At 46.2% G+C, this 134,742-nt stretch overlaps 2 protein-coding genes across 3 annotated transcripts; both read right to left on the reverse strand.

The window, feature by feature from the left end:
- Nucleotides 1-14,453: 14,453 nt before the first annotated feature.
- Nucleotides 14,454-18,530, reverse strand: LOC142767068 (transmembrane protein 220-like). The gene is made up of 2 exons (XM_075868283.1): nt 18,421-18,530; nt 14,454-14,829 (listed from the first exon to the last, which is right to left on the reverse strand). Exons 1-2 carry the CDS (start codon nt 18,484-18,486, stop codon nt 14,455-14,457), a joined length of 441 nt encoding a protein of 146 aa, XP_075724398.1. The 5' UTR covers nt 18,487-18,530; the 3' UTR covers nt 14,454.
- Nucleotides 18,531-73,684: 55,154 nt separating this feature from the next.
- LOC119185251 (cytochrome P450 3A4) lies at nt 73,685-121,670 on the reverse strand. 2 transcript variants are annotated; one of them, XM_075869647.1, is made up of 14 exons: nt 121,538-121,670; nt 102,438-102,534; nt 101,787-101,839; nt 101,170-101,266; nt 96,251-96,376; nt 89,058-89,310; nt 88,054-88,184; nt 86,839-86,950; nt 80,542-80,635; nt 80,097-80,205; nt 79,930-80,018; nt 78,881-79,021; nt 75,321-75,486; nt 73,685-73,879 (listed from the first exon to the last, which is right to left on the reverse strand). In XM_075869647.1, the coding sequence occupies exons 1-14, from the start codon at nt 121,591-121,593 to the stop codon at nt 73,796-73,798; spliced, it is 1,608 nt and encodes a 535-aa protein (XP_075725762.1). In that variant the 5' UTR covers nt 121,594-121,670; the 3' UTR covers nt 73,685-73,795. The 2 variants fall into 2 exon arrangements, with proteins under 2 accessions (XP_075725762.1, XP_075725763.1); XM_075869648.1 differs by lacking the exons at nt 86,839-86,950; nt 88,054-88,184.
- Nucleotides 121,671-134,742: the final 13,072 nt, after the last annotated feature.

Consider the following 134,742-nt stretch of genomic DNA (forward strand, 5'->3'; position numbering starts at 1 on the left):
GCACCCAAATTTGAGGACACATGTTCATCACGGCGTCGTTCGCGACGAGAGTCGATGTTCCGCGGCACCGAGACCATCAGGCAGGCGTTCATTCGGTTTTATGTCGTGTCTTGGTCAAGAAGAGGCTATTTCACCCACTCGCCTTGAGCATCATCGTTGTCGGCCGTCATTGGATGCTGGCGTTTGTGATTTTGCAGCGTTTCAAGTGCACCGAAGCGGCAGAGCTCCACCGCGTTCGGTCGGTTTGGCAGCGTGAAGCATGCAACACGGCGTCTATTCTCTGCGTCGGTAGAATGACCACTCTGGGAAGCCAGAGGGCAACCTTGAACTAGGCCGAGCGAGCCGCTCGGGCCAGTGGGGCTCTGGAATAAGGGCTCCACCCACGGAAACCTTAGTATGCCGTTTCAATAAACGTTAATTCCTCCTCCTCGCGACGGTTGTCGTCGTAGTCATTTGTGTGCAGTAATATGAAGTTGAAGTGTGAATGTTCGCGTGTGTGTTCTGTGGAATGTGCACGTCTGTGATTGACAGCCCGCAAAATGCGTGGCATCAGCGTTGTCGCTTCTGCGCGTGTGAATGTGTTACTTGTGGATCGCAACGTGAGAATCTTGGTGATCGCTTGCGATATGCGCTGTGTTGCGCACACATACGAGTGTTGTATGTGTGGGCCAGGTGCGACAAAAAATTGGTAGATGCTACGCACAGTGGGAACCGATGATATGCGAAGCACGAATGAGAAAGGTGGATATGTCACTTTGAAGTCAGCACAACGTTACGAGGTGGAGGTAAATTATTCCGTACATGACTTCCGTGTCATGATTATCATGTTCGAATGTGTCGTTTACTTTCGTCATCTATTCACGTCACGTGATACAAAATTTAGTATATGTGAAGCATGTGAAACGGCCGCGAGCACGCTGTGAGCGTGGTATGTGGTCATGCTCTTAGATGACACGCGTGTAAGGCTTATCATGTTTGCGCCAGTCATATATTTCTACATCCACTGATGGCACATAGCACCAAATTTGGTATATGTGGAGCAAGCAAAACGGCTGCGAGTGCATCATGAAGGGCCCAATATACTCCAATCTAGCGTTGATGCGCGCACACCAGGCACAGCGACGCTACCATAGCAAAACGCGAGCACTCTTTAGTCTGACGCCAGGCGCGACCTGCGCGACCAGCGTTCGTCGGCGCGGCCCGACTGCAAACGGTGCGAAATGCGACATGCTGCATTTTGTGCCGATGCGTTGCCCAGACAACACTGCGTCTCCCTCTTTTCGTGACGGAGGGACGCTGGACGCGCTGAAACGCGCATGCGTCGAAGCAACGCAGCGCGGCGCGTGCATGCGAGTATATGGCAGGACCGGTACCTGGCGTGTCATCGCCGGCGTGAGCCGACGAAAAGAACGTCGGTGAGCAGGCACATCGCTTCACGTTCAAATGTATTGGCGCCTTGACTGTGGCATCTAGTCATGTTCTCACATGACACGCATCTCATGATTATCATCTATGTACCAGTCACATACCTTCGTCATCCATTGGCGTCACGTAATACCAAACTTGGCATATGTAAAGCTAGCGACACGGCTGTGAGCGCATCATGAGTGTGGCATGTAGTCATGTGGTTACATGACACGCATGTCGTGATTATCATGTTCGTATATCTCATTTACCTATCTCGTCCGTTAGCGTCGCGTGATGCCGAGTTTGGTACATCTGAAGCTATCGAAACGGCCGCGAGTGCATCATGAGCGTAGCATGTAGTTATGTTACATGACACGCATCTCATGTTTATCATGTTTGCACCAGTATCATACCTTCGTCATTCATTCACGTCCCGTAAAGCTAAATTTGGTCTAAGTGATGCTAGCGAAACGGCCACCAGCGCATCTTGAGCGTTGCATGTAGTCATGTTGTTACATGACACGCATCTCATGAATATTATTTTTGTAGCAGTCACATACCTTCGTCGTCTATTCGCGTTCGTGGCATGTTTTCATGTTGTTACATGACACGCATCTCATGATTATTATGTTTGTACCAGTCACATACCTTCGTCGTCTATTCGAATTATGTAATACCAAATTTGGTATATGTGACGCTAGCGTAACGCCCGCGAGGGCATCATGAGCTTGGCATGTAGTCATGTTGTTATATGACACGCATATTATGATTTTCATGTTAGGGTTTGTCGCCTGTGTTCGGCATGCAATCATATCATACCATATACCAGTTTAAAACATGGCATGCGAACGAAACCACAGCAAGAGCTGCAGGACCATAAAATGGAAATCATGACATTCATGATATCCATGTCATGATTGTCATGTTATGACTAGTCAGATATGTTCTTCATACAATCATATTATGCCTTACCAAGTTTGGTATTGATACCTTTATCGAAGCGGCCAGGACAGCTAAATGTCGTAGGCAGCTAGATAGATAGATAGATGCGCCCAATGTCGCCGAAGTTCGCTAAGAAATGCTTCGCATTTAAAAAGCAACCCTGTCAGGGTCACACAGTACGAGACTGAACAAACCAGGTGGGGAGAATGTGCATTGGTGTATGCATTAAAAAGCAAATTGTGGTCATCGTGTGTGTGTGTGTGTGTGTGATTATTCTAATGTGTGCCAATTGGCACAGCTGCGTCTTTTCACTAGAAGTTATCGCCACTGACTCTTAATTACGTATCAGATTGAAGTGTCTGTTGCGTACCTATGCACTTGTCTCACGCTCGAAGTACGAATGCCTTGCATGAAGAGCGCCGTGCAAGGATCTTAAACCGGGAAATGATGCGAGCTATGTAATATGAATGCATCGATTGTTATCGACGCAGCGACCACGATATATCACGATCAGTTACATCGATTGTGATTGTCACTGAAGCAACGCCGCTAAAATTATCGTTGAGCGAAAAAATTAAGAGAAACATTTCGCTTTTTAAGACATTGCATCATTCTGAACGATGACATATTAAGAAGTCTTACTTTTTATATTTTTTTTTCATTTTACCTCTATTGCATGCATGTATTACGCGTAGAGATAACGTGTTTGTGTTAAATTAGATTCCCACGAAGCACGCAATTCATTTGCATTTCCCGAAGAGCGAAACCCCACTTGCCTGCGAAGACCCACCTTTTTGCACAAACACATTTATAGAATATATAGTGGCCCCTGTTGCAGCAAAACTGGGCCCTGCTTTGAAAAAAATGGATATTCAATTGCTGACGGGGTGATGGCAACACCATGGAGTGCAAGTTGTCGAAGCAAGAAAAAAAAAACTCTACCTACAGCGTTTTGTCGCCGCCACTTTAGCCTTGGCCATTAACATAACGACGACGTACGCAATGATCCCCACTGTTAAGCACAATGTCTTCTACGCGCTTTTATTTAGATGAAACAAGACGTCGAATGATACATTGGCGTTTACCTCAAACACGATGACAAGCAAGGCGACGCGAAACGCACATTCATCATTTAAGGCAGCACAAGAATCGAAATTCGTGAAGTCTGTCTCAGATTGCTTTTTCATTCTTCGCTTTGAGTCACAGTGGCCGTAGTTACAGAAGACAGCGAATAATCCTGGCAGTGAAAGTTTTGCAAAAAATTGCAAACAACCTAATTAAACGTGATTTTTGCCCTGGTTTCATTTTGTGAAACTGCACTAGAACAATTTCTCAATTATAAACATTACGCTAAATGTGGCATTGTTTGTTTAGTACAACCTTAGGGACCACGCAGAAACATCGCCTTCGAGAGATGTGCAGTGCTTCTTTGTGGACTTCGAGATGAGCGCAGTGGGAGGTGCAATTTAAACAACAGATATATTGCTAAGCTGACGCGGAAGTATGCCCCATCTGACGTTGATTTATGAAGCTTTGGATTCTGTATTTACCCACTAATTAAGTATTGCAAGGTAATGATTGCATGCGTGAAAATTATGGCCCCTGTTTGGGAACTACTGCTTTTGTAGCGCGCAAGCATGGAATATAAGGGCGATGAGGCCTCGTGGGTGGAGCATTTATTAAATTCGAAGCATTTCTTACCGAACTTCGGCGATTTTGAGCGTAACTATCTATCTGTCTATCTATCTATCTAGCCGCCTGCGACTTTTAGCTCTCTTGGGCATTTCGATAATGGTATCAATACCAAACTTGGTATGGCACAACATGACTGTACGAAGAACATATTCGACTAGTCACAACATGAAAATCATGACATGTATGTCATGAATGTCATGATTTACATGTCATGGTCCTGCAGCTATTGCGTTGATTTTGTTCACATGGCATATTGCAAGACTGGTATGGTATGACATGATTGCATGGCGAACACAAGCCACAGACCCTAACATGAAAATCATGACATCCTTGCCATGCAATAACATGACTCCATGCCATGTTTATGATGCACTCGCGGCCGTTTCGCTAGCGTCACATATACCAAATCTGGTATTACAGTGCGTGAATGGATGACGAAAATATGTGACTGATGCAAACATTATAATAATGAGATGCGTGTCATGTAACAACATGACTACATGCTACGCTCATGATGCTCTCGCGGCTGTTTCGCTAGCTTCAGATATAGCAAACTCGGTATTATGCGATGCAAACGGATGACATAGGTAAATGACACATTCAAACATGATAATTACGACATGCTTGTCATGTAACAACATCACTACATGCCACGCTGATGATGCGCTCACGGCCGTTTCGCTAGCTTCACAAATGCCAAATTAGGTATTACATGACGCCAATGGATGACGAACATATGTGACTGGTGCAAACATGATAATAATTAGATGCATGTCGTGTGAGAACATGACTACATGGCATAGTCAAGTCACCAATACATTTCGACGTGACGCGGTGCACGTGCTCGCTGGCATTCATTTCGTCGTGTCAGGCCGGCGTTGCCCTGCCAGGCGCCGGTCCTGCCATATACTCGAAGGCGCGCGCCGCGCTGCGTTGCTTGGACGCATGTGCGTTTCAGCGCGTCCGGCGTCCCTCTGTCACGAAGAGAGGGAGACCCAATGTTGGCCTTGGTAACGCATCGGCTCGAAACGCAGCATGTCGAATTTCGCGCCGGTTGCCGTCGGGCCGCGCCGACGAACGCTGGTCGCTCCTGGCGTCAGACTATAGAGTGCTCGCACTTTGCTAAGGTAGCGTCGCTGTGCCCAATGTGTGCGCGTCAACGCTACATTGGAGTGTATTGGGCTCTTCATGGTGCGGTTGCGGTCGTTTTGCTAGGTCCGTATGTACCAAATTCGGTGTTACGTGACGTCAATGGATGACGAAACATATGACTGGTGCAAACATCCTCCTTAGGGCCCACCACGCTTTCCTCATGAGCCATATCATATACATAGTGGCGGCTCTTAATTGGACCAAAACGGAAAGGGATAAATTGGACACGCTCATGCGCAAAAGTGTCAAAAAGGTGCTCGGCGTCCTAATCACGACTAGCACAGAAAAATTCATGAAGTTGGGAGTGCACAACACCACTTCGGAATTAATTGAAGCGCAAAGGTCAGCACAAATAATTCGGTTATCGAGTTTCAAAACAGGAAGAAAACTGCTCGATGCGGCAGGCCTCCGTCCTATCTTCAATCAGGGAGAAACTACGCAGCTTGATTATCAAACAAGGAATTCCTTTATTGTTGACCCTCTTCCACGAAACATCCATCCCCAACACAATAAAGGTCGTAGGTTGGCGAGGGCTAGGGCTTTCATAAAGAACCTCTCCGGAACAGAGACATTTGTGGATGCGGCGCGCCACGCCGGCGGCAGCGGGTTTTCCGTGGCAGTAGTCAATGACCGGGGAGAACTTGTCTCGGCAGCTTCAGTGAAGACCTCCTTGGTCGATGTAGCAGAACAGGTTGCTGTAGCGCTGGCATTACTGGACACGAAACGCACCACGGTGTACACCGATTCCCGAGCGGCCGTTAGGGCGTTCGCATCGGGATTGATAGCCACAGAGGCAGCCAGAATTCTCCACAGCAAACCCCCCTCAGACGTTATTCATCACATAGTCTGGTTTCCCGCTCACATGGGACCAGACGTACTGCCGGGTCACCTGAACCCAAACGAGATAGCCCACGACTGTGCGCGAGGTTTTACAAGCCGCGACGGGGTGGTCTCTCGGGTGGGTTCGGGAGAGCTCGTCCACAGTGATCCTCTCGTCACTTTTCACGAGATAACATCTCATTACAGAGGAGAGCGACAGACTTTTCCCTTTCCCCATCATAAGCTCCACAGATCACAAGCAAGCACGCTCCGCATGCTCCAGACGGGGTCTTACCCCTCTAGGGGCTTTCTGAGCATGCTTCATCCGGATATTGATCCACTTTGCCCAGATTGTGGTGAATTTTGCTCTTTGAGTCACATGCTCTGGCAGTGCCCTGCGTTACAGGATTTTAAAACAGAAGAAGACTGGACGACGGCAATCACAGACCCCAGACAAGACGTCCAGCTTCAGGCTGTCCAGAGGGCCCGTGAACGAGCGGAGAGGCATGGCCTCTCTGTTCCGACATGGGACTAGCCAACGGCTGGGTGGGGACCTACATAGTTGGCCCGCTGCCTTGCCTCTCAGGACCAAATAAAGTTGTTTGTCCTGTCCTGTGTGGTGCAAACATGATAAACCCAACACGCCTGTCATGTAAGAACATGATAACATACCAAGATCATACCGTGCCCCGGCGCGGTGATCAAGTGGCAAAAGTACTCGGCTGCTGACCCGCAGGTCGCGGGTTCAAATCCCGGCTGCGGCGGCTGCATTTCTACTGGAGGCGGAAATGTTGTGGGCCCGTGTGCTCAGATTTGAGTGCACGTTAAAGAGCCCCAGGTGGTCGAAATTTCCGGAGCCTACCACTATGGCGTCTCTCATAATCATTTGGTGGTGTTAGGACGTTAAACCCCACATATCAACCAATCACGCTCATAGCGTGCTCGCAGCCGTTTTGCTGGCTTCACATGTACTAAATTTGGTATCACGTGACGCGAATAGATGATGAAGGTAAACGACACATATAAACATGATAATCATAACATGGTAATGATGTATGGCATCATTTACCTCTACCTCGTAACGTTATACTGATTTTAAAGTGACATATCAACATTTCTTATTCGTGCTTCGCATATAATCGACTCTCACTGTACGTGGAATCTGCTAATTTTTTATTCTTAGGTTGTCACTGACTATAGTAAGATCACATTCACCTTACATAAAAACGGACTATACGCGTGGGCAACTTTTCCTGGCAATGAAGTGAAGGCTACATAGCCAAATTTCGTGTATCGTATGCCGCTAAATAATGCAATCTCACGACTGTATCCGTTTTTTCCGCGTGGGGTCTCTGAAATATGCCTTCGTTTTCTACATGTAGCTCTTGTGAACACGCCGCTGAGCACCAGAGCGAGACATTTGCATTTATCCTAGTTTTCTCGCCACGATTATGCGTTTTCCAATGCGTACGAAAGTCGCGTCGTTATGCCGTACCTCAAATGGTGAGCGGCATCTACATCGAAGTGCAACGCTGACTAGATTTCAGAAGAGCTAGATTGCCCACCTGCCCCACTAGTGTTTCGCAGGTCTGAAGGATGGTAGGAAAGGGATGCGCGAAGCCTGTTCTTTTCATAGTGGTACGCGTGCCAAACTAGACCACTTCGCGCAGGAACAGGTGTGCAGAAGCTCCGTTTCTTCAGCTTTCCCTTCATTCCTAAGACAAGTAGTCGGCGAGTATAGCCTCTTTGTCATGAAGTCCTTCGTACGAGACACGCTAGTCTTACATCGACAAGAAATTATCTATAGTTGAGTTGAATTGAGTCTATTTCTCGAAAAGATTGCGAAGGTGACCAGCCGAAAAAGCTGCATTGAGCCGCTTCATAAAAAGCTGCCCAGTTAGAAGACAAAGCGTTGCTTGCACGTAAATTTAGATGGACAGCAACCTAAAGGGATTCTATTTTTTCAATAATTGGTCAGTTAATTTAATCAGTTGTAACTGGTTATATCAGTCGATTGGAATTCTTACTGATGTAATTGTAATCTTCACTTCACTTTATTTACTTAATGTCCCCCTTCAGAGTATACATTACATAAGGGGTGGTGTTTAATAAAACTATACAGTGATGTTTTTAATGGCTTCGGAAAACATGGATGGGTTGTTTGTGGTAGAAATGGCATGAGAAAAGCCGTTTCAGTCTTTTGTGGCTCGTATAAAAAAGGTGGCTTCGAATGTTGTGGTCGCGGTACGTGGTAGTGCGACTTGAAGCGAATGACCAGTGCGATGAGATATGTGTGGAGAGGGCGTTATGTACGGTGAATGATTCAGAGAACTGAAATACAACCTATGAAAATGAGAATGGGCGGAAGTCTGTCCACGAGAAGCAAGTGTTTCCAATCCTGATTCTGCCTTCGAAGAATAGATGATGATATCATATGAATATGCAAAGTGAATGAACCTAGGAGCCCAATTTCGGATTGATTCAAGTTGATTTATGATATATATTTGGGGGGGGGGGAGCTCCAAATGAAAGATGCATATTCGAGCTTTGATATGACTAATGATTTATAAGCAAGCAGTTTTAAATGTGCTGGAGTATGACGCAAGTGTTGCCTAAAAAATTCTAATGATTTATTAGCAGCTGAAATGATGCTAGTGGTGTGATGACGCCAAGAAAGGTCATGAGACAAGGTGACACTGAGGTATTTGAATGACTGAACTGATTCTGGTGGAATATTAGCGATCGAATAGGTGAACATAAGGAAGTTGTGGCGGTGAGAAAAGGAAACAAGCTTACATTTATCAGGATTTAATTTCAGTAGCCAGTGATTACACCATGTTTGTATGAAGGTCATGCTGAAATAATGTTTCGTCATGAGTGTTGGTTTCCGAACGGTCAATAGCACAGTCATCTGCAAACATGCGAAAGTTACACGATGCAAGCGTTAGTAGATAGTTAATATAAATGAGGAAAAGAAGAGGTCCTAAGACAGACCTCTGCGGGACACCTGACGTTACAGGCGGTCGGTCAAAACAATGATTGTCAATGAGAACGAACACGGAGTGGTTAGTCAGGAAAGGTGAAATTTATGCAAGTACGTTGGGGTCTAGATTTAACAGAGATAATTTTAGAAGGAGGGGTTTGTGAGGGACAGTGTTGAATGCTTCAGCAAAATCTAGAAAAATGGCATCAGTCTGAATATTACAGTCGAAGTTAGAACGTAGGTGGTGAAGGAAAACGGCCAGCTATGTTTCGCAAGAATAACAATCACTGAATTTGCAGACGTTGACTATTATAATACAACGTTCCACGTTACCACAACAAAGCGTTCTTTTAAGTCACAAGGTGTTAAACAAAAGCACTTCTAAGCCACAGATGCCACAGATAAGCCAAGCAATGTCTTCAGTGATGCTTCACGACCTTGACACATCTTGTTTTCGAGCGAAGCATCTTTGGATGTGAGGCAAAGTAGTTTGACAGTAACATAAAGCAAGGTGGTAAATAAATCTGCTTATTTTCTTACAGGGCGCACGTTTTAAATAGGAGTTTCTTTCATTCCCGTGATATGTCGTGGTACATCGTTCCAAGCACCTCGGCTGCTGCTCTCTTCTTCACATAGCCAATACTACTCTGCTCTATTGTTTCGTTCCCCTATCGCAACTCTATGCTAAACGTCATAAAGCATGAATTATATGCCGAATTCGATCTATTTTAATATTTTCCGCTGCGGAGAAAGAGTGCTTTGGGCCATTATGGCAGAAGCTTTCTTTTCCTGTGAATATTATCAATCCTGGAATGTTTTCAGTTGGATTTGCATGCGAATTCCATTCGGCCACTGCTCTCAGTTTGATGAAATGTGCGATACTAGATCACGATGCATTAAATTTTTACCATCAGCCGAGGACAGTGTTTTGGCTTACACAAAGTAGGAACGAAACAAACGAAAACCTTCGATATATTTTGCCGTGCATTTCACGTCCTGGAAATCGCGTCAGTGTGTACGTGGAATCGCATGAAAATGTTCTCAGTAACCTTCGGAAAGCACCCTGTAACCTCATAAGCGTAACTGCTCGGGATATCAATGGTCCTGATGGTAGATTTTGAAAGTGCAGTGGCTGGAAGGCAATTTCTGATTCAGAGGCGTTTCTTGAGAGAGGTATTTCAAAAGCTGCGTTTGCAAAAGACAGAGACGTCACTATTCTGGTGCACTTGCGTGTCTCAGTATAGCCAACTCCGTCGAAAAATTGTCTGAGCTTCTGTTTATTTGAAGCCTACAGATCTCTGAATAATAGCGTACACATGAGTACTAACCGGCCAACTTGAGATTTTCATTCTTGAAAAGTGGACGCGATCCTTCTTAACATTGAAAACCAGTATCTGGCCACCCAAACAATATTCTCATATGCACAATATCCGCCAACGTCATTTTGTTCACCGAGCGACGCATTGCTGTAGACCTGAGCATGTTTGACTTCTGGGCTTCTCTGGTGTGTTTACTGCTACTGCCTATAACCACCGGCTATTTTGTGTTGCTGAGCTATGTTGGCCAGTCTGGAATCCTCCTCTCTGGCCTTCAGCAAGTGTCCTTTCGTTATTTTCCTTCTGAGCGACAGAAAGATGTCTTTTGGGTTTGGGAACAAGTTCTTTCATTTAACGCAACTTTGCTGCAATATTGTGGGTGCTGGAAAATGATGGCAATCGGTAACTACTCTCCGTCCAGCATGACTGCCGTTCGCAGCGTTGTATTCATATCAGGGAATATATACTACCTGACTCAAATGAATGCATTAATTCACAGATATGACCTAAGGACGGGCTCAAGTCCTTACTGGATCGACTTCTGCACGTCTTGTGGCTCGTATAGTTGAAGAGCGAGTATTGAGTATGTCCTTGCTGATTCTTCACGTATGTGTGGAAGGGATATGCTGTTTAATAAAAAACATTACCGAGTGTTAGCAAAAGACTCGCGGAGGTATACACATGTAGCATTCTCATTATGCACAGAATAGGAAATAACTTTGGAGTTAGAACAAAACCTTATTACCGAACAACATGTGCAGCTTCAGTTTCGTGTGGCGGCAGCGCACTGGCCCAACCTTCTCAGGTGAGCATTCATTGTTTTTATTTGGCAAGCCCGACCTGACAGCCATTTTCTCAGATGACGATCTTGGTGGAGCGTGCAAAGCGCCTGAAAAAATGCGCGCAGTCGAAGAGCTATGCGCCTAGGTCCATTTCAAACTTTGTTCGCATAGGGCGGTTCTTGAGAATCTTGACCTGTGCGTTGCCTGTTTCCACTCAGGGCCCTTGAAGTATATTTAACATTACGAATGCGATGCAGAAAGAAAGTCACCAGCTTTAGGCATTTTGTTAGTCCGGGGAAGAAAGATAATTCAGGAACACGAGTGTCATGCGGTACCAGTGGGGCCTAGTTGCAGTGATAGTTTTAGAAGGGTGCGTTCGTAAAAATGCGAATATTGAACAGGCAAAACAAAACAACGAAAATAACTTTTTTTTGTACTGGCAAGCAGGCTATAGCTCCACGCATCCAAGAATTATGAGTAATGAAAGCCGTAAATGGCCCGTGCAGTCTTCTGAAACGAGTGTTGTACAAGTTCCCCTAGAACAGTAACAAAAGCTCGTTCCTCATTCCTTCCAAGTTGTGGAACGAGTTCCCGTCACAAGTTCATCTCACGCGAAAGGAACTCGTTACAGTTGCATTCAGAAAGTTGAGACGTGGCGTTAAATTAACGTTACACTTGAATTTTTAATGAAAACGTAGTGTCAGATAACCCTGAGGTGAAATGAAAAGAGCACATGAGAGCTTGCGTTTAGCTACATATATTACACGAACCTAAAACGCTAAAACCAGGTTATATGTCGATGAAAGCATTGTAAATAAATGTTCCTAGATGGAGTTTCACGAGACTTCCTGCCACACTACAGACATGTGTGACTTCAATTACACAGCTCTTCTATTTGAAGCCGAACACATGTGGCACTTTCCACGCTGGTCTTCAAGTGGACAGTCGGGATACTGCGTTTCCGATATTCAAATAGATCTCTCCACATATTTCTTGCACAGGAATCTTCATCCAGATGAATTATACTCAGGCGCCGATTGAGGGCACACTATATTTTAGTATGAGTAGAAAATTATGTCCTCGATAGGCACTCGCAACTTAGGAAAGTCGCCTGTTCGAAGTCAACGAACACATCTTTGTGTATTTTTCCCTCTGTATTTCTACCCTTTTCTTCCTTTTATTTATTTCAATTTTTCAGTTTTTTTCGCATTTTTATTTTTCTCTCTTCTGCTCTCTCTCCCCCTCTCGCTCTCTGAAAATGTTTTCTCTCCTTCAATCGTTTTCTGTCCTTCTTGCACTTACTTCTATTTCTTTCTCTGGATACTAGTTCCTTCCTGTTTTCTCTTCTCCTCACCCTAATTTCTTCTCTATCCCACCCCCTTGCCATATGTTATGTACTATACTGCGCGAGGCATTGATATATGCTCTGCTCTGCTAGCGCGCGTGCGTGTTGCAGAGAAATGCATATCTGTCAGCTTCCTCAAAAGGCCACTTCATAAGGATGATCATTCAGCTGACAGGTGTGTACGACTGAGTGCAATGCTATATTGCGTTGGCGAGGTGGTTTTTTTTACCGGCCTTGTAGTGTATAACCAGAAAAGGCCTGTATTTGAGCTATTTGCTCTACAAACTCAGAGAGAGAACAATACAGAAGGAAACAGACGCAAAGAAGAGATAAAAAAATCAGAACAAGGCAGAAACAGAGAGATAGCAACCATCATATAAAGAGAAAGATGTAAATGGAGAGACAAAGAAAGAGACAGAGAGGCAGAAATCGCGTCATAGCCACGTATGATATAGCAAGAAGATGGTAACTTGAAGTGAGGGTAATTGTAGCCACGTATAGTATTACACCAAGGGAGGAATAGAAATCGGATAAACAGAGAGAAAAGGAGGCGAAAGGGGGAAGCATAGCGTATCCACGTACAGTATATTTACTAGCAACGGGTGGGAGAGGGAAGTGAAGAAATGAGGAAAGGAACGCCACTAGCTCTGCCGTTTGCTCAACCTTCGCATCACTAACGCTTAGCTAGTCAAATTTTAATGCGATATCGTTAAAGAGCTCGTTTCGCAGGTGTTACGGCACCGGCGTATAGGCGTCGTTGGTTGTGAGCGAAAGTTCAGCGTTTTGTCCGTGAACTGAAAAAGCAAGAAAAATGCAAATAAAATGTTTAAAAAAATTCAGGTCCAAGTGATGATCGAACTTGGACCTTTTGAGTGACAAGCAGGTCTTACAACACACAGCCACGCGTCTGCGTGAAAGTACAGTGAAAATAACTTCGTCTGCGCGAAGATGCAATCAAAATACTTTTTTGTTTTTAAAAACACCCTTGATCTGGATACTGGCTTCACAGTAAAACATGTAGAATTGCTCTAATATTGCGTGATACAATCGTTGTCATAGAGTGCTGCGGGGGATGTAGATGCGAAATAATGGCAGGACCGTTTGCTATGGGTGAGCTAAAATGGCTTTTTTTTGCGCTTTTCATGTTGTGTGTGAGTAGAAATCTTTATAGTCTTCTTCCATGCTACATTGCGTGCGTTTAGTTCATGATAAAGTTTCCAGCTTTATAATGATACCTCACACTGAAAAAGGTGGCCCCGTATTTCCATGTTTCACTGCAAATGTCGTCAAAAGAGGATAGTCTTCGGTCTGGAGAGAGTGAACAATACGTTTATTTGATGATATGGGTGAGAAAATTGGTGAATTGTACTCTGGAGGCGTTCGTTTCATTACAGAGCCTCGATCTACGCAGCGAAGGCGAACAAGCGCATCGAGGCACGTTAGACACAAGCGCTATCTCGCAGTTATCTTCGAAAACGAAGAAAGGCGTACGCGCCTGTCTCGGAGGCGGTACTGTGTAGAACGCAAAGCGACGGCCAGGTGCACCACCGTGTCGTCTTAGCAAAGCATTGGAAACAATTAACTTTTTGAGCATCGTGTTGCATTGTCAGCGCAACGTGATGAACGCTACGGTCCTTAGATTTTCTTTTGTAGGCCTTCTCTAGTATAAAGCCGCACACGCAGAACATTGACGAGTTGTTATGGTGCCTCAGATATGCGCAATACTTCTTAGATTGAAAATTGCACAAGTAATATTGCTGAAACTTGAGCAATATTGGTGGGCGCTGCTGATGGGATTGGCCATTTGCAGTATCGTTTCGAGCGGTTTGGTTACGGTGGACAAACACACAAATGTATGGACAGATGGACCAAAATTTTTGCATTCAAATACCCCCAGAAAGACTATCTTCTTTAAAAAGGCCCGGAGGTGAACCATGAATTGCCTATATACCCTGCTTTGGTAAAGGAGAATCTGAGCTAAAAATGGCGACGAGAATGACATGAGATCGTGCTTTATGAAATGGCGCTGACACACAGGTACTTTATTCCGTCGCCCATGAGTAGCGCAACCCAAACAGCAACGGGAAGTAGGCTCAGGGTGGCCGACAGGGTTGCTCGTTTCCAACCGGCGGCTTCGGTGCGTCGCCGTAGCAGAAGCAGCCAGATGAGAGAAATCACCGCGCCACCAGATTCGCGTCCGTGCTCGCACGTCACCAGGTTGAATCCGATGCAGGTGGCGTCTTGCAGCCAGAACCAGATGCTTAGCCCCAGAAGGCCACCTGATAGCATCATGGCGGTGCTCGTGAAACGTGTGCGAAGCTTCCGCGACCACCAGGACGCTTGCAGGGCTTCGCTGATGCTGGCGAAACACGGGAGTGCGTATGCCACCTGTAGAAAATTACAGGTATGCGTGTATTTGTATGTATGGTGTATACAGTTACCGGCTCACATTAGTCGAATAAGTCGGCGGCTCGCAAACACAATATCGGCGCTAAACGAAACTTATTGACGCTTTGAAAGTAGTCCTTCTAAGCACTTGGTATGCATGGAGCCATTGTGGAAGTAAATGTCTAACAGAATAATACCCTTGTTACACAGGCAGCCTAAACCGTGGCTATCGTAACCACGGCTCCCTTACGTTACTTGGCACGTGAAACCGCGATTATGCCAATAGCTACACTTGGAGGGAACTGAACTCGGAAAGCTTGGTTAGGCGGTTAGCCGAGGAAATGAGGGCGCCCTAAACGATGGGAGCACGCCAGAGAGCATGCGCCAGACGGCGTCAGGCGCTTTCGGGCTGCGTAACACCGGTGAAGTACGCTTGGCGCAAACCACGCTTTAAAGCGATGAACCTTGGTTGGACGTAATCGCGATTGACTTTCCTTCGTAGAGGGGTGTAAAACTAAACGTAAACACAACACACATTGAGTGTGCAATGATCACATTATTGTGTATAGACACAATTTGTTTTCTTTTGTATTCTTTACAATCGAGGACACCGCTAAATATTCACAGAATCGCTGTTATCTTGCATTTGAGCTGAATCGGATATTCAGTAGCACGGTCAAAGCAAGCCTACGCTTTCAATGTGCTCATCACGGTGGCTATTCTTCCTTGTTTTAGGGCTGATCGTCGTTTTACTTCGCTAATGACTGACGATATGATGTAGTGCTTCACACCTCACACCTGTTCTTGAAGAGAAGGGCTTGAAAGGGAAAGAGCAGACCTGGCATTGTTATATACACATTGAAGAAAAGAGGACCCAGAATACTACCTTGGTGCACGCAACATTTTATAAAAATTGGAGATGAATGATAGTGCTCAGTACACTAGCATTGATTCTTGCTGGTGATATATGAACGAAATAATTTGAGCATCTTAGCCCGAACCTCGTAATCTGGTAGCTTTAGTAGAAGAAAATTATGGTTCAGCGAATTGAAAGTCTTACTATAATAATAAAAGACAGCGATAATTATATATATATATATATATATATATATATATATATATATATATATATATATATATATATATATATATATATATATATATATATATATATATATATATATATATATATATATATATATATATATATATATATATAATCAATGTTTTGTAGCACACACTATTTTAGAGTTCGTAAAGCTGTTTTAGTAAAAAGACCTTTCCTAAAAATGATCAGCGCACCAGAGAGTAAATTTATTTTCTCTAGGAAGCCATTCAGTCGAGAGATCGATATTTTTTCTGAGCTTTTCGAGAAAGCTGGAATCACAGACATTGGTGTATACTTTTGGCATCACTCTCACTTCCATCTTTGTAAATAACAGACACGTTCGATTTTTTTTATTGTATCAGTATACTTACATAACTGAATGGCGACAATAAATAGGTAAGCGAGGACAGGTGCGAGGTGTTCAATAACGTATTTTACAGCCTTAATCAGCAAGATATCTATATTCAGAGCATTGCTGTTTTTTAGACCTATAAATGAACGAGAAACTTCATGTTAACTTATAATGTTCTAAGCGAAGTTATCAGCTAGGCAACAGATTGTCGGATGGATAACTTCTGGGCTACTACATGGCAAGGCAAGGTATGAGAAAACATGCTCGAAGAAAAAGCTCTAGCGTCAAAATGTAATCACGACCTTGAAAAAAGTGGCTAGCAGCTTAAAAGTTAATCCAACTAAAGCCAAGGTAATTTATATGCCACAAAATAAATCAGTTGACCTAGACCAAGGTATTTACGGTGACGGACATAGGATTTAAATGATTGATGGCTGTAAAATTCTTGAAGTTGAAATGAGCTGAAATCTCTGATGGGACACTCACATCAACAATTTGTGGATAAAGCATTCAATGACTTAATGAGCTATGTCGCATTATCGCACTAATTTTCTACTAGAACTGAAAATGTAAAGTTAATATGCACTCTTCACATCGCATAATATTTATTGTAGTTTGGTATGGTTGACCTCTACAAATGTTTGGAGAGTTTACTTACTGCAAAAAAAAAGCAGCTCGCAACTTTGCTGATATCAAATTTCGATTACTCTTCTTCCACAGCGTATTATTTTAAGTCACACAACATTATCAAGATCATTGGTACGCATTTCATGTTATGCGTTCATTTTATGGGTCTTCGCCCACTATCAAACGTTTTATCACCACAATTACATTGCTTCAGCAATTCAGTAATTCTCGGACATGCTGCATTGACGTAAGGCTGATACCACGTTTTCGATGTTTTTTATAAACTGCAGTTCTTGAAACACAACCTCCCATCAATTCTGAACCGATACAAAGGTATACGAAAGTCGACGTTGGCATTAGTTCATAAAATATTTTTGAAATCACTCGTATGAGTACTTCATTATTACGGTAGAAGAAAAAACTATTTTAATAAAGAATATATACATCACACTTACAAAGTTCAGTAGCTAACTCACTGAGTCATCATTCATGCTACATATGTTGTAGCCTTTCATGCAGGGAATATTTTTTGTTATGTATTGCACATATTTATTATATTTCTACAGATGTGAATATATGCACATATATATGCATGCATGCATGCATGGGCATGCGCATGTGTATATATATAGCTGTAAATCTGTCCTTTTCCTATTTTCAATAGGCTTTTTATTCCTTTGCGTGATAAAATACATTTGAATATTATCTTTATTGCTGCATTCGTTACTGCAACTTTTGTTGTATTCTGTATTGATCAACATTTTGTTCAGTGTTTACATGTTTGGCAGTTATCTATTCTGATGGCCTGCTACTTCTATGGTATTGCGCCTACTAATGTGCTTCTATTCATGAAGCATATACACAAAGGTTAGGCAGCCCATTGGTTTTGAAATCATGCCCTGCTTTGTGTTCTTGGTAGCCAGGGCTCTGTCAATCTGCAGCGCGCAGCTTCTAGCCCTGAAATTCATTAGAAATGTATTTAGCCAAATAAAGAAGTTGAATTTCAATTTCATTGTTATTTAAAGATGCCCTTTACGAGTTTATATGTGGTTGATAATATATCCGCCCATAAAACAGCAGGAGAAAGTAAAGATACTAGGACGAACAAAGTCTCACTCAACACAAATACTAAACCTGAACACAAGATGAGTCGCTGGGTTGTGCCTGAATTGGTTTTGCATTGTCTCCTAGGTATGCGCTGCCTTTTGTGGATTTTGTGCAACCAACTAGCCCACAGATACCTCCTAAACGACACTACCTGCATCGGTGTCAGAATGCATTGCAGAAAAAAAAAAGCGAGTATATTATTTGAGGACAAGAATCCGTCGCAGTGGAGCTTCGCGTTCAGCCCTGTCCCGAATATCGCGGGTTTGACCCCGGCCGGGATCAAACTCTCGCTTGATTATTGTAAATGAAAAAAAAAGATGTGGGGCCTGATTTCATTGGCACATAACCACAGGTAATATCTACCTATCCAAGCATATTTAAAGAAGGCTACACTTACAATCCAAACAACTGCGTCGGGATCGTTGAGCTGAACGTACGACGCCATGGCGAAGAACACGGCCATGACACCGTTGGAGAGACGGAACCAGGCTTCGCTGGAGGACAGTAAGTCTGGGCAACACGAAATCATCAAATATGAGGGCACGCTGCTATTCATTTCACCCGTTGCCAACAGGGTCGCCAGGTTCGGCTGCTTTGCGACAACTTGGCAAATTTTTTTTTGAAAGCTAGCTGGTGGCGGCCTAGGCTACGGCTTGGCTACTTTTTGGCTAGTTTCTTGTTCACTCAATTTGAACCAAATTATCTATATATTGTGGCATGAAAGCCACTGACGTTTCATTATGCGGTGTTAGAACATGACGAACAAGGTGTGTTTCGAGCTGCCACAGTTGAACTTATTTGGGCACTTGCATTATCCAAACGACAGTTTTGGATACATGCTTGGGACTCGGGCGCAAACTGTTGAATATGGCATCATTTTGTTGACCACTCTATTTATGAACGTGATAGAAATCGGTATACTGTACGCTCTGCGCTCACAGACACTATAATTATTAAGATCATTGGTTTTACGTCTAAAAACAACGATATTATTACGAGAGACGCCGTAGTGAAGGGCTTCGGAGATTCCTACCGTATCTGTTGTTCTTTAACGTGCGCCGACATTTTAGGGCGTTTGGGCCTCTACCATTCCGCCTCACACATAGACAGATAGATATTAGATTCCTGACGAAGTGCGTCGATCTGTCCTTTCTTAGGTTTAGGTACGTATACTGTGACTCGGTGATATCCATTGCGTGCACTTCGTCATGAAGCGAGAAGAAAATATCACTAAAGGCACCAGAACTTATGCTTCAAATGCAGACGTGGTAATACTGAGCACACTTACGCAGTGCTCATTTTTACTGCCTCCATAAGGCTGGCACGTGTCACACAATACGCACGAAGAGAGCGCCTTTCTGCAACAGCCCAGGAAACCTTGTAACAATGCACGAAATGACTGCGGAAGTCAACAATTTAAGCATGAATATCTATGGTGGCTTTGAATGGGTCCTCGCTGTACCTATCTACATTTACAAGAAAAGGTTCTTGAATTGAGTCATTTAAATAACACCGCGCCTTCCCCCCCCCCCCCCAGCGCGTGGCTACTTTTACTACTTTTGACTCAAGTTGGCTACATTTTAATGCGATAGCGTTAAAGAGCTCATGTCGCAGAAATCCCGCCGCTGGCGTCGGCCCCGTTGGTTGTGAGCGAAAAATTGTCTGTGCGTCTGTGACCGAAAAATCAAGTTACCGAGATCGCCGCGGGAGGCCGATACTTGTCCACGCGTGCGCGCGTGATCACACTGACAAAGCCGCCCATTCAAAGAAAAAAAAGTGCTCAAGGTCACGATGCGTGGTAATTCCTTTGCGGCTGCAACCCCTTCCAGCCTAGCTTTCAGCGCTTTGGTCAGTACGAGACAATAGACAATGCCATAGGTGGATAGCAAAATCGTGGCTCACGCAGTGGATTGTGGGCTACGGCGGCCATGTGTACCGATTTCCGGTTCGAGGTGCCGTGATGCCGTGCGGGCATTCGTGCCAGTACCGGCCTTTTTTTTTTGCCTGTTACACCTTGCACTCGCGGTGCCATTTTCTTATAAATTGCTGCGTTATACTTAGGAGTGCTGTACAGCATGATGGAATAAAAAAATGCAATCACTACGAGATGGTTATAATAGTGCGAGCGGTCATTTTTTCATTAAAGTGGTTTGCACCTCCGGACACTTGTTCTTTTACAGCGAAGGTTATATCACGCATGTTTTGTCGCACACAAAGATTCCTGCACATCATAGAAGCACGAATTATCCGTTCACTTGTTTTCGTGGTGCTCACGTAACCGTGAAGTGATTTATTTACCTTCTGGTTGCAAAGATACCATTCTGGGCTCGATATAGCGAATGGCCGTAGTAGTGTGGCTAAACGCTATAAACTAAACGTGCTCGTAGATCTCTGGCTTTTTTTTTACGCCACTAAATGTCTATTTAAATGGGGTGTCGTCCCTCACACGCTTCGAACAATCTTTTTCAATGCATGGAAAATTATCCGAACTCAGCATACAGTTGTGCAAGATAGCCTTTAAGGCTATGAGTCGGAGTATAACACGATCTATCGGCACTACAAGCTTGCAAGTCTTGACATAACAGAGATGCCATACCATGCTACTCGTTGCTTCAAAAGGAACTTCGATCGTTTTACGTAGCACGATACTACTATTTGAGTGGCCGTATTGTTCTGCGGGCTTTTTGCGTGCTCACCCGTTTTAATCAATTTCGCAGACAGTTAGCGATGCAAAATATACAATAGAAATATACTATGACGGCATACTTAATCGTGCAAAGTACACGTACATATGTAGACATCGTACGTATATTGACGTATGACAGCATGTGAACATATCTGCAAGCGATTTTGACGTGGTCTCAGTAAGTGCATGCGCTCGAAAATACTAAATCGAGGTGATTCTGCAACAGACTACTGCGTGTTTCAAAGCATAACCGCACGCTGTGCTTGAATTCCATCTCTCAAGCTTCATGATTTTTGCCCATGTCCACCTCTCGCTTCGTTCCCTGAAATGCACGAAATATTATCTATCCATTCACAAAAAAGAATCGAAGAACAAAATAATTGAACAAGTGGCAGCAAAAGCGTCACAGAATTGCACGCGTTTCCAACCGGATTACACTGCGCAGCAGGCACCTTGAAACAGCGAAGGGATAGGCCTCGAACAGGAAGTATCGGAGCAGACGACGCGCCGTTTGGTGTCCACCTATTGCAGCATGCGACAAACCTTTGTAACTCCACTCGCACTGGACGGATTCTTAAAACTTTTGCGGCGTTGAATTTGTGAGAAAATAAGGTCGTCTAGTGATTTAATTCCATGTTCACTTGAAAAAGTGTTTCAGGGCCCTTTTAACGCATTTTGTTCGACAGGTGTCACGACGAAAACAAGCTCATTCGGCGATAATAGCGCGCGCTGGTCCAATCTACTGTGTGCGTGCGTGTGTTTGTAACAAAACATATAAATAAGCACGCACTTAGCGGTTAAAGAATGCACTAGGGGTTGGATTTCGCTATCGCATTCAACTCTTAAAGGCGACGCTTAAGAGTCCCCAAATTTCCGGCTGGGTTATTCGATTTCTTTACTACTTTTTGCCATTTTGTCCTGGCAGCCCTGGTTCCCAGATGCAGATTGAAACACACAGGACTCTGAAACATTCACAACTTGACGTACAATGGTACCACCAGGAGTATAAAATTCCGCAATAGCTTAAAAATATCGGCAGCTTACGTCATACTTTCTCTTATAGGCAGTTTGTAACAACTAAAGTTTTAAACTGCGCGATCAGTGTGAGCTCGTCAATAAAAAAATCAAAACGTGAGCACTGATACAAAAGAGGACGAAACACAAAGAACATACACACGAAAATAACCAGGGCTGTGATGCGGGCTAGTTGGCTTGAGTCACTTGTAATGATATTTGTACACAGAACCAGCATCCTTCCTGTGTAAGTGTTCCTTACTTGTGTCTGCGGCTGGTGTTGTGCACTACGAATATGATTACAAGTGACAAAAACAGCCTGAACTATCCTCTCACGTCAGTTCATAAGTATAAGTACTGCGCTACAGATACCAGCACTAATGAAGTTAGGGAGGACGCACGTTACGAGGTGGACGTACAAGCGTGAACTATCAACTGAATTTATTGAAAAAAGCGTGAAGGAAGAAAGCACAGCTCGAAGAAAGGGAACGAACAGTTCACTACGCGGGAGTAGAGGAGACGACAGTCTTGCCAAACTGTCTTTTGATCCTACGCGTGGGGTGATTAGGCCGACCACTCATGAAGTTACTTCCAGAGTAAGCTGGCTTAGTCAGCAGATGTTGCTTCCGATGAATTTGATTTCTGTCGGTGTTAGCTGCATAGAGCTTGAAATGCATGCGGATTCCCAATTCTACATTTCTAAGGCTCCCGATCTTTTTCGTGTGGTATCATTCACCGAATTCAGAACTAACTAGGGCAGCACGTCACTCTGATAGCAGCTAACTTATAACCAGAAAGATTCGTTTTCCCTGATGAGAACTGCAGTACTTGTTGTGTGCTTATGTCAAACTACCTTTGATATCAAACTGCGAGGCTGAGCTGCCTGCATGAGGAAAAAAAAAGTGCATTTGGTAGCGAAGTTGTGGTCTGTAGTCTACGCGACGCGGTGGCGCACGTACGTTCGGAAAGCAGACCGGTGCTGACGTTGCGAGTGTTGTCAGTTGGCGCGATGAGATCTTCCTCATTGAATGATAACAACGTACCTGCTGTCCGCCGCATTGGATGCTTCGTATTCATCCGTTGCGAAGTAAATTCTGCACTGCAGATCCGGGAACCTGAAGGGGACACCACTTGCACGAATGGCAGAAACTTAGCGGGCTTCGGGGACGCTCTCAATCGTCTTTGACGAGGGGCTCCTTGAAACGGCCGCCGCCACGCTTGGCGCCTTGCTTGAGATCAATAATCGGGAGGTGGGGGCGAGAGAAGGTGGTCTGCATCCTGTGGGAGAGCGCCACACGGCGATCATCGTGCACAGAAAGTTTCCGCCTCGTATTTTGAATAGCGTGAACAAAAAGAAGGAGCGGCCGAACAGTCTGTAGAGCAGCGGTCGGCAACTTTGTGTGGTGGAGGGCCCAGATTCAACACAGTGGTGGACCGGACGGCAAATTCAAAAATAGACGAGTTGTATAATTGCCAGAAACATAAAAAACGCGTAAATGTGCAAACCATTCTTGGATAAGCCACCAATGCGCATGAAAACATTGAAAAAGAAAACACGGAAGAGCACGGTGCTCATGCAAGTGAAAAGAAGTATGGACGTAAGACAGACGTTTCATTTCAATGTGAGTGAAAGAAAAAAACTTTATTAGGTCCACAATAGGTATGAGTTAACTCGACATCACCTGAACATTCTGTGATATTCAGTCCAAGTCGTCCAGATGGTATGGATACCGGCTAAATCGATGGGAATCGATGGGAATCGATGGGAACTATTCATGCACAATGGCGGACGTTGTCTGTTTCCGACACATACGTACAGATGGCGCTGCAAGTAATTGTTTTCGAAACTCGTCTGTAACGTAGAGGGCTGTGCAGACGAAGAGAAGTTACAATAAGATACAAAACTGGATCATATCTCATGTCGATTTTAGCACTCATGTCACATATCACTGTGTTACAGTCAAACAGAAATTCTCAGCAAATTTTAGGTAAAAACTGACATGTAAGTCTTGAAATAGGAAGTGACAGAAAAAAAAAGGAAGCGGGGGCTATGTTGTGGTCATGCCAGGGGCGCCATGCGGCCACTGGACCTCCTCTTGCTGACTCTTTATTGAATGGGGGTCTACGGGCCCAGGAGATTAGCAAAAATATTTTCTGGGGGCCCCATAACTAACGCTAAAATTATGTTCGGCAGATCTGACGTACCTTCTGAACCGATGTTATTGGGAAGCATGTGCAGGAAGCGCGACTGTGTTGTTGTTTTTAGTGAGCGAAATGACGCAAAACATATAAGGAAATGCTGTACGCACGGACATATCTGGAGCAGCCACATAAGTAATATGCAACCAGTTGTTTACAATCGTGTAAGGATATCAAAAGCAACATGATTATCAGCAACACCAGACGCGGTAAGCTGATATGTAGCACTTGAACTGACAAGGATTGTAGCCCTTGACATTGCTATGTACAGTCGACCACAAAAGTTTACGGACAACGTCTATCGAAAACATTCTAGGTGGTTGGGATGTAGGATCTGTTTTTTCCTACATTTAGCGGGACGGCTCAGTGCTCTCCCATAGTTGAGTACGAAGTACTCGAAATCGTTAAACATTGTTTTTTAAACAGAGATCACGTGAGCGCGTGACGAGGCACCTTTTCGTAACACTTCCGCTACGTCGGCGGCGGTCGACAACACCACAGCGCCCGAAAAGCATCTCTGCCTTATTCTATGGTCCGTCTCTTTTCTGAGTGGGTACAAGTAATTTTTGTCTTTCACCTTTCAACACGACGTGCTTTTTGGCATCAGCGTCTACGTGCTTGTGCCTCGAAAGCAATCTTTGTGCAGAACTTCTATGAGTCGCAATCTTTATCACAAAGTGACACCTAGTTAACGAAACGCCGTTTGAGGCGTGCAGTGATAGCTTTCATCCTGCTATGAAAACAGTAGTGTGGTGGTCATAGTGGAGGTAAGCGCTTCGCGTGACAGCTGCTAACAATGCGCTACGTGGAAGTAGGAAATTAAAAACTTAGCCAGTGAATAACTAGAAGACCAGTTCCCAGCCCACTGCGGGCGACTGGAGATGGCGCACCGCTAGGTGTCGCCGATAGGCAGTTTAACACGCACTCGTGTGATCCGCAAACTATTGTGGTCGACTACACATGAACTTCAGTGGATGGCAGTTTGCCACAATCCGATGACACCTCTATCACCGTAGTACATATGTCATGTCATAAAATCAGAAAGCTAGCAATGCTGCCGCATTTGAGGTTTCACGAACAATGGAATCTTTAAAATAAAGACCAGGTCTGAGACCTGGCGTAGCTCTGTGGTAGAATGCTTGATTGCCACCCAGAATGCATGGATTCGACTCCTGCTGGGACCGTGAGGTCAATGCTGATTCGCGAGGTCAATGCTGCCAATAAGAGCATTTTTCTTAACGCTGTTGCACTTAAAGTACCAATGTCTCTTCTCGCCGTTTCTGGGTGGAAAAAAATGGCAGCACATTCACGGAGTGAATGATGGAGAGTGGGGCGAAAAATTCGTCTGTCTATTCGTTCTTGCTTCCGTCCGTCCATGCGACCATCAGTGTGACCGTCCATGAGTCCATCAGCCCGTCCGTGCTTGCGTCTGTTCGTGCGTCCGTCCCTGCGTTCGTCCATGCTGCCACCCCTGCGTCCGTTCATGCGTCCATCCATGCATCTGTCTATGTGTCCGTTCGTCCATCTATTCAACACTCCAAGTACCACCATCTCGCATCTTTTCATCATATATTCCTCATATAGAAGCACCGCCATCCAGCGGACATTCCAAGAACTAAACGAGAGGTGGCACACGCACACTTTCTTACGGCTTGCGCTTCGGGTCCACTTCCCGCCTTAAACCACCTCGAGTTCATGGTATATACTAGTTCACTGTATTCATGGCACTGCGGCCGAACGCTGGCTAAACCTTTCGAAAACCAAGGAGGTTACGCCCAGCGAGTATGACGTAGCAAACTTTTTCAGTCAGATAGTGCTCAATGTACATGCCAATGGCTGCTAATGGGAAATGAGAGGCGGAGAATTCGGCTTTTACTTTCTTACTGCTTGCGCTTCGTATCTACTTCCCATTTTTAACCACCTCGAGTTCATTCATGGTATATACAAGTTCACTGTATTCATGGCACTGCGGCTCAACGCTCGCTAAACCTTTCTAAAGCTAAGGAGGTTACACCCAGCGAGTATAACATAGCAACCATTTCTTGTCAGATAGTGCTCAATGTACATGACAATGGCTGCTAATGATGATCGCAGCCTGCGCGTTAACTAAAGGCCGAATGCTCCTGTCTCTCATTCCCAATTAGCAGCCATTGACATGTACATTGAGCACTATTTTTTATTGTTCATCAACGCACAGAAAAAGTCTCTCACCGGCACCACCTTGGAGGCCAAAATGTTATACTTGTTACATACTACGGGGGACGAACGGGTGCCGCTATAAGGACTTTCGCCCCTAAAACTGTCAACCACTTGTGGCGCATGCCCGCATACCATGGCTTGTGGTTTACGGGTACGTGCCACACGTGTCGGCTTTGACATCGTACCCGACGGGATAGTGATGTTCTTCATGTCATCACTAGCGAGTCGTATTTGTCAAGCCATGTTACCCTCGCCACCATTTAGGAGGTGATAACGACAAAAGAGCGGGCTATGATGAAGTAGGTGTAATGAAACTGGCCTTCGTCAAAGAAAAGCCAACATACTGATGCTTCGGAGCCGCTACAGGTCCTTTGCTCTAAATAAAGGATATATGCAAGAGGCCGTAACTAATCATTTGATGAGTGGCGCAGAGTGTGCATGTATATGTCGTGAAGATTACCCAACGTACGCTTAGTCACGTTTATAATCACTTTACTGTGAAGAAATCGAAGAATAGTCGTGTCTATTCTCCGTCGCGATTATGCGGGTAGATTCGCATTCGATGATGTTGTTCAAGTGATGGTCCGACGAGGCGTTCAAACTTTCATTGCTTTTCGTGATGTTTATCTGTTACAGCAGGATTCTTTTTTTGATGTTTTCAGTTTTACCTAAGTACGATGAGTCACAATCTATGCATGGTACCTTTAAGATAACCCCAGTAAATGCAGCAGCAGCAGCAGAACGATATCAAGAACGCCAATGAAATCTTGAACTTCTTGGCGAATGATTAGTTGAACGGTAACTATATATTATCGTTTAACTGATCATTCGCTAACGTGTTCAAGCTTACATTGCTGTTCCTAATATCTTTCTCGTATATATTATCTTCATTGAATAAATCAACTTCCAATCTCCGCTCGTTTGTCTCCTCTCTTGTGTCTCGTTAGTTTGCACTCCCAATATTTTATAATGAACTGTTCAACAGCCCCTGCATCATGTGCCCTACCCAGACTTTCATAGCATTCGCAAAACCGCGCTTCCATGAGCTGCAGTGGCAAATGCAGCGGGTACGTGATCTTACCTGCTATCAGGTATGACAGATTGAGTTGTGCAGACATCATCATAATTTATATCCGTCATGATCCCGCATTTGCATCTCATCAGAACTACGCGTCGACTGACACTTCATTAAGTACCCATTTCGCTATTACATTTTAACAGCTAAGTCCATATTCCTCCAATGGCTCATAAACCAGAATTTTTTTCTCTTGATTGTTGCGAATTTCTTGAACGAGGCACAAGTAGTCACTCTTATGACGTCCGAATTGTTCCATATTTAGGAGGCCGCACACGATGTCTCATGCCTCAGCGCTCTGGAGTGGGCAAGAAATATTTTTGTCCAGGTCATGGGCGATGATTATGTTATCACGTAATCACGAAAAAGACGAAGGCAACAGTCGGCTTGCTCAAGACGAAACTGTTTGTCGGGGCGAACCTGTCCCTGCAAAAATTAAAAAATAACGTGACGTCATCAGCAAGCGTAGCTGAAATGCACCACAGCACAACCTGGACCCATTTGACCGATGCCAGCCGCAGAATACTAAAAGCCATTGACGAGACATTATCATGGTAGTCATGGATGGTATGTCGGCATGTATAGATGACATCTCGGCAGCAAAACCCAAAGCTACGCGGCACTAGCGTCCATGAAATCGTTGTGGTGTGGACATTTAGTGTTTGAGTCAAGCTTGCTGATGACTGTACAAGGAATTTACGCTGCACACTGGTAGCGTTGAGCAGTTTATCGGCTCTCGGCAGGAGCGTCGTCAGAAGGTTTGTTTATTTCTTAATACTTATTACTTATTTTATTATTTTTTGATATCTGAGATTGTAATCAAAACATGCATAGAGCACCACGCCGCTAATACTGGCTCACTCTTTTTGTCGTCACTATTTCTTGCAATCGTATCACTACTTATTCTGTTGGTTCGGAAATCTGCCGAATAAGTCTAGATTTTTGTTTATGTAAACCAATTTTTCAAATCTGTGCTGAAGTAAACATTAAAAGCGAGGCATGGTGTACTTCTCGGTTTCACCTATATAATTTAGAGAATTGCACGTGGTCAGATCATATCGGTCGAGAAACTTGAAACGAAAAGTGGTCGAACACCTATTGCCTCGGACATCAACGTCCATCGTACGGATGAAGCGTGACTAGTATTCGACAATAAAGGTCTCCGCCTTAGAATGTACGGGTTCGCCAGCTCTACGAAAACGCGGTGTTCGGAGTTCCGCAAGGCCAGAAACTTTGCGAAGCCGTTCGCTAACACACCAGGAAAGTGTCGTCACCGTGACAAAATTTCATGCCATAAATATTCCCAAATAACGTATTTCTAACTGTTACGATATTGAAAGCTACTTTCGTTATCAAGCAGTGACAGCTGCATGGTTTGCATGAGCGAAGGTGGACTTTCAGAATTTAGGTCGGCAGAAAGCTGCGATAAGCGCCTTCGCTTCCACCGTAGCCATGGCCTAGTGGGTTGGGCTTCCGCCTTGGCTGCGGGAAGTGGCTGGTTCGAATCCCACCGCCAGCAGCCCCCGGTTGAAGAAGCATGTATACGGGCATCCCCATTACCTGACGCCTGGTTGTCACAGGGGTCGTAATGCCTGGAAGTGGTGTGTGAAGTCGCGCCTTGCAATGCGTTGGTTCGAACTGGTCGAAATGGGCCCCGGTTAGTGGTTGTCCTTGGGGCTGTCCTGTATGTGTTACCCTGCGCGCGCATAATATAGAATACAGCTTCCGTGCCGCAGCTTGCCGGTGTCATTCGGGCGATATGGTGAAAGAAAAATGTTCGCGCGCTTTGCCCGTCATACTATGAGGAGCTTGTGGGACCGACGCGGCTACATTACCGACTAAAAATTCAAACATGCGATGGCATCAACCCGTAGGAAGCGCACATCCCTGAAAATGCTACGGTGAACGTTAATCTGCTGCTTCTGTGATACCCGGTGATGTCTTTAACTTTTTGGTGCTTTGGACAAACCATGCCACGATGAAATAGGTCTGGAAGACGCCGAACGGCCACGACTACTTCTGCAGCGGATGGGTGAAGAGCATGTCAGCAAAGCAGATTAAATCACACGGTGTGACCTTTCTAGGTCAGGTTACGACGTTATCTTACGTTACTCTCGAAGAAAAAAAATTGTCTTTCTCAAGTCGCATGGACTTCCCTATTATCTACCGCTGATTATTTATCACGTCTGAGGCAGGCAGCAGAGCGGTGAAAACGCGCGCATTCTGCGGTAGTCGTCGCGTCAAAACGGCCGTGGCCCAGCAGTAGGCTCGGTGCGCAGTCGGGGTCAGCGTCGTACATTAAATTTGTGGATTGTCTTATGAAAAAAGACACGTTCACATATGTGGCGCCGTTAGCCTTCTGGTAACAACGCGAGACGCACTTATTCGAGAAGAAAGGGTTGTCTGTATATCTATGGGGATTTAGGTAGCATTCTGGAGAGGCGACGGGATCACGTCAGTAAGCGTGGTAAACTTGGGAATAACTCTAGAACACGCTTACCTGTGACGAACGGATTACTGCAGACACGGATGTATTTCTAAAATTCTGATTCTTCTGATTTTTTCGGTTAATGTGCGCCAGCCAAGTGCGTGTGCTTTTAGGACAACATCCTTATTCGCACGCATTGGTTTGGACTAATCGCCAGGAAACTAAACGCTCTAACGCGTGGCTGTACCTTCTCATTAGAAGCAGAAGTTCTACTACTTGTGCTGCATACAAAATGGCACAAATAGTCATGGTGAAGATTGAAACGAGAACTAAGACCATATCTCGCCGCTGCAAAACTCCTGACTACGCTTCCAGGCAGTTGCATATGTTGACAAACACGGCGGTTTTCGGTCCTCTCGTTCCCGGAAGTGACTTGAAACCCATGTATACTCTGGCGTTAATGGCCAATGGGACAAATTTCGGGAGAGGGGATGGGCCGGCCCCTTCCCCCCTTTGCCTTCCTGCCTGCTGTAAAAATAGTCACTTTGAAAGTGTTTCAGAATTACTTGCACCATCAACTGCGCGTGCCTTGTATTACTGCTCAAATTATTATAAGAAAATTTTCCTTGGCTACGGTGACTGACGGCTGACGCATTGAACAGTTGCGGCTTCTTCTTCTCTAACTTATCGTATGAGCTAATGATAGAAATTGAGCCATAATGTTGAGACGACTACTGTCGAGTGGTCAGACTGACTTCTGTGTTGAATTTAGTATACCTGCCCTATCTTTGCACCAGCCCTTGTTCACGTTGCATACTCGAGCTGCCAAACATGAAATACAACAAGGATAACATCAGTTTATGGTCACACTGATAATAACAAAGACTTACGCTCCGAAAGGTATCGCTGAACGGGGTGAATTGCGGCTTGTAAATAATATATTATTGAGGTGTTCTAAATTTTTCAAACAGCATGTCCAGACCTATTAATTTCGCGACCTAGTAATAGGATATATTTCAGTGATGGGCATTAAAACAGCACGCTAACGATGTTATGAGCCCTACTGACTAGGCCAATTTTCTGCGCTGTGGTATTTCCAAAGATTTAGTCTTGCCTGCCGGTCAGCTAAGCATTCAGTTCAGATGTGAGACATTAAAAGTGGTGCTTATTTTGAAGCAAATGCGTTGATGCTGCTGACTGACAAACTGTTGATGAATAGCATTACGCTATGTTAGGCCAGTTGGCGCATTGTTACTTGAAAGACGTAGCACAAGGTTCAAAACAAGAATAAATAAAAAAGGTAGAAAGAACGCCAGCTCACAACTCAGCCATGAGTTCGCGAGCTGTGAGCTTACGTTCTTTCTGTCTCTTCTTCTTTCGTGCAATACTTTACAGCACAACGGGTTAGAATGAACAGAAAAGGTGCACAGCGCTTTAACCGTTTCGTTCTAACCCACTGCACTGTAAAATATTCCATGACGAACATCCACCAACTCGCGATTCTGCTTCTTCTTCACTCTTCTGGTTTCTAACCTTGTGCCACGTCTTTTGAGATCTTAACAACCTCACTAAAATTATTTTTGTCGATGAGAAAAAGTGCAGCTTTTCGACTTTCGTATAAGATTTTTTTTTATTTCAGCCAAGTGGAAAGTACTCCTCTAAGTTGATTAAAACACTTTTGTTTTCAATTGTACGTATCTTTATCGCAGGAGCGTTGCTTATTATTTAATGACGATCAAAAAAAAAGAGTGCGTGTAAAAACGCGCCACCGTGCGCGCCTCACGTACTGCCACGGATTCCGTATTTATATTTATGTAGCACTGTGTGCTACATTATGCGCACGCAGGGTAACACATATAAGACAGCCACAAGGACAATTACTAACACTTATACCAGGGCCTAATTCGACCAGTTCGAACCAATGCATTGCAAGGCGCGACTTCACACACACCACTCCCAGGCATTACGACCCCAGTGACAACCAGGCATCGGGTAAGGGGGATGCCCGTATTCATGCTTCTTGAACCGGTGGGTGCCGGGAGTGGTATTCGAACCAGCCTCCTCCCGTAGCCGAGGCGGACGCCCAATCCACTAGGCCACGGCTACGGTGGAAGCGAAAGCGCTTATCGCAGCTTTCTACCTACATAACTTAGGATAGTCCAGCTTCGCCCACGCAAACCAGCTGTCACTGCTTGATAACGAAAGTAGCTCTCAATATCGTAACAGTTAGAAATACGTTATTTGGGAATATCTATGACGTGAAATATTTCATGACAGTCACTGTGATGACACTTTCCTAATTGTTTGAGCGCATGGCTTCACAGACTTTCTGGTCTTGCGGAACTCCGAACACTTTTTCGTAGAGCCCACGAGCCCCTACATTCTAGGCCGGAGGTCTTTATTGTCGAATTCTAGTCACGCTTCATCCGTACGGCGTACGTTGATGTCCAAGGCAATAGGTGTTCGACCACTTTTCATTCCAAGTTTCATCACAGTACATTATGTCGGGCCAGTTGGCGCATTGTTACTCGAAAGACGTGGCACAAGGTTCGAAACAAGAATAAATAAATAATGTAGAAAGAACGCCAACTCACTATCCAGCCGTGAGATCACGTGCTGTTAGTTGGCGTTCTTTCTCTCTCTTATTTATTCTTCTAGTTTTTATCTTTCCTCTTATTTACACCACCAAAATTTTTGGTTGATGAAGAAAGTTGCGGATTGGTGATTATGATACAACGAAGACTTGAAACATTTGGCCAAGCAGCGAGTGCTTTCCTGATTCAATTAAAAAGCATTGCTACATTATTATTTGCTATACGAGGTTGAGTGAATATGTCTACGGTTGCTGCGTACTTATATTTAATGGGCGAATGAACAGCTGACAGCTGATTATGTGTGTAAAGGTATTTGAAGGGAGACACGAGAACTTGCAGTAATCAGAAAGTTCAGTGAGATACGCTAGGCATGTATTGTAAGAAAAATTCCGTTCATACATGAGTACCAATGCTAGCCATCGCATGCCTTTGCCAAGTGTCCTCCTGCAGCCTAACTATCGTATACGTCACTCAATAAAGTGAAATTTTAGAATTTGACGGAAAGATGACTGGGACGTATACTGTCGGCAGCAGAAATTTGCGGGATCTGGAGCGGGTGGTGGAGAGGCGGAAAACTTCACTGCCGTGCCGCCTAACGTGACATGGCATGACGTTGAGGTTATCGGACGCAGTTTCCGAGATTATATTTAGAAACTGGGCATTGTCTGAGTGCCGTGGCCGCGGATGATAACCTCAGCACCATGCCCCATCAAGGTAAGTGGCGCAGTCATGCAGTTTTTCTGCCTCTCCACCACGTGCTGCACAAGGTCTATTTAAATAGGTCGCGAAGGCTCGGGCGAAAAGTGGTTCAGAAGCTATTGCCAGCGATATCTGCATGGGGAGTTATGGGAGCTGCTATTGAAGCGCGACTATGTGTGCAGGGAACTAACACTGTTAGGGAAAAACAAAGTTTAATTGAAAGTCGTAGCAATCGACGAGTTTTGAAAATGGGATTTCTTGTCCCAACAATATCACATAGGTGCAATGAACAAAGAATTTATGGCGGTTTTTATTATTACGAGAAGTCCTTTTTTCTAGCGCCCTCTGCCCATGCTACTATTACTCAGTGCAGCCCTTGCACTAAATGGGTATCACATGGCAAGGCCCTCTCGTAATCTTCGTCTGCGAAGACGCACCCTCTCACGTGTTTTAGTGTTCTGCGCCTGCTTGCGTACTCTGTTGTGCGCAAAATTGTTAGGTGAGTTTTATCCTTGGTGAACGTCTTCAGTGCAGTGTCCAACGGGCAGCGAAACGATGCGAATTACATTTCACGTCGATTGCTTTCGTTATTAGCTGCGAAAACGATGTGCTGTGCAAAGATACAGTAGCAACACACGTATGCCAGGTGATCCGTGTCTTCTAGAAAAGAAACAAGGACATCGGTTTGGAATGCACTGCTCACTGGACTTTCATCCATCAATAATCCTGCAGCCCGGTTGCCTTCTTGAGCATGCAGTGTCTACTATTCGCGTAATCGGTGAGCAGATTGCCAAGTTATCTATCATGGTACAATTTGCACGTCTTCATTCGCATACGTACCGGTAATTTCTCGGAGCATAATGCAAAAAAATAAAAGAAGACATAACCAAGGGTGTGTCCGTCAATTTTCTTATTCTTATTACCATTTTGTGCAGTGTAATAAGTTTGAGTTATTGTGACCATTGAATAACACTAAAATGTCATCAATTTCGCATGACTCGGTGCCATTTCTTTGTGATAAAATATAAAATCACAAGCATTGTGCATGCTAAAGAACCTGCGTATGTGTGAAACAAATAAGACATGAAGCAGATATCGCTTGTATACGCTGCTACGCTGTTCTTTGGTGGAAGATGCCACGAACGGTGAATAAAAGTTCGAAGCAGAAGTTTTCTTGTAAAATCTAGGCAAATTGAACGGTAGTAGACTGAAACATTACTATTCAGTGATGAGTCCGGATTGGATTAGCTGGCGTTGACTTGAAGCCCACTCGTGGAGGACTCGCCAGCCAACGCCTAAGCGCCAGTCGTTAGTGATCGGGACCTTATGAAAAGTAATTTGTGACCAAACTTTTCGCTAGTGTGCATAAAATGACGCCGCTTCTTTACCAGCCATCGCGTCACATCCGCTTTATTTTTTGTTTCGCCAGAAGTGACCCTAACCCCCATGAAATGGCGCTAACCCCCATGAGCAGCTGATCAGCAGCCATTTTCTGAACGTATGGGCTTCTATGGAGCTTTCGCTACCTGTATATATTCATACCTTGCGCTGCAATTCACACAAAATTCTACTGCTGATAGTACGTAACTTCGTTACAGGAGCGTTCTTTATTAATTTGTCGGCGACAAAAAAAAGTTAGCAGACACGGAAAATGGGGATCAATGATACGCAAAGCACGATTGACGAAGGTTAATATGCCACTTTAAAATCAACAAAACGTTATGATTTGGACGTAAATTGTGCCGTACATGACTTCTATGTCATTATTATCATGTTTGCATGTGTCATTTACTCTTGTCTCACCTGATACCGAGTTTAGTGTATGTGGATCTAGCGAAACAGTGGCGAGCGCGCTATGAGCGTAGCACGTAATGATGTTTCTCATGAGACACATACCATGATTATCATGGTTAGACGTGTTATTTACCTGTGTCGTCTATTCAAGTAACGTGATACCAAGTTTGGTATATGTGGAGCAGGCGAAACAGCTGCGAGCGCGCTATGAGCGTAGCATGAAATCATGTTTCACATGTCACGCACGTCATGGTCATGACTACCATGTTTGGACGTGTCACTTACCTTCGTAGTCCATTCGTGTCACGTTAACCAAAATTATAGTGTAAATGAAACTACCGAAACGGTTGCGAGCGTTTCACGATCGGGCCATGTAGCCATGTTCTTACATCACACGCATCTCATGATTATCCTGTTTGCACCGGTACCTTCGTCAACCATTGACGTCAGGTAATACTATATTTGGTATATGCGCAGCTAGTAAAACGGCCGCGAGCAGACCATGAGTGTGGCGTGTAGTATAAATGACCAGCGCCTCCCCTAGTTTTTCCGTGCCCGGGCGGACGAGCGGATTTCAGCGGGAAGCAGCCGTCGGTGCTAATGCGGCGTTTCGCCGCCAGGTGCCGCAACTGGAGTAGAGATGCCACAGCGTCTTCTCTCGCGCAAACGAATGCCGCGGCTGCATTCGAAGCTGCTACACGGCTCGGTTTTCGGCTGTAATTGCACTATTTAAGATAGAATGTAAGCTTCGAAACGAGAATCGTGACACACTTGTTGAAATGGACACAAAGCTCCTTTCAAAGGCATGTGCCATTCGCGACAACTTGATGGAGGCACTCGCGTGTCGTCGTCTACGCCGATATCAGATAGTTCATGCCAGTAATCAGCGAATGTTTTTTTGTCACCGTGGCGCTCACTTGACTGAGAATTGCTTTTTGACTAACTGAAAGTCTATTTTTGAGAGAAGCCTTCGCCAGAAGCTAATATTAAAAGCTTGGGTGCCTAATGTTCCCCGATGCCTGCTACTCTCTAGTGGCGTCGCACTGTATGCGCAAGCCTGTAGTTCAAGCACTAAATAGCATGAAATGCCTCTTGGAGACTGCTTCCAGCGATATAGGTGATCATTCATTCCCTTCGCAAAGCATTACGTGTGTTGCCATCAAGAAAAAGCAAGTGTCAGAAAAAGAGGGACTATGGCAGGTGATTTCACCATGTGAGAGCTTAAACAATGAAAGCATCGTATAACAAAGAAAAACAGATCCATATGCGGCACGATTTCTGCGATCATTGCCTATGTTTTGAACAGGTGCTGTTAAAGTTTGAAGTTTAATGCCGGCTCTCCACTTGAGTCAAGGTGACATGCATGAAAAATGCGGCCTGTGGTCAGTGTCTTGAGCTTGTCTGTGTATTCGTAGACGGTTTGTTGAAGCTTTAATATCCGACTACTCAGCTCTGTTTCTTGCTTCTTTCTTCTGGCCTCTGAATTCGGTAGCGAGCAGACTAGAGCCGAATGCCTGTATGGTGCCCATGGGCACCCATTAAGCTTGGGGACGTAAAAAAAATGGCAGCATATCCACTGAGTGAATGATGGAGAGTGGGGCGAAGCATCCGTCCGTCTATTCGTTCTTGCTTCCGGCCGTCCATGCATCCGTCTGTGTGACCGTCCGTGCGCCCGTTCGCCCGTCCGTGCGTGCGTCTGTTCGTGCGTCCGCGCGTCCATCCGTGCGTCCGTCCCTGCATTCGTCCATGCATACGCCCATGCGTCCGTCCATGCGTCCATCCGTCGGTGCAGCCATCCGTGAGTCCGTCCATGCATCTGTCTGTGTGTCCGTTCGTCCATCTATTCAACACTCCAAGTACCACCATCTCGCATCATTTAGTCATATATTCCTGGTATAGAAGCACCGCCATCCAGCGTGGATTAGAAGGACTAAACGAGAGGTGGCACACGCACACTTTATTACTGCTTGCGCTTCGTGTGTACTTCCCACCTTTAACCACCTCGACTTCATGGTATATACAAGTTCACTGTATTCATGGCACTGCGGCCCAACGCTCACTAAATCTTTCTAAAACCAAGGAGGTTGCGCCCAGCAAGTACAAAGTAGCAACTCTTTCTTGTCAGATAGTGGTAAATGTACATTCCAATGGCTGCTAATGGGGAATGAGAGACAGGAGAATTCGGCTTTTAGTTAACGTACACCCTACGAATTTTTCATTGTTCAACAACGCACAGGAGAAATCTCCAACCGGCACCACCTTGCAGGTCAAAACGTAAGACTGGTTATACACTACGACTACGACTACGAGGGACGAACGGGTGCCGCTATAAGGAGCTTCGCCACTAAATATATAATGTTAACGTTGCACACGGTAGTCATCGTCAGGCAGCATTGTTACTGACAGACTCATTTGGTGACTGTTCGGATGCAGCGCACTCCCGTCTAGTGATACGCCATGTAGCTATACGTGACTGGTAGTCTTCAGTCACCACTACTTATAGTTCATAAAATACTCAGGTTGTAAATGATGGCTACATGTTAGAGTGTAGTACGAATATTTATTAGGAGACCAATTGTTCTGCCTGATTACTGCAAGAATGCTCCCCGGAACACCAGTGGAAGCTGCAATTTCACGGAGCCACAGCCGTACAATGCATTAATGCAACAGCTTTACATGTCTCATCAAAATCGGAAATTGATCGCCAGTGGCGTCCGACATCTTCTCGCGTTGGCGTCGCGAACGTGAGTGATGCGAGAAATCATCATTACCTGATAACGTAATCTCATGACGTCACATATATGACGTTTGTGACGTATCGGAAGGCCACATAACTTGACGGCATAATATAACATCACCCCTGTTTGAAATGGGCCGATCGTGAGCGCACTGCATAACCAGCTGAGTGGCAGAAAGCTAGCTTTGTCTCCAAGGCTTGAGGCAGTAACAGAACCGTGTTAGGCGCAGAAATATCCGGGAGGGAAGTAGGAAACTTTCATTGCATTGAATCGGAAGAGAACGAGGATAGTTTTTGCCTTTCAGTCGTCTCAGCTGAATCTACAGGAAGCCGGCGAGTTCTTTTTTGTGCAACTATTGAGAAATGAAAAAAATAAAATAAAATCTGACTTTTCCCCATCAAATATGCAGAGTGGTACACAGCAGTGTTTTATACTGAGGCATGCAAATAACGAGGTTAACTAGCTTGGAAGAGAAAATGAAACGCGATAGCTATAAAACTCGAACGTTTATATCCAACCGGTAGCACGGCCTGACAAAGCCAGGTGAAAAGAACGCGCTGCTATGTTCGTGTTAGTTTTCATCCTCTCTGCATCCGTGAAAGCCACGAAAGGCACGACTGCATAATAAATCGCATAAAAACACGAATTCGCGAGTTTCCTAATATGCGCAGCCGTTCAGCACCAGCATCCTGTAGTCAACCCGTGCAGCGCCACCATGCGGCAGCGGCAAGTGGAGGAGGAAGCGTTCGCTCGGTGGCCTGAAGAGAGCGTTCGCCCGGGCACTGAAAAATAGAGGAGGCGCTGACATGACACGCACGCCATGGTTTCCACATGCGGGTCTATCACTTATGCCTGCCATGTAGTCATCTCATACCGTACCAGTTTTGCAATATGTCATGTGAACGAAACCACCGCAAGAGCAGCAAGACCATTAAATGTAAATCATGGCATTTATAACATATGTATCCTGATTTTAATGATACGGCGAGTCAATTATTCTCGTATTGCAGTCATGTTGTGTCACACCAATTTTGATATCGATACCGCTATCGAAACGGTCAAGAGAGTTAAAAGTTACAGGCGGCTAGGTAGACAGTCAAATAGACAGATAAACAGATGCGCTTAAAGTCGCCGAAGTTCGCGAAGAAATGCTTTGCATTAGAAAAAAAAAAAGAGTGCGTGTAAGAACTTGCAGCCGTGCGCGCCTGACGTGCTGCCATGGATTCCGTATTTTTATTTATGCAGCACTGTGTGCTACATCATGCGCGTGCAGGGTTACACATACAGGACAGCCACAAGGAACCACTAACACTTATACCGGGGCCAATTTTTTATTTTATTTTATTTATTTATTTATCGATACTGCAGGCCAATATGCTGGCCCATGCAGGAAGGGCGAATACAATAATACAATGACAAGGCATTCACAAAAAGAATAACAATGCAAGAAGAAAAACTTATAGTGCAAGACGCATGGGATTCACGACACAATTGCAAGAAATGTTTAAACATTAAATATTAAGAGAAGTGGTTTTCCAATTCTTTTGTAAAGGTTTCTGATGGTACGACGTGAACTGGTCAAGAGTTCCATTTTTTTTGGTGCGCGGAAAAAACTGTTCATGTGAGATTTGGTTTTGGCGAATATAGGCGTGAGAGAAAAGCTGTGTCTGTGTCAAGTCGACCGTGTGTTTAGGGGCACCAAAAAATGAGGCTTCTGAAGGCCAATTTTCTTATTTGTTATGTTGTGCATGAACTGTAGTCGACTAAGTTTACGGCGATGTTCTAGTGAACTTCTTTTATTAGTAAGCATGAAAAGTGAAGGGGGATGTCCTCTTTTTTATTTTCCGAAAATAAATCTAGCAGCCTTCCTCTGCACACGCTCCAAAATCATGATGTCTTTTTTGGTGTGAGGATCCCATACAACCACTGCATATTCAAGTTTTGAGCGCACGATTGCGTTGTATGCCAAAAGCTTTGTACTCGCTGGAGCTTTCCTAAGCTTTCTTTTCAAAAAGCACAATTTGCGCAAGGCTGAAGAGCAGGTAAGAGATATGTGATCTGACCAAGTAAGTTTGTTATTAAACGTGACGCCTAATTATATATACTGGTCAAACGCGGTTATTATGCTGTCGTTCAGAACGTAAGAAAATAAGCTAGGTTCTTTTTTTCTTGTTACTCGCATCAAAACTGTTTTTTGTACATTTATTTTCATTCCCCAATAACTACACCACTCTGAAATAGCTGTGACTGCTGCGAGCTTTGGGGATCATTCTGCGAGGTAATTTCTTTAATTATGACACAGTCATCCACAAATAAATTTACATGCACGTCACTAGGGAGTTTTTCCGAGACATCATTTATTGATTGATTGATTGATATGTGGGGTTTAACGTCCCAAAACCACTATATGATTATGAGAGACGCCGTAGTGGAGGGCTCCGGAAATTTAGACCACCTGGGGTTCTTTAACGTGCACCCAAATCTGAGCACACGGGCCTACAACATTTCCGCCTCCATCGGAAATGCAGCCGCCGCAGCCGGGATTCGAACCCGCGCCCTGCGGGTCAGCAGCGAGACATCATTTATATAGATCAGCAATAGGAGTGGTCCCAGTACGCTGCCTTGCGGCACGTCCGAGGTTACATGGCGCGCAACGGACGAGCTTTGCCTAATTTCTACGAACTGTTGCCTGTGCCGTAGGTATGCCTGGATCCATGATATAATGTTTGAAGGGAGACCAATGCACTCGAGCTTGTAGATTAATTTTCCGTGAGGCACCCTATCGAAGGCTTTACTGAAATAAAAAAAAAAGAGCATGTCAACTTGTTCGGACGAATCAAGTACCTCAGAGATATCATGAACAACTTACACAAGCTGAGTTGTAGTCGATAACTCCTTTAGAAATCTATGCTGCTGTTGAGAGAGGACCTTGTGATCACTCAAATACTGACGAATAAAACCCGCTACAATGTGTTCTAATAATTTACTACAAGTACTTGTAATAGAAACTGGTCAATAATTAGAAACTGCAAGATAGTCTTCCTGTTTATAAATTGGGACAACTCTGGGTTTGTGCCAGTTGGATGGAATATTCTCTGAGCTTAAAAATAACCTGAAAAATTCTGTTGAAGAGACACAATCTGTTCCACGTAACGTCGTAAAAAAACATTCGGTATCCCGTCAGGGCCTGCAGATTTACGTACATCAAGATTAAAAAGCATTTCCAAAACACCTTCTCGAGAAATTGTAACCTCATGCACTGCAGGTCTTGCATTGCTTAGTTCATAACAGTCTAATTCAGAAAATACACTCCAGAAGTAATCATTGAAGTGTTCTGCAATTTCTTGGGGGTCTTCTATAATTTTATCATTATTATTTACTTTTTGTGCGGCTTTTTTTGACTGGCTTAGGTAGCGCTAGAACGTTTGGGGAAAGTTTGTAATAAAATCATGAAGGCTATGATTGAAAAACCTATCTCGCGCTTTTTTCACTTTAGCCAGTAAATTATTTTTTTTAATTCTATGACCATTGGACTCTTGGATTTATGTTTTTTTCATTCTCTTGAGTCTGTGCCTAGTTTGGATAATGTCTCTGCTTAACCAAGGGTTGGACAAGGGTTTTTTTAATGCTCTTCAAAAGGAATGAATTTGTCAATACAATAAGTAATGGTGCCCATACACGCTTCCCAAGAAAGCTCTACATCGCTGTCAACAATATTTTGGTGCAAGCCTAAATAATCAATAATGAATTCACTATCTGCTTTATGATAATATCTAAATTCCGTTTTTTCACAGGGTAACCGTACATTACGAACACTCATTGATACCGTGAAGGAAATCAACTAATGATCAGAAATGCCATTCTCAATCTCATCAACTCTTCGCTGAAAACGTCACTAACAAATAACAAGTCGAGAATATTGCCACCACGGGTAGGTGCAGGTACAAGTTGATGGAGATTCATGTTTAGCAGAATATCAATGAGTAAGTCACAGGACAGGCTATGTCCATATCTCCAATGATACCAATCTATTTGTGGGAGAATTAAATCACCAGTATTTATTAGGTTTTTCCCTTTAAACTTCAAAAAACTTTTGCATGTACTGATCATCAGCATTTGGGGCTTGATACACAGAACATAATATGAAATGCATGCTTCGAACAGCGATACTCCAAAATAAACTTTCATGTTTGTCAATCTGATCTAGTACTCTTACATCACCACTGTTTTTTGCAATGACTGCAACACCACCACCCCGGGAACATCTATCTTTTCTAAACAATTGATGGTTCGGTAAAACAATATCATCATCACGCACCCCGTCGTACAACCAAGTTTCACAAATAACGCACACATCAGAATCGCATGCCAGCAAGGTATCATGCAGTTTTTCTATTTTGTTGACAATCCTTTGGGCATTTAGCGAAAGCAGTCGCAACTGCCGATACTGTGACTGCTATTCTGTATGTCACGTTCGTGTCTCAAGAGCTTTCCTTTTTCGTTGGAATTTCTTTCCGTATATTGTGTGCGTCATCCAAATAGTAGAGAGCTTTGTCAATGCGAATCTTATCATGAACAAGCTTGACTTTATTACCGCTTGCTCTTTCGTGTTGTGTACTGCTCCACAGAAGTCGGCGCCTGCGCAATGCGATTTTTTTTTGCAATGATATGCCTGTTCCCTTTAGCTTGTGTGCGTTCTTTAGCAGTGCTTCTTTTTCAAAGTAACTATGAATGAACGCAATGACCGGCCTTCCTGAGTGTGCTTTTCCAAGTCGGTGAATTCGCGCCACGGTTGTACAATTATTCCCTAGTTTGTTACGAAAGATGCCGTGAACAACCTTATCCCGTAGCTTCGCCCCAGTTTCATTCGGCTCGTCCGGAATTCCAAAAACAATCAAATTCAATTGGTGACTGTGGTTTTCTAGATCGATGTCACAAACGAGCGCTCCGAAAGAGCGCGCGCCACCGAATTTTAGCGACAGTAACGATACCAAGCGCAGAGAGGCGCCTCAAGGTGAACGATAAAGAAGAAAACAAACATCCAAAGGCTCCCCGGGCGCGCCATTCCTCCTCCCCTCGGAAACGTAGTTCGTGGACTAACCTCCTGACATCAGCGGCCGAGCAAGCCCTGGAAGGTTCTCGAGGGAAAGGGGCGTGGTGATGCAGAGTTGCGTCATGTGTCGCGCACGGCCCTCGAAACGACTCGCGCTTTCCCCAGCCTTCGCTGCGCATCGCGCCGACGAAAAACGATGAGAATTTTCTGGAATCTAGCGCGAAGGGTATTTAACCAAGCAGCAGAGATGGGAGATCAGGAGAAGAAGGAATTGTGCGCCAATGTGCGTAGGGTCTTTCCGCCGTGTAGGCGAAGCCTATTGTCCTCAGTGACAGAGAAGAAGGAAGTTAGCGCCAGTGTGCGTAGGGTCACTCCGCCATGTCGTCGGCGAAGGTTTTGTCCTTAACGACAAAGCAGGTAATGAATATTTCCACCTGAGGGGTGAAGACTTGTTCTACAAGCAGAAGAGTGTGAGACTACCGCCAGAGAGTGAAGACGCATCCTGCAATCGCAACGCGTGGGAAGCCGACGTGTTACCGGCGAAGTTTGGTGCTCGGAAAGAGGCCAATTGAAGAAGCTAGGTTTCCTGGAAGAGAAACGTCGGGGGCAGCGGAACGACCACAGCGCTAGACTTTGAGTGAGTGATTCTCGAAAGAATATCATTCAGACTTTTGTTCCAAGGGCTTTGGACTGAATAAGTTTTCGAACTCTTTAGTGTTTAATTGTCTTGGTTGTTCGATGCATGTGATCGCATTGTAGGGCGTATTGTTGTTTGTGTCTGTTGCTTCGAGTGTGGCTGATTGTTCTGTGTAATACGTTGTTTGATTAGGGACATATCGTATTCAACTATTGTCGAGTGTGTTTATTTGTGTATCATTTAGATCTGCCATAATTGAGAATATAGTTTTGTTTTGTTTATCAACTCTCGGCTCTGATTGTTCTTCGGGCCACAGCCGGCGTCCGCTGGTGCGCCAAATAGAACCACTTCTAAATTGTCCACGCTTTCGTGGTGCAGTTCGGGGCGCCGATACTTTGGCCCTTGGAATTAGTCCGGCGATCGCCTCCCTAATTAACGGGACCTGTGACAATCGACAAGTATTTCCTGTTGAACTTTGGGTAATTTTTGCACTGCATCTACAGCCGCATTTACTCCCTCGTGTTCACAATTTCTCGCTTTTAATTTAACCATGCTACATTCCAAGTTGCTTAGACGCTTTTCAAAGCCTTGTACAGCTTTATCTGTGGATTCAAGTCGCTCTTTCAGGGAAGCAATGTCTTCTCTAATTGCCTGCTGGCCAATCACTAACGATTGGAACATTTCCTCGACAGAGGGGCTGGATTCTCTTCGACATCACCACAAAGTAAAAGCTTGCATGAAAATAAGCAATCATAAACAATACTCAAGGACACACGTGGGCACGATAAGAAAATCAGGTATCTGTCATCACTGCGTATCATGCTATTGTAACTAACCTGAACAAGAAAAACAAGACACATGGTCAGTGATCTGCGCCCAGCGTTTTCGCCGTGCCCACTGGCAACCCCATCCTGCGATGCCTTCTTTATAGGGGCTGGTTCCGTCAACGTCACGAATCCGTGACTCTTGCTCCTTGCATCAAAAAGCGTTGGAAGGAGCCATGTAGCCTTGCCGTCAATGTCGCATGATGTCGCTGCTGTAAATGGCTTGAATACGGGCGCATCGAATTAGGGGGCGGATGTCAGGAACAAAGTCTGAACAAGAAAAACGAGGCGCATGGTCAGTGATCTGCGCCCAGCGTTTTCGCCGTGTCCACTGGCAAGTCCGTCCTGAGATGCCTTCTTTATAGGGGTTGGTTCCGTCGACGTCCCGAACTCGTGACTCTTGCTCATTGCGTCAAAAAGCGTTGGAAGGAGCCATGCAGCCTTGCCGTCGATGTCGCATGATGTCGCTGCTGGAAACGGCTTGAATACGGGCGCATCGAAGAAGGGGGCGGATGCCAGGAACAAAGCTCTAACAAGAAAACGAGACGCATGATCAGTGATCTGCGCCCAGCGTTTTCGCTGTGCCCACTGGCAAGTACGTCCTGCGATGCCTTCTTTACATGGGCTGGTTCCGTCGACGTCACGAACCCGTGACTCTTGCTCCTTGCGACAAAAAGCGTTGGAAGGAGCCATGCAGCCTTGCCGTCGATGTCGCATGATGTCGCTGCTAGAAACGGCTTGAATACGGGCGCATCGAAGAAGGTGCCGGATGTCAGGAACAAAGCCTGAACAAGAAAAACGAGACGCATGGTCAGTGATCTGCCCCCAGCGTTTTCGCCGTGCCCCCTGGCAAGTCCGTCCTGAGATGCCTTCTTTATAGGGGCTGGTTCCGTCGACGTCCCGAACCCGTGACTCTTGCTCCTTGCGTCAGAAAGCGTTGGAAGGAGCCATGCAGCCTTGCCGTCGATGTCGCATGATGTCGCTGCTGGAAACGGCTTGAATACGGGCGCATTGAAGAAGGGGGCGGATTTCAAGAACAAAGTCTAAACAAGAAAAACGAGACGCATGGTCAGTGATCTGCGCCCAGCTTTTTCGCCGTGCCCACTGGCAAGTACGTCCTGCGATGCCTTCTTTATATGGGCTGGTTCCGTCGACGTCACGAACCCGTGACTCTCGCTCCTTGCGACAAAAAGCGTCGGAAGGAGCCATGCAGCCTTGCCGTCGATGTCGCAAGATGTCGCTGCTAGAAACGGCTTGAATACGGGCGCATCGAAGAAGGGGGCGGATGTCAGGAACAAAGCCTGAACAAGAAAAATGAGACGCATGGTCAGTGATCTGCGCCCAGCGTTTTCGCCGTACCCATTTCGACCAGTATGAACCAACGCATCGCAAGGCGCGACTTCACACACACCACTTCCAGGCATTACGACTCCTGTGACAACCAGGCGTCGGGTAAGGGGGATGCCTGTACCCATGCTTCTTCAACCAATGGCTGCCACTGGTGGGATTCGAACCAGCCAACTCCCGTAGCCGAGGAGGATGCCCAATCCACTAGGCCACGGCTACGGTGGAAGCAAGCGCGCTTATCGCAACTTTCTGCCGACACAAATTCGGGTAGTCCGCCTTTGCCCATGCAAACCAGCTTTCACTGCTTGATAACGAATCTAGCTTTCAGTACCGTAACAGTTAAAAATATATCGTTTGGGACGATTGCTGACGGGAAATATTTTGCAATGTTCACTATGGCGACACTTTCCTGATGCGTTAGTGCAGGGCTTAACAAAATTTCTGGCCTTCCATAACCCCGAACCCTTTTTCGAAGAGCCGGTGAACCCCAACATTCCAAGGCGAGGGTCTTTAGAGCCTCATACTCGCGCCCGTACATCCTCCGTTCATGGCCTGAGGTACCAGATATGATTTGTCCCCCTCGCACTTTCCCATAAATCTCGTGAACCCTGAGAGAGTTAAAAATATGTAAAAAGTAAGAATAAGATCAACATATATATTACTAAATAAAATAAGTGAGAAGTAAAAAGACTAAATATCAAATTAAAAAGCCATTACACAGTCAAACCAATGGCCGTAGCGTTTCGCCATACACACTTTTCAATATACAATGTGTGCCTTAATTTTTCTTTGAGCATGAAGACGCACGAGAGTAGAGAAGGCGGGGGGTAAAGTACACACTGAAGTTCCAGGCACCGCGCAGAGTAAGCCACGTATTCACGCAAAGGAAACGACAAACATACATGAGCAGCAGCCATGCAGAATTTAATTAATTGCGAACCGCGAAGAAGAAATGGAAATGACCTGCGACCGGTAGATTGGTCGCGAACCTAAGCCTACATTCTTGGTTACTCCACGGCTGGCACGAAGCAACACCGCTGCTACTGATTCCGTACTCTGAGACAGACTAAGGTTGCACGGCGGGCTTGTTAGTTATTCATGTTGCTCGAGGTATAGCGCATCCAGGACGGGGCAGAGAAGAAGACACAGAACTCATACACGGCGCTAACTTTCAACAATGAAAGTTAGCGCCGCTTATGTGTTCTGTGTCTTCTTCTCTGTGCCATCCTGGATGCACTATACCTCGAACAATCTGAGACAGAATACGTTTGCGTTGCTCAGTTATGAATTAAGTAGTTACGAATGTGCCCTTATGCTTCAGGTAGCTCAGATATGAGCAACTACTTCCTAATGTGCAGATAACACTTTGCGATGCTCCGATATGAAGAAATGCGTAGAACTCAAAGAGCTCATCCCACATTTTCATTATGAAAATGACATGGAGTAACGTTGCGCAGTGTTGAGTCACCGTGCGCGAACACCGCACCATGTGTTCGCCGATGCGTCGTGAGTGAGAGTCACTAAAGCGCCGCGGTGCCACTTAATGTCTGTCGAACTATTTTGAACGTTCTGGAGCCCAAATTACGCGCGTTCCGTGCGTTTCATCACGGCGGGTACGCAAGTCGTGTGAGTGTCATGGCACGCACTATAGAAGAGCAGTCTCTATAGTTGTGCTGCCACGTGCGTCTCTCACTGCCTGCAGACACGTGGTGTGTGGATGTGGCGTGCGATGACAACGCTAAATGCGAAATGCAATGGATGTTGACGTCTCTTTATAAATAAATTAGTTGTCAATGCTGGCCAAACGGGAGCGGGTTGCATCCGTTCTGGGTGCACGTCGAAGTCCAAGATGCTCTTCAAGAAACATATGTAGGTTCCGCAAAGTCGTGTTCGAGAACCAAAGATTTAGTGCCTATTTTGTCGTCTTTTTTGGAGCATTTTAAGCAATTGAAAAAATGCATCGAACAATGAAATTGTGTGATTTAAAGTCACATATTGTTGTGTATTTATGAATTGATTAACGCTGCTACCTTCTGTAATTTGATTCTACCAAGGCGGGAGAATCGTACTGATATGCTGAATGTTTTTTCATTACCCTACAATACTAGAACAAAGTTGACCAATACACTGCAGCCAGTAGCAAAAGTCTCTTTCTTTAGCGCCCTCAGATAATCTAATATGCAATCTTCCCAAGTACCAATAATTAAAACTGCGGATGTTTTGTCACTGTAATAAACACTACGACTTCATAAAACCTATAACTTGACGTTTTCTTCGTATTTCCAGACGGTATTTCTGATAAGGTATGTCCTAGAGTACTGTTTGTGGGCCTTCAAATTATCGCTGAAATCGTGCAAAACATCAAAAGTGGTCCTCAAATTTGCTCCTTGGGCGTCGCTAAATGACTTTTGGGTAGGATTTACAGCCGAATTTCCCAGCGTGCATGTGGCATTACGCAGTCAGCAGTGATGACGCAGGAATCTTCGATAGCAGATGTATACAAGCCGAAACACACTACCGCGTGGCACGCTACCCGACGGCCGACTACTTTTCTCACCGCTATCAGTGTGCACTGCATACTGCTTTAATTTTCGCGTTCTAAAATTTACGCCCACCACTTCATCCACATCAAGAGTGCCATTTTCAGCTTATCTGCTGCGTTCTACACCACAGCCGCAATAAATTATGATCCTGTTGTGCATTTTTCGGAGTTAACATATGAATCGTATACAATATTGTTCGCTTTGGCGCGCTTATCAGCTGCACTTTTGGAGGACCCCATTTTCTTTGTGCCTAGTAAAGTTATTAAATTTAATTTTGGAGCATCAGCATGTATGTAGAGATGTCTGAACCGCTACTGACCTGTGCGACATTTTTTAGCGTTGATTAGATTGCGTGAACGCAGTTGCTGAATCCTGGGCTTGTGATCCGCAGGCGACAAGTTCGACCATTTGTGATTATGTAGCTTTTCAGCCCGATATTTGCGCGAGAAAAAACAAGTGTTCTATTAGGATACCTTTTATGTGGATTTAGATAACGTATGCTGTTATCTCTTGATGCTAGCAATTTTCACGGCGAGGTGCGGTGCCTACCAAGCTTGCTTACAATCCTATTGCGAAATATAAGAGCAATCGCCATCATAACGCAAAGATGTGGGCACATGACCGGGATCAAAAAAGCTACCATCGATAGCATAGCACGCAAGTCTTTGCAGTGAGGTCACAATGGCGAAGCTTTATTGACGCTATTGCTTATTCTTGGGGCTAATTACATCGTACCCTCGTTCTCATATCGAGTGCACACGTCTGAAACAATGGAGGAGGAAACATATATAATTCTATAAGTTATGTACAGGGAGGGCGGGGAGTGGTCCTTCAGGAGCCGTCCCGTAAAAACACTAACCCCCGTATTCACAAACGCTCCTCGACGCGGCCCCGCCGCGGTGGTCTAGCGGCTAAGGTATTTGGCTGCTGACCCGCAGGTCGCGGGTTCGAATCCCGGCTGCGGCGGCTGTATTTCTGATGGAGGCGGAAATGTTGTAGGCCCGTGTGCCCAGATTTGGGTGGACGTTAAAGAATCCCTCCTGGTCGAAATTTCCGGAGCCCTCATCTACGGCATCTCTCAGGATCATATGGAGGTTTTGGGACGTTGAACCCAACATATCATCCTCGGCTCGACTTTCACCCTTCACTTGACAGAGTTGAGCACTGCGATGCCGCTCGGCTAAAAATGGTGCTTTGCTACTCAAGAATCGCCGCAGATTATCGCTGATGAACAGTGACTTGTCGAGACTAGAGACGGCGCTCCCATCGGCTTTCTCAAGTGAAGGTGGAGCGTTGAGTGAAGTGACGTTCTAGAATGCGGGGGTTAGTGTGCACCTTCTTTCGGGAGCCCATTGGCGTTGACAATGGCCCGGGCAAGCTCAACCAAGGCCTGTTGGGCCATCGATTCATGCAGCCCAGCAGGGCTACCTCCCAGTTCTCCTGGGAAGGGTTGGGTAGAGGGTTGAGGTTTGGAGTCTTTTGACACGCCCGCCCCATGTGAAAAATGTCATAAGAATTTTTCTCACAGTGCGGGCACTTCACCGTGCAAACGGGGTTGAAGTATTGCAGAATTGCCGGGCACAATACAGTTTTGGTGTAAAGGGGAAGGAGGGTCCGCTCTTCTGCCTTTGTGAGGCCCTTACAGGGTTTGGAATGGATTTGATGGTTGAATTGATAAAACTGAGTGACCTCCTTAAATGTGTACGCGGGATTGGGTTCAAGGTCAAAATCGTAAGGGGTCGAGGATGGCGCCCGGAGATTGAGCACGCGGGCAGCGGCATCGGCCGACTCATTACCATCGAGGCCCATATGAGAAGGAGCCCAAATGACCGTTCGGTGCATGGGCGCACCTAGGTATTGGCTGTTCTGAAAAATGTTATAGGCTAAGTACGGAATGTAGCCCTGTTCGATATTGCGGCAGGCACCCTTGGAGTTGGTGGTAATGACCCTCGAGTCCAGATCTGTGGCGGATAACGAGGTGGCGCTCTCCTCCGCACGCATATTATTTTGTGCATGGAAGGTGAGTCAGTTTGTTGCGGAGTTTTGGTGAACTACCGCGTCCGTGTACAAACTTCCGTGGGGAGGGCCAGGGGCGTCCACATAGAATACCCCAAATTTGTTACCACAGTGGCGAGCCAAGGCTTCAGCCCGCGTGAGGCGTCGGCCACTGTGGTCGTTTCGAGTCATGTTTGCGGGAAGAGGGCGCACATGCAGGGAGTATTTCCAGACTTCCGGAATCCGAACACGCTCTTCCGTGTGTATTGAGTTATCGATGTGTAGTCGGGCAAGGAGACGTCGGCCCGACGGGGTATTAGAGAGACGAGTATATTGTTTGTCAAGTGCGCCTCCCGTAGTTATTTGAAGGTGTTCAACCCACCCACGCCCAAAAGGCTTTGGTTGGAGATTTTCACCGGGAGGTCAAGGGCGCACTTGTAGATTTTGCAGATAATGACTTCAAATGCATTCTCGTCGAACTTGCGCTGGTGAAGATATGGAGCCGAATACAGGACAGGGCTGGTGACGAATTCGTGAGCCAGCTGCAAGGCATCTGTGCGTCGTAACTCCCCACGCTTGTTGGAAACCCGGTGAACCATACGACCTACGTGGTCCCCCACCTTGCAAAATTTGTCCAATGTTGTGTCTGCTCTGCGATATTTGTGTATGAAGAGCCCCGACACTCTGATTTTGTCACGTTCAGGGATGGGGCCACTGTGAAGGGAGAGGTCGGTTTTGGTCGTGCACTTTGGCGATGCGCGTAAGTGCACGAATTCCGATTTGGACAGGGAACATTCAAGACCGCAGTGACAGGCGTAGTCGTCAACTATGTCCGCCGCTTGCTGCAGGTTGGCCTCCATGTTTCCAGCCGAGCCGTGTGACGCCCATATGGTGATGTCGTCAGCATAGAGCGCATGCTGTAGGCCTTCGACTTTCACCAGCTGAGTGGGAAGTCCCCGCATTGCCAGATTGAATAGGAGGAGGGAGAGTATAGCCTTTGCGGGGTCCCTCTTCTGCCCAATTGGTAAGGGCCATGTTCAGAGCCCTGAAACCGAATATACGATTGTTGGTCAGTGAGGAATTGTTTAATATAGTTGAAGGTGCGTATGCCGATATATACCTGTGGGAGATGTGTTGGAATAACTTCGTGGGTTACGTTATCAAAGGCCCCCTTCAGATCAGGAGCGAGCACAATTTTTTCCTTTTGGGGACACTCGACCGGAGTGAGGATCTCACGATCGAGAAAAAGCAAGAAATCCTGTGCGGATCGGTGTGCGCAGAATCCGAACATGGTATCGGCAAATGGCTTCTTGGTTTCGAGAAACTCGGACAACCTGTATGCACCATCGTCTCTAATAATTTTCCCCCACAAGAAGTAAGGAAGATGGGGCGGAGGTTGTCCGTGCTAATGGCTTTGCCCGCTTTGTGTATGAGGGCGACCAGGGCGGTCTTCAACTCCATAGGTAGGGGCGTTTCTCTGATCCAAATGGAGTTGATGTATGCAAGAATTGCGTAAGCTGAGCTGGGAAGGTTGGAAAGTAACTTTACTGTGATTTAATCTCTTCCTGGTGCCGTTCCTCGCCTCATTTTCGCTAGAGCCGCCTTCAGGTCGTGTAACTGGAACAGTTTATCCAGCTCCGCGTTACTGCATACGAAGATTGATTGATTTGTAGGGTTTAACGTCCCAAGACCACCATACGATTATGAGAGGTGCCGTAGTGGAAGGCTCCGGAAATTTCAACCACCTGGGATTCTTTAACCACCTGTTGCCCGTGAGCACCCAAATCTGAGCACACGGGCCTACAACATTTCCGCCTCCATCGGAAATGCATCCGCCGCAGTCGGTATTCAATCCCACGACCTGCGGGTCAGCAGCCGAATGCCTTAGCCACTAGACCACTGTGGCGGGGTGTTACTGCATACGAGTAAGCGGGCACTTGGAAGTTTCGCTTTGTATAGAGGGCTCGGAGTTTAAAGGCCAGTTTTGCTGTGCCTCCATCGGAGCTGTGATATGCCCGTAGGATATGCTTTTGTGTGTCGGTTCAAGTTTGTGTAGGATCAATTAGGGCACAGAAGAGGCGCCAGGTACCACTGCTGGACATTTGTCGAGTGGCCGTGTTGCATCGGTCCACCCAGTTAGAGTCAGCGAGCTGGGCCGCGTACTCTGCCGCTCGCTGGTTGAGCTCAGCGATGTGAATTCCAAGCTTCCTATTGAGCTTTTGCTGGCGCCATCGGCGGACAAGGCTGCGCCGGGCCTTCGAGAGGTGAAGGAGGTGGTTATCGACCGACAAAGTCGCCTCCATGAGTTTGATTTGTGTTTGCGTGGAGCGAAGGGTGGAAACCAGTTGCTGGGACCAAGCTTGGTACCCTTGCTCCTGAATAGGGGTTGAATTGGTGTACAGTTGTCGAAACTTTGTCCAATCAGGTAATATCGCCTCTCCGTAGGGTCTTGCTAAAGAACGGATTTCGAATGGTGGTATTGAGTATAAAGTGGTCACTGCCGAGTGCCTTCTCAGTGTTGACCCAATCGATATACTGGATGTTTTTTGTGAGTTTAAGGTCTGGACAAGTGTCCCTGGTCACAGAATTACCCACGTGAGTTGGGAAGGCAGGATCGATGTGGAGAGTTTACATAAGCTCCGCCAACTTACGTCCTCGTTTCTCTTCACGCACATACCCCCAAAGTGTGATCGGGGCATTGATATCACCCACAATTACCAGGGGTTCCCTGCCTGCAGCTTTTAGGCGCGGCTAAAAAGGTCTGCGAATGTGATGTTTGCTAGTCTCGGTGAGCAATAAATATTCAGCACGTGCAGTGGTGGGTCCTCTTTACGAAGTGAAAGGAGTTCCACCATCACGTACGAGGATTCGGGCCTAAGGTCGAGATCGACTAGGTTGGCCGTTTAGTTTTTGTGTACGCAAATGCAGGATAAATGATCCTGCTGAAACGTGGTGTAGTTTGCAAGTGTGGCAGCACTCCCTGGCTCCTGGAGCACTACCACAGTAGGAAGAGTAATAAATGTTTAAAGGAAAAGCCGGAGGCTGGCCCGTTTAGTGTGAGCCTTAAATCCCCGACAATTTCACTGCGTGATTTGAATGAGAGGGGCCGAAATGGATTGCGGTGATTTTCGAACTATAAGGGTGCCCGCGATGGTCTGTAGTATTAACGAGTGATTAAGGTAGCGGTGCACCAAAGCCAGCACTCGTGGGGAGAGGGGTCTCCTCAACTTCGGAGGTGGAGCAGCCGTTATCACCCTCAAATCTGTCGCCTAGGCGTTTTGAAATACTGGCTGGACATGTCCTTCTTTGAGCCGGCTCGTTTGGTGAAACGCACGACTTGCTGGGCCATGAGGGTGGGGATAGCCTCAGAAATTATAGCAATGGTGGCATTTTCGGCCTCTGAGCTTTGGGTTTCGACGACAGTTAGCCGGCTGTCCATACGGACCTCAAGGGAGCTCACCCGGGCCGCGAGTGCGGCTACCGCGTCCGTCACCGCCGCCCCGGTCTTACTTTCCATTACCTCAACTGCAGGGGGAGGGGGAGCGGAGCCTAGTTGGTTCTGTTTGACCTCAGCTGCAGCCAGTCCTTTCTGCAACGCTTCAATTTGTGCCTGGAGGATAGCAATAATATTTTGGTCGGCGGTATGCACCGAAGAGGGGATAGTAGGGTGGGGTTGAGAAGGCAGACCTACCGGTACCACTCCCCTATTTTTCATTTTTGACGGCGTTGGCCCATGACTAGGCCTTGCCAAGTGGTTGCTTCATCGGCTGCTTTCCGGTTTCACCGTGCGGAGGGGTGGACGGCTGCTTCCCGATGCCTCCTATATGGGAAGCTGGCTTATCCGTCTTGGCGACGTCATTGCGCGGTGGCTCACTGACAGGCTGATGTTTGCGGCCTTTCTTGGATGCCCTTTTTGATTTGCTGCCTTGTTGAATGGCCGCCTTAGAAGTACGGTACAGGCGCTGAGCCGTGTCCCGCCATAGTAGGGAACACGGCTCAGCGCCTGTAGGGTGGGAGAAAAAGAGGGCATTAAAGATTTGAAGTAGAGAGAAGAAGAAGAGAAATGGCGTCCATGACCAAGGACGTTGCGGGCGTTTTCTATAGCCGGTTGTCTAGTCCAGTGTACTCAAGGAAGCGAAGAACCGCCTTGAAGACCTGGGTGTGGTGCCGCGCAGGAAAAAAAGGTCCCTCTGTGTAGCCGTGGGCAGACCGCAGCGACGAAGTGCGGCGACCAAGCCTCCACGTGTATGTGCGAAGCGGTGGGCAAACACACAGCAGGTGCCCGATGGTTTCACCTGCCCCGCACGCAGTGCACGCAGAGGACGAGGCTCTGCCAAGCGGATGACGCTGGGCCGCAGGCCAGGAGCAGCCGAGGCGTAAGCGAAGTAGCAGGGACCTCTCCTTCCTTCTGAAACCCCGGTCAGGCAGCCGCGTTTGTGGTTCCATCCTTGCTACACAATCGTCAGGGTGTCAGCATAGCAGCAGCCTCCTCAATGTGAGCCTTGAAAAGTCTGAGGCGACCAAGGTACAGCACACAGGAACGACGGAGTGATGTGCTTCTTTCGGCTGAACGTCAGCCTGCTCGTTTCCCTGAATTCCCACACAACATGAGACACAGTTCATAGAAACATCAATGCCACTGGCAAGGAGGTGATGCAGTGTGCTGACGAGCACCTGCGTTGCGAAGCCTGCCCGTTCCGCCTTTGTCAAGGCCAGCAAAGCAGCTCTTGAGTCGCACGCGACAGCCACGGGGCACGGTGGTGGGTTTCTTGCCATAAGGTCAACTGCCAGGTGGAGATCGGCCGTCTCTGCAGCGGTAGAAGTGGCCGCGAAAGGCAGACGGCAGGAGGCCGTCCAACCAACCATAACGCAGGAAGCTGTGGCCGAGTCTGTGTCTGGGATGACGGAGCCGTCTGTGTAGGCAATAGGCCTTGCAGCCAGCTCTTCCTGTATCTTGGAGGCAGATGCCTGCTTCAGTGCGCAAATGGGTGTGCGATGTTTAGAGAGCCCCTCCCCCGAGACCAGGGTTGATATCGCGTGGTTTTTTTGTTGGTGGGAGAAAAGGGATGGGTGGAGGCACCGGTTCCACAGCTGTTTGATAGATCTGCAGCAGCTCGCTCATACGAGATCCTGGTCGACTTTGCAGCTGGGCAAGCAGGAGGTGCCCATCAGGCGCATGGTATAGCCGATCAATGCATAGAAGCCCACGTTGATTTAGGAGCAGGGAGAGAGGCCAGACACGCGCCTCTGCTAGGGCTTCCACGGCTTGAGAGGACCGCGGCAGGCCGAGGACATAGCGATTGAAGCCCCTATGCAGTAACTCGACGCGCTCCAAAAGCCACCGAGGAAGTGGTATCACAGGAAAAGCGTACAGCAGCCGTGATGCTTCTGCTGCCATGTAAAGACGAAGAGCCCAAGATGGATAGAAGCCGCGGCCGCTGAGGAAGATGCCCTTCACTGCCTTCTGGGTTCTCTTCATCATGCATATGTGTTCCTTGACTTCAGTGCACTTTGCAGCAAGATCGAACAGTTCGCAAATTCCTGGTAGGGCCCCAGTTCCACAAGGCGACGTCGTCAGCGTACGTGGAGCAGTGGACTGGGTAGCGCTAGCTGGAAGGAATGACAGCGGGCAGGTGTGCAAATGCGATGTTGAATAAGAAGGAGCCTAATACAGAACTCTGTGGCACCCCTGTAGATGCCGATTGTGGAGAGCTGAGTGCGTGGCCGACTCTCACGAGAAAAATTTAGCCCGAGTTTTCTAGAAAGCTGTGCACAAAGCACAGCACGCAGCCGTGCACGCCCAGGGCTGCTAGTGCTTGCATGACTGCTAGGTGCTGCAAGCCATCAAAGGCATTCTGCACGTACAAAAGCACCAAAGGGGCCACCTCTTTTATGCTTCTTGCATGCTCCCGTGCCGAGACGACGTCACTAAGCGAGTCTGCTGTGCAGCGGTGGTGCCGGAATCCAGGCTTCTGCTCGGGAAAGTAGTCGAGCACCCTAGCAATCCACTCGAGGTGGGCCGAGACCATTGCTTCCATCACCTTGCATGCTGCTAAGGTAAGAAAGACAGGCATGTACGATGAAGGGGTCGACGCTGGCTTACGCGCTTTTAGGATCGGCACAATGATGGCAGTAAGCCAGGACTCTGGTAGCTGTCCGCTGTTCCAAATGTCATTGAACTGGTCAAGCAGCTGGGCCCTTTCACTGTCTGCCAGATTGCGGAACATCTAGAACGTAATTCCGTCCGCTTTTGGTGCACTTCGCCGCTTCGCGCGGTTGAGAGACGCGGTCAGTAAATGGGGCAAGGACGGTTCGTTGCACAGGGCTGCCACTCTCTCAATGGTAAAGACAAGTGGTGTATATGAGGTATACATACTGGTCTGTCAAAGAGCCGGTCCTCTGCTGGTAGTCCTGGTGGTTTCGTCGCAAATTGACTCGCCATGGGGTCTCATAGAACGAGCTCCTTGAGGTCCACAGAGATGACCACGGCCAGTATAGGCTGCCGGATGGCTGACCCGCGCTTCAGTGATCGCAGAAGCCGCCACGCAGTTGAGCTGCATCGAGAGCTCCAGATGGTGCTGCAGGCATCCTCGCAACTTCGCTTGCATCGTTGGTTCGCGTGTCGTCTACGGACTGCGTCCAGCCGCCTGAAAGGTGTCCAACCTTCTGCCGCAAAACTGCGGATGGCACGGCGCTTGGCCCTTCTCCGCGTGGCCCACAACTGTAGCTGCTTGAAGTAATGAACGGGACTTGGTTCTCGACACAACGATAGCCTCTTTAGCACTATCGATAACATGCTGCAGGAAGTCACCCTCCGCAGGAGTCGCACTCAGGCGTGGAAATATGCCCCAATTGACCGTACAGCTAACTCGCTAAATCGGCTACTGTTGGAGGGCACAGTGTTGGTGCTCTGGAAAATCGAAAAATGATTTGATCCCCAGGAGTCTCGACTAATCGACCAGGTGCACGCACAATGCTCTGTTGCGACATTAATGTCAAAAGCAGCACGCGTGTTTCTACACACAAAAGTGGGCTCCCCAGTGTTCACAATCTTGGGGCCTGCTCGAAGGATGACATTCCGCTGTGGCTCGGCCCTGAGTACAGCTGTCTCCAACCCAGGCAGTATGGTGACCACTCAAGTCCCTGCAAAGGAGAAAATTACAGCCCAGGCAAAAAAAAAAACTAGAGGAAGCAGGCTGGAAGCGTTCCAAGGTTTGTTGGGACGCACGTAAAAGCTGGCCAATGTGGTGTCCAAGGAGCCTAGATGCACTGTTACAGCACAACATTCTAGCGGGCCACTTGTGAAGCCATCAACACGCACTACCGTGTGTGCGATAGAGGTACGCACGCACGTGGCACATCGGGCGGCATCTTGGGGATGGCAGTCCACCAGGCATGGCTCATTGGAGCATTCGGAGACAGTGCAGGATGTGGTACTGCAGTAGCCGACAAATCCAGGCAGCCCTGAAGTGTCCCTAGTGATGTACACTTCCTGCAGAGCGAGTACATCTTACTCCTCCTGAAGCAAGCGCTGTTCAAATTCCGAGTGTCGGCGCCGCAGCCGCTAGAGGAGACCTGGACAGCTACTGCGTCCTTGGCTAGCCATGATGGCTGGAAGTTTTCTGCAAGCCATCGGCCTGGAGGCAGATGATCTTCAGCGGACTGTCCGATGAAAGGAGTTCACTGGCCACCCGCAGTGTGAGCTGCAGCGAGGTTATGATGGCGTCTCGTGGATGATCCCGCAATCGTGGCAAGGCCTCCGCGGAAAGCGCCATAGCAGGTGTTCCAGGAAGTGCACTGGAAGCCGTACTAGGTGGCATCAAACGGGCACTGGCCTGCTGGCGGGCAGGGGTTGATAACGGGCGTGGTGCACCGGAAGCGGTCTGTGCATACGTTCACGTGGCTGCGCCAGCAGGTGGGCCCGTCAGCTGTGGATGATTTTCTTCCAGTACCATGATGCGCACAGCTTTTATGGAAAGCGGAACCGAAGAGGAGGCCAGGATCGCCGCCACCTTATGTGTTCTTTGCCATTTATGACAGGCGGGAGTATTTTCTTCATGGTTATGACCACAGTTTACACAATGTGCTCTGGCACTGCAGCTCTCTGTGGAGGGATGGCTCTGACCACAACGTAGGCAGCATTTGGCATACCTGCAGGTGGCTGGTGCGTGACCAAGGCGGCCACACTGCATACACTGCAATGGACCCAGGCTAGCAGGTCACACCTGTCACCACAACTTGAAGAGGTTCATGTGCTCTGGTGGGACTGGGCCAGCGAACCTAAGTGTGGCTGCGTTTCCGCTCCGTACCGCAGATACTACCTAGACGCTCGGCTCAATGCTCTGCAGCAGCTCATGATCCGCAAGGTCACCTTCCACACCGTGCAGGTACCCTGTGCTGTATCCTCGGTCAGCAGGAACTCGGGCGGACACGGCGATGCCGCCGTGTTCTGTGACACTAAGAAGCTCCTCATGGCCCTCTTGGGAGGACACGTCGGCTGCCACGATATTTCGGCGGCTGTTGACTCGCACATTCATGACACTACACCGCGACGATAGCGCAGACGCCAGCATCAAGCGCGAGCTTGGAATGAAGGCACCGTTCAGTGCTGACGCCTTGAATAAAATTGTCCCTGCTATGGCTGTGTCGACGGGATCTCAGGAGACGCGGCAAGTGCCCTTGCACGTCGACGAGCACCCCTTGAGCACACAAGATTGAAATTCCTGCGGAGCTGGAATGGTGGCTTGTGGCGCAGAACTTTCTGCCATGCTGGTGCAGTCAGGAACCTCCTGTGTGCACCGAGGTTGCGACGTGGTTACAGTGCCTGCGTGCACCTCAGGTCGATGTGGGAGCTGCGGTGTACCATGTGGCCCATGGACCCTTGACTAGCCCTTCTTCTTCACCGTGTCATCGGCTGTGGGTTTGTTTAAAAAAAAGGTGCAGCTGGGTGCTACGGAAGTTGTGGCGTCGAAATAGCTGTGCTCAGCTGAGACATATCACCACCATGTGCTGAAATATGCACTGAACGCAGCAATGCGTCACAGCTCTCAGAAGCGTCCATACATGGCAAACTTGGTTCTGGGTGCGCATGCTTGCGTGGAGCGTCGCAATCGCTCCTGTCATCGTCACGGCATCGTTTAGAGGAGTTCGTGGAGTCAATGAGCTCGTCATCTGTGGCCGCAGGCAGTGGGCAATGGCTAGGGTCGAGCGAGCACATTGGGGGTACTAGAGAAGACTCGGGTGGGGTCAACTGTTGTAAAGGCCCTGCTGGTCGTGCCGACAAACTTGCAAGACGGCTCGACAGCACAACGATGGCAAGAGCGGCCATGATTCCAGCTGTAGCTGCTGAGGGAGCGGCGCGTCTCGTCGGCCACAAGTCCACAATAGTGGCGACGTTCGCTAAGAGGACCTTAGAGTTTATGAGCTCCTCACAGCTTCTGGTAGGCCCTACGACGCCGCTGAAGCACTAGCCGAACGGCGATGGCATTGGCAAGGGGTGTGCGTCCCGGATGGGGCAGACTGAGCCACAGGACGTCACCGTGCCTCGCCGTGGGAAACATGCGGTGTGACAGACTACCGATGGCCGCTTAAACAACTGTCACAGTTACTGAGGGAGTATGTCAAGTCGACTCACCCTAAATCAAACAGAGAGAGAGAGAGAGAGAGAGAGAGAGACAGAGGTTCAGGAAAAGAAAAGACGAAACTTCTGCAGCCCTTATCGAGAGCACGGCTCAGCGCCTGTAGGGGAGAAGGGGAACAGCGAATTAAAGATGTGAAGAAGAGAGAAGAAGAGAAATTGCGTCCATGACCAAGGACATGGCGGTCGGCTTCTATAGCCAGTTGTGTAGTCCAGTGTCCTCAAGGTAGCATGGAACCGCCTTGAAGACCTGGGTGTGGTGCCATGCAGGAAAGGGAAGGTCCCTCTGTGTAGCCATGGGCAGACCATGGCGATGTAGTGCGGCGAGCAAGACTCCGCGTTGTGTGCGAAACGCTGGACAAACGCACAACAGGTGCTCCATGGTTTCATCTCCCCCGCACGGTGTTACGAAGGCGAGACGCCAACATGGTCCCGAAGGCGCCCCTGCTCCGAACTCCGCCACCAAGGTCACCAGCCGTTTTGTAGTGTGTGTTACTCAGCTCGCGACTACTTCTGCGCAGAGCTGATAGACGAGCGGACGAGGCACTGGTGAGTTAAGGCAATGTTTATGTACAGCATAGAAATATAGGCGTTACTTATTCGGCACTGGGGCCGACAGCTGTTATGAAGCGCACCACCGACGAGGTTACGAAGGGCGCCACGAAACTCGCCGCTTCCAAAAACACCGGCAACGCCGACTGCGAAGGGGCTCGAAGCAACGAGAGGCTTCTCTGGCAAATAGCTCTACTGTTGGCTACGTGCCAGAGGACTGTTTCTATAGGCACCGGGTGGATCGTTTGAGTCCCCAACGTTCAACCAGAAGCGCCGCTGGCCGTGATGTCAGAATCCTCTAATGGGGCCGGCCGCTGGGCTGCGTCATGCTCATCAAATCTGGAACAGCTGCGTGTGGTTGCAGCCAAGGACGAGTGACGGTCTCACGCATTTAGTAACACTCGCCAGACTGGAAGGCACCGATTGCTTCAACGGGCTCGTGGGCTGAAGGAGTTCGTTGTGCGTTGCTTGACAGACCGGCGCCGCCGCTTGATGACATCGTCGAGTCGATCGTGTCAGGCAGGCTCGATTACTGACCTTGACAAAGATTGCCTTTGCAGAGGCATTGACGCTCGGTGTGAACTCCCAGGCGTAACACCACCCCCGCCACCAGAAAATGCGCCGGAAAAACGAGCTGCTTCCACGTGGCTCGGATGTCGGGCGCGCTCGTTCACCAGGTCCCTCCAGGTATACCTCCAGGAATATGGGGAGAATGTAGCTCTAGGCTCAGCTCCATGAACACATCCATTTCTTGAGGACGGATCCCAGCTCCACTGGCTTGTCGCCACAACTTGTCGGTCAGCTTCATTCGTCTGTTCTGACGATTTTTGGTCTTAGCACTTGTCGATAGTCCTGCAACTTGTCAACAACGGTTCGACAACAAATAACACACGACACAAGCAAGTGCCCTCGGTCACCTGACAGAACAGCAGACAAAGTATAGTACAGCATATGCCTAGCTACGTGTCTATCGGAATTTTATTCCCGACACAAGCAAGCGCCCTCGGTCACCTGACAGAACAGCAGACAAAGTATAGTACAGCATATGCCTAGCTACGTGTCTATCGGAATTTTATTCCCTCTACATCAAGAGGCACTTGAGGGACACAAGGCTCTCAAAATGAGAACTCGAATGTTCACACGTACAACAACGTAATGAAATAAAATATAACATAATGTTGGCCCCTTGACATCACTTTGGACGAGAGCGCCCAGCTAAGGCCGTGATGAGTACAAAATTTTGCCCCGCATCGCCAGCGAGATACCGAAAGGTGGAGAAGGTACTAAGTAAAACTCACGGCTCAATGCGTCTGCATTAGCATTTAGCTTTCCTTTTTTTTAGCGAACGTCAAAGTTGTTCTGTTGGAGTATCGTGCTCCACCTCAGTATCCGGGCACTTTGAGGTGACATGTTATTCAACCAGGTTAGAGGACTGTGGTCCGTTTCAACCACAAACCTCGAATCGAAGACATAAAAGGCTAGCTTTTGAACAGCGCACACGAGGCGAGCGCATTCCTTTTCAGAGGTACTGTATGCCTCTTCCCTGCCGCTGAGTTTTCGACTTAAATACAAAACTGGCCTTTCGTCACCAGCAATGTCTTCCTAGCACATCTGGCACATATAGCTCCCATGCCGCGATCACTTGCGTCGCATTGAATCACAAATCTCTTAGTGAAATCGAGTGCCTTGAGAACGGGCTTTTTGCTTAGGGCCTGTTTCAGCTGGCAAAACACATTCTCCTTTTCTGAGTCCCGTACTACATTAACCGGCTCGGACTTTCGAAGTGCATCAGTTAGAGGGCTGGCAATGCTACAGTAGTTTTTCACGTAATGCTGATAGTATCCAGCTAGGCCCAAGAATGCCCTTATCTCAAATTTAGCGGTTGGTCGTGGATAGTTAACGACGGCGCCTACTTTAATTTCGGAAGGTATACGCCGGCCACGCCCCACAACGTGTCCCAGATTAGACACCTCGCTGCACCCTAGGTGACATTTAGTAGGTTTCCCGGTAAGACCAGCTTCTTTCAACTGGTTCAGCATGGCGTGTAAATGCTCGACATGTTCTTCCCAGTTGTTTGAAAAGATGGCGACTTCGTCAAGATACGGCAGAGCGAACTCAGAGAGGCTTTTAAGAACGCGGTCCATAAAGCCTGAAAAACAAAAGGGCGAATTTTCAATCTCAAGCTTAGCTTAAATGGACGATACGTTCCGAATGGAAAAACGAACGTGGCGTAGCGGCTCGCACGCTCCGTAAGGGGGACTTGCCATTACCCTCGCACGAGGTATAACGTGGAAATATAGCTGGATTGTGACACAGTTTCTACCCTCTCTTCTAGGTTTGGTATCGGGTAAGTTTGGTCTTGAGTTATGGCGTTAAAACGTCTATAATCGATGCATGGCCTCATATGTTTCCCCGGTACTTGAACCAATATTAAAGGGGATGTATAGTCACTCTCGCACGGTACTATGACTCCCAACTCCATCAATTTATTGATCTCCGCTTTCATGATCTGCTCCTGCACAGGAGAACAACAATACGGTTCGCTACGGATTGGCTCCTCACAAGTTAGCACGATATCGCGTTTAATCACCGTCGTGTTTCCGGAAAAGTCCGAAAACACGTCTTAAAACTCGGAAACAATCCTTCTCAAGTTCTCCTTCCGGACTTCACTTAACCTAGACTCTAGGTTGAACTGCTCCAAAATTACCTTCGACCCCCTTTCGATTACATCGCTAGACCTCAAAATTTCTGCTCCCTCTTTCTCTGAATCATTTAAAAGCCGATTTACGACCGCTTGACGTTGAAGGTATGGTTTAAACAAGTTACTGTGGTAAATGTTGTTCGGCCGCCTTCCTAATTTCACTTCATATTTGGTATCAGGAAGCTTCAATTTTGCTTTGGCGGGCCCTTCCCAATGAACTTCAAGCTTGTTCTTTTTAGACGGCCACAGCAGCATTACCTGACTACGCACTTCAAAGTTGCGCTTCTTCGCCGATTTATTGTAGTACTCCTTCCACAACACTTGTGCAGCCTTCATGTGGCTTTCCACAAGATCTTCAGTTTCTTGCAAGCCTTTGAAGGAGGTCTAGAACATAAGAAACTACATTAGGGTCCTCATCGAATCCCTCTCAGGACTCGGGTAGCATTCGAAATGGTGTTCTCAAACTCCTGCCATGCACAAGTTCTGCAGGGCTGAAACCAGTGCTCTCATGAGGAGCTGATCTCAAAGCGAACATAGCGGGAGGAATACACGCTTCCCAGTCGCATTTGTGCTCGCAGCAAAGAGCTCTCAGTATCCGTTTAAGAACGGAATGCATACGCTCTACCGGATTAGATTGTGGGTAATGGATCGAGCTGTGCACTACTTTTATTTCGCATTTATCCGAAAAGGTAGAGGTAAGGCCACTGGTGAAGACACTACAATTGTCGCATTGGATTTCAGAAGGAAATCTGACGCGTGCAATTATAGGTAGAAGTACATTCAGGACATGAAGGGAATTGAGCTCCTTAAGTGGTATCGCTTCCGGGGATTTAGTGGCTACACAGAGGGCTGTCAGGATATACCAACAACCTTGCCTTGACTCTGGCAATGGCCCGGCGATATAAATTACTAGGCGCCGAAAAGGTTCCGTGATAATTCACACAAGCTTCATGGGTGCCTTCCAATTGTCCGTAGCTTTCCCCGCTCTCTGACAAGTGTCGCATGAGTGTACAAGGTCTTCGATATCCTTCGAGCATTTCGGCCAATAAAACTCAAGGCAAACTCTAGCCTTGGTCTTTTTTTATGCGGAGATGCTCTGCCCACGCGTTTTCAGTGCGCCAGTTACAATTGTTGGCGACGATACTTTTGTGGCACCAAGAGCTGCTCATACTTGCTACTTTGCACATTTGTTTAGCTTCGATACAGGAGCCCTGCCAATTCTCAAAAAACGAAACATTCTTTTTCTTTTTCCCTAAGTTTACGCTTTCCATTAGTGCTTTAATCGAGAGGTCCTCACGCTGCTCTCGAATGAGCGTTTCTCGATCAATTCTCGGCAGCTCACTCCAACTTTTCGCTACAGGCGAGAGCGTTGCACCGCTCCCGCTCTGACTTAATGGCGCCATATCGTCTCCTCCGCCTACACAGACCACGCCAGTCGCTTCGGCGACGGGCCGCTCGACTGACTGCTCAAATGACTCACACGGAGAATTTCCTGTTTGATGTTCCGTCGACTCGCCACCAAAGTCACACAGATCAGCCCCTTTTGCACTTGGTGCTTCACTACATTAAGCAAGATCAAGTTCCTGCTAAAGCTTCTGCGCTTGCGATCGCGTGAGGGCCATGTAAACTAAGTTGGAGAAGAAACATTTACCCTGCTCTTTGAGGAGCTGCTCTGAGTTATTAGAAAATAGACAAGGAAAACAATCGGGAAGCGCGGCAGACACAGCCTCTTTGGTGCGAAGCTTACCGAACGGGCCTCATTGACAATCGTAGCGATTGGTAAGCAAGCACTCTGCTGCTCGGCGATTTGTCTGATCTATGCGCATTCTGCTGTAAATTCATCCGGAGACACCAACGAAGAATGGACAACGTTCATGGTTGCCGCTGAGTCTGGAAGTGCTCGACACGTTTTGCCATTCACACTAATTTCTTGGACATACGGCTCTAACAACTGCGTGCACTTTTCCGCATCTCGGATTGTTGCGAAAGCAAACTTTTGCTTTCAGTTTATCCAGATGTGCCCTTTCTTTTTGCAGTTGTAGCAGATTAGCAGCTTCCGTGATTCTAATGCCCGTGTGGTATCAGTGCGTTGTTTAGGAACCTCACTCAATTTCTTCGCTTCCTATTGCCCTTCCCCCACAATGTCCTTCGTAAGAGACGGGTCCTTCCTGAAATTACGGTGCGGAGCGGGTTTCCGTTGACCAGGTTTCTTTGAAAAGCCAGTTTTCCTTTCATCCTTTTCAACGCGCACAGCCCTGCTATGCAACTTTCGGCGAGTATAATACTTCTCAGCTAGCTCTGCCGCCTTGTTTAGCTGTACTCACGAAGTTTGTCCTGCAGCCAAAGCTTCACATTCTCCTGGAGCCAGTGGTAGAATTGCTCCAATGCAATGCATTCCACCACTTTATCGCGATAGTCCTAAACACATTCGCCCTTGAGCCATTCAAATAAATCGGCTTTAGGACGAAACACGAAGTCAACGTGTGACTCATTCCCCTTTTTAGCATACCGGAACTTTTGCCTGAAAGCCTCCGGTGACATCTTGTAACGTCTCAAAAGCACTTCCTTAACCTCGTAATAGCTATCAAACGCTTCCCTCGACAAGCACGCTATCACGTCGGACACTTCGCCAGGAAGAAGAGATAACAGGTGCTGCGCTTAAAGAGACCGCTCCAAAGCATATCGCTCACAGACGTGTTCAAACGTGACGAGATACTTTACCATGTCCACGCCTACTAGAAACTGTGGCAGTTGGTCGCGAATTCTCTGACCGCTGACTTGAACTATCGCAGAAGCTGCGCTAGGCGCCTGCGAATACTGGAGGATGTCATATTCTATTCGCTTCAACTCAAGGCGCTCCTGTCTCTCAACCTCCCCACGGCGTTCTCGCATTTCAGCTTTTTCACGTTCGCTACGCCTTTCAGCTTCTTTGCGTTCGCGAACTTCTCGCCTTTCAGTCTCCTCGCGGCGTGCTTTAATATCCTCCAAGGCCTCATCGACTTCCTCAGTTGACACTCCTTTATCCTTCATGATCTCAAGGATCGCATGCTTTCGTTTCGCATGGTTCAAAGTAACGCCAAGTTCGCCACAAATTTCGAGGAGTTCCTTCACTTTAAGGTTCTCCATCGTTCGCATTAGCCTTTTCCTGTTTGGCCCTGTTAAGAATATACTTGCCATACTCACTACAAGTCTACTAGCAAGACGCGCAAGCAATTTTTAACACTGCCGTGGTTACACCCTCCACATTAACTTTGTTTTCAAAGTGCTTCGACTTTGCTTGAAACGATCAAAGCTCACTCTAATGCTTCACACAGCCCTTCTCTAAACTTCTATAACCTGTGCTAGAGTCGTCTGGTGAACTAAGGTGAAAACATGAGGCCCTCACCGCATAGATGTCGCTGACACCGGCCGGTCCCGCAGCTGCCAACCACTGTTACGAAGGCGAGACGCCAGCATGGTCCCGAAAGCGCCACTGCTCCGAACTCTGCCACCAAGGTCTCCAGCCGTTTGGTAGCGTGTGTTACTCAGCTCACGACTGCTTGTGCGCAGAGCTGATAGACGAGCGGACGAGACGACTGTGAGTTAGGGCAAGGTTTGTGTACATCGGCCATCTCTGCAGTGGTAGAGGAGGCCGCAAGAGGCCTCTTCTACACAGTGGATGAAGCCCCTATGCAGCACTCCAGGTGCACCTAAAGCCGCCGAGGAAGTGCTATCACGGGAAATGCGTACAGCAGCCGTGATGCTTCTGCTGCCATGTAAAGACGAAGAGCCCAGGATGGTGAGAAGCCGCGGCCACTGAGGAAGATGCCCTTCGCTGCCTTCTGGGCTTTCTTCACCATGCATGTGGCTTCTTTGACTGCGGGAGACCAGGACAGCCGATGGTTATTGCGAAGCCCGAATAGGTCACCGCACTCTCCCACGGCATTGTGGTGCCCTCGATGGTTGGACAGGCCACTCTGGTGCGTTTTTTGTCTAAGGTGCACAAGAATTGTCTTCGTTCTGGGTGGAGAGAGAGCCAGACCTACAGATGTGACATGGCCGACTACAGTATTCAGTGGACTTTGTAGGCAAGATCGGACAGTTCTCAAACTCTTGTTGGGGCCTCAGTTTCACAAGGCGACGCAGGCGCCTAGCGTAGTTTCTGTGATAGTTCAAGTCAGCGGTCAGAGAATTCGCGACCAAGTGCCACTGTTCCTAGGTTGGATGGCAGCAGGCCGTCCAACCAAATGCTGGCATAATGCAGGAAGCTCTGGCCGAGCCTTTGTCTGGGATGACGGAGCTCCCCGTGTACGCTATAAGCCTTCCAGCCAGCTCCTTCTCTATCTTAGAGCTAGGTGCCTGCTTTAGTGCGCAAATGGGCGAGCGATGCTTGGAGAGCCCTCCCAGACTAGTGTGGATATTCAGTGGATCTTCTGTTGGAGGGGGGGGGGGGGAGGATGTCTGGAGGCATCAGTTTCACAGCTGCTTGATAGATCTGCAGCAGCTCGCACATACGAGATCCTGGTCGACTTTGCAGCTGGGCAAGCAGGAGGCACCCATGAGGTGCATGGGATAGCCGATCAATGCGTAGAAGCCCGCGTTGCTTCAGGAGCAGGGAGAGAGGCCAGACACCCGCCTCTGTCAGGGTGGCTGCGACTTGAGAGGACCACGGCAGGCCAAGCACACAGTGGATGAAACCCGTATGCATCACTCGAAGTGCACCAAAGCCGCCGAGGAAGTGCTATCACGGGCAATGCGTAGAGCAGCCATGATGCTTCTGCTGCTATGTGAAGACGAAGAGCCCAGGATGGTGAGAAGCCGGGGCCACTGAGGAAGATGCCCTTCGCTGCCTTCTGGGTATTCTTCACCATGCATGTGGCTTCTTTGACTGCGGGGGACCAGGACAGCCGATGGTTGTTGCGAAGCCCGAATAGGTCACCGCACTCTCCCACGGTATTGTGGTGCCCTCAAGAGTTAGACAGGCCACTCTGCTGCGTGTTCTTTGTCTAAGGTGCACAAGAATTGTCTTCCTCTGGGCTGACAGAGAGCCAGACCTACAGATGTTACATGGCTGACTACAGTATTCAGTGCACTTTTTAGGCAAGATCGGACAGTTCTCAAACTCCTGGTAGGGCCTCAGTTCCACAAGGCGACGTCGTCAGCGTATATGGAGCATCGGACTGGGTAGCGCTGCCCATAAGAAATGACAGCTGGCAGACGCGCCAATGCGTTGTTGAATAAAAAGGGGCTCAGTACAGAACCCTGTGGAAGACCTGTCGATACCGATTGTGGAGAGCTGAGCGCGCGGCCGACTCTCACGCGGAAAAATCGGCCCGACAGAAAGCCCTGCGCAAAGCACAGCATGCAGCCGTGCACGCCCAGGGCTGCTAATGCGTGCACGACTACCGGGTGTGGCAGGCCATCAAAGGCATTTTGCACGTCCAAGATGAAACAAGTTTCTAAGATAGCAACACCTTTTTTTCCTCCTCGCCTATGTTCCTGGAGCGCCTCCTAGAAAGTTCGAAACTTTCATCAGAAAGCAAATGTTCGGGTAGAGTTGCTATGGTGAATATATGTAAATAAAAAATGGAACAAAATGTGTCGTAGAATAAACGGTTACCTTAAATAACGTGAACGGTACAACACAAGAGCAAGTGGGATGTGCGTTACTCAACTGGCAACGTTGTGCCGTTCTATATTTTACACCACTAGCCATGGCGTGTCGCGTCGTACGTCGTAGTTTGTCCACTTATGACTAGTCCACTTCTCCGAATGTGTTTTGTTCATGCTGTGACACAGTGAACGCGCTTCTTGCTGGATCTTGTCAGTGACCAGAAGACGTGACATTGTGAAAGTGATTACTGCCGGCTTGTGCACAAGCAAAAAAAAACCACGCGCAGACTGGTACGAACGCTTGACCAACAGAGTGTGATGACGTTTTTTGTTTAAATGTGCCCATTTGGACAATCGTGATGCCAGGTGATTCCGGTGCGATGCTCGGAACTTCCTGAAAAGTGAGAGTTCTACTGGTGAGGTGTCCAGAAGCAGCGGGTTTAGGTTCCTTTATGCCACGTTCGGGTCAACTGGTCAAGCGTGAAATGTTTCTGAAGGTGCGGTGATTACACACTCCAGCTGCTGTGTATACGTGCATAGGCAGAAGTATTTGTAACAACAGACATGCACTAGACGCGGATTAGACGCGCTCTTGGCGTTTCAATAAAAACCGACAAATTAACTCACTACGCAGATCCACGTCGACGTACGTCGACGGAATTGCACGAAAGCATTCGCGTGAAAAGTTTCATAGCAACACTTCACGGTGTGCTTCATCTAGGATAGCACGAGGTAAGTTGAAGAGAGCAAAACTGTTTTCTGTTATTTCCCGGCAACGCAACATAGTTGAAAAACGTGGATGTAGAATCAACGCGCACCGCGAAACAATATCGACTTGGCGCCCTCTTAAACGCTCCTCCTCTTCAGTTTATGTCCTGGCTAAAGTTTCGTCCTCGGTCATGGCGAGACTCCGACAAGAGCAATATGCGCATGCGTACTCGTTTTGAACCTTTTGCATAACAATAAACTACACCCTCAGCCATTTGCAAGATCAAGAGCAAGAAATGCACCAGTTACAGATGCGGATGGCAGAAAAAATTGGCAGCATATCCACGGAGTGAATGATGGAGAGTGGGGCGAAGCATTCGTCCGTCCATTCGTTCTTGCTTCCGTCCGTCCATGCGTCCATCTGTGTGACCGTCCATGCGTCCATCCACCCGTCCATGCGTGCGTGTGTTCGTGCGTCCGCCCTGCGTTCGTACATGCATCCCCCCCCCCCCCCCCGCGTCCGTTCATGCGTCCATCCATGCATCTGTCGGATTGTTCGTTCGTCCATCTATTCAACACTCCAAGTACTGCCATCTCACGTGTTTTCATCGTATATTCTTCACATAGAAGCACCGTCATCCAGCGGACATTCCAAGGACTAAACGAGAGCTGGCACAGACACACTTTCTTACGGCTTGCGCTTCGTATCTACTTCCCACCTTTAGGCACGTCGAGTTCATGGTGTATACTACTTCATTAAATTCATGGCACCGCGGCTCAACGCTCGCTAAACTTTTCTAATACTAAGGAGATTACACTCAGCGAGTATGACGAAGCAACCATTTCTGGTAAGATAGTTCTCAATGTACATGCCAATGGCTGCTAACAGGAATCGCAGCATGCGCGTTAATTAAAAGCCGAATGCTCCTGTATCTCATTCCCCATTAGCAGCCATTGGCATGCACATTGTGCAGTATTTCTTATTGTTCAACGAGGCACAGAAAAAATCTCTCACCAGCGCCACCTTGGAGGTAAAAATGTTATACTTGTTACACACTACAATGGCTACAAGGGACAAACGGGTTCGGCTTTAAGGAGCTTCGCCCCTAAAAAGGAGGAGCAAACGAGAGAGTGAGGAGGACGGCTCGAGAATAATTAGTGACGCTACCTTGGAAACTTGTTTCATCAGGAGTCCTTAGGCTCCGAAACCTCAGTAAGGAAGCAGTGTTTGGCGTTTCGGAAGGCGTGATCTTCTCCCACGCCATATAATGTGGGTCGTATCTACGCTGGGTGAGCGTAGAGGCAGCCATGTCGCCTCGGAATGCTGGTTTCACGCTGCCAGGCATCGGCGTCGCTGTTTCGCTGAATGGCGTCTCCAACGTAGTCGGGTGACAATTAGCCGTAAAGTTGCTGAAAACCGGCCCACCTGAATTATGCTTGTATCCACGTGTTGCCAGTGAGTTGCCGTAGCGAATGATGCTGGTCTTGAGGAGGTACAGTGAACTTGCCCGTGGTTCCAGCCGAAAATCAATGGAGCCAAAGTTCAGCACGGCCTACACCATGGCGCGCAGGCAGCCCCCCCCCCCCCCCCCCCCTGAAACAATGGAGCCTGCGGAATATTCTTCACATGGTTCCCATCAACTTCTTTGCAAAACTATACATGCTTTCAAGGCACACTTCCTAATGATATCTGGGGTCACGGTAACGTTGTGAGACCACGATATGATTATGAGAGACGCCGAAGTGGAGGGCTCTGGAAATTTTAACCACCTGGAGTTTCTTAACGCGCACCGAGGTAATTGGGCCTCAAGCATTTTCGCCTACAAAGGAAAAGGTAGCGATATCTTCCCGAAGAGAACCCTGAGGGGATGTGAAGCCGCAGCGTTGCTTCGCACGGGTTGCGTCACGGGTTCAACCGCGCTAGTACGGGAAGCGAAACACTAATTTGGGCTAGTTGGTTGCGGTTCATTATGAAAGGTAGAAGTGGGGAGCAGTACGTAACATCGACTGGAGCATAGACAAACAACACAAGCGCACACTCGCAACCGAAAGTTTATAGAAGGTGCAACACATATATAGCTTACAAAAATTGTCACATGATGCAAGTTTTCTCGCCTAAAAAACTAGAAAGTTAACGCTATTCCGCAAAAAATTGTAAAAATATCATCAAGGCGCATGTGCCCAAACAGAAAAGACAAAAAAATATACACAAGCGGCTGAATTAACCAAAAGATAGTAGTGCAGTTTTTACCATATAAGTGTTTTTTCTCTGAAATGGCAATGAAGGGGTGGCTAACACTTGTTTCGCCGCACTTCCTAATGTGGAATGATTCGATTAATTCGCGGGTGGTTTTATCGCTATGCTTTTATAGGACAGTAGCATCCACAAAAAAGTGTCGAATTTTCCATAAAACCATAGCGATAAAACCACCCGCGAATTGATGGATTCATTCCGCAATAATTAAAACTTTGCAGCATGAGCGTTAACTAAAAGCGAACTGAGGGTGTGTGCCCAATCGGAGTGTTCTGTCTCTCACTGCTCATTAGCAGCGATTGCCATGTTTCAGTAGTAAACATCGTTCTATCGCTACGTGCTTTGCGCCCACTCAGGTTTATCTTCAGCGCAATGCCGCGATGAGTCCCAACGTCAACGTCGCCGCCAGTGTAAATGTTAAAGCCTGCTGCTTTCTGCACATTGTTATATTTAGCGGCAGATGGTGCAATTGTTTCGCTTAGGTGCTCGTCTCTCGTTTGTACTGCGTCAGTTGTCTCTGGTTGCCTAATGCGGCTCGCATGACACTGGCATTCAAGGAACAGGTGCGCCGGGGTATGCGGTGCACTGCAAAGCGAGCTATGTACACGTGTTTCGTTGTGTACAGATGGTGAATGAGTGTTCTATGAGTGTATCTGATGCTCTAGAGAAGTCTGAATACATGATTCCTGCTTTCGTATGGTTCTGGACATGGTGGAGGGCACACCCGTCGCTCCCGTCGGTAATGTATAGGAGTAGCGACGAATATGTTTTCAGTACATCCTTCGTCTCTTCAGCCACGGTTCGAGTATCCCGTGGGCCGCGAGCAGCCCGGCTGACGTGCTTGCGGTCCCCTTCGATTACCAGTAGACTCTCACAACCTGGCACTCGTATAACGCATATGTATAGGATTCGTGGGCTTCGCCACTTCAAGATCACATAAAACAAAATTTGAGGGCATTGGCGGCATGACCTTCAATGCTAGTTGCTAAAAGGGTTTGCTACCGTTCAATAGAAAAAATAACAAACTGCTTCATGAGCAAGTGGCGAATAGTGACTGGCCACTGACAACGTTTGTGTGCTGGTATTTATTATCCCTCTCTGCAATACTTAGTTGTCCATTCATGAATATTTTTTTGCACTCCATCACACCCCTTACACACTTTAAGATTAATTACAGGGTAAGCAGCTTTCAAAATAAATGCCTAAAATAAGGTGTCACCACCAAACACACACACACACACACACAAACACACACACACACACACACACACACACACACACACACACACACGCACCCACACACACACAAAGATGATAGCCTTAGCCAAGCATCGATTAGTTTAGGCGATTGTTAAGTGTGATTTCTGGAAAATATGCTGCGACTGATCGTCATTGTAGCACGTGGTACGCTATCATGTATAAAAATAATGTCCTTTCCACGAAATAAACTGATCGTGAGGGCGGCGGTGTCCTTTCATTCCTTCTGTGCTTGCCTTCGTGCGCTGCTTCATAAGTAAACATAAACTATCACCGAATAGCCGAACCATCAAAGTTACTGATCCTCTACAAACATTTAAAAATATTGTTGCCCAGCAGTGTCTGATGACAAGACTATACAAATGGGCACATGGATGCACACAAGCTCACTTCGTTCCTGGACTTCTATACAAGCTATAGTTCACTGAACACAACAGTTCACCAATTGTAAATACACAAACAAAATGTCGGTAAAGAACAGAGAAGTTTGCCATGATGCTGTCACAACAAATCATTAATTATAGGTCACCGGTTATGTGCCGCATTGTAATTGGAAAAGCTATGCTCATAGAAAAAAAACTGCTGCCAAAATACGAAACACATATCTGGATAAACTAGCTGATTTTAATTTACTCCTCTTTCTCTCTGTCTCTCTTGTTTTCTTACCGTGACATAAGTGACATTAGGTCCATGCAGAGGAGTTATGTGAAATGCTTGCACAGATTTGTGACGCTGCTTAAAGAATTAAATGACAGTAGCAGGTCACTCGATAAGACGGATGCTTAGGCTTGGTGATGATTTCGAATCAACGTATTTCCACAGCGCAAGAAAACGAGTTGTGATAGCGTAACTACAAAAGAAAGACACATGGAGAAAAAGTCAATGATTTGTCTTGTGCTTGTGTCTTCCTTCCATAGCTACCCAGAAACTACTCGTCTTCTCGCGCTGTGCAATTTTGTTGACTTAAGGTCATCGGGGATAACAATAACAACAGCAGTGATGCCTTGCCTCGTTTCTTCACAGCGTAAGTGCAATCTAAAAAAAAGTGAGCATTTCACGAACGTGCGCAGCTATTGTATTCAGAGCAAGCAGATGCTCCCATGAGTCGACGGTATGATTGACAGCTTACAAAATGTTATGACACACAGAGTTTTATTATACATAGACTGAGTAATATGTTGGAAAAACACTCGTGTAGCAGAATAATGTCAAATAATGCTGTTAGTTTTGGATAAAAAAAGCGTTATTAGATAACTTTTTCGATCTTGAGCCAGATGCCATCCTTAGGCATCGCGAGTATGAAAGTGGACTCCAGCTGTAAGTCTTTTTCCTGAAATAATAAACGATGGGCTGATTTAGCAAAACATTCTGTTGTACGATTTGCTTCACGACAGTAGGAAAAAAAAGTAGCACGAAAAAGACAAGAAAAACATGAGAACACCATGTACTGACACTAAATCATCAGCCCTGTGTTGTCGTGTAGCGCTTGCGTGGTTTGGAAGACTGAAAACTTGATAATGAAACTAGGTCGTTGAAAGCGGGTGCAGATAGGAAAGACGCCCAACTTTTAATTGAGTCTGATAAGCATAAAATACTTCCATAAATATAACTACGCATGTGCAAGAACTAAGAAAAAAAACACGTATGCACCCGATCCAGCGTGCCTCTTGAAAACGTGCTGAGCAAAATGAAATAGGAAATTTTGAAGGAGAAGATTCGATCCTAACACATTTTACGTTGGGAAGTGAAGTAAACATGAATGTAGACACTTGAGCATGCCTTGTGTTTTTCGGAGATGACATACGTAGACTAAAACGGAGAAATCATTGGACATCTCACGCTGATGTCTTCAGGCGCATTGATGCCATCCGCCTTAAGTGTCTCCGTCTTCAGCCTGCCTCTAACGCAGCTAATCTCCTTGGCACCCGAGAAGAAAGCAGAGCACCAGCACTGGCTTGGCCCTTTAGCATTATGGTATTTTTTGTGTAACTTTGGGGTAGATGACTGCCCAAGTTTCCTCTGTACCTGAATGCTTTCAAAGAGTATATACAGAATTGGGGTTTCCACTGCTAAATAAGAAAACTAGGATTCATCAGCAGCCTAGAAGGTTTTTGAACACTGTGACAAAACAGTGCTTCGTCCTGCATGCTTGCTGACACTGGGCCGTGTTTTTTGCTGTTAAGTCACTATGTTCAAGTCAGGGCGTTTGTTATGCCTGCAAAACTGCAGTGCAAAAATAAAGAGCCACAAAAAGAACAGAAAAATAAAACGATTAATTTCGCTATTGGAAATATTTGAAAATTTGGTAATGATTAGTTTCTATTGGCACTGAGATGAAAAAAAATTCAACAGTAAAATTGCACAGTTGCCCATGCTTTCTTGCTGGGGCTTCATGCAAACATGTTTAAATTGAATATAGGTGAATGTAAAACTGGGTAAACATGCTAGTGATTTAGAAACACCGCAAGTGCACAATAGGAGACATAAGGGAGCTCTATTTTGCTGCCTCAAACTCACTTGCGTTGCTAATAACTATTAAGTGTGATAGCCAAAATTATTGTTTTGGTCATTTACCGCCTCAAGTTAACTTGCGTCACTAATAACAAATAAGGGTGATAGGCAAAATGAATGTTTGGTTAGATAAAATCACCGAAGCTAAAAAGTCTCGCTTCTGTATGAATGCATACTTGAAATATGATTGATGGAGACGAAATCTACTCTTGGGGTTCTTTGAAATGCTGAAAACATTATTGAGGAAAGAGCGCACAAACCTTAATGTGACGTTCACCGAGAAGAAGTTTGTATTTTGCCAGCAATTTCGCCATGGTTAGTTTCATCTCCAGCTGGGCGAATCTCATGCCGACGCAGTTGCGGGGGCCCTGACCGAAAGGCTGGTACACCACGGGATCAACAAGGCCTTTATTTTGTGGGCTGAATCTGCAACACAGGTCGAATGAAACAATAAAACTATGAGGACTGACGTCGGTGATGATTGGAATAGAATAATCATCAGCCTAAGTACGTCTTCTGACGAGAAAAAAAAAAACATCCTACATAATTATGACACTGACCCAGCCGTGTGCTTGCTACGGCAATATTACCACCGCGAACTCATTGGCCGACCCAAGGCTCTGCCTCCCCCTCGCACACTTGCCTTCTCGTGGAGCCCTGTCTTCTCTTTGGCTCCACGCAGATCGAGGACCAGGCAACAAATCACAGAAAGAAAAGGTGGGAGATCCCACGTACAGTGGGAATCGATGATATGCGAAGCACAAATGAGAAATGTTGATATGTCAGCACAACGTATCGAGGTGGAGGTAAATGATGCCGTACATGACTTCCGTGTCATGAATAGCATGTTTGAATGTGTCGTTTACCTTCGTCATCTAGTCACGTCACGTGATACCAAATGTAGTCTATGTGGAGCTAGTGAAGCGGCCGCGAGCACGCTATGAGGGTGGTATGCTGTCATGTTCTCACATGACACGCGTGTCAGTATTATCATGTTTGCACCAGTCATAGATTTTGTCATTTATTGCCGTCACGTAACGCCAAATTTGGTATGTGGGAATCTAGCAAAACGGCCGCGAGTGTATCATAAAGGGCCCGATGTACTCTAATGTAGCGTTGACGCGCGCGCACGCTGAGCACAGCGACGCTACGTTAGGGAAACGCGAGCACTCTATATTCTGGCGCCAGGTGCGACCAGCGTCCGTTGGTGCGGCCGATGGAAACCGGCACGAAATGTGACAGGCTGCTTTTCGTGCCGATGCGTTACTCCGACAACACTGCGTCTCCCGTTTTTTGTGACGGAGGGACGCTGAACGCGCTGCAACGCGCATGCGTCAAAGCAACGCAGCGTGGCGGGCGCCTGCGAGTACATGGCAGGACCGACGCCTGGCATGGCAACGCAGGCGTGCCGGCGCATTACGTCACGTCGAAATGTATTGGCTCCTTGATGGTAACATGTAGTCATGTTCTCACATGACACGCATCTCATGATTATCATGTTTGCACCAGTCACATATCTTCATCATCCATTGGCGTCACGTAATACCAAATTTGGCATATGTGAAGCTAGTGAAACGGCCCCGAGTGCATCATGTGTGTGTGGCATGTAGTCGTGTTGTTGCATGACACGCATGACATGATTATGATATTTGGATGTGTCATTTACCTATGTCGTCCGTTCGCATTGCGTAATACCAAGTTTGGTACATATGAAGCTAGCAGAATGGCCGCAAACGCATCATGAGCATAGCATGTAGTCATGCTGTTACATGACACGCATCTCATGTTTACCCTGTCTACACCAGTATCATACCTTCGTCATCCATTCACGTACCGTAATACCAAATTTGGTAAAAGTGACGCTAGCGGAACGACCTCCAGCGCATCATGAGCGCGGTATGTAGTCATGTTACATGACACGCATGTAATGATTATCATATTTGCACCAATCACATACCTTCGTCATCCATTCACGTACCGTAATACCAAATTTGGTATATATGACGCTAGCGAAACGGCCACGAGCGCATCATGAGCATGGCATGTAGGCACGTTGTTACATGACACGCATGTCTTTATTTTCATGTTAGGGTCAGTCGCTTGCAATCATGCCATACCATACCAGTTTTGCAACATGCCATGTGAACGAAACCATCACAAGAGCTGCAGGACCATTAAATGTAAATCACGATATTCATGACATACATGCCATGATTTTCATGTTGTGACTAGTCAAGTATGTTCTTCATACAGTCATGTTATACCATATCAAGTTTGGTATCGATACCATTATCGACACGGCCAGAAGAGCTAAAAGTCGTAGGCGGATAGATAGGTAGATAGACAGATCGATAGATTGATCGATCGATAGATAGATAGATAAATAGATAGATAGATAGATAGATTGAAACGCTCAAAGTAGCCGTAGTTCGCAAAGAAATGCTTCGCATTTAAAACTATGCACGTTAAGAGACAAGGAGAGAGCGAAATAATGAGTCAGTGAAGAACAGTGTGTTAGGAGCAATATATAGAAAAGAGCTGAATACCAATCGAGTCGTAGTGTAGGTAAACACCTGCAAAAAATAATAACCTTCGAGAAAATAAGTATAAAAGCAACATACAGTGTTCGCAGAACAAGGACGAATTGCTGTGAATAAATATTTGCTTTCTATACCTCGAGAAATGTAGCATTCAGTAAAGATATCTCTTCGGGAACAGGACCTCAGCAACATTGCAGGTCTCCAGGCTACATGGGAGAGTTAAGTGGGGCAGGGAACAAATGTGTGCTTAAGACAGGTTGCTCGAAGTGAAAAAGAAATGGACAGGGGCAGCGCATGTAGCAAGATAACCAGTGGGTGTTAAGAGTAACTGGCAGGAATTACATATTTGTAGACATAATGCAGCACTTTCATGCTGAAACAGAAACTGAAACATTCAGAAATAATAGGGCTCCCCATTGTCGCTGCCTGTTTCAATTTATGCATGTTTTAAGTGCGACAGCAGCAGTGTAGTATGTTTTATCATTTATACCTTACAGAAAGAAAAAAATGGCGGAAACATAAGAGACAGCGGTACAATGTTCGTCACACAGCTATATTTTGGAATTGGCCATATATGTCTTTTGCAGTGGATAATAAATCTCAGCCAGTAGACAACCAATCAGTACCGAGAGTATATTTTGTACAACTCCATGAATACCCGCGCTGTAGATATAAAAGTAGCATAACATCGCTAAGCGATACAAGAAACACGTTGTTGTATCTTTTTACGTTATAAAACTATTCGTGAAAGAATGGGCCAATAATTTGTTCGGCTTTTTTCAACTGGATTTCTCTGGAGGAGTCGAGATTTAAGCGACCCCGCCTGCTCCATCTACATAGGTTCTGGCACGCAAAAAAAATTTAAATTTTTCAGAAAACCTCTCACATTACGATACTTAGTAGGACCGTGCCGTGACTTTAGATGAGCATCTGCTGCAAGAGGCAAAAAATTTCTTAGAAGTCTTCTTCGTGGACAATTAATTTATTGAGCGTTCGTGATCAACAGCCATGAGTAGATACCTCCAAAATGACGTGTTAATCCTATACTATGTGTTCAACGTGGACATAAATATGTTCATGTAAACGATGTATTGCGAAGGGAAGTCTGGCATGTGGGCCGTTCATTGCAGAATAATTGTGGCATTGGACATACAATCGAAGGAAGCACTCGAATGGCTACGAATTATGGCAAACAGACAACCTTTGTAAATTTGACTACGTGTGACGCATTGAGTGGCTGCCTTTATGGTAATTTACATGGTAAGAGAAAAGGGAAAAACCTTTCGGGATCGAAGACTTCGGGTTTCTCCCAGAAATTCGGGTCATGATTCAGGTGGTGGGTGGGGATAACGATGCTTGTTCCAGCGGGTATTTTCATATCCTTGTGCACGTATTCACGAGCGCATCTTCTTGTCGTGAACCTGCCAAGCACAGAATCAGCGTAAGTAATTCAATCAACGTCACAAAGCGAAAGGTGACAGCAATGGTAGTGGCATCGGTCATGTCATTGCATGGTAGTTCATTGTGACATGAGAACTTGAGAATACATTGTTTTGAGCTTTTGACGGTGAGGAAAGTAGCAACGAAACTACTAAAATTTGAAGTCCAAATTAGGTAAATCTGTGGGCCGTCATGTTGGTCTAACGCTTATGCTGCTTGGCGGCTGACCAGTAAGTTGAGGGTTCCACCCAAGACGTGGCGATGGAATTTTAGATAGACAAGAAATGGTAGAGGAAAATTTACTCTGTGGCACCATGCACGTCAAAACAAATTAGGAGGTCAAAATTTGAAGAGCCCCGTTTTTTCTGAACCCCAGAATATTATATATAGCTTTTGGCACGCGAAACCTCGGAAATATTTATTACAGTACTATCGTCATGGGAACTACAGTAGGTAGAGTGTGTGAACGTGATGAACAGATCAATTTCGTTGGCTATTCGTAGATTATTATGTTGTCTTAGCGGACATGTTTCAATTTTACATTTACTCCCCTGGTGCCACCACGCATGAAATCTCGTAATAATATTTGAAAAAAAAAGAAACTGGAAGAAGGTGGTGATACTAAATGTCTGTCTTTAGCCGAGTGTTTAAAACGTGAAACAGTGTTTACCATTGAGACCCTGTAGCACACAGAGACACATACGCACACACACTCACACACGTGGAAGTGCACCTGAAAACAAATTCTATGATGTGATAGGAACGGTGTTATCCTTTCCCCACTTTTGATATAAATGTTTGCACGTTCCATGAATAATCCAGGCAATTACCCCGAATGATTGTCGGCTCTGAATGAAAAGAACTATTAAAATTACATAGAATGACTCACCCTACGACTGGCGAATAAAAGCGCAGAGATTCTGATATAATCTGGTCCAGGTATTTTATGCCAAAGACGTTGTCGTACGTGAAGGCACCCTGAAAAAACACGTTTTTACTGTGAATGACGAGCGAATAGAAAAAAATTGTGGAGAGATAGTTCATAAATTGACCTACGTCTCTCTTGAGGACGGCAAGGACATCTTCTCTGAGTCGGTCCTGAATGTCCTGGTGTTTCGCCAGAAGATATGACAGAAACGCCATCGATGAGCCTGTCGTCTCGAACCTGTAAGTTATGCAGTACATAACTTCTTCAATGTTGTTAGAAGTTGCTAGACGCGAGCACGCACTGCGATTCCGCGAGTTTCAATTCAGATGTTACGTCTTCAGGTATTGTTTTTCTTCTGCTGAGCCATAACAGTACTAGATGGCTTATCGTTTCCCACTGTGAACATTTTGGACAACGATGTGATATACCACGCTTTGTGTGTGATTACTTTGTTGTAATATTTTTGTTGAATTTAAGCATGTAGTTGTCCAAATGACTTCCTAGTCGCTGACCACAATATTTCGTCCACTTAGCGTCGAGCAAGTAAGTATTAGAACGTGCGTTGATTCTTACCCCGCTACGAAGAAGCTGAAGCCATTGGCCAAGATTTCTGTATTCGTGAGAACACACGTTTTTCCACCTGCTTTTACCTTTTCAGGCTGGTTCCCTAAAAGATAAGGGAGAGGTGACTTACGTACGTGGTTACAGTATGTCGTTAAAAGCATGGTGCACATTCGATCGATCACAAGAAAGGCGATTGATTGATATCTGGGGCACAACGTCCCTAAAGCACCATAAGATTTTTAGAGACGCTGTAGTGGAGGGCTCCGGAAACTTTGACCACCTTGGGTTCTTCACCGTGCACCCAAATCTGAGCACACGGGCTTACAGCATTTCCGCCTCCATAAAAAATGCCACCGCCGCAGCCGGGATGTGATTCCACGACCTGCGGGTCAGTAGCCGAGTACCTTAACCACTAGAGCACCACGGCAGGGTGGTAACAGAAAAGCAATGAAAGAACGAAAATTGTGAATTAATAACCAAAAAATGATCGCAGTTTCCCGAGTGGGAACACTGGTTAGCATGCGGAGCATATATGTTGAACTGCGATAAATGTGGTTTGTAATTTGTGACATGCGTGTGTGTTATGAGTGAACACGAGTGAACACGAGTGAACACGCACGTACGTATGCTGAGGAAGAGGATGTTTATTGATGAGACGCTTTGGGTATTTTGAGCAAGATGGCCTTATGCTCCGGAAAGTGGAGGGTGGGTGGGTCTGGGTCCGCGGTCAAAGGTTGAAATTTGCAAAGACGTGGTCGATGCAAACCCCGCGAACTGTGGTTGGATGATGTTTGCCGTCGTGATTTGCTCGTTTCAGCGAGTGCTGCGACTCCATGTAGACGACCACCTAATCGTCCTTGATAACGTCGACGTTGAAGTCACCAACAATCACAAAGGGTCGTCGTTGCGGTCGTTGTTTCAGGTATTCTTCCTCGGCTTCGTCGACGTACTTCTCCACGGCGGCACGCGATAAGTTGGGCGAGAAGTACATCTTCATGACGTCTACTCTGGAGACGCTAGCGACGCAGTGCTCGCCGTTGGCGCGTTGTTGAGCGCCGGACTCGACGCTGACGACTCGCGTTTTTGAGAACACGAGCATGAGTACGTGGCCTTGCTCACCGCATCGCGAGCTCTTCTCAGCGCGGCCTTGTCTACGGACGAAGTGTGTTCGGAATTGCTTGCGGTTCCGCCAACACGATGGCTGACACTATTGGATGGGACGTCAGTAAGTGTGTTTGCGGATTCGTTAGCATACGTTTTCACCAGCGACATCGGACGTAGAGCGACCGCACAAACCAAAGACAAAGGGCGGCGTGCCCCGACACACGGTTATTCATAGCGAGCGCCGGCCCCGGCCTGCGCATGCGCGCGTTAGCATAGAGATTTCGCACGTTAAACTAAAGGTCACGCTGCACGCGGAGGGGAGAAGCGAGCGCACAGTGCGCGCTGCGTTGAGAGGAGGAAGGAATGCACAGATGGCTGACAGAGGAGGAGGGCAGGCTGGGGACGGTGACGGCGCATGACTAGCCCCTAGTATATATAGCATGCTCCGCATGTAAAAAGTCACAGCTTTGCCGCAAAGATGAACAATGAAGAAACTGGAAGGTTACGTGCCGAATGGCAAGCAGATCGAAACGTGTCCCACGTTTCTAACGCACAAATGACGCACGAAACGTACTCGCCGGTACAGATGAACGCGAATAAGTGTCTCAGTTGTTATTTCACTGTGTCTAAAAAGCGCGCCCTTTTCGCCAATGGAGACTGCACAATGGTTGCAGTGACCTTTGTGCGCCCGTTCACTACAAAAGTGAAACAGTTCTAGTGAAAACGCAACGCCAGCTAAGGCTTACAGCCTAGCTTCCCAGTTCTTAGGTCCATGTGTAGGGTATAATGGAGGCTATTAGAATTGCACTGAACAGATACGAAAGTTGGTGTTTTTTAAATTTAATTTGATACAGATTTCACATTTCTATCTTGTTTTGTTGATGTCCTGTGACAAGTTGAAAGTGCACCGCGATCTTACGGACACCCTGTATTTAACACAAATAAAATACTTGAAGGACTGTCGAAAAGGATGTCAAACATTTTCGCATTATTAGATGGGTGTGAAAACCTTCTTAGAAACATATGCTGGCTGAGAATGCATACCAGACAATTTTTATGATCATCATCATCATCATCAATATCAATATCATCATCATCATCCTGACTACGTCCACTGCTGGACAAAGTCCTCTCCCATGTTCTGCCAGTTAACCTGGTCCTGTGCTTGCTGCTGCCAATTTATACCCGCAAACTTCTTAATCTCATCTGCCCACCTAACCTTCTGTCTCCCCCTAACCCGCTTTCCTTCTCTGGGAATCCAGTTAGTTACCCTTAATGACCAGCGGTTATCCTGTCTACGCGCTACATGCCCAGCCCATGTCTATTTCCTCTGGTTGATTTCAACTATGATATCCTTAACCCCCGTTTGTTCCCTAATCCACTCTGCTCTCTTCTTGTCTCTTAAGGTTACACCTACCATTTTTCTTTCAATTGCTCGGTGCGTCGTCCTGAATTTAAGCTGAACCCTCTTTGTAGGTCTCCAGGCTTCTGCTCTGTAGCTAAGTACCGGCAAGATACAGCTGTTATACACCTTCCTTTTGAGGGATAGTGGCAATCTACCTGTCATAATTTGAGAGTGCTTGCTAAATATGCTCCACCCAATTCTCACTCTTCTAGAGACTTCAATCTCGTGGTTCGGCTCCGCGGTTATTATCTGTCCTAAGTAGACAGGTAATAACTGCTTTTACAACTTGAAGTGCACTGTTACCTATCTCAAAGCGCTGTTCTTTTCCGAGGTTGTTGTACATTACCTTCGTTTCCTGCAGATTAATTTTAAGACCCACCTTTCTGCTCTCCTTGTCTAACTCCGTAATCGTGAGTTGCAATTCGTCCCCTGAGTTACTTAGAAATGCAATGTCATCGGCGAAGCGCAGGTTACTAAGGTACTCTCCATTAACTCTTACCCCTAACTGTTTCCATTCTAGGCTTCTGAAAACCTCCCGTAAGCACGCGGTAAATAGCATTGGGGAGATTGTGTCCTCCTGCCTTACACCCTTCTTGATTGGTATTCTGTTGCTTTCTTTATGAAGCACTATGGTAGCAGTTGATCCGCTGTAGATTTCTCGCAGGATGTTTATATATACTTCATCGACGCCGATTCCGCAGTGTCTGCACGACGGCTGATATTTCTACTGAATCAAACGCCTTCTCGTAGTCTATGAAGGCTATGTCTAGTGGTTGGTTATATTCTGAGCATTTCTCTATTACCTGATTGATAGTATGAATGTGGTCGATTGTTAAGTAGCCTGTTCGAAATCCTGCTTGTTCCTTTGGTTGATTGAATTCTAATGTTTTCTTTACTCTGTTAGCAATTACCTTTGTAAATAGCTTGTATACTACAGAGAGCAAGCTGATCGGCCTGTAATTGTTCATGTCTTTGTCATCTCCTTTCTTAAGTATTAAGATGATGTTTGCGTTCTTCCAAGACTCTGGTACTCTACGCCAGGAGACACCTCGTAAACAGGGTGGCTAATTTTTCTAACACAATTTGTCTTCCATCTTTCAGCAGATCTGATGTTACCTAATCCTCACCAGCAGCTTTGCCTCTTTGCATGCTCTTCAAAGAGTTTCTGACTTCTTCTATCATGACTGGTGGGGTGTCATCTGGGTTATTGCTAGTTCTTATAGTATTAAAGTCATGGTTGTCCCGGCTACTGCACAGATCTCTGTAAAACTCTTCCGCTATTTTCACTATCGTATCCATATTGGTAGTTATTTTGCCTTCTTTGTCCCTGTTCCAAGTTTCCTTTTCACTGCTTTGACGCTTCCTCCGTTTTCGAGAGCGTGTTCGATTCTCTCCATATTATACCATCTTACACCGCATACCTTACGCCTATTAACCAACTTTGAAAGCTCTGCCAGATCTGTTTTGTCTGTTGTACTTGGAACTTCCATGATTTGACACTTCTTAATGAGATTCTTCGTTTCTTGGGAAAGCTTGCCAGTGTGCTGTCTAACTACCCTGCCTCCAACTTCCACTGCACACTCCGTAACTATACTCGTCAGATTATCATTCATTCCATCTACGCTAAGCTTGGTTTCCTCACTAAGAGCGGAGTACCTGTTCGGAAGCAAGCCTCTGAATTCCTGTACATTCCCTCTCAGTACTAGGTCATTGTTCGGCATCTTGCGTATCAGTTTCTGTCGTTCCTTCTTCAAGTCTCGGTGAATTCGAGACCGTACCGTTCTATAGTCACTGCATCGTACCTTGCCAACCACTACGACATCCTGCACGATTCCTGGGTGTGCGGTCATTATAAAGTCTATTTCGTTCTTATTTTCGCCATTAGGGCTCCTCCATGTCCACTTGTGGTTTTCTCGTTTTCGGTTGAAGGTATTAAAAATCCGTAAATTATTGCGTTCTGTGAATTCCACTAGTAGCACTCCTCTGGCGTTTCTAGTCCGATGCCATAATCTCCTACTGCCTGGTCTCCAGCCTGTTTCTTCCTTACCTTTGCAATTTAATGCTCTCGTCAGTATAGTATACTGTGTTTTTACCTTACTCATTGTCGATTCCATGTATTCATAGAAGCTTTTAACTCAAGCGTCATCATGGCTGGATGTAGGCGCGTAAGCCTGTAGCACCTTCATCTTGTATATTTTATTCAGTTTAATTGCGATACCTACCACCCTTTCATTAATGTTATAGTGATCCCCTATGTTGCCATCTATGTTTCTGTGAATTAGGAACCCCACTGCCAGCCAAGCCCTGATAGCAAAGGACGTGCCCATTCTGTAGCAACGTATAGGCCTCATCTGTCCTCCTAACCTCACTGAGCCCTATTATATCTCTTTAAAACGCTCTAGCTCCTCGAGTATCACAGCTAGGCTTCCCTTACTAGATGAGGTTCTAGCGTTAAACGTTGCCAAGTTCAGCTTCCAATGGCGGCGTGTCCGGATCCAGAGATTCTTAGCACCCTCTGCTGCGTTGCATATCTGACCGCCGCCGTGGTCAGTTGCTTCGCAGCTGCTGGGGACTGAGGGCCGTGAGGTATTTTTGACGTATGCATGTGGGAGGTAGTGACCAGATACTGCACCAGAGTGGCCAATCCTTCTCTGGTGAGGGAGTGTGTTCCCGGTGGTGGATACCGGTGAGGCTGCACTCCTGAAGTGTACTAAGGGCTATCCATTTGTTTCGCAATGTTGATGTGGGAAAAGGACCAAGCAGGTCTAACCGAACACGGTAAATTAGTTCCGTGGGTATGTCAATCGGGTGAAGATGGCCAGCGGGTAGCAGCGACGGTGTTTTACGACATTGGCATAGGTCACACGTGGCGACGTATCAGCGTACCGAGCGAGCAAGGTCTGGCCAGATGAAACGGTGCTGGACCCGCTCGCACGTGTGGGATATGCCAAGGTGTCCAGCCATGGGAGCATCGTAAAGTTCGGTGAGAACACAGTGGCGCAAATGCTTAGGCACAACAAGGAGAAGGTCGGGCCCGTCTGGTCGGAAAGTGTGACGGTATAACACGCCCTTTTGAATGACAAAGTGATGGACGGAAGCATCGTTTGGGGAGGATTCCATACGACTGATGATATCAAGCAGCACTGGATCACGCTTCTGTTCTTCCCCAATATTAAGGAAGTCGGACACTGACAAGATGGAGTTCTCCGTGGGCTCATCAGTGTCCTCAGGATCGTCGACAGGTTACCGGGAGAGGCAATCGGCTTCATGGTGTAGGCGGCCTGATTTGTAGACCACCGAATAGGAAAACTCTTGCAGGCGCAAAGCCCAGCGACCAGGGCGGCCTGATAGATCTTTCAGACAGTTGAGCCAGCAGAGCGCGTGGTGGCCGGTAACCACCGAAAATGGGCGTCCGTATAGATAAGGTCGAAATTTCACGAATTTTCAAATGTTCAGTGACAATTTTCATATAGCTACCTTAAAAAAATTTTCTTTTTGATATCGAGGCAGCGGCTTTTCAGTGACATATCATTGCAGTGTGACGTCAATTTGAGAAAGCCACCCGCAACTTGCTAGGTCCAGATCTTAAGAATAATGAGTGGAGAGCTGTTTGGAGAAACTGACAGTGAGTTCGCGTTTCGCGGGATGGTTTGCTGATGCTCAGAACTTTGGAATCAAAGTTAAATTCTTCATGCATGTTGTCTAAAATATCTTTGTTCTATGAAGTCTTAAAAACGTATCAGTACATTTTTAACCTGGACTGATACATGCTATGAAACGTCGGCAACGCTTAGTACCTTCAGATGCGCTATCAGCATCCCCGGATGCCGTGAGCGAGTGCACGTTCACAAGGTTAGCGTCCTCCACTTCAGCATTGAGCATCAGCTGCAGAAGATCGCACCTATTTCTCTGAAACCATGAAAATTAGACAATTTATTGACGAGCTTGTTATAAATCTTACAAGTAATAATAATAATATTAATAATAATAATAGTAATATAAAATAGTTGCTGTAGTTTCACGCCTCAATACCACCTCATGAGGCTCCGGATATTTCACGCACCTGGGTTTGTTTAACGACTGCCTAAATCTAAGCAGTTGAGCCTCAAGCATTTTCACCTTCACCGAAATTGTGGCCACCACACATAGAAGGTGCAGAAATGCCAAGTGATGTAAATAGTGTTGTACGCACTAGTGACAATGAAGATGATCTTTTTCATCTGTGAAAGCAGAGTGCGATTGAAACAAAACTGATTTGCTGAATGAAACTGCCATGTTTACGAACAAGATGCCACCGCCTACTGTTGACTACCACCAGCTGATGCTTCTCAGTGATGGCAAACGTGTTGTGTTATCTAATTACAAGCACTGTTGGAGATTAGCTGCCATACGAACAACGTTATCTCATTCGATATAAATCCAATATCATGTTACATGACAGCATCACTCATGTCCCGCAATGACGTTCTTCAGTGACATCAGCACGATGCCTCTGACCAGATAAGATTGTGGCGTCGTCATTACGCTAGCAATGAGGTCATCATTGAATTCATCTCATCATATTGTACCACGCGACGGCGCCCTTCACATAATCTTGTGGCCGACGTTTTCTGGTGAGGTCACCACAGAACAAGCGCCTGTCCTGTATCTTTTTGGCTCTTTGTTGCCATATTTTTTGGGGCTAACTTTGCATTGATAATATATTTTATACCTCGCAAAAATAGAACATTTGCCCGGTGCTGTGTTTATTGGTGACAAAAGGGACTGTGACTTTAATCACGGTAACGCACACGCTTCATTACACACATTTCAAGGTACATCTTCATTGAATGATCAAGGCAGAAGTGTAACAAGCAGGAAAAACGTGTACACGTTTTGCAAACGTATCTTAAACTGCGATTTCGCATTTATCTTCCCGTTTGTGCCCTTCAAAAACTCCCGAAACGTGACCCTGGTAGAGGGAGAGATGGACCGTCAATTTAGCGGCGTTGACGGCTACTTAAATGACCTACCTCACGGTTTTCACGACGAAACTGTATGATGGAAGTGATCTCGTCAAAACACTTGTCTGCCGCCGTCTTGTTATGTCGTGAACCGAATGATATGATCAGCCTCCACAAAGTATTAAACTCCGGAAAGCAAGCTGGAAAGGAAAACTAAATGAAATCTGGCAAAAACATTGAAATTAAGAAAAGAAATTGATGCGATAGATAAGAATGCGGTGACGTCATGTGACATCGCATTTTTAGGTGGCGAGGCAAGGTAGGTCCCATTACTTCTTGCATCATCATTATCACCACCACCACAACCACCACCACCACCACCACAACCACAACCACAACCACAACCACCACTCCATATTTCATATGGGGTGGTGGTGGCCCAAATTTCAATTTTTTGTTTATATTTTCGACTAAGATGTCCAGCTCTCGCTTGTTTCTTGATTCGCTTTGATCTCTCCTGGTTTCTCAATGTTACACGATTTTTTTTGCACTGATCGCTGCGTCATCCTCAATTGAAACTGAACCTCTTAGTGAGCCTCCAGGTTTTGGCTACACTGCTAAATATCGGTAATCCTATTGAATAACCGATAAATCGTACTCGCGCTTAATTTAACCACATTGGGATTGCTATTTCTTAGCATGAACTTAAGTGCTTGTATACCTTTGACAGTGAAACTTGTAGAGTTTACTCTGGGCCTTGAGACTAAAATTTCTTTTTTTCGCTCTAAATACGAGTGGCTGCATGTCAACTGGCCCCAACACAGACGGAGCGGTCAACACTGTGCTAATGCTTGTGTCCGTGTTTTTCAGTGTGATGTACCAGGCCACAACGTTTGTCGTCTTTATTTCTTTAGTCGAGTGGTCGTGTTACAACGCCCACCTACTCAGGCTGAGTACTCCAATACAACAAAAAGGTGTTTACACAACAGAAAAGTTTTCAAAGCACAAAATTTACGAAAAACACTATTTTTGGTGGTATATGTTTAGGGTAGGTACAGTATTCTTAAACGTACCAGTAAGGAAATGTATCCATGCCCGGCGAAATTGTTGCAAGCTATCCAACGTTTCCCGAAACAGCGACTCCGTTGTGCTCTTCATTCGGTCCTTCTGCTGCAGGTCGGATTCGACACCAAACGCCGATCGAATGATGACGTCTGCGGTGAGTCTCTGGAAGAGATCGCGGAAGTCGAGAGCTTCGTCCTTCTTCCTCAGGGATTCGATGACTTGAAGAAACTCGTTGGAGCTGTCGTCCATTAGGCTTGCCATCTGAGAAGTGAAAGTCGTCTATTTGATCACTGGCTATATATACACAGTTGAAACAGGGTCTGTATTTGCAACACCCTCTTACGCTAAAAACTTCTCACAAGAGAGTATTGCCACCAATCGCCATGCGAGACATTACAATAACGAAGCCAGCTGAGCGATAGGAAAACGCCTTTACCAACTTGAACTGGTATAGCGCATTATGGGGAAGAAGAAAGGGCCGAGCAGACCGACACAAGAGGACAGAGCGCTAACTTCCAACTGAGCTTTATTGTCAAACTGCATCAAATATGTAGACCGGCGCAAGCATACAAAACCACCCTAACGCAATGACGAGATAACACAACATCACACCGTCACATATCACAGATTCATAGGCGGTTATCCTAGATTCATAGGCGGTTTGATCAATGCGAAGTGGTAAAAAAGCACCCGTCACAATTAACTCGAGAAATTATAGAAGCGCATTGTATAGCAAGAGCTGGCAGCACGTGTATTAGCGCTCTTGTTTGGTTTTATCGGAACATGAAGTGGCCTTCCTTAATCAGGATAACCGCCTATGAATCAGTGATATGTGAAGGTGTGATGTTGTGTTATCTTGTCGTTGCGTTAGGGTGGTTTTGTATGCTTGCGCCAGTCTACATATTTGATGCAGTTTGACAATAAAGCTCAGTTGGAAGTTAGCGCTCTGTCCTCTTGTGTCGGTCTGCTCGGCCGTTTCTTCTTCCCCATAATGCGCTATACCAGTTCAAGTACGACGAACCAACTCGCCCAATCTTCAACACTCGTGGCCTTTACCAAATAGTTATGAAAGAGATAAATTTGGCTCCAGAAACCCAGAACCTCCGATTCATGTGACTAGTTACATGGTCGAATTGTGTGTTGGAATAGTTTACTATTGCAATAGCAATTATATGGACACTATTGGCTGGATTTAGCTGCTTGCGTTGACGTCACTCACTGTATGCATGTATACGTAACACACACACACACACACACACACACACCACACACCACACACACACACACACACACACACACACACACACACACACACACACACACACACACACACACACACACATATATATATATATATATATTGTCACGGACGGCTATTTTTGGCGACACCGCGTCACGGCAATTAACGGTACTCCCCGACTGACCGTGAGAAACGGCGGCGCATGAAAGGGAACCGAGAAGTGCAAATTGGGGTGCTCTTCTTAGAATGTCGCCGCCGACGGTTAATCCTTTTGTAACTGTGGCGGCGTCTGCAAGGTCGTAGAAGGCCGCGGTATACCCCGAACAAGGATTAGACTACGAGACACACCGGCTGAGAGCCAAACGTTTGACCGTTCCCACGGAGAAAAGCGTGGGAAACGCTCCGGTGGCCAAGCCGTATGACAACAACCCGACAGGTTGTCACTCTCGCTAGTTGCGGGCCCTCTCCCAATTAAAAAGGGGTGGGGTCAAAATATTTTTGGGATGGAGTTTCCATCAATTAAACGCGCATGATTGGACCCACGTAGAGCTTTCTTGTCCCCAAGGAGGAAAGCGAGGAGACACGAGGGGGATTTAAGCGCAGGATTTTGCCCTGCTAGGCAGACTAGTCGCTGACCAGCATGGTGTAGAAACAGATCAACAAGCATCTCTTTTAGAAGTTTTTAGTGTGGCTCTGTATCGGCTGGCCACCTAAACTTAGCCGTTCGTCTAGTTGTGACGCGATATTAACGTCTGCAACGTAGACATCGGGACTTCGCCTCGAGTTAGCTCAACCTGCTCGAAGTCACCTGCAAGCACTAGCCTCCCGAAGCCACCAGCGTTGCAACACCGCCGACATCGCAGTCGTGCCTGAACTCTCTTCGAGTTCTCGCATCCGATCGTCGGGGACACAACGCTGCCGGTCATCACACGTATGCCTTCACCTGTTTATATCTTCGAACTTTCTCCTCCGTCGTTCTATTCTTGTTAGTTTGTGTAGTTTGTAATAGTTCTCTCTCGTAAGCTGATTTATTGTTTCAGTTATATATTTCTTTAGTTGTATCAAGTGTCGATGTATTTTGTTAGTTGTATTGAAGTGTTGTATTAGATCCCGTGTTGCTGCAATATCACTAGAGTAAAGTTTGTTTTGTTTTCCCACGTCTCTGATCTCTTCACTGTCTCTGCTTGCGTACGGAACGAACCAACCTGCTGTCATTCCCGTCGCCGACTTCGCGCTGGCGACGCTAGAGTGGCAGCTTGTAACAAAACTGGCGTTCGCGACAGGATGTTCCGTACAAGAGTAAGACAGTGAGGGGTGAACGAGAACCGTGCGGACAGCGTGGTGATAGAGCCGCACAGTTGAAGCGGTTGCATCCTCCATATGATTGCGCTGTTTTTATAGTGGCGTTATAGTGACAGTTGCAGTATGGAGTGTATGGATTTTGATAAGTGGATCACGCAAGGTAAACAGTTAGGCCTCGAGGGCGCCGAACTGAGACAATGGGTTAAAGAGCAGCAGGAACAGGCGCAGGCGTTAGCCAGAGAAGAGCGGGCACGGGCCCGGGAGAAAAGGGAAAATGAAAGGAAGAGAGAGCGCGAAGAAAGGGCGAAAGAACGAGAAGCGGCAAGGGAAGAAAGGGAGAGAGAGCACAAAGAAAGGGCGAAAGAACGAGAAGCGGCAAGGGAAGCGGCAAGGGAAGCCGGAGAACGGGAAGTGCAGTTACTGCAATTAAAGATTCGCTTCAGTGAGGGTAGCAGGGTGAGCCGATCCAGCAGTGAGCACGGCGATGCCGGCGAGGAACTGTCATTTGAGCGAGACAGATGGTGTCAAGGGCTACGCACGGTTCTGCCTTGCGAGGCAAATGAAGCTGTTGCGCGACTAAGTCAGCAGAACGCGAACAACTACGAGGTAGTTAGGCAGAGATGTTCCGGATATTCCGAACTTCTGTCTGGACAAAAGAAGAGCAGCTCAAACAAGAGTCTGAAAGAAAGCGCGAAACAGAAAGACAACAGTCTGAAAGCGAGGCGCGTCGGAAAGCGATGGACGTTAAAGTGTGGCAGGAAGCGCTAGAACCAGAGATCGCGCCAGAAAAGGGCCCGCGTATTCTAGAATGCATCAAGGTAGAGTATGCTGAGAACGAGGCCTTGGCCGGTCTGGAGGTAGAGACGATGTCGAAAGACGCTCCTTGCGTGGATGAGGAGAGTGCCAGCAGCCCTAATGGGCCCAGTAAGAGGCTGGAAACCTCCTTCGTGCCTCAAGAGTACGATTCGACATCGTCAAATGTAGGCATGATTAGCACAGTGGCGAATAAGAGCGAGGACGCGACGCTTCAGGAATGCAGCGATGTCGTCGGAGAGGGCCCAGTTAATGGCTTCATCAGTGTGGACCAAGCTAATTTGGCCCGACAGTCCGTCGTGACGCCGAGTTCAAAAAGCGTTATCGGGAGAGAAGACCTAGCACCAGCTCCAACGAGCTTCCCAACTTTTGAGGTCCCGAAGCGACATGATGATGGCATCGAGGGAAAGGAGGTACACAAACATCGCCGAAAAAGAAAGAAGAGGAAGCGTACCACACTGCGTGAGCCTAGGGCTGGTCCCAATCCGTCCCGACAGAGACGAAAGGCTAGGCCGTTAATCCGTTTCAAGAAACGTCAATGGTGGCGTTCATGGAGGCACAAGGGGCGAGCCAGGTGTGGGGTAAAGGAAGGTGCGTCACCCGAACTAAACGCGCGGTTCATTTCGACGACTTCGGGAAAGCGGCCTTGTGAAGGTTCAAAGTCGAAAAGGCACAACGGCTAAGTACTGCGTGGGGGCGACCACAAAGACACTATTACCCAGGCTTCCCCCCTGTTTCTGGCGTCCCTTGCACATTCCTTAGGGGAGCCGACCGAAATGCAGAATGAGGCGTGACAGCAGGACACAGCCTGGCGTTCGTGGTTTTCGTAACCTCTGACGTGCTCGAAAGCCGCCGGGAAAGCGACCCCATCGTGTGCGATTCAAGCGAATCTAATTAAAAAAAGGGGGGCGGTCAGTTTGAAGAATTGTGCACGTGCGTGCTAAGTATGGTTACTTAGTGTTGCTTTGCAGATGCAGACTTCAGTCATAATTTTTGCAAGTTACGCGATGCGGTGTAAATTGTATAATTGTAAATTGTATATATATATATATATATATATATATATATATATATATATATATATATATATATATATATATATATATATATATATATATGAAAACAGAGGAAAGAAGAAAAAAAACCAAAAAAGACCCCGGCCCGCGGAATCGAACGTGAGAACTGCGCGTCGTGAATGCGAGGCGTTAACCACTGAACCCACGAGAGGCGCCTCCTTGAACGTTTAAACGGCAAACTATTCCCATCTGCCACTCACCGCTGTTGGCGGGCATTTCGGGGGGGGGGGGGACTATCCTGTTTTTAGCATTATCAGGAAGATGACTCAAAGAGCGCGCGGCTGCTCTCATCTCTCACACGTACTATGCCCATCGGAGAGAAGGGGAGTGGACAATCTCTCCCGCGCTCTTATCCCCCGGTGGGGAGGATCGCACGTTTTGGCTGTTGTTGCCTTCGCACTGGAACGGTTCTGTTGTAGTTGCGGGGCGCACCGTGGTCACTGCAATCGTTGCACAGCCTCTATTTGCGAAAAAGGCGCGCTTTTCAAACACAGCGAAGTAACAACTCAGACGCTTATTCGCGTTCATGTGTACCTGTGAGTACGTTTCGTGTGTCATTTGTGCGTGAGAAACGCGGGGCACGTTCCGATCGGTTTGCCATTCTGCACGTAACTTTCCAATTCATTGCTATCGCGTTCATTGCTTCGCCTTTGCGGCAAAGCCTCGGCCTTTAGTGTCTATCAAAGTAAGAATGTATCGTTATGGTTAACATGCTAACTACTACGTAGATATGTGTGAAACCAGTGTGCAGTATCCACACAAACTTCCGCTCAGCCCCACGAAACAGCACGTTTAAAATTGACACATAATTACAAGCGCCTGGTTTAGTTATTATGGTGCTCGGCAGCTGACACGAAGTTTGCGAGATAGAATTCCGGCCGTAATTTAGATGATACAGGTCGGGGCAGATGGATTTGAGAGCACGTTAAGGAAGCCCAGGTGGTTGAAATTTTGTTATCGTTACAAAAAAGGCCTCTCTCATATTTATTACAATAACGCCACGGTGATATATTTGTTATGGTTCTTGACTGCAGACCCGAAGGTATTCATAACAACTTCAGGTCGCGGTGGTGGTGTTTTTGCGAAATCGAAATGCCCTAGGCCCACGTACAGTGCGATGCCTGGGCAGGTTAAAGAACACCTGATTTATTTGATTTATTTCATTACCCACAGCGCCAATTGGCATTACAGTGGTGGAGCGTTTACAAAAAGTAGAACACAAAAATAGAGATGGTCAACATCTCCAGAGCCCTCCAATATGGTGTCCCTGATAACCATATCATGGCTTAGGCGACGTAAAATCCCATTTATTATTACATGCGACTACATAATATTATTAGATATCATAAAGTATATTATGTTGTGTAACCTGTATTTACCACATGTTTGCATTTATGCATTGTCGTACAACCTAGAGCAAGTTGTTTGCTGTTTCTATGTATTCTGCTGTATAACCTATACGTGTTGCACTATACTTGTGCAAGGTGGGAGACATGAAGGAGCTTGTGATAACCTAGCTTCTTCTAGCTTTTCAAGTTAGTCGTACACTCATCTGCTTGGTAAAAACCGCATTAATCCTGCCCTAATTTTGAATATACTAATTGACTAGGGCCTAATTATGAATATACTGACCTGTTTTGTTTTCAATGGTAAGCTTTCAAATGAGAGGCATTTATCTCGGGCTCAATTAGCAAGGTCATGATCAATGTGAAGCTAATAATCTAATCCTCACTTGCACAATCCTAATTATCATATAAGTTAAGACTAACTACCATGGTCTTACTTAGCGTGTTCATGAATAACGTAACGTTAATCAACAAGGTTCAGATAGCTCTTCAACTAGCATGTTTTAGTTAGCCTGGCCTTAGCCTACATAGCGTCATTATCTTGATGTTCTTAAGATGTGGTGCAATTACGCCAGCCTTACCATAACTTCCACAACTTGCCGTAATTAGCTTGGCCATAGCATGCCCTGGCCTAGCTAGCCGAGTACACTGCCCAGTCAAATAGCTAATTACCCTACCGTGCGTGATCAGGTGATGATGTAGTCTACGAAGAAGGCACGCACCAGCTGAGCAGCGCGCTAGAGTGCGCAGGCCAGACGTGATGATTAAGACGTGGTCTCAGGTTTAGCTGTGGTTGTGATATTGTTAGACGCGCGGCAAGAACTAATCTCAGAGGCAACCTTGTTGAGTATTCTAAAGCAATCTTAGTAGAGGTATTGAAAGCATCAAAATAAATTTAAACACCGTGTGCGTCTAAAAAAAATATCATCCCGTAAAGTTTCTGACGCCTTCATTGCACGGGTGCACTTCTGCACTTGATGGAAAGAAAAACAAAGGAAAGAAGATGCACGTGGTTTGAAACCACCACCCAACTTTGTCGACCGTCCTTGACGCGATGCCAGGTCCCTTCGTAACGAATGAAATGCAGCGCGCTGAGGGGTGAATTGGACTTTGTCGTACTGTTTGCTCAATCAAAAGTGGGTGTCGCCAGAGCTCGCAAGGAGCCCGAGCTGATCTCCAGTTTCGCCAAGCTCGAGGGATTTCGCTTTAGATTTCGTTTGAGATTGGCAGTTTTCCTTATTTAAAAAAAGTTAATAAATATTTATACGCACTCTGTTGCAGCTTGTATGTCATCTTTTCGGTGACTTTAATACTTTTCTTCGAATTGTGCAGCTGCCGTCAAAACCTCTTTTCCCGTGCCCGCTTCATCGAGTGCCAGTAATGTAGTATGATGGGCTACCGAGGTGAATAACGTTTCCGCTCACCTTCTTCATGTTGCTCATCGTGAAAGCGGGCGTCAGAAGACTGCGCATCTTCTTCCAGCGCTCTCCCTGAGCGTTGGAAATGCTTCCTTTGTTGATCGGATGAGTGCTCGCGAAGCTGGACCACACCTGTAAGTGTTCGTACGCCTTAACATTTATTGCTTCACTGTGAATTGGTGAAGTCCCTACGCACTTTTCGTGCATGGTTGAGGCACCATTCAACGTTGCGAATACAGAACCAATACAACAAAAATGAACAATAAGGATTCTTTTTTCATGTGCAAGTTATGAGAGTTGACGATGCTTGGCGTGTGCGCGTTTATTTGTTTTGATTATTTATTACAGCGAAAGGTGTTAGGAGATGACAACTAGGGCCTCGCGCAGTGCCGTAGTTGTCCAGCACCGCCACCGGTGCCTGTAACCACATCGCGCTCAATCGAAAAAAAAAAAAAACCTAGCATCAATGACACAGTAGCGTTCCAACCCAGGTCAGCTGGGTGCCAGCAAAGTATTCTACCACTAAGCCAGGCTGTTTTTTTGCTTATTGCTTCTTCATAGGCGCGCACATCAAACCACAAGCACAACAAAAAGAATGATTTTTGATTTGATATGTGGGGCGTAGCGTCCAAAACTACCATATGATTATGAGAGACGCCGTAGTGCAGGACTCCGTAAATATCGACCTCCTTGGGTTCTTTAACGTTCACCCAAATGTGAGCACACGGACCTACAACATTTCCGCCTCCATCGGAAATGCAGCCGCCGCCGCCGCCGGGATTCAATCCCGCGACCTGCGGGTCAGCAGCCGAGTACCTTAGTTTCTGAACCACCGTGGCGGCGCACAACAAAAAGAAGCAGTAACAGTCCAACACAAACTAAAATTCCCTAAGTGCTGCCAAGGGCTCCACCCTCGACAACCACTCAGGTGCAATCTCCAGAGTTTTTTGCAGTTCAACACACTTGGCCATACATTCACGGAAATACATTCGTGCAGGCCATTCATCCTGATCGCAATAAAGAACTCGCCATACGGGCCCGCCATATACAGTGAAGGCCACATAGAATAATCAAATCGAAAGCCATTCCCTTTTCGTGCACTATTGACAAAAATCTTATAGCATAATAATTTAAAGGTAATTCTTTTTTTAACGTCCTTTGAAGTACATCCAAAAATATACTTCCTCCCAACAATGTAAGAAAACATGGTCCATAGTTACCAGTTTTTCACAGATAAGGCAGTTTGTCCCCCAAGGTGAGTAAAGACCACGGTCAGCTTTAAATGTCCCGACAGATAATGTACAAGAAGGACTTCGCGGCAGGAGCCACTTGCATTCTCTTCACTCGTTTAAGCACATCTTGCGCTTAACCTCCAGTGTACATAGCATGGTACAGGAGTTCAGGCAAAATAACGTCACACACATCTTTGTACAACTTTTTTGCGAGTCACTGAAAACAAATATTCATATGGAAATCTAACAGATAAAAGCCGTGCACTTAGAATAACCTTCTTAAGATACCCGCCGACAGCACCAGTCATGTCGTTGGTTTGAACCACATATCCAGGTAAATCCCGCATCAAAATTGGCACACTGTACGTGAGAAAGAATCCCTTGTGAAGCGAAAAAAAAAAGAACCTTATGACTTGGCATATGAAAGATATGGCAAACCCAGCCCTCCATGTTTCACTTTTCGAAACAAATTAGTTCGACTGCATCTCTCCCAGTTCGAGGCCCACACAAATACTGCGAAGATGCGATGGAGCATCTTTATGTATGCCTTTAAACCATGCAATACTTGCATCACATAGCAAAGTTTTGAGGCAAAGAAAAGACAGTCACCTTCAAAAACACTGACAGATGATTACCATTGCATCTATCGGCTTTCGTCCAGATTTCTTTCGCTTGTTATTGCCAGTAGTTCTCATTATCTTTATAAAGTTCCAGTGGCACCCCAAGGTACTTGACAGGTGTGGTCATCCATTTAACACTAGCATAATAGTGGGTCTTGACGACCGCTCTCCATGCCAGAAACCCAGACACTTTCCCCAGTTTACTAGACTGCCTGTTACATTGCTGAACCTTTTAACTACATTGATAGTAGTAGTAACACTATCTTGAACGGTACAGCAAACAGCCACATCGTCGGTATACGCCAGAATTTTAACTTCGGATTCTTATAATCTAAAGCCATGAATGCTACTGTTTTGAGTTATTGCTAAGCACAACGATTCTATATATAAACTGATCAGTAGGGGATTCAGTGGGCAGCCCTGACCGACAGAACGCTTTATGTTAACTGTATCTCCTAGCGTCTTGTTGATTTCCAGAATGGTCGTGCAGTTCTGGTTTGCCACAGATACCCCATCTCTGAATACAGAATCAACGTTGACATGGTCAAGAATGGCAAGCAGAAGGTTACAAGAAACACAATAAAAGATTTCTCGAGATCAATCTGTAGAATGGCTACCTCTCCTTGATTGGCATCGCAACACTCGAGCATGCAGCGCATCTTGTGTATATTGGTCACCATGGAGCGTCCTATAATCACTCATGTTTGGTGGGGCCCTACCAATTCTTTGATTGCCCCTTGAAGTTGTCCTGCTAGTACTTTCAATAAAACTTTGTAATCACAATTAGTCAGTGATTGAGGTCTATACGAAGAAGTAAATTTTAGCTTCTCTGAGTGTTCTGTCTTAGGTATCAAAACTATATGTGCTTCACTGAAGGACCTAGGGAGGCTATTGGGTTTATAAGCCTGATTGAAGACACCTGCGTGTACTTGGGATGGTATTTTAAAACTCCTTATCAAACGCAACACGAAGCCCGTCCGGCCCGGAAGATTTACCAGGGTTCACTTTATCTATAGCCCTTTCTACTTCCGTTGTTGTTATGATCACTTTAAAGCTGATTTGGTGTATTCTGACAAGTTCGGCGTTTTGCTAAGGAGCTCTTGCTAAATGCCTCTGAATCAATAGGCGCGGCAGCGAAGAATACCTCGTAGTGTTTGCCAAACGCTCGTCCTTTGCTCTCATTGTCTGAAATTTAGATACCGTTGACTCCAATGACATTTATATGATTTCTTCTGGCATTACTCTTCTCTAATCCAAGCGCTCACTTAGGCGGGCGATCATCCACAGTCATTGATGTTGCTTTGGCTCGCACTAGCGCTCCGCCATAGTGTTCCTTCTCACATACCTCTATAGTCTGTTTAATACTCCTCAAATCCTCTGCATATACTCCGGGTTTTCACATTCAAGAACTGCTAGCCTCTCAAGTGTTCGTCTAAGCTATTTCTCCTTATTTCAGATTCAAAAGACAAAATGCTAGATATCTCTTGCTTGGGACTTGTTAGCAAACTTGCCTCAGGCAGGCTTTATGTCGGTAAAGCAATTGCGTTATACGACTTATAAAGCGTTTTAAACCAGCGAAACAACAACCAGTCGTCACACAATGCGAATAGTGTAACGAATGGGTAGTCCAATCCTTGAACCAATTAGAAAAGCTTGTTTTTGTTCACGTATTAACTTTGGTGCATACCAATTTTAGACACAATTCCTCATCGTTGATAGCCACTGCATGGATAATTGGGACAAAATTCCGCGCAACAGTTTAGCGGACACCACACTTCTCAGAAGAATGACGAAAAATAGCATAGCGAATGCCAGTCTATTACCCAAAAGTTCATTAATGCCGTAGTGGGTACCTAGCAAGTGTGTTTCCAGCAGTTACCCAGTGATTGTTTAGAAAAGGCTCTGAAAGGCCGCTCTTCAAGCTTTCGCGGTGACTGTGCTGCGCCTTCCGCGCAGGCCTGGCGCTTTTTATTTATTTCTCATGGCACATTGTTCCCTCCTAGCTTTCTGCTCCTTCACTGTCGAGTACAGCACCTTGGTGCTTGTGCTCCACGCAACAATGCTGTTGCTCCAGGCAAAAACTACCACCAGAATTGTAACAGTGAGAGGCAGCGACGTAAAATAAGTGGCCTCGATGGCACAGTGTAAAGGGGCTCTGCAACACATTTTGTGCATGGTGAGGAAACACTGCCGATCGGTAGTAGCGGCCTCCCAACAACACGCGAGCCAAATTATATAGCGCAGCACGCGGCTTGGAATTCACTATAAATCATCAAAGTCAGCTGAAAATTGCTATCTCTTCTCTCAACAAATCACGAAATATGCAAAAAAAAAATTCACACGTAGCAAGCCCATCTATCAGCCATTGGATGAATTCAACACGGCGCGCTCACTTGTTACAAAGATTGCCGCGGGAGGCCGCTACTTGTTACCGCGTGCGCGCGCGATCACACTGAAAAATGCCACGCATACGAGGAAACAAAAAAAGAAAAAGTACTTAAAGTCAGGAGGCGCGCGTGATGTTTATCTTTAGCCCTGCCATTCCTCCTTGCTCAGCTTCCAGCGCTTTAGTCCGGACGAGACAAGAGAGAATGCAATTGCAGCATGCCACATACATTTGTAACTCCGCTCGACTGGACAGATTCTTAAAATTTTTGCGGCGTTGAATTCGTGAGGCAATTAGCTTTTCCAGTGAATTCATTTCATGCTTACTTGAAAAAGTGTTTCAGGGCCCCTTTGAGGACGCATGTAAATGACACTGGTCATAACGATTAAATGTGTCACTTTTCGCTCGTGATAGCCAATATTCTCCAACATAGACGCAAAGAACATAGCCCTGTTAGCTCGTGATATGGTGTATCGATAAATTAGTACACGCGTAGCACCAAGTTAGGCTTATCTAACTCCGAATGAGTGTTGGGTATGATACACGGGAATTCGGGGAAAAGTATTGTGATAAAAATTTCCCGGCACTATTCACTTTAAAAATTCAGTTTGAAAGCATAGCAGTAACATCTATCAGGGGTCTAAGGGCATGCCAAAAGCTGCACGAATTATGGACGTTTATGCTCACCCCTCGGCCTTGAAAATTGTGGAAATCTTTTATTTGGATCTTCTTGATTAGCTCCGGGTCTTTCACGATAAGAAATGGGTGAGCACCGTTGTAAAAACTGAAAAGTGACGTCGAAAAGAAGGTTACATGAAGAGGACTTAGCTTAACCACGATGTGCTAGGTCGAAAGTATATCTTGTAACGATAAAATCAGAGTTTGGGAAACTCGCCACGTTCATTGTGTCTTTTGGGGTATCGCAAACGTTTTTACATGGCGCTGACTTTTGAACCTGAATGAGAAATTTCGGGTAGTCGTCATGGCGATAACGTGCCCGTAGTTCAACGCAGAGTGTTGTACTGAGATACCTTGAATATGAAATGGCTAATCATTAAGGTAAAAATGTGCTGCACTTCACGTTTTTATAAAATATTCATGCTTTACACAACGAACCACTAACTGCTGTGTAAAGCACAAAAAACAGCTATACCATACTAAAGCCACATAGGAGCCCTTCTCCAGGTATAAAAGTTTACGTTATCGTTGCCAATTAGCTAACATTGCTTTAATATGCTTTTCACGAAGCGCATTTCTGCAGAAAACAAAATGCATACGAAAAATAAGAAAACTGGTACACGTACCCAACAATGTCACCATATTTGTCCAGCCATTCCTTGTATTTATCCAGTGTTCCCTAGATAGGAACAACGGGATCAACTGCTAGAATACACACAATAGAAAAATCAAACGGTTCAGCTCTCTCCAATTGCCTCTGTCGATGCTTTTAATACACTGGTTCGACATTTACAGCACTTAAGACTTATTTTCCATCAGAAAGTTAGCCAGCTTTATAATATCAGTTAATGTTCACACGTTCTCTTTGTGTCCCACACCATGGTAATAATGGTCACAAGTTTTTCACGTGTGAATAATAAAGTCCCTCCATGACAGAGTTTTTTAGAACATTTAGTTTTTCTACCACCTTGAATGGTTTTTGGACAGCTTTATTAGGCTTAGAAAACAACATAACGCTTCAAAGCTTCGGAAATCATGTGGCATTCACTTTCAGGAACTCTCGAGTGACTTACCAAACCTGTTTAGATTTTTTGTGAGGTTTACTTTTAGGGGAATTCTCAGATAACTTCAGAAATCTTGTTCAGCTTTCACGTGACGTTCATATTGGCAACAATCTCAGATGGTTTTTTACTCTCGGTACATGCTGTACTCGTTACAAAAAATTGACCAACCGGTGCATTGCGTAAACACGTACTTGGAGGACATTTCGCCTTTACCTTCTGTATAAGTTCGGATAAGTTTCCAGAAAGAAAACTTGGTGGTGGACCTGGAATTCCGAGGTCTTTAAAGAAGGAAAACCGCCTTCTGCGTTTTCTGAAAGACACAAAACATATAAGGCTGTGATCATTTGTTTACAGCTTATTTATTTTTACAGCTTCTTTATCTAAGAAAACCAGTTGCGTAACTAAAGCAAACACGAAAATAAAGTCATGCGTGCTTCTTACAACAGCCTGTAATTAGTCAATAAGTAAATGGAGAAGTCATGAGCCAACGGCAGAGGCCGCCATTATGGTCGGATACGTGCATGACTGCAGTGGCGTACTCACATAGGCAAGTTAACCGCCGTTACGAACAACAACGGTGAACCGCGCGGAACCGCAGTGAGCGCCAAGTATCGTTCACCGATTTAACACACCTTTAAATCTTTCTCGGTTATGGCCAAGGACGCCTTAGAGGTGTGTAACCACTAAACCACGGTTGCCATGCTCGGCTACCTACAATCGTGGGAGCGGCATATCCGCGGTTTCGCACACCGTGTAACATAAGCGAGCCATGGTTCGCTCGAAACCGCAGATACGTTAACTAAAGGCTGCCCGCGTAACAAGAGTGTAAGTGAGCACTTTGAAGAGTAACCGATTTATACGGGGCAGACTTGGCGCTCCTCTTACACTACTGGGAAGGGCCCCTCCGGCTGCACCCCTCTCTACTCGTGCGCACGCCTATCATTATGAGAGACGCTCCAGATCGGACAAGGAAGTTTTCGGATAGGACTTAAATACAGCCATATCCAAGTACAGTGGTAATTTGAGCTTTTTTAGGTATATGATGTGCTATGTAGCAATGAAACCAGAGGGGGTGCCCCTCGATTACTGTAAGCGCAAAAAAACCTCGCGTATCTCGCTGATGCTGCCTTGAACTTCTCCTACAGTCATTGCTATCTTCATCTCTCGTATAAGCAAGACACGTTTCAGAAATACAAAAAAATCTATTATATGTAGCGCTCGTCCTGTTGTACTTTCGTCTCCTTGTTTTCAGCTATGGCTTCACAAAAAGTTCGTTTTCTTTGTGGTTTGTCGTGTTCTGTCTTAGTTGTTTGGCATCTCTTAACTATATGGTAGTGAAAATAAGGGAAGACAAAAAAAGCCATGAAGTCGTGAACTGATTAATTTGCAGGTACATGTAATTTGTGGTTTCATTCAAACTGAGCGCAGAAGAGTAGGTGGTCCTAAAGGTAATTGTATTGCAAAGCTGTACTAAGTGGAAGCTTCTCAAGGTGAGACTCTTATAAGGTCCGGTAGTTTTAAAAAAACACAGCATATCTGTGGAGTGAGTGATGAGTGGGACGAAGCATCCGTCGGTACATACATGCGTCCGGACGCACGGACGGATGGATGGAATCACGGACGGGAGCACGGAGAGAGGGATGGATGGATGGAAGGACGCACGGATGGACCCACGGAGAAAGAGACAAACATAGAGATGTATGGAGGCACGAATGAAAGTACAAACGGACAAACGGACAGATGGAAGCATGGATGGACGGATGGACAGACGAATGGACGGAAGCATGGATGAATAGACAGAAGAATGACGCACGGACGGACTGATGGATGAACGGACTATCTGTCTGTTTGTCCGCTCATCTTTTTGTTTGTATGTCCGTGCATTCTTCCGTCTGTCTGTCCATCCATCCCTCTGCCTGTCTATCCGTCCTTCCGTCCATCCTTCTGTCTGTCTATTAGTCCGTCCATCTGTCTGTTTGCCTGTCCATTCGTCCGTCCGTCTGTCCGCCATATAATCAAACTTATATGAAACTAAACCACACAGAACACGCGTTCACTTTATCTATTGATCATTTCACATACAGCAACAACATTGCGCCACATAGTGAAGATTCTTAGAAGTAAGGAGTAGCTGGACTGAGCCTCAGCGCAGATAGAGTGAGCCACAGAGCGACGAGCTCCGCCCCTAAAAAAAGGGAGGGTTGGTTTCTTGGTGGATATTATAATTGACAGAGATCTGTCTTGGGACCACACCGGCAAAGTGCGTGAAAAAGGGGCTGACTGCCATTTGCGACTTGTTTAGGTTTCTTGCCGGAAAAAACTTGGGGAGTGTCCGTCGAGTGTAGGTTACACCTGTACATGTTTTATTTGTTGAAATCCTGCGTTTCAGCCTACCTGTAATATCTTCTAACTCGTGCAAAAATTGGGGAACCCTTAAGCTTCGCCTTTAGGAGTTGAACGCGATTCGCAACTTTCACGGCCTATAGGTGGCGCGACCCTACATCCAACATGGCTGTCGTTGAGAAGATCACCCCGAAAGAGACAGTACCGGAGAGTACACTTTTGGTGAAGACTACAATATGTGGCGCTTCAGTGACCTTTTGATTTATGTTTTTGAGAGAGTAGGGGAGCGCCAACATAATATATTAGGTGAATAAATTCTGGGTAGAACTGGGTAGAGAAATCTGCGCAACATTGTAAATAAGGCACACACGTACGCACGCTTTTCACGAGGCGTTGTGCGTAATCGCGCGCAATGACTGGTGTCACGTTGAAGAAGTGCTATTCTGGGAGTCCCAGTACAAATTCCTCAGTAATCTCAGAAACATTTTCGGAGACGTGATTTGCCTTACAGTTTTGATTGCATTGTATTCTGCGCAAAGCTTGTACAGCTCACCTAAATACGCGAAGCACAGTAAGCTGACGAAAAAAGTTGTTTTTCAATTCCGAAGCACAAGCACCATGTCATATTACCGGATATAAGATTTGAGGATGCTTTCTTGACCAAAATAAAAACAACCTAATATCAAGAAAATCATTTCGGCAAGCAGCAGCAACGAAACCAGTGGTAATATACAATTCTCACGTTTAAGAGGGGTCGTTCCCGTTACTATTCTATGCTTCGGTGTTTGATAAGTATAAAAAATAGCATGGTAGCCATCGGCCATACCATGCTAAATGCGCCAGTTCTCGTCCAAAAGATAGCATGGTACCAGACAGAAACGACAAAAAAAAAGAAAAACCACCAACAAGAAGTAAGACCGAGCACAAATTGCTGCAGGTCATGGAGGTCATCGTCATGGAGGCATTTCGCAGGCGCCTCAGATGTGCAATATTGCGAAAAACGTTTTGAAACCGGTCCTTTCATTCTATTCTGGAGGCGGAACGCTTCCCTAATTTAGTTCTTGTTCTGTTTGCACAGCGACCGTGTCGAGCAGACGATCTAAGCAACAACTGCAAATTATGAACTGAAACCTCGATGTTGCTGTGCTAGTACACAAAATGGGTGCTGCACACATTCAGGGGCGTTATTTGCCTGTTAATTTTAGCCTTCTTAATCATTCATGGCTTTTTGGGGCGCTAGTTTAAACGGGAGGTTTTACTTTTTCTCACGGTGTATGTAGGCTAGGAGCATCGAGGCTCGCAATCAGTAGGATTTCTTTCTACTTCATCTTTACCTTGACAAACCCAGAGGGTTCCGGTGATTTCTGGGCCGTTCAAAACGTTGCGAAACGACCCCAAGTGCAGTGAAACAAGCAGCAACAACTACGGTTTGATGCTGGTATGAAACACCGATCATCTCAACAGAGCTTCCAGCCGCCACCGCACAGTGACGCCACGGTACCTGGAAGTGGCGAATAGTGAAATCCGGCCCCTATTGAGCCATTCAACCACTAAGCGCATATTTATTAATATGTTTTGTTACATACACACACACGGGCGCACACAAACAGCACACAGTACATCGTATTAGCACACGTGCGCGAATGGTGCATAAAGGTCTCTGATCTAAAGCGAGTCGCATGACCTCCAAGATAGAAGCCACGTGCTCACCATTTCGGAGGCAACAAAGAGTCTCACAATGCCTCACAGATAGCAGCACATTATCCAGCGTTTGCTTTTTGCTTGATCAACGCCTCTAGAAAGGCATGATGTGTTATACGCTAGATAGACACAATTGCCCATTTTTAGAGCTGTTTCAAAGTTCCTGTGTGTTTTTAGCGGCGATGGCTGCACTATCCTGGCCTTTTTCAACGTAGTTTGGGGCTCCCCCAAATGCACTTACAAATCGCCGAATGGGCTTGTTTTCGTTTTGACACCTGTCGAACAAAATGCGGTAATGGGGCCCTGAAACACTTTTTAAGTAACCATGAAATGAATTCACCAGAAGAGCTTATTGCTTCACGAATTCAACGCCACAAAGCTTTTAAGAATTCGTCCTGTGCGAGTGGAGTTACAAAGATTTGTCGCATGCGGCAATTGCACTATCTCTCGTCTGTTGTATTTCGCTCCAGTGCGTTACCCAGACAACACTGCGTCTCCCTCTTTTCATGACGGAGGAACGTCGGACGCGCTGAAACGTGCATAGGTCAAAGCAACGCAGCGCGGCGTGTGCCTCCGAGTATACATGGCAGGACCGGCGCCTGGCGTGGCAACGCCGGCGCGACGCGATTAAATGAACGCCCGCGAGCACGCGCACCGCGTCACGTCGAAATGTATTGGTGCCTTGACTGTGGCATGTAGTCATGTTCTATATTGACACGCATCTCATGATTATCATGTTTGCACTAGTCACATACCTTCATCATCCGTTGGCGTCACGTAATACAAAATTTGGCATATGTGATGCTTGCGAAACGGCCGCGAGCGCCTCATAGGTGTGGAAGGTAGTAATTTTGTTACATGACACGCATGTCGTGATTATCATGTTTGGATGTGTCGTTTACCTACATCGCCCACTCGCGTCACATAATATCGAGTTTGGTACATGTTAAGGTAGCGAAACAGCCGCGAGCGCATGTGGAGCGTAGCAGGTAGTCATGTTGTTACATGACACGCATCTCATGATTATCATGTTTGCATCACTATCATACCTTCGTCATCCATTCTTGTACCGTAATACCAAGTTTGGTATAAGTGAAGCTAGCGGAGCGGCCGCCAGCGCATCATGAGCGTGGCACGTAGCCATGTTGTTACATGAGACGCATCTCATGATTATGAGGTTTGCGCCTGTCACATACCTCCGTCATCCATTCACGTACTGTAATACCGAATTCGGTATATGTGACGCTAGCGAAACGGCCGCGAGTGGATCATCAGTGTGGCATGTAGTCATGCTCTTACATGACACGCTTGTCGTGATTATTATGTTTGGATGTGTCATTTACTCATGTCTTCCGTTCGCGTCACGTAATACCGAGCTTGGTACATTTGAAGCTAGCGAAACGGCCGCGAACGCATCGTGAGCGTAGCATGTAATCCTGTTGTTACATGACACGCATGGCATGATTTCCATGTAGGGTCTGTCGCTTGTGTTTGCCATGCAATCATGTCATACCGTACCAGTTTTGCAACATGCCATGTAAACAAAACTACTGCAAGAGCTGCAGGACCATGAAATTTTAATCATGACATTCATAACATACATATCATGATTTTTATATTATTACTAGTCAAATATATTCTTCATGCAAACAGCCCCGCCGCGGTGGTCTAGTGGCTAAGGTACTCGGCTGCTGACCCGCAGGTCGCGGGTTTGATTCCCGGCTGCGGCGGCTGCATTTCCGATGGAGGCGGAAATGTTGTAGGCCCGTGTACTCAGATTTGGGTGCACGTTAAAGAACCCCAGGTGGTCAAAATTTCCGGAGCCCTCCACTACGGCGTCTCTCATAATCAAATGGTGGTTTTGGGACGTTAAACCCCACAAATCAATCAATCAATCTTCATGCAAACATGTTATGCCATACCAAGTTGGGTATCGATAACGTTATCGAGACGGCCACGAGAGCTAAAAGTCTTAGGCGGCAAGATAGATATATACGCTCGAGGAGGAGGAGAAAAACTTTATTTATCCCAAGAGCGTAAGGTGCGGTTGTGGAGTGTCAGAGGATCCTACCCAGCGTAGGTCTTCGCTACCCTCTTGGCCCAATCCAAGATCTTGTCCTGAACCTCGGGCGCCTAGCTGCACATAGCAGCCTCCCACTGCTCCTTACAATTATATTGTAAAAAATACGGTGGTGGTTTTCCAGTACACCTCCACATGATATGGTCTAGGTTAGCTCCTTGTTAACAGAAAATACACAAAGAAGCGGGTGTATAAGATGGCGAGAAGATGAGACAGGAAACGCACGTGTCTGTAACTGGCGCCATGGTATTTCATGGTAGCTCGAAGCTCCATGTTATAAGGGGGGGGGGGTATATAGTGCCTTGTAGGCGGTAGTGATTTGTGATATCGTGGGAGGTCAGAAGACGATCTCTCGTGCTGAAAAAGGCCGCGTAGCTTAAGGCGCCATCAGAGGCCTGCGCTCGGCCGGTCATTTTTCGAGCACAGGTATTGTCTCGATGACAACAACCTCATTGTCTCTATGACAACAACCTCTTGTGTGGGAGGGTGTTTCTCAAGAAACTAAAGGGCAGTTGATGAGATGCGACCCACACTGAAGTTACGTATGGCAGTTTTTTAGTCCATTACAATCACAGTGATATTGGGGATGGATTGATCTAAAGTGATCGCAGCCTCCTCTGCCTCCACTGAGGAGTTGAAAGCGATGGATGTCGTTGTGAGCACCTTGCCTTTATAATAGACAGCAGAGAGGGCATAGGATGAGGAGGATGGCTATTCTGCCGCATCGACATAGAAGACGTCATTGGCTCCATGAAATTTTTCTGAAGAGGTTTTGCTCTTTGGATTCGATGCTTAGTATGAATATATTGGGTACATGTTTTTAGGTAGGGGTGGTATAAGTAATTGTTTGTGTATGTGATGGGCAATGTTGTATTTATATTTGGTGAGTGAGGTGAAGTTAATTCGGGTAGACGATAAAATGTGGCGACCTCCAATAGTGGTCGCGATCCTTGCGTATTGAGCTGTTAAATGAGCTTCACGGATTTCACATAGGGTATTCATGACTCCTGTTTGGTGGAGTGGTGTGTTAGAGGTAGTGACTGCAATGCCTAGCGCGTATTTGTAAACTCTGCAGAGGAGGGTGTTGACCAATTTTTCCTCTGCTTGTTTAGGGTGAAGGTAAGGGAGAGCGTATGTGATTTTGCTAACCACAAAAGCTTGTACTACATGAAGTAGCTCTGCCTCTCGGAGCCCTCTATTTTGCCCCGAAATTCTTCCTACCATTCTTAAGGTGTTTTCAACGGTACTGCGCAAAGCTTCGAGTGTGTGCGTATTAAGTCGGTTGTTTTGGTTAAATAAACCTAGCACACGAATGCGTGATACTCTTGGAATGAGGCACCCATTTATGTGAGTTTCTATCATTGGAACGTGTTTGTTCCGAGGATGAGTTGGTAGAAGGAGTAACTCTGATTTACTCAGGGTGCAATAGAGATTCACATGAGATGTTAGTGTTGCTATTATATCTAGAGCTGTTTGTAGGGTGTCTTGAATATATCCATCTGAGCTTCCTTTCATCCATAAGGTGACATCATAGGCATAGATAGAGAAGTTCAAGTCAGGGATACGTTGAAGACCGTTGGGTATATAGGTAGCATAGCGAAGTGAAAAAGGATTGGAGAGAGCACTGGCCCTTGAGGCATTCCGAAGCTGCCTTGTGTATTGGGTGAGAAATGTTCTGATCCTAATGTTAATATAGCTGTGTGGTCTGTGAAGAAGCTTCTAATGTAAGAGTACGTTTTAGGGCCACAAGAAATGCGGTTGAGGCCAGCATATATATAGCTGAGTGGGCTACGTTATTGAATTCTCCATGTATGACGAGACCAAGGATCGCCTGAGTATCTCCTCGCTCTGGTTAGGAGTTATGATGTCGTGTTGAAGGCGAAGTATCGCATCTTGCGCCGAAAGTGATGCTCTAAAGCCAACAATTTCTGGAGGCAGAAGTCCATCATCCTCCACGTGTCTCAGGAGGCGTGCGAGCACAACATGCTCTATAGTCTTTCCGAAACACGATGTTAAGAAAATGGGCCTCAGATTTTCTACTAAGGCTGTTTTGTTCCGTGTGAATAGAAATATGACTCTGGCATCTTTCCACGAAAGCGGAAGGGTGCCATTGTAAAAACTGTCATTAAAGTACTCAGTGAAAGCTTTGATAGAAATAGGGTCAAGATTTCTAAGTAGTTTGATGTTAACGCGGTCGGGGCCTGAAGCTGACGTGGTACGGAGTGTGGCGAGGGCGTGCCTAAATTTCGCCTGTGTTATCGCCACATTTAATGACTCATTAGGTTTCCCTGTGTAGGATGGTATAGAATCATTACGTAATTTAGGTAAATGCAACGTGCGGATGTTATCGAAGAGCTGTCCTAAATGTTCACTGTGCTCGTGTAATAGTTTAGTGATAGCGTGGACTCAACACCTTTTTGAAGATGTTGAGTTCACTCAGTAAGGTCTGCAATACGTGAGGGAGGGGTGCTCTTGCAGGTATCTCTTAATTTTTTCCAATCTGTGAGCATCAGTGGTTTGGGTGCAATGGGTCTGCATTTTAGCTGTAAGGTAATTCTAATAGTGTAATGATCACTGCCAAGATTAGTTTAGGTGTTAGTCCAAACCATTGTGGGAACATTGTGAGTGAGGGTAAGATCGGGGAATGTATCTTTGTTCACACTGCTCCACAAAAGAGTACCAGACAGCATTAACTCCGCTATAAGGTTATTTGCAGATGATTGTGTAATTTACCGCGAAATAAACAATGAATATGATAACCAATTTCTACAGTCAGACCTTGACACTGTCTCAACCTGGTGCAATAAATGGCTTATGACTCTCAACTCTAACAAATCTAAATGCATGTCAATAACCCGGCGATCTATTTCTTCCCCCTGTACCTACAGAATTAACGCCGTTGCCCTCCAGCATGTCTCTTCATATAAGTACCTCGGCGTTTACATTACCAACAATCTATCTTGGCACACGCATGTTACCTACATCTGTAATAACGCTAACCGAACGCTAGGATACTTACGCCGCAACTTTTCTCGCGCTCCGCTGTCCCTCAAAATTCTATTATACCGATCGCTAATTCGCCCAAAGCTTGAGTACGCGTCCGCTATATGGGATCCCGTGCAGCAAAATTTAATTAACGCGTTAGAATCTGTTCAGAACCGCTCAGTTCGGTTCATTTGTTCTAATTATTCCCGTACTGCTAGCATATCAGAAATGAAATCTAACCTTGACCTACCCAATTTAACTGTCCGGAGGAAACTGGCGCGACTGCATTTTTTTCATAAGATATTTTTTCACAATCCATCAATGAAGCGAGACCTCATTTCACAACCGTCATACCACTCATCGCGCATTGATCATCAGCATAAGGTTGCCATTCCGTTTTGCCGCACCAAATTCTTTTCAGCAGCCTTCTTACCGAAAACAGCCGCCGATTGGAACCACCTTCCCTCTTCCGTTGTATCAATAACAGACCCTTTGTTATTCAAGACTGCAATTTCTCAGCAATGCTTGTAACCATACGCAGTTTCCATTATCTATCTTTGTCTTGTATGTGCTTGAATTCTTATACATTTTTAGTTGACTTATGTTACCTTCCTGATTTGCGCATCTAACACTTGTTTCTTTATTTTGTCTTTTTTTCTTGTGTGTTATATATGTTGTACCCACCCCCTTTGTAATGCCCTACGGGCCCTGAGGGTATTCTAATAAATAAATAAATAAATCTAAAACGATGTGCCTGAATACGGGACCAGAGGGTTCTAACTTTCGGTGTAGATGCGGTGTAACCCCAGGCTGGGTGAGAGGCGTTGAAATCCCCCACTATGACGAGGGTGTGTTTGCCGGCCGAGGATGTAGCTCGGGCGAATAGGCAATCGAAGCGGCGGCTTTTCTCTTGTGGTCTACTGTAAAATTGAGAATATATAAGAATGGCGAGTCAAGTTTATCAGGTAGTATTTGGAGAAAGTCCTGCTTAATGTCGTTGTCAGCAAATTTTGAATAGGTAACTGTAAGGTGCTTCTGAGCTAAGACAGCAGTGTTTGGTTTGGTACCAGCCGGGTTCGGATGCGTTCTATAACCTGACAGCTGCACTACGCCATTTGTTTATTGTAATGCAATGATTGGGAAAAAGTAGTTTGTGATTTGATGTACTGCAGAAGCTTTGCCTTCTTTCGGCGAAACTCCCTGCAGTTATATTGCCATACGCCAAGTCCAGTGTGGTTACGAGGAGCCATTTTCGCTAGGTCGATTTGGCTTAGGTTGGGCAAGCTCTGGATGGTTAGCGTGGACCGTGTCGATCCACTGCGTGACTCTATCTAGAGTTTGTTGCATAGGTAACATGGCTTGTAGTATCGAGGACACGGATTCATGTAGCTTCTGCAAGGAAGCTGTGGGGAAGGTAATAAAATTGTCTAGTTTTTCCTTACTTTTTTTTAACTTTGTCAACCTTCTCTAGTTTCGCTTCGACTTGGTCTACTCGCTCTTCGAATGACAATGTGGGAGTCGAAACGTTTCGTTTTTGCTGAGGTGGTTGAGCGGGGTCCCTAGTTATAGGGGTGGTTGAGGGATGAGCTTGTGGCGGTGAGATAGGTGTCGGGTGAGAGATGAGGCGGGGATGTGTGGGGAGGTAGATGGTTGTTTACTGGAGTGAAACTCTAGGGGTCGTTTTAGATTTTCTGCCGTCATTTTGCACACTCATCCTGCAATAGTTTGAGCTGGTTTTGAATGGAGCTTTCAAGGCAGGCTACGTCAGCCCAGCTCACCTCGTGTCCAAGGCCAGTCCGGTGGCTGGGGTCTTGACGAATGCTTTTGTTGCGTCTCCGACTGCAGATGCGGCTTTCTTAGCTTTGCTGTCTTGTGGTACTCGGTGAGCGTCCTCTCGGGACGTTCTTGAAAGATGTGCTTGGGTCGAGGAATGAAGCTGCATCCTGCTCGAACATTGAGGGTGTGTGCTTTGGTGTGGGCTTGTAGAGCTGTGAGCGCTGGGGCGAGCCGGTGGGGTGGTCACTGTTGCACACCACACAATTAGGTTCACATTCGTTATCAAGGAGTGGGTTCGGAATGCCACATATTGAACATGAAGAATAAGGGGCCCCTGGGCATACGTCTGGTCTGTGGCCAAGTTTGCGGCAGAGATTACAGGCTTCCTTCTTATGAAGATAGGGCACGCATCTGGTGATGCCACCCTGGTAAGTTATGTAGAAAGGCACGCGCGTACCTCTGAAAGTGACCAAGATGGACAATAGGAACGCTTGCGGCGTCCGGTCAGGATGAGGTCTAGTCTGTCATAGTCCGATAGACTTGACAAGATGGTTTCAGGTGTGTGTTCCGTAGGAATATTACGGATGACCTCTCGGCAGGTATTTGATGGATCGGTAATTAGGGGGACAACTTCAAAGCTGCGCTCATCCATTTTGATGGATTTGATACGGTGGTATCCTTCGGTGCGTTCCCAGTCCGGTGTGCTTATGAGCAGAATATTGCTTACAGAGTTGATGCGGTATTGGTCATGTAGGAAGCTTGTGAGCTCTGCCGCTTTTAGGACGACATGTATGGGCTTCGGAAGCGGAGTGTCAGCACAGCTGAGGCCTTCACGTATTTATTCGCAGGACTATTTGTAGTGGTCCGCTGGAAGTAGAGGGGGTATGGGGGCACTGCGACTAGATGATGGAGAGCTTTCTGTGACTGTTCTTGCGAAGTGTTGATGGCAGGCATCGATTTCTTCGGGGATGAAGTGGGCTTTCTGGCCCTGGCATACACTTGACGCCAGCTGCCTTCATCATCGCGGAGAGCTTCGGCGGAGGCAAGCTCCTCTCTCTCGGCCTCCTGTTACGAGGGAGGGGGAGAGGAGGCAAGTTCCTCTTCCTCTCTCTCTCAAGATGGATGACCATGTTGGTAGGCCTAGCCGGTAGGCCCATCGAGGTATGGAACACTGCCAAAAAGTCAATCTTCGTGGACGCTAAATGTGAAGCACTCACTTGAAATCAATTCAGATGATGTGGCCGATTGCGTAGAAATTTCACATTTGTTCAAGTTGCCATTGAATGACTTAAGCAGTCAAAAACAGGAGTTTTGTCGGAGCGCTTGCTGAACGCGGCCGCTCCCGGTGGCGTCTATGGCGCTTCTCTCGGATACCACACTACTAACTAAAGCGACGCAGATAGCAGGCAACCATCCCCTCATCATGGCGGGGGACTTCAACGCCCCCCATGTAGAATGGAGTTACAATCGCACAACACAGAAATGACGCCACTTACAAACACACATCACTCAACACAATCTCATGTTACTTAACGACCTCTCTACCCCCCCCCCCCCCACACATAGGTAACTCAGTGTCACGGGACTCATCCCCTGACCTGTCCCTAGTACGCAACGTTTCGAATCCCACATGGGTTAATCTGCAAGCTAACCTCGGTAGCGATCACTTTAATTGTAGCACAACAGTCAATATAGGCAGCCTCGAGCCCAGAGGCTTTAAAGTAGTAGACTGGAACTTCTTTAGGCAAATACGCAAACAAGACACCAACCATTACTCTTCACTCTCTGAACTCTTTGCGAGACTACAGCGGGACGTTAAACAAGCTACCAAAATATTTCTACAACACGCAACATAGACTACATGGACAGCCACCTCGCACATCTCCTGGAGGCTCACAAAAGTCTTCAAGAAAGATGAAGAATGCATAAACTCAATCGTAGGCTACGAAAAAGAATTACATTGCTCAACCGACAAATCGAGGAGTACAGTCACACACTAGCACGCAATCAGTGGAATGAGGTGTGTAATTCGCTTGACGCACGCATGAGAAAAGGTCTAAAATGGGACCTTCTCAAGCATCTGCTCGGCGACAAGCCCACCAAGTCAGAGCAACGACTAACTCTAGATAGACTGTTACACAAAGCACGAAGACAGCAACTTACCGACGAGCAAATTTTAGATGCTACAGCAGCCCGGTATCTATGCACAGAACCTACCTCACATGAAGACTATCCACCTTACGCGGGGGCCACAGACGACCCATTTGAGCAGGCTATAACTAGCGCTGAAGTACGCGCGGTAATAGCAGAGCTCAATACTAAGTCAGCCCCGGGTCCTGACGGAGTCACCAGCAAGCTACTCCGCAACCTGTCTGACCAAGACATTGAATCACTAGCCACCCACATGAATGAGGTTTGGGAGCAAGGGAGCGTCCCACCAGAATGGAGGGCCGCGACCGTCATACTCATTCCCAGGCCGAAGAAACCCCTGGAACTCGACTCTCTACGACCCATCTCCCTCACATCCTGTGTGGGTAAGGTCATGGAGCACGTCATTCTCCGTCGAGTCACAAAATATTCAGAGCGAAAACACCTCTTCCCATTCAATCAAGTAGGGTTCAGGCCAGCTATGGCCACGCAGGACGTACTTCTCATGCTGCAGGAGACGTTGCTTAGAGTAAGGAGCAAAGACCTCAGAGCAATCCTAGCTCTTGACTTAGAGAAAGCTTTTGATACCATAAGCCACGCTCATATACTACACGAGGTTCAGGAGGCAGGCTTAGGCCGCCGATTCCACGAATACGTCCGCTCTTTCCTAAGAGCCAGAACGGCCAGACTTAAAGTTGGGGATCTCAAGTCACACACCTACAACCTAGGCCCACGTGGCACCCCGCAAGGGTCGGTGCTCTCACCGTTTCTTTTCAATTTAGCCCTCAGGCAGCTTTCGCAAAAGCTGAGACACATCGAAGGCGTAGAACACGCGCTCTACGCCGACGATATTACTATTTGGCGTACTGGAGGGAGCGATGGACAAATCGAAGGGAGCCTTCAGGAAGCAGTCAATGCAGTACAAACATTTTTAAAGCCCACGGGTCTCAGACTATCGGCATCTAAGTCCGAGTTGCTGCTTCTGCCACCACAGTACGGCCGCACCAAAGCCGAACCTACCATACACCTCTCCACAATAGATGGCTCGGTTATCCCGATAGTGTCGTCGGTTCGAATTCTGGGCGTTACCCTACAGGAGAATGGCAAAAACGACTTAACCATCACACATCTCACCAAAAAAGCTGAGGCAGTCATGCACCTCGCCCGACGCGTCGCTAATAGACACGCAGGACTCACAGAAGAAAGCTTATTACGCATCTTTCATGCGTTCGTAATGGGCCACGTTCACTATGTTGCCTGCGCTCGCCCGTGGAGCAAAAACGATGAAACTAAAGTAGACAACCTCATCCGAAAATGCACAAAACGAGTACTTGGTCTACCCATGTCCACAAGCACGCAGCGCCTGCTATCCCTTGGGGTACATAACACGTTCCAAGAAATCATCGAAGCACAAAGAATGTCCCAACTCATGCCCCTGTCTTCGACAGCTGCTGGTCAGGAACTCCTCTCACACATAGGTCTTCCTATCCCAACTCAAGTCAACGAACCAGAACCATTGCCGCAACACCTTCACGCTAAAATCACAGCGCTACCTTTCCCCAGGAACATGCACCCGGTGCACAATCAGGCTCGAAGAAGGGCACGAGCTCAATCCTTACTAAAAGCGGCCAACCTACATGCGACAGACGTGGTTTTCGTAGACGCCGCTAAATACGTGGACAAACCCTACTTTGCAGCTGTGGCCGTCGCCCCAGACGGAAAAGCTCTTAATGCTCTTACCGTAAAAACTCTGAAAGCCTGCGAGGCTGAACAAGTGGCCATTGCCCTTGCTCTAGGACTCCCTCAGCGCGACACAATATTTACCAACTCCAAACCCGCTGCACTGGCATACCGCCGCGGTACACTTTGCCAGGCGGCATTAAGAGTTCTAGCATCTGTTCAGATAACTGTAGACAAGCATATCCACTGGTTCCCTGGTCATGAAGGGATCAACGTTCAACCAGGGGTCCCCAACGGTAATGAGCTGGCCCATAACCTCGCGCGTTATCTTACGTGCCGCGAGGGGTCGCGGTCCGGCTCACTGGCCGGGGACACCAACACGCACCGGGAGCCACTCCTATCATATCATGAAATTTGCTCGCACTATAAGTTATTTAGAAAGGAATTCCCCTCACCTCACTCAGCACTAAATAAAGCGCAACAGTTAACGCTTCGACTGCTGCAAACGCACAGTTACCCCAGCCCCTATATCTGCAGCAAATACCTACCAGATATAAGGCCAGAATGCCCCAAATGCCAAAATTCAAGGTGCGATTTAAGTCACATGCTGTGGCAGTGTCCCGTGCTAAACGCTAGCTTCGGGTCCCCTGCCACCGAGGACGACTGGTTCAACCACCTCAGGAGCCCCGACAGGGCCCTTCAACACCAGGCCGTCCAGAAGGCCCAAAAGGTGGCTGGCGAGCTGCGACTCCCAGTCCCCACATGGGCGGAGCCACTGGGCTGGCCCTCGTAAGGGGTGCCCAGTCCCCTTCAGGACCTTTATTAAAGTTAATTCTCTCTCTCTCTCGGATACGCTCGAAGTCACCGAAGTTCGCTAAGAAATGCTTAGCGTTAAAAAAAAAAGGCAGATCTCACGTCATGGGAATCGGCGTTATGTGAAGCATGCGGAGGGAAGGTGACCATGTTTCAATATTTTTTATCTTGCGACACGTCATGAAATGACCCTAAATTTATGTACAAATGTTGCTTCCACAGAAATATGTTGAAGAGTTGCAAATGTTTATATATGCAGTTTTTTGCACTTGCGCCACGATGCCAAGTGGAACATGCGTATGAGCAACACCAGAAGCTGATATGATGCGCTGATGCTCGCGAAGATGCTGGCCGTAGACACTGCTAAATAAATGAACTTAAGCGCATGGCAACTAACCACAATTAACGTTAACCTGACGTGACGCTTGTATCAAAGCAGTACATACGTAATGTTTATAAAATTGGGTAGGCAGCACTGCCACCTCGATTGACGTTTCACCATGATTAGCGTCTATTTAAAGGTTAGTTCCGGGACCTGGCTTAATTCTGTGGTGAAATGCTTCATTGTCACGCACAACGCTTGGGTTCGATTTCAGCTGAGACCCTGAAATTTATTTTTTGAATTCTTTGGATCGACGCTGCCGATGCCAGGTATTTCTTAACGCTTGCGCGTTAAAATTGCCCATACGCGTTCTCGTCGTTACTGAGTAGATACTAATATTTATTCACCTGTGGCATATATACTCGCATACCAGTGGCACATACCCACCCGTAGGTATGTGCCACTGTTCACGGGAAGAGTTTGACAACGTATGCGACGGCACTGTGACATTATTCATTGTCGTGACCAGTGCATCACATTCGTCGGACCATGTACACCCCCTCTCCCCATGCGAATTTCGGTTCACGCCAAAGGGGTGACCACGAGAGCACCCAAACGTAAGCGGCGAGATAGATAGATAGATAGATAGATAGATAGATAGATAGAAGGATATATAAATAGATAGATTGATAGATAGACAGATAGATATATATATATATAGATAGATAGATAGATAGATAGATAGATAGATAGATAGAAAGATAGATAGATAGATAGATAGATAGTCAGGCTCGAATTCACTGAAGTTTACTGAGAAATGCTTCGCATTCAAAAGAACCAAAAAGAAGGACAGTAAGTCCGAAAACAATGGCCCCTTGCGATTTTTTTGTGTGCTTTCGTACACAACATGTCTGTATTGCGGCGGAGGCAACTTGAATTTCTCTCGTATATATCAAAAGTTTAACGCTTGTGTAGCAGTTTACAACGACATGTGCACTTATTCACACTTTTTAAGGCTTGTATATTTTAAGAGCCAACGTAAGCTCTAAACGGCAGGAGTGCGGCTAATTGCACACTGCACGTTTATTTATAACATACTGCGGTCTTGAAAAGACCAAGCAGTAGAGGCCCAAAAATATAAGTGGAAAACACTGTAAGCGTGATAGATGAATGATGTGCACAAAATACAAGAAGATAAGTACATTATACAGAGATATATAGATGAACCTAAACACAGGTTAATACAACCTTCAGAACAACGGGAGATGGGTCTATCTCCCTATTTTACATTCACAATTGCGATAAACAGTAAAACAAGTCGAGTACAGACTACAGTACAGACAGTATGGCAGGCTCAAAATGGCAAATAGACTGAGATGGGAGGACTACTTCAGGCAGCGAATTCCATTTCGATACTGTACGTGGGAAAAACGAATTCTTGAACATGTTTGTGTGGGCTCGATACGCAAGGAAATGGTGCGTGTGCTGATGTCTCGTGGGGCGCGATTGAAATGGCTGAATGTATACCGATGCATTTACCTTTGTGGAACCAGCGTAAAGAGAAATCATCAGTTTCAGCCTATCGATTTTTCGTCTATCTTCCAGGGTTGAAGCGCTATTCGCCAGCATTAGAGAAGTTCGTGAGTCGGTGGTCCTATATTTGTTGAAAATGAAGCGTATAGCGCGTCTTTGCACCATTTCAAACCGGTACTTATCTTTTTTTAAGGGGTCCCATATGACCAAAGCGTATTGCAGTTTAGGAAGTATTATCATTTTGAAGGCCAGTAATTTGACATGAGTTGGGGACGCTTTCAGTTTATGCCGTAAAAACCTAACTTGCGTGTGGCAGATGCGCAGATGTTTTCTGTGTGCTTTGACCACAACAGAGTATTGGTGAACGTTATTCCGAGGTATTTGTACTAGCTTTTTTCTACCACTGGTGCACCACTTAATGAATAACAAAACAGAAAGGGTTGTTTTTTCTTCGTTACACGAAGTAAGACTGTTTTGTCAGCGTTGTGTTATTTAATGCCCTCGCCTCCGTTAGCACTTTCTGTGGGATGCCTCATCACTTCAAGCACCTTCAATATTCCCCGAAACATTCCTGCTTCACAACCTTTGGTATGTAAAATGGTTGCGCAATTATTTTAAAGAGCAGCTAAATGACCCACGCATGCAGAACAGCCCGCGCACTAGGCACTGCACGTGCGCCAGCACCACCTGTGCGTGCGTACACTAAATATCAGCTTTTCTGAGCAATACCAAGACAAATCACTTGCACGACAAGGATAACAAACAATACTTATGATTTGGTCAACGTGCTGCTTCTAAAAAAGCGTTTTTAAAAGGAACTACCAATTGCCCGATCTGAATATTCTGAAACGACCTGAAGCCTCTCGAACGCGAGAAGATGGCTAATCTTAGAAACAAAGCCGGAAAACAACAAACTGCATTTTTCAAAGACAAACTGATGAATAAAGAAACATCGAAAACATTTAATGACGCTGCTAAGCCGAGCTATGGTAAAATAATGGCGTCATTTATTTTGCCTCTCCATGTTTTTTTTTCGCATCCGCGGAGTAAGACATCCGTTATCTATGATCCAACAAGCCAGAAAGAAATCAAGTACGCATTTCCGCTCTGTCAATGATTGACGCTTGTATTCTAGGGATTAATTTTATAGATTTCAAGAACTGCTATGGGATGGAGCATTAAAGTAGAGTCTATGTTCACAGACGAAGTAGTGAGCGAAAATATCTGCAATATTTTATGTTCCAAAATTGTTAACTGCCGGGTGCAGTACATACGGCTTCGGTGAGGCGTTCAGTCATTCAAGCTACACCTAAGTACATTTTACCATGAGGTACAAAACAGGGTCAAGAAAGATGAACATAGAAAATATGCCTCAGCTTACAATTTTATTGCAATACGCGATGTAAAAAAAAAGGATTAGCCCCGCCGCGGTGGTCTAGTGGCTAAGGTACTCGGCTGCTGACCCGCAGGGCGCGGGTTCGATTCCCGGCTGCGGCGGCTGCATTTCCGATGGAGGCGGAAATGTTGTAGGCCCGTGTACTCAGATTTGGGTGCACGTTAAAGAACCCCAGGTGGTCTAAATTTCCGGAGCCCTCCACTACGGCGTCTCTCATAATCAAATGGTGGTTTTGGGACGTTAAACCCCACAAATCATCATCAAAAAGGGATTACAACTAAAAAAAAAAACGCTCAAATTGATTGCAGCGTGTGTATGGTACCGAATCCTACACGCGCCAAGCAGTGTATTGAGCGCGCAAGAAGCTAGTTTCTCGTTTATGAGGGCGATACGCACTTACGTATCTGTCTGCCTCCTTGGGAAGTTTATGTGCATAAATTTGCACATCTAAAGCTTCCTATTTATTCTTCCAACAATAAAGAGTTCGCATATGTGAGTTATATCCCTTTGCAACGTGCGTTCAAAGTGGTACTTACATGAAGAACCATGTTGCGAACCCGACGATCAAGCTCAAGAGAAACACTTCGAGCATGATTCGCGCGAGTGCGGCGCCCTTGTGAAGCCGAGTGTAACAACAAGAGTTGTGCCCGAAGGACGCCCTGTGTAGACCTTCTGTGGCCTCTCGCACGCACCTGTGATAACTACGCAGGAAGGGTTGTTCGCTTCTCTGCGGAGCCGGAAATCGTGCGAGTACGCATTTCATGATGTCGCTGTTATTCATGATATGAGATAGGTACTTGTTTCAACATACATATGCGCGCACGCTAAGTGGTATAATGTAAAATTGCGGGGTGAATCAACCTACTTTAATGTATATCAGCGCCCAAGTACAGCGCGCGAATGAAGGAATTCATTCAAGGACCGCATCCATTGCTCGCGGATTGAGGCAGTACTGGATATGCGATGCATGGAAAAAAGGAAAAAAAATACGCAAAAGAACAGCTTCTGTTTCACTTTTTTTTCCCAACGCAGTTGGGAATATTGGTCAGAAATTCTGTGGGATGAAACATACAGAAATAAAGCTTAAGCACCACCTAGCGTTGAACTTAAAGTCAAAACATCCCGCATGATACGAAACCACCAAACGACGGCTGACCAATCGCCATCGACATCTCATGAAGTCAGCTTCTCCAGCGTCATCGTAGCTTGAGTCTATAGCTTAGCTTCGGGTTCGGTCTGGTGTGGTCATGGTCTGGTGTGGTTTCTGATGTTTGGTACCCATTAATGTTCATTTTTTTACTTTCGCTCGTAAACTTCTGCGGCTGATGTCCGCCTAAAAAGCCGTGCGCAAGTATATTCTGCCATGGTTGGGCTAATTCATAATATGTGGATGCACTTCACGGTCGAGAAGACTGGAGGTGGGAAACTGGGAGTCGCTGCCTGTAAGCACTTCAACAGCAGCTACTCTTTCCTCAATGCGATATCTTAACATGATGAAGACAGCAATACTTGCCAGTGATACTAATTCTGTGTATGAATTTGAACTCCATCTTTTTATTCTCTTGTTCAATGTTTCCCTAGTGAAAGGCGCGGCGAAATAGACATTTCTTTGTTCTAAATGCCGTAAAATTTTTAGAAAGCCACGCCCATTAAAAGAGAGCTTAGTGAGTTCACGGTGATGCTTCTGACTGCCTTCGATCTGTTAGATGCCGCATTCATTTGTGAAAACAGGGAAATCATTTCATTTCTTCTATTTATATAACAAAAGTTATTGCCTTTTGACCATTGGCAGTAAAATGTTACACATGGCAATAAGCTAATGTCTTATGCTAAAGAAAATTTGTTCTTGTTTGATTTTTTTTTCAAAATTTCGAAAAAATAGTGAGAAAAATAGGTGTTTTTTTTAACTACCCAAAATTTCCGAAAAAATTGCATATTTAGGCAGTTCTGCAGTTTAGAGAATTTGTTTCCCAGAATCACTGGGGAAGCGAAGAAATTCCTTCGAAGGATGCGACAGCTCAAGAACGACCTCCATCAACTGAACAGCCAACGGAGCGCATTAGCACAACACTGCGAATGGTTTAACTACCACACCCATCTGGCCCCGCCGCGGTGGTCTAGTGGCTAAGGTACTCGGCTGCTGACCCGCAGGTCGCGGGTTCGGATCCTGGCTGCGGCGGCTGCATTTCCGATGGAGGCGGAAATGAAGGAGGCCCGTGTGCTCAGATTTGGGTGCACGTTAAAGAACCCCAGGTGGTCTCAATTTCCGGAGCCCTCCACTACGGCGTCTCTCATAATCATATGGTGGTTTTGGGACGTTAAACCCCACATATCAATCAATCAATCAATCAATCAATCAATCAATCAATCAATCAATCAATCAATCAATCAATCAATCAATCAAAACCACACCCATCTGGACCTAACGCAGTGATTCTAACAACAACAACAACAAAAACAATACACGCCGACTCCTCGAATCGTGGCACATTCAGCAGATAGCGGGAAACAATAACGGCTCCACTGAGACATTGCCCTCCCTCTATTGCCCGGTTTTACGACGAGTCGCGGCGAACATCTCACTCAAGGCGAGCAAGCGTACTAAGCAGTGCACATCTCTGGCTTCCTAACCCCTGCGGAAGAAGCCGGTCTGGCTTCGAGACTTCAAGTTTAGTGATTACAATTTTGTTTAGAGTTTTCTAATTGTCTCATGCTTGCAGTCTGTCTCTGAGACTGCTTGCCCGCAAGAAAGGCCTCGCAGCTGCGTACATCAATAAACATTATATTTAGAGACCTGATTTGTCGTAACGTGATGCAGCTATCTCGATAAAAACTGGCATACCAATCGGTTTACTTAAAAAAAAATTGATGTTGCGTTTAAATCCGTGAGTCATGGACATGGGTGAAGAAACAAATGTGACACTGAAGCGAAAGTAATTTTTTTCACGTATTAGTAAAAAAACCTTCATAATAATGAAAACACCACTCTAGAACACGCTTTAAAATCGAAAGCACATGTGAAAAGGACTTGGCGACGCCATTAAGAAATTGTCCGCACCGAAAACCGTTACGTCACATATGCCGATGGCATCCACTTGCTCATGTGTAGTTTGTATTCGCGAAAGAGCACGTACGAGGTCCTCTCACGGGGCCATAAACTTGCCATGACAAGTTTCAGAAAGTTTCATTGAGTCAATATCGCAAAAATACGGAAAAACTTTACTCGTGGTGAGTTTGGCGCAAAATTTAAATCTGAAACGTGCATTGCAATTTTTCTTCTTGGATAATTAACCTATGGTGGTGAAATATCGGAAATTAAAGTTCTTAGAGTACCATTTAGGAGTATACAATGATTAATTAGACCAGTTTAGCATACCTTTAGGAACGCCTCAACAACAAAAAGAAACCAGTGCACAGGATAAGACAAAGAGGAGATCACTTCGGTCGGTCGTCGTCCGGCAGTGGAATGAGGCAGGCCGAGAATACTAGTGATGGTGGTGATGCCACTCGGGATTCCGTCCAGGCACTGAGGTAATTTACCGCAGCCGCGCATGTTGGACGAACGCAGCAATTCCTGGCGTTAAGATCAACCCTCAATGAATTGCGTGCATCACAATAATCGCCCCCAATTTGAGTCTTAATCATGATGTATTCTTTATTTATTTACGCTAGAGCCACAGCATCTATTGGCGGTAAAGGGTAGGGAAGGTGAGTAAAAAAACTGAAGAATGAAGTGTGGTAACAAGCTATACAGCACCACAGACGACTATATGTTGCACTAATGTCCACCATAGTGGTATATTTACCCATACATATGCAAACACTTATAAACAATACAAAATAAAACTCCACAAGGTCACAAATATGTAACTTACTAAGAATGTGTATTATAGTAATCAATACAAAATTATATGAGCAATAATGAACAATAATATGAGAATATGAGCAATAATGATCAAAAAGCACTGCCCGAGCACTCCGTACAAACAGTTAACCAGCAAAAGCTGAAACATGTGGCCGCTATGTTTAGCAGTGGGTTCCATGAGACGCTACAATCAAGCCTTTTACAATTACTTGTTGCATGTTAGTGCTTCTTAACGAGGTTAGACGCAATTTTGGCTTGGGTTAACCACAGTGCTTAGGTATTTCACTTGCTGCACAATGTGTCTCGTGCAATTACGGTCAGAGAGGACTGTAATGAGCGGTTAAATGCGTTGCAGAATACGTTTTTACGCAGTGGTTGTTTCCGAACAACAGGTGGTGACAGACGCCACAACCCAAGCCAATGTGCCGCTGGAGAAACTGCTGTCGAAAGCAGCGTTCACTCCTGCGAAGGCGCTCCTGCAATCACCACATTGACGCCGCAACGCCACGTTGTTGCAAGCGTATGATGTCGCAAGCCAACTCAGCCGGGAGGCTTCAGTAGAAACTGTTGCGCTTGGGCTCGCGCCACAGCTGCGACGATGCCACTTACGATGCATCCGATGGCGAGCTTGCTTGGGGAGGACGTAACTGACAACACAGCCAATCGAGAGTGCTTATGATGGTTTTGCGTTCCGGATGGCCATATACAGCTTTCCCTGTAAAAAAAATATACGAGTACACAAGCATACAGCAGGGATCTCTAGGAGTAACATGAGTGAACAGTAACTATGATACATGAAGAATTATTTTTTCAGTATAAAAAATATGTCATTAGATAATATAATTATGATAGACTGGTCCAATTTATTCAAGTCACGTATTGTTTCAGGAAAAAGAAAGACATGCCAAATGAAGGCCTTGTTCAGGAAAATTTTAAAGCGTTATTTTTGTGTTCAGCCATATGTGAAGAGTATTTTGGTACTTGTCCATAAAATGACTGTGCATACCAATTTTTCAAGAAAAGTCACGGATAATAAAAGTGAGAAAGCTTTCCACGGCTTCATTATATAATGATTTTTCTTAGGGCTGTGTCAGACAAAAGAAACGGACTCCGAAATTCCTTTCCTCCATTACATCATTCAAGGCATTTACTCCCCTGATGCGAAAAATCTACAGTCCGTAGGGCGCAAACATCCGTCTGCTGTCGTGGCCATTTCTATGACGAATTCCTTTTGAACACTGCTGTCGACTGCAGATGGCTTGCCACTAAATGACACGGACAGCAATTGCGGCAAGTGCTTCCATGATCTGCGTAATTTCTCTAACGGGTGTATCTATAATGAACTTTATGAACAATAGTAGCTAGGGCATCAGTGCACATGCATATGGTCACTGCATATACATCATGTTATTCTTCGTATTAAACCGGCGATAAGTTTGAACCGACATGTCTTGTACGCGTTTCTTCGCTATGTTGATTCTTTTTGTAACCTCGCGCAAAAAATGTTGATCTTCTTATCATAGTCTGGACTTGTTTGTGGTCGTCTCTGTTTTCATCTGGGCTGAAGAACCATGAATCACTAATAACAATCAGTGACTGTGAACCACCAATTTGCCCAATCGTCCAATTTTATTAGTACCACAAATACGTGAAAGTCATTGCGACCCTCGTAAAATGATTTTCATTGAGCGGATGACATAATTAGGCTTAGTTTTATTGTGCACAAATTGAGTGCTACGTTGTGGGAAACACCACTGTGGCAGAACAAGTCGTCAAATAATGCTGTTCGGTCAGAGCCTTGGTATGACCAGCAATTTTTTCGACATTGAGCCAGATGCCATCTTTGGGCATCATGAATATGACGGTAGATTCGAGCTCCAAGTCATTTTACTGCAATAATAAACTATGCGTATGGGACTGCTTATGTCTGTATGGACTTAAGATGACTATGCAGACCATAGTCGTATTGCCAAGTGAGTGTTATAGCTAAGCTCGACAAACCGCAGACCGCGGGATCAAATCCCGGCTGCGGCAGCTGCATTTTCGATAGAGGCGGAAATGCTTTACGTCCGCCGAAATGCAGCGCTCGTGTTGTCCTCTTTGCTTTCCTTGCCTCGCCTTTCGTTTCACGTTTCTTCTAGCACCTCCGTGCTCGAACTACAGCGCTTATTACCATGAATTCCTACCAACTAGCCCAAATAGCCGTTCTTCTTCAATGCTTTAGGTCCGTCAGATTTGGGTGAGTGTTAAAGAACCCCAGGTGGTCAAAATTTCCGAAACCCTTCACTACGGCGTCTCTCATAATCATATCGTGGTTTTGGGACGTTAAATCTCACATATCAATCAAGCTCGACCAACTGCTTTTGAAAAAATGCAGTTCACAAAGAAAAAAGAACGTAGCCAGTCGCCCTTTCTTAGAGCCGGTAAAACACCGGAAGTGAAACGTGTCTCCATAAGAGATAATCGAGCGTTGTTTGTGCATTGTATCGCCTCAAGGCTGAACGAATGAATGCAACGGCAACAAATTTCAAAGTCACGCGAAGAACGGCAAGTAGCTCGAAACTCGCGGCGCACTCCTAAAATAGAAAGCGCGCACGAGATGAGCACGCACAGGCTGTGGGTGGCCTAACACTTGTCAAAGCTGGACTCATATAAAGGGCGCTGTTCAAACAGAAAGAAAGACGTACGAAAAGAAAGCCCAAGTCGGCACAGGACAAGCGCGAACAGCAGTCGCAATACTTAGTTCTTCGTGTGAGAGCGGAGTGCTACTTTCGTAAACGCGAAAGCGAATAGAGTGCTCTTTTTGCATTCCCGAATTTTGAGGCTCACAAGCCTGATAACCACGCGCGCAGAATAGGTCATTCTCAGCGAAAGCGGTGCTTATCGAAACGCGAATGGCGATTACCTACCAAGCGCGCCTAACGCGAGCCTGCCATGCCATCTGACTACTGATGACAAAAACACACTGAAACTTTTAAGCTATGAGGACCACCAAACGGTACATGGTGCATATGATCAAATTGTTTGCCGTTAGCACTCATAACAACTTACGCTTCGTGGGCTATGGCCAGCGCCGCGCCCAGCAGATTGGGAGGTCACTGGATCCACACCAGGCGGCTAAACCTTTCCTTCTCTTTCTTTTAAAGACGATAGTCTTTCTTGGGGACCTTCGACGGAAAAATTTCTGTCTGTCTGTCTGTATGTCTTTCTGTCTTTATATTTGTTTGTTTGTCCGCCCTTAACGATACCTCAAATGGCCGACCCCATCCGCAGCGCTCACCAATATTGCTCAGGCTTCGGCGCACATACTTGTGCATCAAATAAAAAGCAATCGTTGCGCATATCTAAAGTACCATAACAACACGTCGATGTTTTTTATGTCTGTCTTTATACTAGAGAAGGCACACATAAGTAATTTAAGGACCGTAGCGTTATACACGCTGCGCTGGCAGTGCAACGTGGTGCTTAAAAAGGCAAGTGTTACTAAGGCTTTGCTACAACGACACGGTGGCGGCACCTGCCCGCCTTTTTTCGTTCTGCACCTTATCGCCTCCGAGAATGGCACGCATCTTTCTCCGCAGGCACGCGCGCCTTCCTTCGTTTCCGAAGATAACTGCCAGATGGCACTCGTGTCTAACGTGCCTCGATGCGCTCTTTCTCCTCCGCTGCACGATCGAGGCACTCCAACGCAGCGCCTCTAGAATACCAATCACCAATTTTCTTGCGCAGAACATGAAATAAATGTTTTGTTCACTCTCTCTAGACGCAAGGCTATCGTCTTTCGATGGCATTTGCAATGTAACATGCCGATACGGGGCCAAGTTTTTTGCCAATTGACAGAGTATATTTTACAAAGTCATATATGTGACGGAAATATGTCAGCGGAGCACTTCCGTGGGCCTCGGCATAAAACACTTTTGTGTTATAATATTAAAAAAAACACGAAAGCTGAATGATCAGTAATGATAGAATTACTGACGTCTCTGGAGCCATTGCCTCAACGCGAGTAATTCTGTTGTACCTTTGGTAATTACAAAGCCTTCCGTAAAACTGATGACTATATAGGATAATTATTTATTGTATTCCAACAACTGTTTCGTTGTAGACAGACAGACCGATGCACGGACGGACAACGAACGAATGGACAGATGGACGCATGGACGCTTCGCCCCACTCATAATCAGTCACTCTGTGGATATGCCGTGATTTATTTAGAACGAATAGTCTATTGGGCTCATTTTAAACATAAAGGCGCAGTGAGACTAGGAAAGAAGAATTATGCGTAATTTTAGGGTACTAGAAAAGAGCAGAGTGGTTTAAGCGGAAAGCAGGTGTTTAAGACATATATATTAGTAGAAATCGAAAGGGCGACCTGGGTAACACATGTTGATCTTAATCAATGATGATTAAGAGTCATAAATGTTGATATGAGTCACTAGTAATTGAGAGTCAGACCGGAATAGCATACTGGCATATATAAAGCAGCTCTGTCGAGCTAAAATAGAGGGAAATTGACCGAAACGGGGCCAATAAGGTTTTTAATGTGCTTGTTTTATTTGTGCGTGGTTTTATTATGCTGCATTATACCACCAAGTACGAAGTAAACATCTTATGTTCTAATAAACCCGTCTACAGAGAGATTGAATGAAGTGAACATAAGGAACCGAAACGTAAAGCTTGTGCAACAGATATGGTCCAAAATATCATGCACACGTTTTATAATCGAGAACAACTCTCAATCCGTCGGTCAACCTTGAGGGCTGCAAAAATATCTCGTGCAACACCATGAATATTCACACAGTGGATTTAGCAAGGGAATAACTTAACCATATACTACATGGGACACGTAGCGGAATCCTTTTATATCTTTCAACTATTTTTAAACGCCGATGCGATAAAATGATCTGTATGGCTTGCTGGGGAGAAGTCGAGAGTAATGTCACTTCGCTTACTCCATTTCTCTAGCTTCCGTCACGCAAAAAAAGTTTTTCCGAAAATTTTCACAGTACAACTATTATTTGAAAGTTCGCCTAAAAAGCATCCTCAGTGGAGGGCGAGTATATCTTGAAAGTATTGCTTCGTGGACATTACTAAGTGTTTGTGCTGAGCAGATTTTGTTTACTTGTGTATGAAGGTACGTGCTTCACGAGATAATGTGGATATTACTTAAACAAAAATTTTTGCGTGTAAACATTCTATCTTCCTCACTCCCAAGAATGCGCCAATGAAAAAAAAAGATTTTGCAAAACAGAAATATTAGAGTCCCTGCCCTTAAAAACAAACGTATCAAAATGGTGAATTAAAAAAAATCAAACGGTTGTCTCAAAATGTGATGGTGGCCATATGCGTACTTCTAATTTTTTTGAAGCCCGTAAGATTGAGTGCAACAAAAATATCAGACCGAAGTGGCTTTCACTATATCGTACAAGGTGTCCACATTTAAAAGAATGCGCCATAGAAGATGTCGTTCAGGTTACGAACTACAAACGAAAAAAAATTCACTTCTCACGAGGATGCATTCGAGCGCTCTAGCAGTACTCAGTGGTTTCTATTTGCTGATTTTGCGAACGTGGCTAGACACACGGCGCCACTTCTCAGGGATTCATGAAAGCAGCGCATCCTTATTATGCCAAAAAGAAATTTGCACATTTGGATATTGAACAGTTATGATCTGTAGCCTTTCAGACAATGGTACCCAATTGGGTACCCAGGGGCTTAAGAGGCTATCGTAACGAGGACTGCTGACAGCCCATTCCCGATAAACGGCCGGAAGGGGAAGGTTGTGATGAAAAAATCTTTAAACTGGGGTCGCGTGCTCAAGCGCACGTTTCGACAAGCGGACCTGTCTTGCTCAAGACTAAAACTGATCTGGTTCTAGTTTTAAATGGAGACAATTCCACTCGTGAGAACGTCGGCTCAAAGGCAAAGCCTCGTTTAAGGTATTTTTTCACAGCAGATAAATTACAATAATACGTACAGCAGCTAAGCTAGCAATTCAAGGGTAGCAAACTCGGGCAAATGGAGCAACACTGTTTTTATACGTTCCATGTTATAAGCAGCAGTTGTGCAGACAATTTACGTTGTAAAATAAAAAATGTAGGAACCTCTCAGGTTCTTACAGATCCTTTTGTTCCAAAGGCTCCAAAGGCTATGTTTTACAAATGTATGTTGAGCATACATTAAAACACAATGCCCGAGTGTGAGAAGGAACGACACGTTAAGGGTTATTGAGAGGCAAAATAAAAAAAAAACCGCAAAACTGGGAGCACATTTGATTTTTAGAAGAAGAAACAGATAATCGTTGCCATTCCTTATATTGAAACCGAGACAGCACGTTCGTCACATAGGAGTAAAGAACTAATTCTACGAGTGAGCAACATGAAAAGAAATGAACGGCTGTTTCATGATGCTATAATTCGCAGAAAAATCTTTGTATGCGAGAAGATATGCGGAAAAAAGCCCTTTGGCGCAAAACAATATGAATGCTGCTTGAATAGAAAAAAATACCTATCCTATCACTATAACTATCTCTTAGTCACTGCATTTCTTATTTATCTAACCTGTATAGCCCTGAATGTAATATTGGAGTCCTTCGTAATACATACCAATTTGTTAGAAGAGGGTTTCGCAAGTGCTCCATGGAAGAAAGTGACGGCGCTGGTAGGAAAGGCCGTTGGGCGGCACGGTATCTCAAACCGGAAGTCGATGCAGACGAGTGCTGCAGCCCACAATCCTTTGCGTGAGCCACGATTTTGCTATCCAACTATTGTAACGTGTTACGTAACAGCACTGCACCGTGTTTGGACGGCGTCGCTACAGCGTCTGTCATTTTTCGTGTAGCGTTAGTCGGCGTTGCAAGTGATGCCTAATCGTAGTGTTTGTTGCATGCACTAGTTCTAAATACAACACGCCACCGTATTCGGAAGGCGTCGCTATACGGCGTCTGTCATTTTTCGTGTAGCGTTGAATGACCGCGGAATTGTTATAACATAGAAATAAAACACAACAATTATGATCACAACAACTGCCACCAGATCACATTTGAATTAGACGCCTAAAACGCTTAGGAGACGGCTGATTCCGGGACACTGGAGGTGTACATTCCGGTTGCTTCACAAGCGTCCGCATTAGAGGGCAGGGGTGCGTCGTCCAGCCTTTTTGATGGAGGTCAGTGGTTGCTCACCGAAATTCGGGCCATGACTCTGGTGCTGGTTGGGAATTACAATGCTGGTTCCAGCAGCAATTGTTATACCTTTCACGAGCACACCTGCTTGTCGTGAACCTGCCGAAGAGACAGAGGGTGATTCAATCAACACTGTGAATAGAAAAGCGACAGCAAAGTTAGCTGGGCTATCTCGTGATTTCTACAGTGGCTCAGTTTACTGTGAGCTCAGAGCATGCAGAGTATATTGCTGCAGTTTTTAACTCTGGAGAAAGCAAGTACCATAGATGTAATGTTTAGAAAAAACTTGTAGATCCGGAATCAATGTTATGGGAAGCACGATTGAGGAAGGTTGATATGACACTTTAATATTACCACACGATTACGAGGTCAAGGTAAATTATGCCGTACACGACTTCCGTGTCATTATTATTGTTATTACATGTGTCGTTTACCTTCGTCATCTATTCACGTCACGTGATGCCATATTTAGTATATGTGGGCTAGTAAAACGACCGCGAGTGCATCATGAGTGTTGTATGTTGTTATGTTCTTACATGACACGCATCTCATGATTATCCTGTTTGCACCGGTCATATACCATCGTCATCCATTGATGTCACCTAATACTATATTTGGTATATGCGAAGCTAGTATTCCGGCCGCGCGCACACCATGATTGTTGCGTGTAGTATACATGACCAGCGCCTCCTCTAGTTTTTCAGTGCCCGGGCGAACGAGTGGATTTCAATGGGAAGTGGCCGTCGGTGCTAACGCGGCATTTCGCCGCCAGGCGCCGCAACTGGAGTAGAGATGCCACCGCGTATTCTCTCGCGCAAACGAATGTCGCGGCTGCAATCGAAGCTGCTATACAGCTCGGTTTTCGGCTGTATTTGCATTATTTAGGATGCAGTGTAGGCTTGGAAACGAGAATCGTGAACCACTTGTTCTGGACATCTAGCTCCTTTCAATGGCATGTGCCGTTCGCGACAACTTGATGGAGGCACTCGCGCGTCGTCTGCTAGGCCGTTATCATCAAAGTAATCCGCGAAAGATTGTTTTGTCACTGTGGCGTTCACTTGACTGGGAATCGCTTTTTTGACTAACTGAAAGTCCATTTTTGAGAAAGCCTTTGCAAGGAGCTATTATTAAAAGCTTGAGTGCCTAATGTTCTCCGATGCCTGCTACTCTCTAGTGGCATAGCACACTATGTGCAAGCGTGTAGTTCGAGCACTAAATATTACGAAATGCCTCTAGACTGCTTCCAGCGATAAAGGTCATCATACGTTCCCTTAGCAGAGCATTACACGTGTTGCCATCTATAAAAAAATTGGCAGCATATCCATGGAGTGAATGATGGAGAGTGGGGTGAAGCATTCTTCCGTCCTTTCGTTCTTGCTTCCGTCCGTTCATACGTCTGTCTGTGTGACCGTCCATGCGTCCGTCCACCCGTCCCTGCGTTCGTCCATGCATCCGCCCCTGCGCCCGTTCATGCTTCCATCCATGCATCTGTCTGTGTGTCCGTTCGTTCATCTATTCAACACTCCAAGTACCACCATCTCGCATCTTTTCATCATGTAGAAGCACCGCCATCCAGCGGACATTCCAAGGACTAAATGAGAGGTGGCACACGCACACTTTCTTACGGCTTGCGCTTCTGGTCTACTTCCGACCTACACCACCTCGAGTTCATGGTATAAACTAGTTCACTGTATTCATGGCACTGCGGCCCAACGCTCGCTAAACCTTTCTAAAACCAAGGAGGCTACGCTTAGCGAGTATAACGTAGCAAGCCTTTCTTGTCAGATAGTGCTTAATGTACATGCCAATGGCTGCTAATGGGGAATGAGAGACAGGAGAATTCGGCTTTTAGTTAACGGGCACGCTGCAAATTTTTATTGTTCAACAACGCACAGGAGAAATCTCCCACCGGCACCACCTTGCAGGTCAAACGTAAGACTAGTTGCGCACTACGATGAGGGACGAATGGGTGCCGCTTTAAGGAGTTTCGCCCCTAACATGCGCATGCTGCATTCAACGAGCACCGCGAAACAATCTTGACTTGGCGCACATTAAAACGCTCCTCCTCTTCAGTTCATGTCATGGCTACGATTTCGTCTTTGGTCATGGCGAAAATCCGACTGGAGCCATATGCGCATGTGTACTCGTTTTGAACCTTTTTCATAACAATAAACTACACCACCAGCCATTTGCAAGATCACGTGCAAGAAATGCACCGATTACAGACGCGGTGGCCGAGAAAAAGAGGGGTAAACGTGAGAGTGAGGAGGACGGCTAGAGAACAATGAGTGACGCCACCTTGGAAACTTCTTTCATCTAGGGACCTTAGGCTCCGAAACCTCGGTAAGGAGCAGTGTTAGGCGTTTCGGAAGGCGTAATCTTCTCCCACACCATAGAATGTGGGTCGTATCTACGCTGGGTGAGCGTAGAGGCGGCCATGTTGCCTCGGAACGCCCTTACACTGAACGGCGTCTCCAACGTAGTCGGGTGACGATCGGCCGTAAAGTTGCTGAAAACCGGCCCACCTGAATTACGCGGGTATCCACGTGTTGCCTGTGAGTTGACGTAGCGAATGATGTTTGTCATGACGGGGTACAGTGAAGTTGCCTGCGGTTCAACCGAAAATGAAGCCGAAGCCGAAGCGCTGCACGGCCTACATCATCGCGTGCATGCAGCCACCCCCCCTCTCCCCG

The sequence above is a fragment of the Rhipicephalus microplus genome, chromosome 7, assembly GCF_043290135.1.
Source record: "Rhipicephalus microplus isolate Deutch F79 chromosome 7, USDA_Rmic, whole genome shotgun sequence".
Lineage (NCBI taxonomy): Eukaryota > Metazoa > Arthropoda > Arachnida > Ixodida > Ixodidae > Rhipicephalus > Rhipicephalus microplus.

What these genes read in the sequence shown, in the direction of transcription:
- LOC142767068 (XM_075868283.1), bottom strand. Translation starts at nt 18,486, where the DNA reads ATGGCCGTGTTCTTCGCCATGGCGTCGTACGTTCAGCTCAACGATCCC. An exon ending in CCGACGCAGTTGTTTGGATT is followed by an intron (nt 14,830 to 18,420) that starts GTAAGTGTAGCC and finishes AATTTTCTACAG; the next exon opens with GTGGCATACGCACTCCCGTG.
- LOC119185251 (XM_075869647.1), bottom strand. Translation starts at nt 121,593, where the DNA reads ATGCTCGAAGTGTTTCTCTTGAGCTTGATCGTCGGGTTCGCAACATGG. An exon ending in ATGGATACATTTCCTTACTG is followed by an intron (nt 88,185 to 89,057) that starts GTACGTTTAAGA and finishes TTTCCTTTCCAG; the next exon opens with CTTGCTTTCCGGAGTTTAAT. An exon ending in TCGGTGAACGTCACATTAAG is followed by an intron (nt 73,880 to 75,320) that starts GTTTGTGCGCTC and finishes TTATTATTTCAG; the next exon opens with GAAAAAGACTTACAGCTGGA.